At 47.9% G+C, this 130,855-nt stretch overlaps 2 protein-coding genes across 8 annotated transcripts; one reads left to right on the plus strand and one right to left on the minus strand.

The window, feature by feature from the left end:
* Positions 1-2,797: 2,797 nt before the first annotated feature.
* On the plus strand, positions 2,798-40,868 carry SLC41A3 (solute carrier family 41 member 3). Of its 7 annotated transcripts, none has more exons than XM_024220592.2 (12): positions 2,798-3,050; positions 8,799-8,915; positions 9,255-9,571; positions 22,787-22,894; positions 24,392-24,463; positions 25,369-25,513; positions 29,228-29,374; positions 32,893-33,037; positions 33,485-33,564; positions 36,950-37,084; positions 38,072-38,220; positions 39,909-40,868. In XM_024220592.2, the coding sequence occupies exons 3-12, from the start codon at positions 9,281-9,283 to the stop codon at positions 40,092-40,094; spliced, it is 1,458 nt and encodes a 485-aa protein (XP_024076360.1). In that variant the 5' UTR covers positions 2,798-3,050; positions 8,799-8,915; positions 9,255-9,280; the 3' UTR covers positions 40,095-40,868. The 7 variants fall into 7 exon arrangements, with proteins under 7 accessions (XP_024076360.1, XP_024076370.1, XP_024076366.1 ...); XM_024220598.2 differs by lacking the exon at positions 2,798-3,050 and adding an exon at positions 6,153-6,359; XM_029911171.1 differs by lacking the exon at positions 2,798-3,050 and adding an exon at positions 7,259-7,405 and having other exon boundaries at positions 8,799-8,938.
* A 15,375-nt stretch (positions 40,869-56,243) lies between these two features.
* On the minus strand, positions 56,244-121,121 carry CHST13 (carbohydrate sulfotransferase 13). The gene is made up of 3 exons (XM_024220619.3): positions 120,901-121,121; positions 67,555-67,637; positions 56,244-58,018 (listed from the first exon to the last, which is right to left on the minus strand). Exons 1-3 carry the CDS (start codon positions 120,992-120,994, stop codon positions 57,173-57,175), a joined length of 1,023 nt encoding a protein of 340 aa, XP_024076387.1. The 5' UTR covers positions 120,995-121,121; the 3' UTR covers positions 56,244-57,172.
* Between the last annotated feature and the right edge of the window lie 9,734 nt (positions 121,122-130,855).

The following is a 130,855-nucleotide window of genomic DNA, read 5'->3' on the forward strand; positions in this document are numbered from 1 at the left end:
CCCCCCCATCCAATGTCCCATCGCCATCCGTGGCCATCCCTGATGCTTCAGAGGAAGGAGATTTAAAAAAATGTTGATTCTATTGAAATTCTCACAGAAACCAGGTAGGTTTCCTGCCAGCTCACCCAGCCACCTCCCCGGGCTCTTTTTCTTTACACCTTTCAAAAGAATGAAAGGGGCCTCACACCTCCCAAGGTCTGTCTTCGCTGCAGAGTTAACACAGGCTCTTACTCAGGTGTTTTCCCAACCTCTCTCCCATCCACTCACAAACCTCACACTCGAGTTCCTGGTGCTTTAAACCCAGACTAGCTGGCCTGAGTGGGGTTAGAGCTTAGATTCTGCTTTCACTTGGGCTGGTAACCCGCCCACTTTGCAGTGAGGATGCAGGCTAATTACTTAAGTGCTGATAGTCCTCCAGTATGTTCCCACAAATTCCCGTGCTCCCAGAAGGACAGACTGATTCTTCCAAAATTCACTGGGAAAGAATCATAGCACAGCTCATCTTAGTGCAGCACAAAGAACCACAGGCTAGGCCACCAGAAGTCCTAGTAACACACATGAGGAAGTGAGGACCCAGTAACTCAGGTATGGTTTTGCAGTGTGGCTGCTCAGATGCAAGCTAGGCTAACCTGGGTGCTCAGACCCAGGTGCTGATCACCTGAGTTAATTCTGCAGTGAAGACATATCTTATCTGTAAAGTGCCTTTTGAGGTATCTCTTAAGTAGCCTCCGGCTAGCTAGCTAACACTGGCTTCACTTTTACTGCCTAGGGCAAAAGAGATTAACCAGAGAAACGTTTTTGATAATATGGGAGCCTGAAGTGATCCTGGGAAGAAAATTATTTCACAGCAGAGCCAAAGGGGCCTCCTTTGTCAGGGTGGGAAACAATACAGAACAGAATACAGGAAAGGGCTGATAGCTTCCTCCCCTCCTGGCTAAAATAATAGCTGCCAGGAAAATTACTTTCCAGGAGAGGAACAAAAGTGGAATAGTATGAATGGGGGAATAAAGAGCTTATTACGCACAAAGTGAAGGCTCTGTGGAGGGAGCAGGGAGAATAGAAGAGGTCAGAGGAGAGAGATGTTACGGGGTGGAATTCTCAAACTTCTTCTTAGCTCTCAAGGCTGCTACCCGCACTCTGGTAGGACTATGGAAAAGCAGCATGCAGTAATTCTAGGTTGGTGGGGACAGAGAACAACTTAGCACAAATTGGCCTCCTGTCTTTGCACCATTAGATGAACACTGTCCAGGCTCTGCTATGAGCAAATGATGTAGAACTCTGATTGCTCTCGCTCCCACAGGAGCCAGTCCAATAGATACACTGTGCTGGATTGTGATAAACGCACACTAAGTCTCAATCCAACCACTACCAGCCAGCTTATATGAACCGTGATCTTCTTGGCCATGTGGGAGCTAGGAGGGTGAACTTGGCTCTATCCCAAATGACTTTCTTTATTACCCTCCAAATGAGAGGCATCGGAGAGGATGCATAGACTGGAGGGAAGTTCCAATGCCTTCTGAAGGCATCCGAAACCACCCCTCTCACTTGTCTCTGTATCTGCTCCAGAATTTTTTGTGTTTTTCAGTTTTCCATAGAAGCCGATATCCAGTGTACCCTGCTTGTACTCTATCCTCTGAGAGTTTACTTACTGAGATCCTTGCATATATCAGTTTTCTGCTTAACCCTCAGGTTTTATTTCAGCTTGATGGACAGATGGTGGAACTCCCCCTACTTGACGAGAAAGGTCTCCTTCTTCAGCAGGGGTCTGCTCTTTGCTCCTTGATGATCTCTGTACACCAGCACAGTAGTGTTGTCTGAGTTTAGACGAATGCACTGACTGTGGCAATGACTTTTTGAGATTGATCAGTGCAAGATGGACTGTTGTGAGCTCTAGCAGGCTGATGTGAAGAGCCTCTCTGAAACAGTCCATCTTTCTTGCTTTGGCTGCTTACACATGCTCCTCCAACACAGCAAACTGGAGTCAATCACCTGGAGTCTTTCTAGGTCCTGCAGGGCATCTCTTTCAATGGGAAAACCTCTTGGATACATAAGCTGCCTTTGATATTGTTAGCTGAAGGGTGTTGCTGATCAGCACACAAAAGACCTTGAAGAAGATGGTGCAGCACTATGACAGCTCTGCTCATACTTCTCAGATTCCAGAGATTCATAATTGGCAAATGCCAAGACCCACATTGTAGACTCCCGTAGGAATCTATGTTCCCCGTTCCCCTTTTCAACATATACATGAAACTCATTGGAGACGTGGTGATACCATTGGCTCCTGATATCCAGCTCTGCATCTCTTTGTCGTCAGCTGCAGTCAACACCATCACACAGATGTCTGACTTTGGCACCTATAAAGTCCTCTGCCCACCATCAAACAATATATTTCTTGTCCTTATGCCCAGAATCTAAACTACCACACACAACTCCCTTACACAGAAGAACACTAATCTCCTATAGTATTGATTCATAATACAGTTGTAGCATTTCTGGAAGCTGTCATGATTTGCACCAGTACTGTAAAACACTGTAGTATTTATTTAATCTATGTGCTGAAACCAGTTCTGACTTTCCTCATAGTGAAACTTCTCAAGAGACTTCCCACTTGCTCTGTAGATTCTTTAGGTTCAGCTGTAAATTGATAGCATAATAAGAGCTACAAGTCTTAAAATGTCTTGTCAAGGCCACTATTTTTAACTGGCACCTCATCCCCCAGCCTTCCCCTGGGGAAAAGAAACTCTTCGGACCACTGTAAGGGAGGCATCATTTGCGAAGAAGATAAGACACACAATAATGCTCAGTAGGCTGAAATTTAAGCCTGATCATTTTAGAAATGACGTTCAGAAGTAATGCATGGTCCCAGCACAGAAGCAGCTGCAGGGTTTTGTTACTGTCACTTGCAAAGGCTCACAGCTCTCAAGTCTACCCTGCTCAAACCATGGGCTCCCAGGCCAGGAGACACCATTCTGTCCTTATGAAACCTTTAGCATAACAACCTAACCTCCAGGACGGACTTCGTTCAGATACAACACTGTTCTGGCATTGAGGTAATGATTCTAAATCCTGAATTATTTTGAAAATTTAAGCTGCATGCTTCAATCAGTTTGCATGAGTGCCATGATTAAAAATGCTTAATGGGATTTGCGTGCTTATATGCCAGGAGTAGTAAAAACATATCTCTAGCACATTGACTCTAGAGAGGGTTGAAACAAATATCAAGGAGAGAAAACCTGCTCTCACTGAAGTCAATGAAGTCAGGATTTCACCCAGGAAACTTTAAACATGAGGTATGTAAATACTTTTAAAAATGAGGAAATTTCTTTCACCCCTTCACAACTGCAGCCTCTCATTCATTCAGGCCAGTGCTGAAAGTTTTAGCTTTTAACAGCATCTATTATAGAATCATGGAATTGTGGGAGAGAAAAGTTCTGTTAGATCCCATCTAGTTCTCCACCAAAGGGCTAAGCTACACGATTGCTGCCTTCAGTATATTTTCCAGTGCTTTGTCCAGTCTAGTTTTAAATGCAAATGTGGCTTTGATTACTTCCTTTCACAATGTGATAGGTCTCACTGTCAGGAAGTTTTTCTTGATACCCAACTGTTTTACTGTCCTAAGGGGAAAAAAATTCCCTTTTGAAGTAACAGACTGAAGAAATGTTTTTGGATGAAAGAAACTTCAGCAACTGCCACGTTCCCTTTTTGATTGTACTTGGCCAAAGTTTATGTTTAATGGAGATTTTCTACTATCTATGTTTATTATCTATCTTAGGTACTTATATGATCCCCATTACCGTAGTATCTGAGCAGCTCACAAAAGGCTATATTATCCTCACAGCACCCCTGTGAGGTAGGGAAGTGCTATTATCCTCATGCGACGGATAGAGAACTGAGTCATAGAGAGACTTGTCGTTCTCATTATGCTTATCAATTTACAGCTGAGCTTCAGGAATCGACAGAGCACGTGGGTAGTCTCTTGAGAAGTGTTACTGGTGAGGAAAGACAGGCCTGGGTCCAGCTCGTAAAGGACTGGTGTGTGTGTGTGTGTGTGTGTGAACGTACCAGCCCTTATATTAAAAAGTAACTAGGTAAACACTGTGTCTTGCTGTTTTGTAAATTATTGTCATTATTTTGCTGAGTTTTCCCCTGTTTTGTGGATGGCTTTCTGGGGAGCTGGGATTTTGTGGTGAGTCTTTTAACCCTTACATGTTTCTCCATTTTTGTCTTATGCCTCTGTTTCCTTTGAAACTCATTCTGCATCCCTTACTCACCTCAAGTAGGACTTTTTCATGCACCTAGATCCTTTTACGTTTAACTTTTTATTTTTCTGTTTGTCTTTATCTCTCATTAAAAAGGCCAGCAGCAAGCATTTTGGTTCACAGCCAAAAGGACATAAGATTTTTAACTCTTTCCAGCCCCTGATATACAGGGGAAACCCCCTTTTCCTTCAAATCCTCCTTAAAACTCACTTCTTCTGGGAACACACTGTTAACCAGTTAAAAAGCTGTTGCACACCTATCGTAACCAATACAAATACTAACTGTGCTTTAAGCTGCAGAGCTTCTACAGATCAGTCAGTGTACCCTGTGCCTGAATTGTTTTGTCCATGTAAACCCTAACCCTGCAAGTCAGTCTGTGAGTGGACCCTCTGCATCTGCACAGACCTCCATTAACTTCAATGAAGCACCAAAGGGTTCAGGGATCTATTGAACAACTTGCAGGATGTGAGTCTGCAACTGTAAATTTCTTGAGGCAAGAATCCTATCTCCTCCTCTGCGTTTTGTACAGGGCCTAGTACACTGTTAGTGATTAACAAACAATTAATAATAGCTGCCATACCAGAGCAGAAAAATAGACCATTTAGTTTGCGGTTCTCTCACCAACAGTGGCCAAGACAGGTTGCTTCAAAGAAAGATAAAGCCCTCTCTCTTGTGATGCACCTAATAATGCTAATATATCAGAAGCAAAATCTCCTGGTGTGAGCATAAGATTTTGGAAAAGAGAACTCCTGAGTTTTAATCGTAGTTCTGACGATGGACTCAGTCTATGGTTTTGAGTCACAATTAAGGCAAACATTTAAGGCAAATTTTTCAAATGTAAATGCCTAAAGGTAGGTACCAAACTCCACATTTAGGTCAGGTCTACACTCAGGGCCGCCGAGAGCAGGTTCGGGCCCTGGTGAAAAAAAATTTTCAGGCCCCCCAGCAAGGGCGGACCGGCTAAACAGGGCCAAGGAGGGGGGAGAAGCCGGACCCCGGACCCCCTTCTGGACCGCCGGGCCCTGGTAAGGCAACTGGGGGGGGGGGAAGCCGGGCCCCCTTCCGGACCGCCAGGCCCCAGTAATTTGTACCGGCTTCACCCCCCTCTCATCGGCCCTGTCTACACTACAGACTTATATCAATATAACTATGTTGCTCAGGGCTGTGAAAAATCTACACTCCTGAGCGACGTAGTTATACCGACGTAACCCCTGGTGTAGACAGCGCTAGGTCAGTGGCAGTGTTGACATAGCTACTGCCTCTGGTGGAGGTGGATTAACTACACTGACAGAAGATCTCCTGAGCCCTCTGTCACCTAAATGAAAGCACCCTGACTTTGACGTGCGGGGCACCTGCGGGTGCTATTGATGTCAGTGGAAGTTGAGGATGCTGCATAACTGAAAAATCGGGCCTCTCTTCTCAGGTGTCCAGGCATGGGTTTTGGAGCACCGACATTTGTGCACCCATCTTTGCGGGGGCAGGGCCAGAGGCGGGGCACTGCAGACAGCGCATGGACTAACGCCCGGCTGGGCGCTGCACTGCAGACAGTGGAAGGGGGGTCTGGGGACGATGTACACTGCAGGGTAGCAGTAGTCAATGCAGAAGTTGCAGTGCCGGCTGCAGAAGTTCGGGGGGGGGGCCTTGTACTGGATTGCAGATGCTAGCAGTGCCATGGCCTGCACTGATGGCTGCAGGCGGGCCAGCGGCAGCATCGCAGCTTGCACCAGGTGTGGCAAAGCAGAGGCTATAATTGCACCGTGCAAGCTGCATGTAGGCCTGCGGCAGCGGCGCTGAGACCGGGCCTCCCTTGCCCCGTGCCTGTCACTCACCGCCCGCCGCTCGGCAGGGGCGGGGCAGGCCTTCCCCCGCTGCTGCCGCTTTCCTTTCCGCTCGCCCCGGCGCGGCGCTTCCTGCTGGAAAGCGCCCTCCGGGCGGCGGCAAAGCCCGGGCTCCAGCTCCCGCCGCTGCTCGGAGCCCGGCTCCAGATGTGGCGCCCTCGCCTCCTTCATTTGCATATGGTGCAGCTGCGCGATGCCCCCCCTCTTCGCGGGGCGGGAGATAGCTAGAGGCCTGCCCTGCTAGGCGAGGACAAAGAGCCGGGTGAGTGCCTGAGACTGGGGGGGTGGGGAGTGCTGGGTCAGGGTGCTCCCTCCCTCAGCTGCTTGCTCCAGGGCACTGGAACTAGGGGTGCTGGCTCCCGCCCCCCCTGGCTTGAAGTGGTTTCCATCATATCCAGGGTTTACAGTTTGGTTCAATGGATCTCAGCATCTCCGCTATACAAATTGTTCCAGCGCCCTGGCTCCAGCTGTTTTCCACAGCTGTATTTCCTACCCCTTAGCTGTGTGTACCCTCCTCCCACACTGTTTTCTCGGGGCTGTAATGCTTTGGGCCAGTGGTTCTCAACCTATTTACTGTTGTGGGCTGCATCCAATGCTACCTGTATGGACCTGAGGATGTCAAATGGGCTGCAGCTGTGTGCTGATTGGGCCGCAGGTTAAGAACCACTGCTTTGGTCTAATCTGATTTGATGGGTTCAGCGTGCGTGCTGGGTGGTGTTGGTGGCCTGCAATACACGGGATCAGACTAGAGTGGTCCCCAAACTGGGGGAGGAACATCTGGGGTGTGTGGCGGGGTCTGGGCCAGCTCCCATGGGGGATGGGGAGGGAGTGCTACCCAGTCCCGCTCTGCCTCCAGCTCTGCTCTGGCCCCCAGCCCCCACTCCCAGCCTCAGCTCAAGCCCCCACTCCTGGTCCCTGCTCCCAGCCACAGCCCTGCTCCTGGCCACAGCCCCAAGCCCCACTCCCAGCCACGGCCCCTGGGCACAGCTTGGCCTCCGCTCCTGGCCATTGCTCCGCCCATGGCCCAGGGGTTTAGGGGGGAAGCATGGACACATTCCATTACTGGTAAGGGGGAGTACGAGAGGAAAAGTTTGAGCACCACTGGACTAGATGGTCTGGTCTTCCAAGGCATCTGGACTTAAACTCTGTGACTTTCCAGATGTTCTCCAAGCTGAGAGGAGAGTTGAGTGCTACCTGGACTAGAGGAATTGAGGGTTAGGATGCATCTGTCTGAGGCCTGCATCCCATGCATTCGATCCACAGCTCTCTGAACTGCAGATCACAAAACATCAGCCAGCCAGTGACCAGGTACTGGATCAGACCTGTGGGATTGGGAGTCAGTTCTCCGTAGCCTCTATAATGAGTCTGCCAACATGGGGGCCAGTTAGTGCCAATTTTGACATGGCCACGTGACCAAGGACCGGGCTGAGACCAGTCTATTTCACAGAGCCATTAAATAAATGTCACATTGCTCTATTATCTGCCACTAATATGGCACCATGGTTAGGCATGGTAGATGCTTTGTAGACAGATATGACCTTGAGCAGGGCCGTCCTTAGGCATACACAGCATACGCAGCTGCGTAGGGCACCATGAAATTTGGGGCACCAAATTGCCCCATTTTTCATGGTGCCCTAGGCAGCTGCGTGCTGCATACGTGGCATTCCTGGCGACCAGCCCTATCCCTCGGCCGGCCCCCCCTTCAAGGGGCAGGGCCGTCCCTAGGGGAGTGTGGGGCCCCAGACAACTCCCTCCGCCCTGCCTCTTACCCTTCCCCCCTCCTCCGCCTTCGGCCCGCCCCCATTCCACCTCTTCCCCCAGCAACCCCGCACTCACCGGCAGCGGCGGGAAGCGGAGCAACCCGGCCCCAGCCTGCTCTACTCCTCCAGCTCCCATCCACAGCGCTCCACTTCCCGCCGCCGGTGAGTGCGGGGGAAAGATCATCCCCCTGCACGCACCAGCAGCAGGAAGCAGAGAGACGCAACCCCAGCCTGCTCCGCTTCCCTTGCCCCGGCCCCAGCCATGTGGCTCGGGTTGGGGAAAGGACCGCCCCCAGCTCTCACCGGCAGCGGGAAGCAGAGCGCCACGGCTGGGAGCTGGCAGACTGGAGCGGGCTAGGGCTGAGCTGCTCCGCTTCCCGACACTGCCGGTGAGTGGGGAACCCTTCCCCCAAGCCTCCTCCCCCGAGCAACACAGCTGAGGGAAGTGCAGCGGGCTGCTCCCGGCCCCCTGCTAATCCCCTGGGCCACTCTGGGCCTGTGGGGCCCCCAAAAGTGGCCCCCCACAGCTCCTGCCTCCCAGACCCTGTGGGGGGGGAAGGCTGCTGGGGAGCTGCGTAAGGCACCCAAATGTCTAGGGACAGCCCTGACCTTGAGGTCCCCATATTTGTATATTAGGATAGGTGTGAAAGAATGGTATAATGGAGATCTGACACATGGTCAAATAAATATCAGCTCATCAGCTAGTGAGTGACTACTTGCTGTAATATACATTTGTACTGTATTGCCCCCCAGAGCTGGCGCTAGGTATAAGCAGACTAAACAATTGCTTAGGGCCCTGAGCAGGTCAAGGGCCCCCATATTAATTATTAGTATATGTTATGAGGGGGGGACCTCAAAATACTCCTGCCTAGGGCCCCCAATGGGCTAGCTTTGGCACTGCTGCCCCCTACTGGATATAATATGTCTGTTTCCTATACCAGGTAAGGTCCTGAGCCTACAAATTGCTGAGTCTACTTCGGAGTCCCCCCTCTCATAATCATTGGGAAACTCACGGAGTGTGGGAAGCAGGCCACATGCACTGGACTGCAGTCTCCTTGGCGAGTGCCTGGCCTTTTACTGAGTGAGTGCTGGAATGCATGGCAGCAGGTGTGGCATGACCCCATGCCAGTGTGGGGAGATGGGATTACAGAGAGGAAAACCAGTGGCCTGGAATGAGAGGCTAAATGAAAGTCTAAGGACCAATACTTGGATCAACTAGTAATCTGTGCCACTGCTTGGAGGAGTCGGTGGCATTTTGCCCTAAAGCTGATGGGAAGGAGGTAACTGTGGTTGAATACAAAGGGCACCTCTCGGGGGGGGGGGGGAAAACCCCACCTAATGGGATTCTCCCTTTTATCACCTCTCACTTTGGCCTGTTTCTTGTCTTGCATCTTTAGAAAGCCATTGATTTGCGAGGATCAAGATGAAAGAGGAGGAAGCTCGGCAGCGGAGGAAGGAGGGCAGGACGAAAAATGGAGAGCGATTCAGGCACAAAGCAAAGAGCAAGGGTAAACACAAAGACAGCAGACTTGGCAGCCAGGAAGCAGAGGAGGTCCCTTTGGTCTCACAGCAGAAGCAGCCAGCCGAGGGGAAAGGGCTCATGGCAAAGCGGCAGGACGAATCGGCCATTGCAATTGGCCTGCAGGTGCTCCTGCCGTACCTGTTAGCAGGGCTTGGCATGGTCTTGGCTGGGATGGTTTTGGACTATGTTCAGGTAAGGGTAAAAAGCTCTTCTGTATGAGTGTGTGTGGTGTGCTGTTACCAGGCTTCAGAGGTCCTGCCTTTTCTCCCTTCCTGGATATGCACAAGTGAAATGGTTACAGCAGGTTGGATGGATATGGGACAGAAGGTCTCCCTTCATTTTGGATGTTCATTTCCTTCCCCACCCCCAAATTTAAACCAGCATTACACAGCTACTTCTGCAGAGTGCTCTGGCTATCTCTAGGCAAGGCCTGTCGAATGTCTTCTCCTGCAGCTCCCATGGAGACTAAAAGCATCACTATGGTGCTTCCAAGCCCCAGAGCTCCCTAGTGCTCTTCTTAGTGCCAAATGCAACCTGCTGAGCACCAAGTTGCTCTCCATGTTTGTTTCTAAGGCTTTCTAATGAATGACTTGGGTCGCTTTCCAGCCTGTGTAACATGTTTTCTGTGATAGGCATTACTTAAAGTCTAAGTTCTGATTAGACTAAGAACTGATTGTAGACCATTTACATTTAGAGTTACAGTTCATGTCCGTAGTACAATCAAGAGGTCACAATGTGTTGTTACTAATGGGTAATGCTTTTTCAGCTTTGCATTCCTATTTTTCCTCCCTGTGTATTTGACTAGCAAGCTATCAGGTCAGCGTGCCCCTTCGTTATCTGATATGGTGACACTGAAAGCCCCGTGCTGGTATTGACAACTTTCAAAAAGTTGGAGTTATTTCCCTTCAGCCCCTCGATTACTCTTGTGGCGTAAGGAGATCAACTAGGACCCATTGAAGCGAAGGACATTGCCTCTTAAGTCTGGCACAGTATCCTTAATTCACCAGTTGATACCAGATACTGCAGCACACGTTATCCACTCTTATAAGAACCCTCCTAGAACAGAAGATGCTATTGTCAGTAGCTCAGCAGAGGGCCTCTTAATTTAGTGTCCTTCCTGATCCTGGTTTTGTCTCCCCCTTAATGGAGTTTTAACATATAGAGGGTTTGGTTTGGTTTTTAATTTTTAATCTCTCTCTGTTTTGATTGTTTTCCTTTTTTATTAATAACTGATGTTTAATATAAATTACCTTTTATCTAATGTTCACACAACCACTTTACAAATCATGTATACAGTGGCAGGTGAAGCGTTTCCTGAAAAGCGGTCACTTCTGGGGAAGCACGTGCCAGTTGTTAAACAGTTGCACAGCAGCGTCACTCTGTCGTTGAGAACAGGAAGTGAAATGACTCCCCCTATCCAACAGAAATTACAAACAATTCCATGTGAATAAGAATACATAGTACCCTTCCCTCTCATGCCGAGTTCCTAACCAGTCAGGGAAGAAATCAGCACAGTGCAAGCTCATTTATGGAAAGACAAGCGCTCCAGCTGCTAGCACTTGGCCTGATCAGTGTGCACAGCCCAAGTGAATGTATGGCTCTTTCCATTCCCCCCACCCCCGCACGGATGGACTCACTGATGCTTGGACTCTTCTTCCCTTTTCTGCCTCCTCACCAGCCTAACCTATCCCAAACCACCTGTTGCTGCTGCTTCTGCTGAATGAATAGGAACTCAGCATTTCCCTGGTGCTCCTTTCTGGCCTCCTCCCCTCCTCACTCATGGTCTGCCTGCTCCCAGCCCACCTTGACGTAAACGCTCCCCTCTCCTTTTTGTCGCTGTTCAAATAGAGGGAGAGAGATAAATACATTAAAAAATGAAATTGAAATAATTTGCCCCAAACTGGCAGTGAACTAGCAGTATCAGTCCTGTTCTTATTCCTGGAGCCCACTGGTGCTTAACAGCCCTGCCCTCCAGTGATTTGAACATGGAGGACAGGAAGGTGGCCAGCCACAGTGGTATACACAACACGGTTGGGGACAGCTTGTGCTACCACATTCTGCAGCAAGGATAAGTCACATCTAAAGAAAATGTGTTTAAAATCTTGTTCTTTGGCATTTTGTGTCTTTCCCTGTGCTCCTTTTAGTGCTTTTGATTTTCTTTTTGAAAGTTATTCATTAGAGGCCCCGGTCAGGGGTAAGAGCCCCACTGTGCTAGGTGCTGTCTAGGCATATAACCAGAAGTGGTTCCTGCCCCAAAGAACTTAGTGTAAACAAAATATTACCTTGTGGGACAGTTTGTGCTGGAAGGGGTGAGGCTCTGGATATATGACTCTCTATCAGAGGTTCCTTAAGTGTACAATAAAAAAAGCCAGTGTGCAAACATGGGCCGCCTAAGTTAACTATGTTTTCTGCCTGTCGATTTGCCAGTTGAATGCTCTTTATTGTGCTTGCTTAGTAATGGAGCGTGACAGAGAGTGATAAACTCATTCACCCCAGCTTGCCGAAGCTTTAATATAGGAGATACTAGCTATTATGTCACTTTATGGCACCTGGATCTTTCAAACAATCTGATACTTTCCTTATACTAATGCTTTTGCCTATGAACGAGTAATTCACAATGTACAGTGACTTTTTAGGACTGTGTATATTGATTATCTGCATACATGCATACAAACCCCTGAAATCCTGAGGTTGCTGCCTAGGACCAGCCCTGCATTCGTTACTCAGTTGACCTCAGACTTCTGCGTGGAACCAGAGCTTCATCCTATTACCTTGAAGTTGTTGGTGGGAAGAAGCAGACTGAGTCATAAAACCCATTTTGTAGGCATTGGAGAGAGCTTCTCTGTTCAGTCTCCCCTGTTCCCATCCCTTTGAGCTCTCCTGCAGCAGGGAGGTTTGAAACGATCTCCCTTCTTTGCTTCCTGACAGCCACCATGTGCTGCTATTGATGGAGTCTCAAATCCCACTGGCTTTGAGAATACTGCCTCCCTGCATTGCTCCTGGTGCATCATCTCTGGGAGCAGCAAAGGACTGAGTCAGGAATCTGGAGCCAGGGCTCTTGCTTTGTGGCCTGTAACACTTACCTGGAGATCCTTGTGCAGCCAAACCCTATAGACTTGATAATTGTGTGTGTGTTTGTGAATTTAGGGCTGGGGAAGGTATCCACACTCCCAGCCAGTGTGTTTAGTGCTGGGGACAAATACTAGTTCAGATTACATGGCCCATGTGTCCTTAAATCTCCTTGCTGAGAATGCCTGTTCAGAGGCCAGCTAGTGCCAAATATAGTAATGAGGGTTTTTCAGTGTTGATTTTGAATGCTAGGAACTGGACTGAGACAGGCAGACTCTTTGTACTGGCCACCAAACAGCCAGCGATTTCTATCACTACTGACTGGCTGGATTTAAACCAGCAACTGATCAGTGAAAGGCTCACTATCCAATTTCCAATACCTCAGGCCGTCCAAACCCCCTTTCATTACAAATAACTTATATAGAACCTTTTGATTCCAAGACCCTAACATGCCATCCAAATTATTACAGAGAAGGATGAGTATAAAGTGAAGATTTAAAAAAAACAGACTTTTTAAATTGAAATCAGATTATTTAAATTAACTACAACTTTATTTAAAAAAAAACATTTAAAATTAATTTTGAAATTTAAATATTATAATCTATTAAAATCATTTAAATACAAAAAATTACATTCAATAGTACATATTTGGTGCCAACTTTGAAAGAAAGAAAGCCACTGAATTGGTGGCAGCCACTAGCTAAGCACCTGGGAGCAGAGTTGTTATGTGTTAAGCCAGCTTTTGACTGCAGAGAGAATATTGTCTTCATTTCAGTTTATTCAACTAGGTCAGTTCAGTGACTAGTTCATTCAAAATTAAGAAGCCAATTGGGAGTTGAAAAAGCAGGAAAGCTTGTTATTTTCTCTTCCAATTTGCAAATAGAAATTAGGTGTGAGAGGATGAGATCTACTAGTTCCAAAATCTTGAAGGACACAGTGATCAGAAATAATCGGTTCAATTCACTAACTACAGATAATACTTCCTTCGTTTAATAAACAGGTTAGTTTTAAATGCAAAATATGTTTTGATAAACTTTTTGGCACGCTTTTTTTTTCTTGTGTTTCCAGCATATTTATTTAATTAAAACAAGCAAAATGCAGTTTTTTACCATTTTAATTGAATTTGCATTTCCATCCAAATAGGACTTGACACAAATAACAAGTAAAAAAGTTAATCACCAGATAGTGAATAAGAAATGAATCATTTACCATTTTCTAAAATTATAAAAATGAAGAATCTGAAGAATTGTACGTTAAGCTATATAATGTATATAGCTATAGTATACCCTCCTGGTTAGTAGAAAGAAGCACCAAATTTAGAGTAAAGGCTATATTTAGTTGCAAATCAACATGGTTTAATAGCTATCAACCAGTGAGAATCAACTTTTCTTCAGGAAAATAACTAAAAAGTACAAATTCAAAACATGATTAAAATTGATGATTTAAATCAAGGCTTCCTGTTTGCTGATTTAAATTAATCCATCCTGTCACAGAGGAGCCCTGACAAAACACCTTCCAAGTTCCATTAACGCCCCCACCTCCAAGTTTGGATAAGTTTGGATCTGGATTTGAGCTTTACAATTTAGGCCCATCTCTACAAAGAATGATACAAATTTACTAGCATAAATGGGCGCAACCACACCGAAGTCAATGGGCGTATGCCAGTGACTTTGGCCATGTATCTTTAAGCAGGAAGCACTGAGATGAAGCCACCTCTGGGGTGGAACGCAAAAGCTATTCAGCAGCATGCAGGAATAAGCTTTAGGACAGGAAGTGGAGATATACCTATCTCCTAGAACTGGAAGGGACCCCAAAAGGTCATCAAGTCCAGCCCCCTGCCTTCACTAGCAGGACCAAGTACTGATTTTTGCCCCAGATCCCTAAGTGGCCCCCTCAAGGATTGAGCTCACAACCCTAGGTTTAGCAGGCCAATGCTCAAACCACTGGGCTATCCCTCCCCTATATGAAAGAGCATATATTAGCTATTGGAAACTTTTCCCTTCTTTCCCCATGGTCTAGTAAGATTATAGAGCTACCTTAAATAAGCTCCTGCTGTGACTTTTATCTTGGTCTTTGCAAGGTAGCTGAAAGTTGACGTGATGACAGCAGATAAGGGTATTCGTCTTTGAAGGTCATTGGTTGGTTCTGTGGAATTTTTTTAAGTCAATCATTCAGAGATACAGCTGACATAAGCTGATTATTCCTTCCTGAGCTCGTACACCACAGACGAGACTGGAGAGGGGAGAGCAAAAAGGGGGTCAGGCGGGGCAAACGTTCTCTCACAGCCAGTACAGTTTTGCTGCCTTTCCCGATGGGAGCTGGGTAATAGCTGGGGTTGTAACAGGCGTGGACTCCTGCTCTCGGCGACCTTGAGGGAAACCAAATGAAGACCTGGATATTAATTGCCCCACCCCTTGGCCTTGGAACGGTGAGAAAAGTTCAATGCCCCACATGGTGGGACTACTTCAGCACCAGCTTATATATTAAACCATTGTATCAAAGGCAAGCCATGTTCTGCGAAGAAATGTAACCTGAGGAGAAAGGACACCTGTGCCTCTGAAAACACTGAGGGATTCCTGCATGGCCTGTCACTCTTTGCTCAGGGACTCTTATGCCATAGCCTGAGGAGCAGGTCTTTCTGGTTTTCGCTGAGCTGGGGGAAGCTGGAGCAGGGGTGGGATCATCAGTATTTATCCACAAACATCTCCGCAATCTTCCTTTCTTCTCTTTTAAATTCTTCTGGATGTAACATGGAGAAAGAGCTTCCGTGAGGCTCCTCGCAGTCTGAGCTCAACCAAGTCAAGCTGATTTTGGAAGATAAGCTTGCGGTGGTTCTCTGGAAGGGAGGCGGAGAAGAGGAAACTAAAGGACTGTGGCTTCGTTGCTAGGTTGGGGAGAAGTTTCGTCAAACTGTGGAGCAAGCAGCTGGGCATGTGATGTGTGTGAGCTCCTGGCTTTTTTTCGTGCTCTGCCTGTTGAATATGGGTTAACGGCATTTGACCATGGTGGTCACCCAGCTACAACTGGAGCTGTGCTTCCATGGGAAGAAACTGAGAGGTTTCACCTGCAAGCTGACCAGGTCGGCTAATGGATTTCTCCCAGAGACGTCCTTCTCCATTGCCTCCCAGATTTTCGTGCCATTCCTCTTGGCTGGTTTGGGCATGGTGGCTGCTGGCCTGTTGATGGATCTTGTTCAAGTACGTATGTGTGATCAAGCAGCTTAGTAGCAAGGGGCTAGTTTGCCTGGGTGACCTTGCATATGCATTTGTAATTTGTGTGTCTAGTAAGCACGATTAGCCTGGGCAGGACCCGATGGCAAAGAGCCTCCTCTTTGTGTCAATATGTAGGAATGGCTCTTCTTAAGTCAGAGTGTTTGGCTTCGTATTTAGCGATGGGCGGCTTGACAGACAGTAGAGGAAGAGTTCCTCCCATTCTGTGTCTAGCCACACATTTTGGGGCAACTTGTATGAAACTGCACCAGGCCACAGTACTGGGATCAAACAAATGCTACAGCATATTCATCTATTGTACGATATTCATTCTGTCCCCCAGAAAGTTCCAGGTCAGAGCTGTGGTTAACATGTTCACATTTTGAAGCAAATTTATCATTTCAGTTCTTGGATACTAGAGGTTATTTTCATTGATTATTCTTTAATCTTGAAGGCACTCAGCTATCCTGGTGATAGGCACAGAATAAGAAATAACCAGACTAGAATCTAAACATTTCTGGGCCAGATTCTGATCCCATTTTCTTGGGTGTAAATTCATCATAACTCCCTTTGACTTCAGTGGAGTTATGCTGGATTTACACTACTGTGCCCGAGATCAGAATCTGGCTCATCTAGCTTTCCTCTGTACTGGTGGCACAAATAGAAACTCAAAATTTGATCTTGTTTGGGTACCTTATGCGGGTGGATTTGCAAATCAAAATGTTGGCACAACTTCCGCTGCTTTCAGACTGTGTCCCACTGTTATCTACGGTGCTCAAAAGCAAGCTGGAATTCATTGGATTCTCTGGCACTTGTACCCCAGCAGGAGCCAAGTATGGGCATTGCTTTATTTTGGGGGTGGGGTGTGGTCTTGCTCTGTCACTTGACCAAGGAAAATAATGGTGCAAAGAATGAATTGATTCAAGAGAATATGATGTGAGGAGCAGCAAAGAAAGAATGGCTAACTGCTGCTGTACTATGCCTAACAACCCGCCTGTGCTCTGCTCCAAGGCACAGACCTACCTTTTAGTCTTACAGGAGCTCCTCTCCTTAACCATCTCCCCCTGTGCTATATAATAATACTTAGCACTTACTTATCTGCAGCCTTATCTTTCAGAGCAGGATACAGACATTAAAATACTAATCCTCACCAAGCCCTTGTCAAGTAGATAAATTGTAGGCTTCGTCTACACTAGAAAATGAAGTCAGTTTAACTACATTGGTCAGGGGTGTGAAAAATCCACACCCCTGAGTGATGCATTTAAGCCGATCTAAGTCCCTATGTAAGCACTAGGGAAAATTCTTCTGTCGACCTACCTACCACCACTCAAGGAGGTAGATTATGTACATCGACAGGATGGCTTCTCCTGTCCGCGTAGGGAGTACAGAAGTGCTGTAGCAGCTCAGCTGCAGTATTTTAAGTGTAAACGTTCCCTTAACGTAGAATGTATCCTTTGGCTTCGTTGGAAAGCAGGGCCATGTTCAAGAACATTGCTGTACCTTTGTATCTGTCTAGGTAGAAAATATATGACGCATACTTGACGCACACATTCCAACATATTGTACATGTGATATGAATACCAGACTCTGTATTTAATATATACTTAATTTATTTACACATTAGGGTCTTGGAAACTTGCACAGGATGGTGCCATGTATTAAGCAAAATAATGGGGGAAAGTTTCTAAGTTAATAGGAAAAGGAACCATTGGACAGTGGAATTGACTCCCAGAGGAGGTGGTTAAGGCATCATTGCTGCTAAGAATCAAAAATAGCTTAGAGGAGACCGTTTCTGCAATAGATTGCAGAATTTCTGACCCGAAGCGTTCAGAAATCATGAGTGGACCCTAAAACATCATGAGATGACTTAAAAATCATGAGATTTCAAAAAATAATATGTTCGGGGTGCTTTTTATTTGCGTTCTGGTCTTTGAGCCAGCAAGATTCATGTTTTCTAGCTTTTCTCCATAACCGTGAGGACTAGAAATTTACTTCCTTTTTAAACAGGCTGAGATTTTGATGAATTCATGTGACCCCAAGAGCTGTGGTCTTAAGGAAAATACCACCAGACTTGCCATGAAATTGTGAGAGTTGATAACATTGAGATTCACGGACCCCAGCGGCCCTTTCTAGCTCTCATAACTCTGACACTGTGCCCCGCCCTTTCGCAGGAGATGGTCTGACACTCAGAAATCTGTTTTAAAGGATTTCCAGTTACTGCAACAAGGTGCTTTCCAGCATCCCCTTATTTACCCTTGTCTGTGTGTGTTCACGTCTCTCGAACAAGTACCATCTCAATAATGGAAGTGGATGGTGTGTAGTGAGTGTACATGAGTTTACTTACCCTGCTCTTGTTTTGCCAAAGAGCAGCGGAGTGGCTCTATACAGGAAGCTGGAACTGGCTATATATAATTTTCAGGGCCCTACCTTGCTATAAAGGGATACGCAGAGGCACGTGCCTCCTTCTCAGTTCCTACTGCCAAAAGATTGAGAGGTGAGTTGCCACTCCACTCCATGGATTATAAGTCTGCATGGAACCCCCAAAAGCACAGGGCCGTAAGCAGTTGCTTAACAGGGTACATTCACACAGCAAGTGGTGGCTTGTGGCAGCGAGTCTCAGAGCCGCGTCTAGTGTTGCGGGGCTAAAAACAGCTGTGTACACGTTGCAGTTCAGGCTCTGAAGCCTACCCCGTCCCTCGGCTTCGGAGCCCGTGCCTGGCTGTGTACACAGCTACTTTTAGTGCCATAGCATGAGCCCAAGTCTGTAGACCCGGACTCTGAGACTCGCTGTTGCGGGCTGCCACTTGCTGTGTAGACGTACCCAGAGAGTCTTGCCACTGATTTCAATGGAGTCACTTCCAATATTTTGCAAGCTGTGAATGAGCGAGGGGAAGAAGGAAGGCAGGTGGAAAGTAAATGCCTCTGTATTGTGGCTGCAAGTGTGTTCCGATTTACTTGGCGTCCTATAGCAGCCATGGGGATGGGAACTGCACTAAGCGATGCTTTCTATTTTTGGCTGCTCTTCAAGATAACTCCTTTATTCCACTTTGCAAGCTTAGCCAGGGAGAGAGGCCACACTGTTTCTTCTGAGCATCAGCTGATCCATGGTGATAACCGGTTGGGAGAGGAAGTTGCCAGATGCACTCCATGGGTCTTTTGAGATTATAGAAAAGCAGATACAGTCAAATGAACAGCTCCCAAATCAGAGGCTAATACACCAGCAAAAAACAAGAGTAAAAGCAACTGCTTTTTTAACTGCATCCCATTTGCTTTACCAGGTTACCAGCTAAGTGATAGCAGCGGGACAGAGGAATTAAAACGTGTAGGCAAGGGAGAAATGAACTGTTCTCCGCTCGAATTTGAAATCGACTGTAGAGTCAATGAGACCTGTTCTGTACTCTGTCACCCCATTGTACATTTCCTGGAATTGTGCACCTGCCTATTTCAGGGCTGACGTTGGCACAGTGGTGGGTTCTGAATGTTAAATGATACCACATCTGAGATATATGCAAATTAATCTATTTGTACTTTAATTTAAACAGATAGAATTTGTATTGAGGGCCAATCTTCAGCTGTGCTTGACACAACTAGAGGGGCTGGGAAGGTGGCGGTAAGTCAGCTTTATGGATCCCCAATGAGTAGCCGCAAGGCTGCTCTAGGATGCCCTGACTGGTAGCAGCCCCCCAGAGTCTGTTCCTCCCTCTGGGGATAACCAGAATGGCTTAGTGCTCTAGTCATGCCCGTGATGTGCTCCCTGCACTGCGGGTGGAGTATGGCTTAGAACTGCTCTGGCTAGACACCTCCACCTACCCCACAGGAATTCGCAGCCAACTTGTTGAACCGGCTTCCAGACGGCTTTGCACTGCTAGAGAAGCACAAACCTTGCAGACCACGGGTCGGTATCTGGCCCACTATGTTCCATTAATGTGAGGAATCAAGTTTGATCCAGGAGGATTACATTTCAAGCATGAAAATTCAGGAATAAAGCTTCTCTTTCATCTTCAGTGAGATGCTGTCCAGATTATGGCCATATGCATGAAGTATTCTTCATCTTTTGTTGCTAGTAGCACATGAGATTGTTAGCACTGACAGGGATTTTTATAAAATTATTTGCTTTATGCAATGTATTATGTTTAACTTTTTCTGCTTGGATTAGTTTGGACAGTGAAATGAGGGAGGTCAGTTTTATTTTGGGTTTCTCATGAGTTTCGCTTCCTAGTTTTGTGACATTAGTGTAGGTTTGCGATACTGCAGGGGATGTTCACGTTCCTCCTAAACCTGTTTTCGCTTCACTTGGAGTTGGTGGGGAGGGAGGAATCATGAAGATGTTACTATTCTTAGACTCATTCCTGAAGTCTTTATTCAGGCATCTCTTTCCCCCCCTCCCCCCCCACACACACACACACTTGGGCTGCAGTCCTGACCTGCTGCACCCATCTGTTGTTCCAGACCGACTGCCCAATCCGGCTCTGCTAATGCACCTCAGTCCTGACCTGCCGCGCCACCCAGTAGTCCAGCCCTGAGCTTCTCCGACAGCACAGGCCAGCTCATTTCAGTTTTGATCTGTCCCCAGTGCAGATGTGAAGGGCCCCTGCCCTGCTTTTGGTCCTGTGCCCCTTTGTAACGCCACAGAATCTAGCTGGAGTATTCCACCTGGGAAGCTGTCGTCGCTGAGGACTGTTCCTCTATATCAGTGGTTTTCAATCTTTTTCATTTGCGGACCCCTAAAAAATTTCAAGTGGAGGTGCGAACCCCTTTGGAAATCTTAGACATAGTCTGCGGATGCTCAGGGGTCCGCAGACCATAGGTTGAAAACCACTGCTCTGTGTTAAAACTGGTTTCGATCTTTGTGTTTCATTCAGTTTAGATTGTAAACTCTTTGTTCAGTTTATACAGCAGCCTGCACAAGGGGGGCTAGCCCAGGATGGGGCTCCAGGCACTACTGCAGTACAAATAATAATAATTAATACTGCCCTTGGATTCCTGGCATGTTACCAATGAGACTCTCTAATGGGGGAAAAATGAAGTGACCTGAATATTGTTTTTCTTTTTTACTTTTTTTCATTTGTAATTAATTGTCCATGGACCCACAAAGTAATTCATATAAAAGATACAATATGTAAAGCGAAGCATTGCCAGTCCTACAAGGCACTCCATTAACTTAGCCTACTGTGGTTTGAAGCCTGCAAGATCCATACAGGAATCTGAAGAATACAATAGAAACTCAAGAACATATTGGTATGACAAAATCATGCTCCTTAAAGTTGGCCTGCAAAAGAAATTAAACTCTTGTGTTTCTGTCCTTGTTTGGCTTCCTTTTTATGTATAAAACCTGCAAGCTTGGGGGAGGTGGGGTGGCGGGAGGTAAAGTTATGCCTGTTTTTTTTACAGTAAGAAGATCAAGTCTGGTCTTTCCTGTTTTTTCTGGAAGACTCACTGGAAGGATCAAATGTGTACTAGAGAGAAGCTTGCTTAGCCCTTAATTAAAGAGGTGGAGGGGTGTTTGAATCTTTAACAAAGATCTCTTTTTTTTTTTTTTTCCCCCAAATGTTTTTCAAGTGTTTGAGTTAGGTGTTGACAAAATCAAACAAAAGTTAAAGACTTTCAGGTAGTATGACTAGTACGCCTTCCCCTCTCATGTTAGCTCTTAACATCCTGTAGCTTATTTTTCCAGGTCGTCACTGCAGAAGAATCAGAAGCGATGTTTTGCCCACCACTTCCTCACTTGTGGGTGTTTATTAAATTAGGTCTATTTGTGGCCTGATTTTCAACGGTGCTGAACGCCTGCAGCTCCCAGGGTCTTCAGCTGGATTAATGTCTGCTGAGATGCCAGGCCACTGACCTCTGTACGATGGTGTCAGTGGGAGATACATCCACTTACACCAGGACTGAATTTGATCCTTGTATTCCTAACTGGCTGTATTGGGCAACAATGCAATTGGAAGCGACGTTAGGAGGAATTTTGATAGTCCACCTCACAGTTTATCCCAGAATCAGATTTCCCACAGTAATTGACAAGGGGTCTTGCTGCAGATCTTGGATCAGTTTCAGAATAGCTCTGCAGAGTTCAGAAACTTCTGATAATCTTTTCTGGTGTGTCATTTCTCTCTGATAGGATCTCCTCTAGGTACAGCATGACTCTGTTAACCTCCTGAACATACAGTAGTTCAGTGCATGGCCAGACATTATCTTTGAAGGTACCATGCAGTATATTCAAATAAGTCTCACAGTATTTCTGCAGTAGACATTGAAGCCATAGTAGAATCTCAGAGTTATGAACACCGGGAATGGAAGTTGTTCGGAACTCTGAACAAAACAAAACGTTCTGGTTGTTCTTTTTAAAGTTTACAACTGCATATTGACTTAATACAGCTTTGAAACTTTACTATGCAGAAGAAAAATACTGCTTTCCCTTTTATTTTTTTTAGTACTTTACGTTTAACAGAGTACTGTATCTGCTTCTTTTTCTTTCTTTCTTTCTTTTGGTCTCTGCTACTGCCTGATTGCATACTTCTGGTTACAAATGCAGTGTGTGGTTGACTGGTCAGTTCGAAACTCTGGTGTTCGTAACTCTGAGATTCTACTGTACTTGAGATTTCAGATCATATAAAACATCACAGTTTGAAACATCAGCTTCATGTAACTCAACTCTAAGGCAATCATCGGAATATGGGGATTGCCATACTGGATTAGACCTGCAGTCCATCCAGTTCAGTATCCAGAAACCCAAAGTGGGAAGATGCTTCCAGGAAGGTCTCATCCTAATTCCTAATAGATAGAGATTGTCTTAAGCCCTAAGGCACAAGTATTTTTTATACCCTGTTCAAAATCTCTTTGTTTTGACTGTTGTGACTCTGAATGATAATAGGTACTACATAAATATGAGATATTATTAATGACTATCTGCCCAAGAGATCAGAGAATACTTTGTAAACTCAAAAATTGTTTCACCCACAATCAAATTACAGCTGCCTATGGGGTTGGAGCATGCCAGTTGTTCACAGTGCATGCCCTATGTTTTAGGACAGGAAGTGAGGGGTGGGAGCGGAACCCATATCCGGTCAAAACAAGGAGTAGGCAGAATGGTATTAGATGAGGTTGACGTTCTTCATGTTGCCTTCCTTTTTAGCACTGGGATGTGTTTCGGACAATTACAGAAGTTTTTATCCTGGTTCCTGCCCTGGTTGGCTTGAAGGGTAACCTTGAAATGACCCTGGCATCCAGACTCTCTACGGCTGTAAGTGTAAAGCTTGGGGGGGAAGGGGGGGGGGGGGTTGGGGTTGAGCAGGAAGGAATCCTTTGACCAATAGGTCCTACTTGCGCGTGTGTGCGTGTGTGCGTGTGTGTGTGTGTGAGAGACCAAGAAAGAGAGTGAAACAAAGATCCCATCCTCTTCTCTGTGTGTGTGAAACAGAGACCCCTTCCCTGCTAAGCTGAAACAAGGTGTTTCAGGCAGGGGGGAGTGTTAAATAAGGTTCATGCCCTGATTCTGCAGCTGGTTGGCTCTTAAAGGATGATTTATCCATATGTGTCCAGTTGCCAGCGTTGGAGGGTGTTGCAAAAATTGAGAGAGACAAAAGAGAACATTGGCTGTACGCAAAGTGTCTACCAGTGGTGAGCTGTGAGCTGCACTACTGAAATGTCCCTCACTATGGCCGCTGACTGTTATGGATACCGAAGCTTTTCTTCCCATCCCTGGCAGTGAGCTGTCCCAGCAGACCAGCGTGTGGATGTTCCTAAGTCCCCCCAAGACTTCTTGGGACCTTCAGTAGCTTCTGCAACTCATGGCATGATCTAGTCCCTCTGGCAGCAGCGTGACCTGTCCTTTAGGAGTCCTTTTGTTGCTTTGGGGTATGACCCTACTGCAGGTCTGCCCCTGAGACAGGCCAGGCCACAAAACCGTTTGTAAGGAATAGATAGTAACAAATGGCCCAGCTGTGCGCCGTGCACGAGGTGACAGGTTTTCTCTGCTGAGTCTGACGTGGGTTGGACTGGAATCTGAGTAGCCTGACAATGGAAGAGACTATTTGGCATCTATAGCCTGTTCCTTCCACGAGTCTTATTCTGAAGGGTGTTTTTTTTCCCTTGTGGGAAGAAGGCTGTGGGTGGTTGTTTTTTTTTTTATTGTGTCATTTCTCTTCAGTTTAAACAGCACAATCACCCCAGTGGTTTCCATCAGCAGCACCAGTAGAGATGGTCCCAGATGGTTATGGGCTCTGTCAAAGGCCACAGTCAGCCTCTCGTATCTGGAAGAAGTGGCTAAACCATGTGGCTTTTCTGAGCGTATTCCTGTCCCTTGGCAGCCCTGAGCGCCTGACGCTGTACGTCAGCGTTTTAAAGGCAGGCGCCTGAGCGGCGAGCCTGGAATTTGCACACTCGTCTGTAGCGCCTGCAGAGCTTGCACGGGGATGTGGGCGCACACGCGTGGGATCGGCTCCTGCAGACACGGTGCACGCAGCTCAGGTACCTGCCTTTGAAAGTCTGGCCCAGCGTGTCTGCTGATATCCTACCCCCCCTGCAAGAGACAAGAGCTGAACTCTGCTGCCCTTCAGAGGCTAGGGCAGGGGGATTCTCATTAATGAGAAAGGGGGAAGTGAGGAAGACTGGGGACACTGGCTAGCATGTGTCATCATGCTGACTTTAGCTTGCTCTCTCCTAGAGGGTCCAAGTGAAACCCTCTTGCTGCCAGTGCCACAAGAGCAGCCGGCCTTTCACTTTCTCTCTTGATTTCCAGGCTAACACTGGACAGATGGATGATACCCAGGAACAGTGGAAAATGGCCACCTGCAATTTAGCCCTGATTCAGGTAAGCCGCTCCACCTGGAGCTGGGAAAGGCTCCTTTCTTTTGCTAAACTGCCCTCTCAGGCTGTTCAGTCTCGGGAATTCGTACTGGGGTGGAGTGTGGAGCTCACGTCTCCTGCCAGCTGTGTCAGAAATTTATTGTTAGTGGCACAGAATCCGTCCCTATGAAAAACCTATTGATTCTAGGAGTGACGTGTTAAAATCCAGCAGTTAACCTAGAGGTTGTATGTGGTGGATCAGGGAATGTGCTTCTGTGCTGGTGGCATTTGTACTACACTATGCCTCTGCAACCCTTCCTCGTCTCCTCTCACAGCGATCAGTGGCACTTCTGCAGATGGGGAGTCCACAGCTGATGGGTAAATGCCATGACATCTGGACTTTTCAGGCCTCTGTAAGGGTTTTAAATACTTGGTTGGGATTTCTGAACCTGCATCCCATGGAGCCTTTACAGGAGGGCCCCTAAATATCGTAACAAATCTGGGGTCACCTATCACTTCATAATTATGCTGCCTACCCAGAACTTCATTGCAACAGCAAGGACAGAACTCAGAGCCTCCTGCTTCAAAAGCACAGGCCCTTTTTACTTAATCTAAAGGAGAATCTCCATTAACAATATAAGGCATATGACACACTGTGGATCCTGTAGAGGGCAATGGAGCACATACACTCTAGCCAGCTCATTACGTTCTATAGTGAGTGTTCTGATGGAATTGGGATTTTCTCTTAGAGGAAATCAGCTGGAGTTTGGCTTTCAGGGGTGCAGTTTCCTGAATGTGGGGTGGAATGATCCCCACGTCTTATTAGTGCCATGCTGGTGGTGATGAAGGGGATCGCAGTCTCCTGTGTATGTGTTCAGGGTCACTGACCCCACAGGGAACACTGCCTACCAGCTGATTTTTGCCCAACAGGTACAGGCCACTGTAGTGGGGCTGCTGGCTGCCATAGCTGCTGTCATCCTGGGAGCGATCTCAAAGGGGCACTTGGAGCTGAATCAGGCCGCAGTGCTCTGTGCGAGCAGCGTGACAACAGCATTCATAGCTGCACTCTCCCTAGGTGAGTCTCGTTAATCCCACCACACCCGGTAACTTGAGCCAGTGAGAAACCACCCTTTCCATGCACACCTGCTCTCCATGAACTGTTTGCTCCTTTCCCATCCGGGACAATGTTCAGTAGCTGACGTGAAACGATTTTGGAGTCTTGGTGGAACTTCCAGTGGTCAGGTAGCCACATCCCCAGAACGTTACTGGATTATTGAAATCACCACCACAAACTGACACCTAGGGTGGCCAAGGACTGAATGCATTGTAGAGAGAGCGCTCCCCTGGCACCTCTAGTTAGGGGACGAGGCATGCTGGTGTGATGGGGGGGAGCTTGCCCTGCTTCATCCACGCTGTACCTGTGCTGTGGAGAGAAGACTTCAGTCTCCAGGGAAAGTCCAAAAACCTCCTCATCAGCTTCCTCCTGGCACTGGCCAAGGCGGTGCCATCCGTCAGTCCAAGAGAAGGACGTTGGATGTGACTTTGGGGCCTTTTTTGGGTTCCTCATTCATGCACACATCTGCGCAGAATTCTCAAGGGCGGTGTCTACTGACTCCTTGAATGCCTTCTTGGAGCTGTGGGTGTTGTCTGTGCTCCTCCTCTCCATGTCCCTTTAAATCCCTTGTTTTGTGCCTGTGTCCTGCACCCCCGTCCCTGTTTGTTCATTTTTGTCCCCCAAGATCTGTTGATTTCTGGGTTCTGTGGCCTCTGCCGCTCCCAAAGGGTGGGCCGTTCATTTGCTCTGCCCCCAGTGCCAGTCCTCAATCATCTGGCACCATCCATCTACTATAAACTCACACACATTTGTTTTAAAGAAAGAAAAGAAATTCATTGTGTTCCCAGTGCTTTGAAAGTTCAGACAGTCTTTCCCCACTGGGATTCTCTTCAGACCAGTTAGGGCTGGGGCTCACTCCCGCTCAGGACAGCACCAAGGGGTGCTCTACGTTAAAAGCACCATCCTTCAGAGGAGCCCCTTCCTGTCTCTCCCTGTTGGTCAATCCATATATCATTTTGAAGGCCCCAGGGAAGATCTTTGAGTAGGTCCAAAGCCCGGTGTTCCATCCAACCAGTAATGCAATTCACTGATTGACACACAAAAGTGGCCATCCAAAAGTTCTGGTGCTCCATCTTGCAGTAAGATAGCCTGTAACACTCGGAGCTGAGTGTGAGTGCAGAGTGGGTATTGTAATCACCTTGCTGCCAAGACGTGTGGTAAAGTTGGTCCCACACCGTGCAAAATGCCCTGGGTTATCTGAAGTATAAAGGGTACTCTACGGCTACGCACACTGCTCTTTTACAGCATCTCTCACACACACACTTCTCTCTAGGAGCATGCCGATCTAGGGAAATATGGTATGCTTTTGACAAGGGATGGGGAATGGCTGTCAGAGCTGTCCCTTTCCTCATGGAAGGTCATGGGTAGATTAGCATGATCGAGTGTTTAAAGCCTGGAGCTGGGAGTCAGCACTCTTGAGTTCTATTCCTGGCTGCGTCTCTGACTGACTCACTTTTGGAACTTGGACAAATCACTTCACTTCTCTATCTGTGAGATGAAGATAATCAGAGCTGAGTTCTTGGCAGGCCGTTCCACAATGATGTCATTGTAAGGAGGGGAGTACTTGTGGCACTTTAGAGACTAACAAATTTATTAGAGCATAAGCTTTCGTGGGCTACAGCCCACTTACAGACTAACACGGCTGCTACTCTGAAACCTGTCATTGTAAGGAGGGTCCGGTTAAACGGTAGAGTAGGAATTCACACATCTGCCACAAGAGGGCAGGACGACATCCTTATTAGTGAGTGACTGGGCAGCAATGTGTTGTGTATCTAGGGTTACCAACCCTCCAGGATTGTCCTGGAGACTCCAGGAATTAAAGATTAATCTTTAATTAAAGATTATGTCATGTGACGAAACCTCCAGGAATATGTCCAACTAAAATTGGCAACCCTATGCAACAGCCCTGCACACATGGAGTCTTCTAAGAAAAAGAGGACAAGTCAGAGAATACAGATGTACCCAGGCCAGAGTCCAAGAACAACGGAGGTGCTTGTGCTGAGGAGCACTAGACAAGTTCTCAGAAGTTTATATAAACCTCACAGCTTTTATTAACCTCTGTTCCCCCAAAGATCTGACTGGATGTAAAAAGGAAGGATTTTGCTGACACACCTTCAGCTAATGTTAGGGTCTTTCCTAGCCACGGTGACAAGTCGCTGTTGTGTGGACATGTGCGCTTAAGGAAGCAGGTCATGTTTGTACGTCAAAGGGGAGCTAGGTGATTTGTGTCAAGGGGAGAAGGCGTAGTGGGTGGGTGTGTGCTTTTTGGGGGAGCATTGTGTGCGCGTGTTAGAGGGGAGGGGCTAGCGCGTGCATGTGTGTGAGCTGTTGTCTGGGGGGGGGTGTTCGGAAGAGTGGAGTATGTTCCAGGCACGCATGGAGACTCAGCACTTGCAGGCCTTTGTAAGCAGACACACGTTTCTGGGCCAGAGAGTGTTCTTCTTTCCTGGCCTGCGTCCCCAACACCATGCCATCAGCGGTTAGCATCGTGCCTGGGGTGGGGGCAGAGGACAGAATGCCATGGGACGCTCTAAGGACATTTGATCTGGGCTTGTTTTGGAGGCTGGAGATCAGCTACTGCCCTAAACAGTCAGAAAACACTGGAGTCAGGATGGTAAATGTGTCTGTCAGTTGACTTGCCCACGGATAAGAGTTTTGTCTGATCTCTGCCAAGGTCTCGTTTTCTCAAGTAAAGTGAAATGAACGATTGTTGCTGCTGTGAGTCTCCGAAGCGTTTTGCTGCGCTCTGTTCCGGTTGGGGCTGCTGGAGCAGGGCGCTCTCTTGTTCTCAGAGTCTGACGCTCACCTGGCCTTTGGTGTTTAGTCTTGGTCTCACCAGCTTATATTAATAAGCCAAAATTCCACCCTCGCTAACCAGCCGGAGACTGTGCCCCAGATCCTGAACTGCAGCTGAATTTTGCTTAGCACACCTCAGGATGGGGGTGTGTACGTGGCTAGGCGCTGCTTTTATACCCCCTTGATCCTGAAGCTGCCCAGCTTCCAGGCCCATTGTAAATTAGAGCAGCCCAGAGAGCTGTGGTCCCCAAGCGGCTGTTCTGGCAGCCAGGGATCGCTGGGGGAAACGGATGCCCAGCCAAGACCCTTACGCTGGGGACAGGGAGCTGGCTTATGACCTGCAGTGGCAGCCCCATGCCACTTGGGGTTTCAAAAGCAAGTAAAAAAAAAATCTGAATAATACAGAATACTGTTCTGGAAAATGCCTTTGTGCTGTGGAATCTAGATGTGACCCCAGAGCACGGCACAACTCTAGTCCCCTGCTTCTGCTGCCTGGTCTTGAGTACCCACTGTGTGCATATCTATGAATGTGCATTGTTCCCGGTCCCACTTCAAGCCAGTAGAGACTATCAGACAGGGATGAAAGCATCTGCATTTGGGCCATTCAGTGGCATCTGCACTGAGCTGTGGTGTTTGCTTTGCTGTGTATGGGCCCGTGGAAGAGCCGTGTTCTTCAGTACAGTGAGAACCCTGGGCCCATTTCCTGGGTGCGACCAAACTCCACTTGGTGCAACATCCAAGTATGGGCAAAAGCAACGTTAAGCCACCATGGGCCATCCTGGAACCAAGGCAGCCCTTGGCACAGTGTGGAGCAGTGGTGCCAACACAACAAACAGCATCATCCTCTGAGTCTGAACCCCTGGTCTGTGTCTCCCCTAGGTCTGGTGATGATCGGCGTGATCATTGGTGCGAGGAAGGTGGGGATAAATCCAGACAACGTCGCCACGCCCATAGCAGCGAGCCTTGGAGATTTGATAACCCTTTCTCTGCTAGCAGGAATCAGCAGCACCCTCTTTAAATACATAGGTAAGGTACATAGCAGAGGCCTTGCGGCTCAGCTGTCGGGGAAGCCTCCTGATAGGGAGAGCTGTTCAGTTGTGGAAGGGAAGCATCTACATTCCTGGGAATGTTAAAGCTAGACCTGACACAGCATTACAACAGGGAGTGGTCTCGTAGGCCGTGGAGGTAGAGATGGAAAAGGCTTTGTGGGTAAGTCCTATGACTGTCCAGTTTATTGTAAGGGTTTTGGGACCATTCAGTGGATATGTGGTTAGAGCAGAAGACCGGGATTCTGTCACTAACTCATTGCAACACTGGCCAAGTCACTTATGCTCTCTTTGCCTTTGCACCCCCACGTGTAAATGGGAATAATAATGCTCCCCACCTCATAAAACTATTGCGAGACTTATCTGATGTCTCAGATCCTGTGGGAGCACAAAGCATTATCATCATCTTGGAATGGGGGAGAGAATATATTCTCCTAAGAGACCCACTCTAGGCCAGTGCTGTGACTGCTGTGTTAACCATGCCCTGGAGGCAGTGACGTAGCCAGCTTCTAAGGGGCGGGGGAGCAAACATAAAAAAGGCGCCCCCCCCGGCTCCTCCTCTGGCCACGCCCCCTTGGCTCCTCCTCTGTCTGCTCCGCGCCCCCCCCCTTGGCTCCTCCTCCGGCCACCCCGCCCCTCCCCCCCCATGGCTCCTCCTGCCGTGCCGAGCCACCCCCGTGCCCCCCCGCTCCTCCGGCCGCGGCTACCACCCCCCCATGGCTGCGGGCCACGCTGCGGGCCTCCAGCCTCTGTCCCCCTCCCCTGCTCATCTGGCTGCAGCTGCTGGCTGTGCTGCGGGCCGCATGCCGCGCCCCCCCCCCCCCCCCCCCCCCCCCCCCCGCTCCTCTGGCTGCGGCTGTTGGGCCGCGCTGCGGGCCGCATGCCACACCCTCACCCCCGCTCCTCCGGCTGCTTTTGGAAAGGCGGGGGAAGCAGCTGCTTCCCCTGCACCCCACTAGCTATGCTACTGTCTGGGGGTATGTCTACACAGCAGCTAGATACCCGTGGCTGATCCATGCCTGCCAACTCGGGCTCGGGCCGCGTGGCCATTTCACTGCTGTGTAGACGTCTGGGCTCAGACTTGCCCAGGCTCTAGGACCCTGCAAGGTGGGAGGGAATCTAAACAGCAATGAAACAGCCCCACAGCCCGATCTTTGTAAGCCTGAGTCGGCTGGCCCGGGCCAGCCACAGGTTTTTCTTTGCTGTGTAGACATAATCCTAGAGGCGACAAATTGGCTAAAAACCTTGGCACCTGAACTGCTTCTCCTACATGATCCTGGAAAATGCACAGTACGTTTTTGGAGCAGGGGATAAATGTGATTTATGCTTTAATTGATGTTTGAAAATTACTAAGCAAAGTACCATGGGCCTGACCTAGAAAGAGAGAATGTTCAGGGTTGGGTTGTTTTAAAAAATAAAAAGTTTGTAACAACTAAACCCAAAGTTTCACTGAAAACTGAGAGCAGAAATGGTGAGTGAGACAGCTGTTTCCTATTACAATAATTTATTCCACATGCCTACAAATAGGGGAAACAATTGAATCCATATCCCAGAGAGAGAGAGGCTGGGGGAGGTCCAACAGTCATTTTGTTCTAGTTCTCCTATACTTCAGAAATGTATTTATTCAGTGTGCAGTTTCCCAAGATGCCGTGGCATCTGCCTACACAAAACTGGCTTGGCCTTCAGCATCTCCACCTCCAGTAATATCTCTCAGGGACTGCATTATGGTATATGTTATCACCTTATTCCATAGTGTACAAATACAGTAATGAGAGGCCGTGAAATTTAGGGGACTATCATTGCAGACAAGTAGTCCGGCTGGAGAGGATATAAATTCTGGTGGAGTTTTATTCAGCAGTGCTCTGGCAGGGGATTGGTTACATTGCGTCAGTCACTAGTGTGATATCACCCAATTGGTGGGTTTTCATAATTCCCAGTTTTCCAAAGTCTTCTGTATTTCAATGGAGGTGAGAGGAAAGTAGGACAGGACGTGTGACCCTGCCTTGATCACAGAGAAATATATTCCCTTAAGGATACTGATAAATCCTAGAAGGCCCAGAATGTTACATGCCTTTGAAAGTTACATTTTCCCCCTGAGGTATAATGCTCTCGTTCCAGTAGAGTGTTTTATAATCTTTTAAAATCAATGTGTCTCCTTCCAGTTCTAAATACTTCGGGGCTGATTACACCACCCTTCCTCGCACTGAGTAGTATTTCACTCAACAAGTAATAATCAGTGGACTGCTTGCTGAGTAAGATACTACTCCTAGGAAGGGTGACCGAACTGGTTCCAAAGGCCTGACACAAAGATTCTAAAGGGAATCATTACAGTGGGCGTTGGATCATACGTTGTAGATGTGAACATTCTGTATGTGTGGGGTTTAAAAATAAGCTAATCGCCAAATGCCCAAAAGAGCAAGGGGATATTTAGCATCTGACTCGGTTGGATGTCCCATCGTGCGTCTTTGCTTCCTGTCCTGGCTAGCTTGAGGGGATGCTGTGCGCTGTTAAACAGCTGCCATTTGCACCCCAGAAGAGGTTGCATTTCAGTGGTGGGTGAAGTGCACTGTGATAAGTACCTCCCTGTGTAAAAAAGCTTTCATAATGATAAGATATTACTCTACGAAAGTTAATGCTGCTGTCTTACATTTCTAACCTAAGGCCCTGACAATATCTTTAGGAAAATGCACGTATCGAGCTTGCTTTATATATCAGAATACCTGCAAAAAATGTGTTGCAGCAGGCCCAGCTTTGGACTTAATACAGGGAGCAGATGGAGAGCCCTGTAGACAAATTATTAGCATATCAAAAGGCCTGGCACAAGCCCCGTTGCTTGAAGGTGTTTCTGGTGCTGAGTCATGTTTGTTTTCTTGTAGGGCAGCATTTTTTAAGTACCATTCGCTTCTGAAGGTCGTTTCAAGGTTATGCTGCTGCCAAAGGGAAATGTAGCTAATAGAAATGAACGTAAACCAGCAAGTAAAAATCCTGCCCCTCAGCTGTCTGATGTATGGAGCATCAGAAAACAGCAGTTGTCCAACTAGTCTACTGCCCTGGCATCAACAATAGCCAGTGCTAGATGGTTCAGAGGAAGGGGTGAGATGCCTCCTCATATCTATCTATGGCATAACTTGCCCATAGGAAAAGTTTCTTCTTAGCCCCAGCGAGTTAGTGGTTGACTTATCCCTGAAATAAAAGGGTTTATATCCCATATACATTTCTATCCAATCTAATGAAACGGCGTGGACATCCTGATTCATTTAGCTACCTAACTTGATTTGAATCCTCCTAATCTCTTGGCCTCAGTACTGTCCTGTGTCGTTGAGTTTCACAGGTGAATTATGGACTGTGGGGGGAAAACATGAAGACTTCAGTCCCAAGCGCTGCTTCCTTTCTTTCAGTCAGTCAGAATGTAATGGTGGTGTCCTGTCAGATTTTACAATCTTATGGAGTTGGAGACATGTAAATCGCATTTAACTTTGAATTTCTTTTCCATGCCAGATGTGAAATACCTTTCGCCTCTGATCTGCGCTGTGTTTGTTATCATGATTCCTCTTTGGGTTGCTATTGCCAAGCAAAGTCCGTCTATTGCTGAAGTCCTGAAGTCTGGATGGCAGCCGGTAATTGTTGCAATGAGCATCAGCAGGTAAACCTAGGAACCACGCTTCCCACTCTCACCCTGCGAAGATCTTTCTTTCTCTTTCAGGGATAACAGTCAACCTAATCCGAGGTCCAGGACAGTGTCCAAAAAAAAAAAAATTCTGCCTGTCTGAGATTCCAGTGATAATTTATAGTGACATGGTTTTAAATTCTCTGGTCTCAGGACCTGTCATTGTTAGAGACACTTTGATGGACCAATGTCTTCCATAAAACATACACATCTGCTGCATAGTCAAATGCAACCTGTATAACTGTCATGATTATTGGTATTGTGGTAGCACTTAGGAATGCCAGTCGTGGCTCAGAACCCCACTGTGCTAGGTGCTGTACTAACACAGAACAGAAAGGACAGTTAGTCCTTGTCTCAGTCTCTGTATTCTGCACCTGGACAGATGATAGGTAATAAGCTTTCATTTTGTGTCATTTTTAACAGCATTGGTGGGCTGATCTTGGACAAAACTGTAACTGACCCGAACTTCGAAGGCATGGCGGTTTTTACACCCGTGATTAATGGTAGGTTGAGGGGGGGTTATGTTTTTGTCCTTTCACCCCCAGAGGGCTGGGTTCACACGCCAGCTCATGTTACCAAAGAACATGGTGGTCTCGTTTGGGTTTTTCTTTATCCACATCACACATTGCAGCACAATTGGCAGTTTCAGGCTATGTCTGCAGTGCAGTCAGAGGTGTGATTGCAGCTTGTGTAGACATAACCAGACTAGCTGTAATCATGCTAGTGTGGCTAAAAATAGCAGTGAAGATGCAGTGGCGTGGGCTGTACAAGTCCAGAACCCTGGGTATGTACTCGTGCTCCTAGCCTGCGCTGGGGTCTGTGCCAATCACTGCTATTTTGAGCCATACTAGGTAGGTTAAAACTAGTGCGAGTATGCCAAACTGAGCTGCAGTCATACCTCTGATTGCAGTGTAGACATGCCCTCAGATTGGGAGAGGCTCTGGAGTGGAATAGCAGGAGGTACTGCAGGTGTGACTGAGGTGGCAGAGCTGTGGGGAGGAAGCCTACATAACCCCAGCCTACTACATCTGGGGGTTGCTGTAAGTCTGTCTACACCACAATTAGACACCTGCGACTGGCCATGGCAGCTGACTTGGGCTCGTGGGGCTCGACTAAGGGGCTGTTTAATTGCAGTGTAGACATTTGGGCTCAGGTTGGAGTCCAGGCTCTGGGTCCCTGTGAGGTGGGAGGGTCCCAGGGCTTGGGCTGCAGCCTTAGCCCGAACATCTACACTGCAATTAAACAGCCCTTTAGTCGAGCCCCAAGAGCCCAAGTCAGCTGGCACAGGGGCAGCTGTGGGTTTTTAATTGCACTGTGGGCATACCCTGAGCTTCATGAGCATTAAATCACTGCAAAAATATCACAATAAAACCCATTTCCTTCCAATCCCAAATCGACATTCTGAGCTGTGCAATCAGTCCAAGCTTCTGATACACGTTGATGATCAAGATTAGCCCACTGTGGAAACAACCCGGGCTTTTGGATTGATTTATTTCTGATATAATGTTTAATGCAAGTCAGGCTCATTCTAGAGGAAACCAACATTCATTAAGAAATTACAGCGTTGTTCCATCTGCAAAGCATTTTGTCATCTAGCGGCTCTTTAAGCTGCAGTGATTCTAACACCCACAAGATGTCTTGCTAAACCTGTCTGCCTGCAGTGTAAGCCCAGGTTTCGAACTTGGGCTCAAGCCTAACCCCCCTTCAGACTACACACAAATCGCACTGACCCAGGTCCCATGACCTCCCGGGGGTGGCGGGTCCAAGCCTGAGTCAAGCTGGGACCCAGGGTTCAAACCCTGTTGCTTTGCAGTGCAGATGCTGCCCCACTGGACTTGTGCTCTGGGAGTCCACCAAAAGTATTCCACTGTCCCATGGGCCAACTTTCTTTGTCCGTTGGACAGTCAAGTTTGGTGGACAATCAGCTTTTCCCACGCTACACAAAGCGGCCATCTTTTGGGAGGGTGCTAGGAAGTTTGGGGGCTTGCCTACACTTACTGGGGAATCAACGCTGTGGCGATCGATGCAATGGTTGTCGATTTTAGTAGGTCTAGTAAAGACCCGCTAAATCGACCGCAGCTCACTGTCCCATCGACTCCTGTACTCCACCGGAACGAGAAGAGTAACCGTCGACATAGCGTAGTGTGGACCCCCTGGTAAGTAGATCTAAGCTACGTGAACTTGAGTTACGCTACTAACATAACTCAAATTGTGTAGCTTAGATCAACTTTCCCACATAGTGTAGACAAGGCCTGGGATATGGGTGGTTGGACTCGGGGCTGTATAATGCAGTGTAGATGTTGGAGCTCCAGGCTGGGACCCAGGGTTCAGCAATTCCTAACCTGGGGTTACAAATGAGTGTAGACGTTCAAGCCCTAGATTAACAAACCCAGGGTCTGCTAACTCAGGTTCTATTAACCCTGATCTTATTTTGCAGTGTAGACGCACCCTTTATGACAAACCTTTTCCAGTGCTATCAGCCAAAAAGCTATATTAGGAAATCAAATCAAAGTTATTCCATTGATCAGAGTTCATAAAAGCTAACATAGACTGCTAATTCAGAGTGAAAATTTATTGTCCCCAAATCATCTGCAGAATTAAGTGTGCCCCTGTTTTTGTGCACTCCCTATTTGCATGGGCAAAGGTGCCCATGAACAGTTTGAGGGTTCCCTTTCGGGGAGTCAGTTTGCAAATATCACCCTTTCAGTCATATTATTGTTGGATCAAGTCCTGAAGACTTTACTTGGTTTTAATTCTGGCAAATTTCACCTTCACCTTTCACCTTGTGGAACTCCTTGCCTGAGGAGGTTGTGAAGGCTAAGACTATAATAGGGTTTAAAAGAGAACTGGATAAATTCATGGAGGTTAAGTCCATTAATGGCTATTAGCCAGGATGGGTAAGGAATGGTGTCCCTAGCCTCTGTTTGTCAGAGGGTGGAGATGGATGGCAGGAGAGAGATCACTTGATCATTACTTGTTAGGTGCCCCAGAGGGAGTGAACCTGGCATTGGCCACTGTCAGTAGACAGGATACTGGGCTAGATGGACCTTTGGTCTGACCCAGTACGTCCGTTCTTATGTTCTTATGTTCAGAGAGAGAGAGAGAGAGAGAGAGAGAGTGAGTACCTGAGAAAAGAAACAAGTAAAGGCTGCAGGATTTAGCTCATTATTATTTTATCCAGTGCATCCCATTCCCTCCACCACACACGTGTACATATAGACCCATAGGCAATGCAGGATTGCTCCCTAGAATATAGTCAGTGGTCTAATGGAGAATGTAGCTGTTATTTCATGTTTGCCAGAATTAAACAATTGGGAAGGAACTAATTGCCTTTTAATTAACCAACATGGTTAGGGCTGATTCATTCTCATCTGATGCTTTCTCACTTAATAAGTGTGTCAGGTGCCTCCAAATGAACAGGATGATCACTGTCTGTTTCACTTGTGATTTAAACAATAAAGTCTCTCTAGCTGAGTCCCTCTGAGAAGCAGAACTGAGAGCAGCAGCTGCCTTTGCACCATGTGTTCCCCAGAGATCAGTTCATGCCGGCTGGACTTACATCATCGCTGGAGATCATGCAACGTTTGACTTGTCATAGCAAGCAGAAGGTCCAGGGGAGATGTTTTATATAAAACCACCAAAAAGAGACATGCATCTGAACTTTCCTCTTGCTGTGATTTTTGTGTGCTCCTAGCATGTGAATAAAACAGCACCACAATGACACATGGGTTTGGGTTGATCTTTCCTTAACCACCACCCCCACTGCGCATCTGAGCAGATGCAGGTTGGCCAACCTTCTGCTAAGTCCCTAGAGACCAATGCATCGTGTGTGCTTCTTGCTGCCACTAGGAGAGAGGCTTATGGGATTGTTGCATTTTGCACTTGCAGGTGTTGGTGGGAATCTGGTAGCCATCCAAGCCAGCCGCATCTCCACATTCCTGCACTTCTGGAGCACGCCTGGAGTCCTGCCCTACAAGATGAGGCAGAACTGGCCCAATCCATGCACTACGTTCTTCACGTCAGGTAGACAATGAACTCTAGGTGTGCACATTGCAAAACCCATCAGCCCAGTGAGAGCGCTCTTTGTCACCCTGGCTGGCTAAGGACCGAATGGGTTGTGGCGAGTGAGCTCCTCTTCCTTCTGTAGAGTGGAACCTCCAGGGCAGGGCTGAGGTACCTTGGCAAGGGGCAGGTTGAGGGAAGCTTGTTCCTACTGCCCGTGCTGTACTTGCTCCGTGAGTGGACAGGGAACATTGGCCTCCGGAGTATCTGTCACTGGCAACAAATCATTTGAAAAGAAACTTCAAATTCACTCTCCTGGAGAGTCGCCCATTGTAACTGGGGCCGTCCTAGATACCCCAGTGCATGAATTAGTAGCAGACTGTAGCACATAGTGGGGCCGATTCTGATCTCGCTGATGCTGGGAAAATCAGGGCAATGGAGATGCACTGGCACAAGCAAAATCCGAATCTGGTCTATTACTTTTAGAGGACTGGCTCATGTGGCTTTTCCGCTGGAAGTTTGTGCGCTGATGATAGGGCAGAGTCAGAGCTAGGAAAGTGGATCACAGTGATTCATAGCAGGAGCTGAGTGGGGACCGGAGCTGCGTAGGACAGCTGAATGGAACAGCTGTGGGAAGCGAAGCAAGAGGATCAGGAGAGAATCATGGAGCTGAGTATGTACGTAGAACATGGTTTTATTATGAGGTTAATGCCAGAAAAAGCTGCTGGGGGCAGTCCCAGAAGTACTTCATATGGTGATAGGCGTGGGATCCAGAAGGATGGATAAAACAAGTAGATAGTTACTCATAATCCCTAATGTTATATTAAGGAACTGAGTATCATTCAGAAAGGAGTTGTCAACAGTCCATGTCTCTCTCCTACTCCCCTGGCAGTGGTATTTAACATCCACAAATATGTCTGTGGTCATTGAAAGATGTACAGCTTTATGCTGCTTTCCCCCTCAAGCAATAACCGCTCTGGTTCATTTTAATCCATGTGTTCTCTGCAGGGGTGAATTCCAAGTCAGCTCGCGTCCTGTTCCTGCTGGTTATCCCCGGACACCTGGGGTTCCTGTACACCATTCGCCTCCTGCAGGGTGGGCACACAGCCATCACCTTCACTTTTGTGATGTTTTATCTGACTGCTGCTTTGCTGCAGGTAATAAAAAGAGCCCGGCTGAGCTGAGGGTGAATCTATCAGCCAGCAATGAAAATCCCAATCGCTGTCCCTTAGTCCCTGTCACTTCCCACTGCCACCCTCACCCAGTCTCCATAATCCCAGGAATTATTAGTGGCAGGAGCATCCCTGTGCCAGATGTTGGCTACATCGTAGAGGCTCATGTAGTTCTCTTTGTCCCACTGCAGCAGTAATAGAATATATTTAGTGGGCAAATAACTATCTCTAGTTTGTTTGCTCTCCCCTCCCCCGTTATTGCTGGTCATCACAGCCAAAGGGGAGTGAGCAGATTTTGTGCTAGGCTGATTAAATATCCATGATAATTCTGCAAGGCTGATTTCACATGCCAAAGTGGAAATCTGTGGGGTGGGGGAACTGGACTTTGTGGGTCAGAGCTACATTCAGCAAGGAGAAAACCCAGCACCAAGAGGCCTGAGATGGCGAGAGGTCCCACATTCAAAAATAACAGCCACACATAAACCTCAGACCCCCAGTTCGATAGGTTCTGCCTTTGACCCTTTATTCTTTCACTGTTCTGCCTTCCCCACCCCCACACTCCATTGTCTTACTCACAGACACGTCGCTGTCACTTACACTCACTGATGCTCTTGGTTCATTCACCCTTTTAAATGAGCCATTCTACAAGTTCATTACCTTGCAGGGTAAAAGATTTTGTTCCTCTTTTTGCTTCCCTTTACAATCAGGCTTGCAGCTGTGTGTGAATTCTTTGCCCGTGTGAACAGTTGGCTTGGCCTTGCCATCCTCAGCCTGTGTTTATATGACCCACAACCCTGGCACCACAGTTGAAGTTGTTTAATAAATAAAAAAAAAAAAAAGTTCTGCATATGCACCATGGCAAAACCACTCCCACAGTCAGAGCCAAATATGAAAATACATGCAATAAATTACAGCACCCGTAACACAACCTCAGCAACATCAAAGCTGATTTCTAGGGGACCCAGTAGAGAAGAAAACACTAGGCTTGTCCTCTTTTTAGTTGCATTATGATCTATGAAGACTAGGAAATGATGCGGGGGGAGGGAATTTGTGCTTGGTATTTTTTCTGCTTGGTTTATTCCCTTTAGAAATGCACAGTCTTGTGGTCCATGATGTGCTGAGATGTCCCTTGGAGGACTGAGAGATACGGAGTGGGAGAACTCTCTCAATATTTAATTGAATTAAAAAGGCAGTCTTTAATCTTTAACAAAAGCTTTTCCTCCAGCTGGTTATCGGGATCTTGAGTTAAATGTGAATGAAAAACAGAAAAAAATCACACAGATTTTTAAGTAGTCTAGATAAAAAAAATCACTTCTCTTTTCAATGGCTCAGGGTTCACTTGCTTGGTATCTTCGATGTGATAAAAACCTACTAGTTCTCCAGTTGACCAGGGAGACTGCCAAGAAAAATGAGGCAGACAAGACCTGAATTGCTAATGTAAAAGAGAAGCATAAAACCTCTGCCTACAGAAGTTACCTTCTACGGGTTGGCTGATTGTTTTTCCCTACATTTTTTTAGGCCCAATCCTGCTCACAGTTACATCTCCCATTGTCTTAATTGGCGGCAGGAACTCCATCCCTCCATCACAATGACTGTATTCTAGCAATAGGTACCGTATCCCTGCTGCATGCCTGTCACTCACTGACAGCTGGGTCTGTCTTCTCTCTGGGCAGGTGGGAATCCTGCTCTACATGGCTGATCTAATTGTGCGACTGGTGTGGAGGAAGGCCCTGGATCCAGACAACTTCTCCATCCCCTACCTCACTGCCCTGGGCGACCTCCTAGGCACGGGATTCCTGGCACTTTGCTTCCGCTTGGTTTGGCTCGTCAATGGGACTGAGATGAAACTGGGAAACTAACAGGACATCTGCTGCAGCATTGGCCCATTGCTGCTCCACCAAGCAAGTCTTTCAGTATGGTGCTTTAACATGGTCCAACAAGGTCGTTAGAGACTACGTCTCAGACTAAGTCTTTAAACTGAACGGGTCTGCTATCCTTGCCCACCCCTATTGACCACTGCAGTGCCTTACAGCTGTCGAATTCAGATCAAAAGAAGCAGAACCTGTCTGGACTTATCCAGCTTTGAAAGCGACCTAGCCCTCTTAAAACCGTATACTCTGTCCATGTGTGCATCTAGAAAACCAGGGGTTAAGGAACACAGGTCATATCTTGGGAATTCTGCATTTTGATTGGCTTAAAAATGTATGACTGTAACCACGTGGTAAGTAGGAGACTAATGCACACTCCATTGAAGTCAATGGGAGTCTTTCCATTGTCTTCAGTTAGTCTTTGGATCAGATCCTAGATGAGGATGTTGCAATGTCTCTGATCAGCAGTTAGAGCCCAAGTAATATTTTCTTGCCCCCTCCCTCCCCACCACATCCCTGGCGGGGGAGAATCAATAAGGACCTTAAAATTCTCTCTCCATAATTTCTGTATTCAGGGTCTCAAAGAGCATGTTCCCCATTGGATTGCAACTCACTGAAAAATCATCCAGGGCAGGGCCTGCCTAAACAAACATCTCTAACTGACACGGTGGATTATTCTTTGTTTGACAGTTTAAGGACCATCTGTTCAGTAGTTTTTATGGTTTATCGAAACACACAAATAAAATTTAAACCATTTCATAGTTTGGGGCGGGTTATGGCCATTCTTTTGTTGCTGCTAATCACTGTTTATTGGCACTGGACTAAGGAACTGTTAGAGCACTAGCACCTAGTACTGCACAGTATGGACCCTTCACAGCTTGGGCCACATTTCAGCTAGGATACATAATCCAGCCACCCTTTTAAAAAAATACCATATAGCATAGAAATGTAGGACAGGGTGGGACCTTTAGAGGCCCTCTAGTCCAGCCCCCCATGCTGAGGCAGGACTAAGTAAACCTAGACCATCCGTAGCAGGTGTTTGTCCAACCTATTCTAAAAGCGTCCACTAGGTCACACTGTTGGTTGTTGTTGATTTCTATAGAAGTCTTTGGTTGGTCGTGTTCCCCAGCCCTAAGAGAGGAAGTGTGGAACAGTGATGGAGGGCACTAGCTTGGGAGTCTAAAAACCACAGTTCAGTTCCTTACTCTGCTACAGCCCTCCTCCGTGACCTTAGGCAAATTATGTGGGGCCAGATTTTTAAAGAAATGTGGGCACCCAAAGATAAAGGTAGGCAGCCAAGGGGATTTTCAGACGTGCCTACGTGCTTTGTCTGCGAGACATTTAACGGATGCAGCAGCTGGAGAGATTGCAAACTGAGTTTCAGTGGCTTAAAGATTGAATCAAACGCTAAACTTCTGATCTGTCTTTTGAGCACCCTAAAGTTTTAGACTGAGATTTTTCAAAGGAGCTTATGAGAATTAGGCAACCAGCGCCATTGAATATGAACAGATTTGGGTGCCTAACTCAGTTAGGCCCTGTTGCACATCCCAGCCTTAGTGCTGCCTGGATCTTCCTGTGACAGACCATTATAAAGAAAGATATTTGCAAAATGCAGATCCCAGTTTAGCTTGTGAACACCCCTAAAATCCTGGGCTGTTCAGTTCTGTGGTACTGCTTGAGGCCACGTTCTGTCTGAAAACATAGCTCCGGTGACCCCTTTTTCGTTCACAACTGTAAGTGCTGCAGCCCAGGTTGAATGGCACGTTAGCTTCCTGGATGGTTGCATTTCAGCATTCACGTCACATTGCCCTCTAATCACAGCCCTTTATGCGTTATCTAACCATCTGCGTGAAGTCAGCACAATTCAGTTTCAACCACGAGCGGACGTGTGGTAATTGCAGCAGCGTAGACAGGAAGACGGGTTACTTGCATTCAAATTATCCTGAGCAATTACAGATGTGTGGGGAAGGGGGCGCCGTGAAGTCTAGGAGTTTGCAGAGCTGAAGCCTATAACCAATTATTTTTAAGAAGTGATTGTGATGCTGGCTTGAGAGCCCCTACAGAACAAAGTCCTCTCACCACAGAACAGGTACAGCATGGGCAGCAGCCGGGCAAACTTCCCGTGCAGACTGTCTAAGGACTCCCAAGTTGTCTTTGCTAGCTTCTTCCTAGTGTGTTAGCACAGTCCAGCAGGGCAAAAAAGAACCTACAGGTGGGATCCTAATGAGAAGTCTTTCCCTGTTTTAAGAGGAGCACTAAATAGGTGGTTGCTCCCATCATCCGACCCTACAGCAGTTTTCCCTACAGATAGTCACCTGGGGAAATTCAGGCTGGTGCAAAGGGCCAGCACAAGCCTACTGCACCCCTGTTGAGGACTTATTTGGTGCTGGCTTTCTGCACGGGGTTGAATTTTACCCCTAGTGACTGTGGGCCAGTAACTCTCCTGATTTATGATTCCCAGTAAATGACACATGGTCGCTCTTAGAATTTAGAAGAGTGAATTATTGCTTTAATTTTTTTTATTAAACAATATTTCTTAATGACCAGCTTTTTCTGGTTGTAAATATTGACAGTGTCCTTGGGCTGGAACATGTAATCAGTCCCAGCTGTGTCATATTTATGTAAAATGGGCATGATTGTCAAGCAAATGTTATACCTTTTGGCTGGTGTGTTTTTGTGCAGGAGGGTTTGGCAATCCCAGATGTGTCTCGGTGGCTGAGGCCAGTATGCCTGGGACCTAAATGGCACCGGTAGAGGGGCTGCTCGCTAAGGTCTGGCTGTACTGAAACTCTTGCTGTTTAGCCAAGCAGCAAAATAATTCTGTTGCTGTATTGGAAGGAACAGAGTTAGGACTTAAAAGTGGTTCTTTTCTATCCTCCAGAGATATGATATAACATTGGGGTCCTGCTCAACAGTTTGAGAACCGCTAAGTGGGTTGTGACCCCATTTTAACGGAGTCGCCAGGGCCAGCGTTAGACTCAACGGGGCCCAGGGCTGAAGCCGAAGCCCAAGGGCCTCAGCCCAGGGCAGCAGGGCTCTGGTTCTGGCTCTGCTCCTCCACGCCCCCGCCTGGGGTCATTTAGTCATTTTTATTGTCAGAAGGGGCCTGCGGTGCAATGAAGTTTGAGAACCGCTGAAAACAGGAGAAAATGGTTTCTGTACAAGGGGCTTTTTAAAGTGCATATTAAAGGGACATTTATTTGTCCTCTAAACCTGTTTTCTCTCTCTCTCTCTCTCTCTCTATATATATATATCAGACCTTATTTCAAAAGAGCCTCTATAACAAGACTTAAGCTTTAGTGCTAAGGCAGCAGGTAAGTAGACTGATGTGCATGTGACCAAATTTGAAAATGGGGCTCAATGCGGGGAAAATACAAGCAAGTCCCTTTGTGATACAGACCTGATCTCGGTGCTAAATTCTTAACTCATTTCTGGGATTTATCACTGCCAGAGGTCCTGATTCTCTGTATCTTGCTCTTTGTGTTGTCTTTCAGATCTGTGCAAAGTGGATTTTCTACCATTCTGCGGTGGTAGCGTTTTTTGCAACGATATTATAATACAAAGCTTAGTGCGGTGGGGAAACAAGCCCCAAAAACGCAGACCTGCAACTGTTCCAGGCATAAAAATCCTCTTGGCTTAAGTGGAAGTTCTTTGCCTAGAGCACTGGGACTTCAGGGTCCCAGAACTAGGAGTAACTCCATGAAAAGCCATGTGAGCCTGCATTTAGATGAATCTAGTATCCAATTTTAAAAGGCGGAAGGGGGAGAGTCCACTTTTCTCTCAATTTTTAAGCCTTTCTTGTAAGTACAGTGAAAAACACGGATTGCCTCGGGCAGGGATAGAATGAGCTTTTTCCAATAAAGGAATGTGAAAGGCACTTGTATCATAGTAGCAAATGCCCAGTTCACTTTCGAGAGTCGTTTTTGCCATGATACCAGCATGTTGTAAACCGACCAAAACCCAGCACTCAGAGCACCAGTTCAAACCTTCCTTCAGCCATTACTAACAGTAATAATGAGAGTTAACCCGCCACTCAGCCTCAAAACCCCGCCCCTGGAAGCTAAGCATATAGTTGGCTGACTGAAGAGAAGCTCTACATTCAACCCTGAATCACATTTCTCTGCCTGGAGGTAAGGTGATAGCCTTTGAGCCCCGTTTCCAAGCAATTCCAGAGTTGCAGGGACTGGGCCAGGCACGCATGGGCTGAACCCCATGGCACTTGAAAAGTTGCTCCTTGCTCTCCCTGCTGCGACCTTCTTATCAGCTCTGGGGTGCAGGCTCAAGCCCTCTCTACACTACAGTTTTGTCGGCAAGAGGGCATAGGGCTGTTTGCGGGAAAGTTAAAGCAACAATGTGTTAACGTAGATGTTGCCGTTTGTTACGTAGCCATAACTGGCCTACCCCAGTATCCCACAATGCCCACCGTGACCACTCTGCTCACTGTTTTGAATGCTGCTGCCCTGCATTCCAACTACACAGGCACGTGCCTAGGGTTGCCAGGCATTCGGTTTTTGATGGGAACGCCCGGTCGAAAAGGGACCCTGGCAGCTGCATTCGGCATCGCCGATCGGGCCATTAAAAGTCCGCTCGGTGGTGCAGCAGCTATCCGGGCGAAGGCAGGCTCCCTGCCTGCCCTAGCACTGCACGGCCCCCGGAAGCGGTCGCCAGGTTCTTGCAGCCCCTAGGCGCATGGGTAGCCAGAGAGGCGCTGCGCACTGCCGCCACCCTGTGCGCCGGCTCCACAGCTCCCACTGGCCAGGAACCACGACTAATGGGAGCTGCAGGAGGGGCGCCTGCGGGTCTGAGGGCAGCGCACAGAGCCTCCCTGGCCACCCATCCGCCTAGGGGCTGCAGGGACCTGGCGGCCCCCTCCTTCACCCCAAATGCCTCCCTCATCCCGTGCCCCACCCCAGAGCCTGAACCCCTAGCCGGAGTCCTGGCCCAGCACCCAACCCCCTGCCTCAGCCCAGAGCCCTCTCCCGCACCCTGAACCTGTCATTGCTGTTCCCACCCCGAGCCCCTAATCCAGAGCCCATACCTCCCTGCACCCCCTCCTGTGCCCCCAATCCCCTGCCCCAGCTCGGAACCCCTTCCTGCACCCAAATTCTCTCCCAGAGCCTGCACCCCCCAATCTCCTGACCCAGCCCTGAGCCCCCTTCTGCACTCCAAATGCCTCGGCCCCAGCCTGGAGCTTCTTCCTGCACCCCCAACCACTCAGCCCCATGCCCCCCCCCAGAGCCTGCATCCCTGCTGGAGCCCTCACCCCCTCCTGCACCCCAATCCACTGCCCCAGCTCAGAGCCCCCTCCCACACTCCGAACCCCTCGGCCCCACCCCCCCATATGCCTCATCCTCACCCCCCCACACACACACCTGGACACTCACCCCCTGCCCTAGCCCGCTGAACATGAGGATGTGAGTGAGGGTGGGGGAGAGTGCGGAATGGAGGAAGGGGGGAATGGAGTGAGCAGGGGAGTGAGGCCCCGAAGAAGGGGCGGGGTGGGTCAAAGGTGTTTACCCCCCCCACACTGTGGCCTCCCCAGCCCCAAGATTGGAGCCGCCCTGTCCCTGTGCCTTGCCAGGGCCGAGCCAGGGAGTGAGAGCTCCTCCAGGCCCAGGGCCCAGCAAGGGTCCGTGTGCTAGGGCTTCCCTGCCACTCCCTGCACTTCTGTGGGGACCGGGGATGGGGTGCTGGGGCATCTCTCGCCCACCCAGCGCATCTGTCGGGGATGAAGTCGGGGCCCTGGGGGCTTCTCCTGCTGCCCCATGACTTCTGCAAGGGACGGGGTCGGGGGGGTGGCATTTGGTCTTCCCCCCGTCACACAGCTTCTGCCAGGCTTCTTCCAGGGGTGGAGTGGGAGCAGGGGTCTTCCCCTGTCCCGCCACTTCTGCTGGGGAGCAGAGCGGGGGTGAGGGGGCTTTGCCCAGTGGCCGGGGCACCAAGCCGTGGATTTTTTTCCAGGGCCTCCCAGTTGGGCAGGGCCCCATTGGCACAGTGGCTAATCCACTATTGCCACCAGCGGCGGGTGCGGCTCATTGGTCTGTGGGAGAACTGGGAGGGAAGCCCAGACTCAGTAACGTGACATCCTGCTCGCCCGCCCCAGGAACACAGGGACAGGCACTGCTGCAGGGTGGGACACAGGGGAGATACTGCTGGGCTGAGCTGGGGTGGGTTGATTGGGGGGGGGGTGTCCCCCTCCTCCTGCCTCGGGATTGGTTTGTTCCAGCTGCTGTCTGACCTTAGAGACAGCATGCCCCCCCAGCACACAGTCTGTCTCTCTCACATACACACTTCCCCATACACACACTGTCCCAGTTCACACACTCTCTTCCTCCCCCACCCCCTTCCGTTGAAAAGCAGTTGGCAGTCTCGTAGGATGTCCATGGAATGATGGGATTGAAAAACCTGCATCCTGGGACGTTGTACCTGCCCCATGAAGCATTGCAAACCCTTCCCGAAGCGCCCTGCAGCCAGTTGCACAGTGGGATAGCTATACACAGTGCCCTGCTCTCTGTGTGAATGCACGAGCTCCTAGTGTGGATGCACTCTGCTGCCACAAGGAGCGTAGTGTGGACATGCAACAGCAGTTTAATTTAAACAGTTGCTATATGTCACTGTAACACTGATAGACGCCCAGTCGTTGGCAGGCAGGATTGAACGTGGGGCCTCTAGAGGTGCCACTAGAGGGGAACAGAGCACCACACCCAGGAGATGTGTGGGTTACATCGGCATACCTTTTGTCAACAAAATTCTATAGTGTAGCCAAGACCAAAACCAGCCCAGGTAGCCTGAGGGCGAAGAGAGGCAAGGCAGCTTTTTGTCTTTCTCCCTCCAGCACGCTACCTCCACAAAACCTGCTTCAGGGTGAGGGAAAGCGAGAGAGAGAGCACCAGCCAGCCAGGGGGCAGAAAGGGAGAAGAAAAAGGAGTCCCTGTAATAGGCATCGGAGTAAGGTGACCATATTTCCCAAAGTAAGAAAATGGGACACAGCGCAGGGCTGGCCTGACCTGCCTGGCATCACCGCATGGCTGATCCCCACACCGCCTGGGGCTAGGGCTGGGGCCGACTCTCCGACACCTTGCCCCCCCACCCTGGGGACACACCCCACTTTTTGGCAAAGTGTGCACTTTTTCATTTTGCTCTTGGCAACTGATGATCAGTTGGCAAGAGCAATATGCGACAAATGCCCAGTTTTGCCAAAAAAGACAGGACATCCAGGACAGGGCTTAAAAGGGGGACTGTCCTGGCCAAAATGGGATGTATGGACACCCTACGTAGGAGGCAATGGGCAGCACACAGCGCCCTTGCGGAGAATAGGATATTCTGGCATGGAGAGAGGAGTGGGGTAACTAGACCACACAGAGCCTGGTGGAGGGAGGAATGGCGGGGAAAGACTCGATTCTGCTCTGGGAATGACACCATTGAAGTCAAAGGTGTTACTGCAGTGTGAACCCACAGTGAGAGGGGACTCGGCCCCCTGATTTCATGTTCAGGTGGCCTGAGCTGCCTGGTGAGCTAGCACCTTGCCCCATTTAGCCTTATTTACTGAAAGCCTCTGGTTTAGAGGATTTAAACCCAGAACCTCAAAGGGCTTTAGGTGCCTAATCCACAGGGAGTTAGCATCCTGCATCCTGTTGCAGATCTGGGACTTCAGTGGAGTTAGTCCTGCTTTACCCCCATGTAAGAGAGCAGAAGTTGCCCCTTTCCCTTGGTAAGATCCCCCTCTTGTTCCATTATGCCTTCAACATTGAGGAACAAAAGGACTGGGCCTGCGGGAACAGCCTCACTCATGGCCAGCTGAGGAGCATCACTAATGCAGCCAAAACTTGCTTTCCGGCAAAGGAGGTGATGACTTCAGCCTCCTAACAGAGGAGGGAATGGGGTTGGTGCAGGGGGGACCAGTATTCCCCAGCATACAGCACTCCAGTAGCCTCACCAGCTACCTCCACAAGTGGCGGTCATAGCATAAGCCAGTGTTTTTCCAGAAGCAATACCTTGTTAGAAGTGCAGCATTCTCCCAGGGTGCAAGAGCCAACAGGTAAACACAAGCAAATCTGGAGGAGGAAAAAACCTTCACGACTAACACTGCCTCCAAAGACATACTTGACAACACAGCTGTATTTTTTCCCCTTCACTGGAAGCCTGTTTATTCCTGCAACTGGTAAACAAGCCAATCAGTGTCACCCAAGAAGCGCTGAAAGGAAACCTTGGTATCACTGAATCTCAGCTTTGTTTCAGTGGCAGAAGAACCTTCACATCGTTAAATAAACCGCTGTGCTGGGGGCGGTGTTTAACATCAGGCAGTACAGGAAATATGGCTTATGGCCTGAAGAATGAAGAGCACAGTGTTGGTGAGACTGCTTAGAGTAAGGCTCTGTCTTTCCATTCGCCACTGCGATGCCAGAAAAGCAGAGCATTAAAGCCAGCAGTTGGATGCCCCCTCTTTTTTTAGTTTATAATATATACGGTAATTTGCATTTTTATGAATTTGTATTGCAATAGCACCAAGAGATCCCAAATAGGATCAGGCCTGGCTGTGTCAGATGTTGTATAAACACACAGGAGGTCCTGGCCCCTGCCGTAACATGTTTACAGGAAGCTTTTCCTCTATAGAGCTGAAACTATTTTTGAGAAGCAGGAGTAAGTATCCGCACACCCACTTTACAGTTGCACTCATTTTGCACTTATACGGCACCTTTCATCCAGGAATCTCAAGCCACTTTGGTAAAGATCATGACAGAAACATCACTTATTTTACAGATCACAACACAGGGCTTCTGAGCCACCCTTATCACTAGCCCACACCACCTTCCTCTTGTTTAAGGATTTGCTGATGATGAGGGCACTGAGCATTCCCCAGAGCTCGCCCTCTGCCATTTCAACACCTTGACTCCAGAGCTGTGTCTCAGAATGCCTGATGGGTATCTCACAGGTGGAAGCATCTTATGATCAATGGGAAGGATTCAATTTTTAAATAAGTACCATCCTAGGGCTTGTGACTGAATGCACCCCTGTAGTCACAGCCTACACACTATTGTAATAATCTTTGTATAAAATCAAAAACTAATAACTCACTGGTCAATGATATCATGAAATGTGAAATAGATGTAGCAACTCCATCTCTAAAGTTACAAATTCCCCCTATATGATGGTGGCAGCACATGTTCAAACCCACGTAGCCCTGCTTAGGCAGGAGTGGTTTAGCAGGTCTAGCTTAAACAAAGGCATGTGTGTTTAATCTCAATGTACACCTCTACCCCGCTATAACGCGACCCGATATAACATGGGTTCGCGTATAGCGCGGTAGCAGCGGGGCTCCGGCGGCGCTTTAAACGGTCCGGGGCTCCGGCTGCTGTGGGGAACCCCGGGCCCTTTAAATCACCGCTGGAGCCCTGCCGCTGCTATCTCGGGGCTGCGGCAGCAGGGCTCCCCGCAGCGGCCAGAGCCCGGAGATCTTTAAATCACCACCGGAGACCTGCCGCCCCTACCCCGATATAATGGGGTTTCAGCTATAACGCGGTAGGGATTTTTGGCTCCCACGACTGCGTTATATCGGGGTAGAGGTGTATGTATAAGTAGTAAATAGGGTCCTTGAGACAGCAAGAGGGAGACAAGGCAAATCTGCATTTCAGCATACACAGGAGAAAAGAAAGCATGGGGGCACCTGTATCCCCATCCCCGTGTTGCCTTCTTTGACTAAATTTTGCTTTCAGGGATAAGCCTCAGACGAATCCACTTCAAAGGGGGACTGGACTATAAAAGTGAGGGGCAAAACCACACCAGTCTCTCTCTCGCGTGCATGCGCCCTCTCACCTAAGACAACAGAGGAACCAGCCCTTGGGCCTTTTGGGGCAGATCCTGACGAGAATTCAGGCAGCCTGTTGCTAGGAACGTGTAAGGATTTTTACCTTGAACTCAAGTGTAGTTTGTAAAGTTTTAGTTGCTATAAAGTGTTTTGTCTTTATTTCTCTTGTAACCATGTCTGACTTTAATGCCTTATTCCTATACTCACTTAAAATCTCTCTCTGTGTACTTAACTAAACTTGTTTTATTTTTTAATCAAAACTAATCCAGTGTTTAAACGGAATTTTTTGGTAACTCCAATTAAAGTAACAAACTGTTGTGTATTGACCCCTTGCAGGGGCAACAGCCCTGTACTATTTGAACTGCCCAGGAGAGGGCTGGACAGTGCAGAACACATTTTGGGAGAAAATATGGGACTGGGAGTGTGTTGTGGTCACCCTACAAATAGTAACCAAGGCTACAAGAAGCCAGGGTGTGGCTGGTGTGTTGCTGACAGGCTGCTGGGGTCAGAGCTGCTGGGCCAGGGCTGTGGCTATACACAGACACTTCCGGGTGTGACCTCCATGCTGTTTATGAGGTGCCCAGGTTGGGAGCAACAGCAGCAAAGCATTGTGAGACAGCCCAGGTTGCAGGGCAGGGGGTGACACAACCCCTCACTAGTCTGCACTGCACCCCAGAATGTGATAGGGCTGCTGTTTTTTTTACAGCAGGATTTGCACATTCATTCCTCACATCTGGCTGAGTTGCATGCAATTATTTCATCTGACCTGGATTTTCCATTCATTTCTACTCTCCGACAGTGACTAACCCAGAGTTAGCTTTCCAGGGTTTGAAGTGATTTTCCTTCAAGCACACAGCCAAGGTACATCGCACTCTGCTAAACTGACTGCGGGGTACCTGCTGGTGTCACTCAGCCAAAACCGAGGGTTCACACAGAATCTGCCTTCAGGACCCATGGATTTGCCGTTCATTAGGGATGAGCTCAAGCCACAGTCCAGATCCAAACTCTACCAAAGTTCTGGCTGTGATTTCAGCCCAGACCATGCCAAAAGTACAGTGCATTCCCCCTTCAACTAGGCACAAATCCCTTTATTCCAATGGGACAGGATTTGGCTCTCCAAATGCAAGGCTAGTTACTTACGGTGGTAGGGGGTTACTCTGTCACTCCATCAGCGCAGATGGGGCCATTAAAGGAAATTTAGGAGCCAACTTCACTTTATTTAAATAGCTGCTAGTGTTCAGCTTGCTGCTCTCACCCCGTGGGAAGGAGGCTGGGGCAAAGGTTTGTTTCTCAAGCAGAAGCAGCTCAAGATTAAGGACCCACCCAGAACGAATGAATACAAGAGAGCCATGCCCTGCAAGAGAGAGAATTAAAGTGGAGCGAAAATCTCTCTCCTCACACCACACTGTGGAAAACGGCAAGTCTCAAAGCAAAGGTCCAGCCCGCGGCGTGGTCCGGGCAGCCAAAAGCCATAGGCAGTGAACAGAAGAATTGGATCAATGGGTGACCAATGTGTAGCGCTCTTGTGTCTACCAGTCTGGGCACCTACCATCACACTCACGCTGAGCATTCCATTGAAAGAAGCGTGACTGATTTCTAAAGAATTCGGTGGGCCCTCTGTGGAGGGAGATGGGGAACAGAAGCACAGAGAGACGACACGACTTGCCCAAAGTCACACAGGAAGGCTGTGGCAAATCAGGGAATTAAACCCAAGTCTCCCGAGTCCCAGGACAATCCTTGGGCTCTACACACAGAGCCGTACCTGTTTAACTAATGGTGTGACTCTAAATAGATTTAGCTAAACCAACACAAACGTCTGAGTGGATGCTCTTGGTTTACTTCAAATGAGAACAGGCTTAAATTAAACTGAAATAATCTGCTCTTAAAGCACAATAGGAGTGTCCACACAGGGGTTTGCACCGGTGCGACTGTGTGTGTAGACAAGGTCACAATTCCCATACTACACCCTGGCCTTTCAGCAGGGTGAGATTATCACAGCAGCTACTTCTGCTCTTTCCAATAATTAGATCCAGTTTTGAAGTTTCCCAGGGGAGCAGGATGGGGCCAGAGGAGAGGGAAGATTTATTACTCAGCTGCCTGAAATCTTTGGTTTTATGCTGAACTGAATTGATTACAGTTCCATGTGAAGCGCCCTCTGGAGCGCACTGCATTCTCCAGCAGAGTAAGGGGATGAACGGCTGGCCATTTGGTGGCAATTTACTGATTAGTGCAGCGAGAAAGGGGGCAGATTATATCCTTTTGCGCAATGCACTGTACTCTATTTGACAAAGATTGAAACCACATGAAGTGCCTTGGACTCCTCAGCACAAGGGAATGATAAATGGTTTGCTGCAGCTGCTCCAAAGTGGGGGTTTTGGGGGGAGGGGGAGAGAGAGAGAGATAATTGATGCAATTCCAATTAATGCACCAATCGGGTCAGGAGAAATAGGATTCGATCACATACGGTGACAAGACAGGCACACAGAAAAGTGACTGTGTAAAAATGGCCCCAATTAGCTCCAAAGATCGATTTTTTGTTGTATCTTCAAGTCACATCTACAGAGCTGTCTGCAAAGACAGGTTTTCCTCCTGCTAGCTGGGGGGAAGCCGCTGGATGCTATACTGCTACATACCTCAACAAACTCATCAGCCAAAACCTTTGCTTTCCTAGGATTCATAAACGCATTGGCACCATGGATGTGAGGAGGTGGGAAAGCCGAATACCACGATGTTCCTGGCAAACGTGGATCTCCTCAGAAGAGTAGGTCAGAGGCACTAAAAGAAAGGAACTAAGGAGTAGAAAGCTGGGCCTTTGTGCCTATTGCAGAGGATTTGGAATGAAGAGACCTGGGTCTATTCCTGGCTCTGTCACTGATTTGCTGGGTGACTCTGGGCTGCTTCTCAGCTTCCCACAGGTGGAATGGGAATGATACATGTCAATCTTGCAGGAACTTAAGTTATGAGGTTTAATTCATGCCTGCAAAGCACGTGCAGGTCCCTGGCTGGATGTTGCTAGAGAAGAGTGAGGCTCAGATACCATGGTGACAGGAGCTAAATAAAAATGAAGGTAGATAATTAGTATACGGCGTCCCGGCTCACCTGCTGCACAAGCTTTGAACGTGCTGATGCTATTAGATCTACATTGAAAATCTGCAGTATACCAGGGCAATGGACCATCACTGCCCAGAGAGCAGAGTCTGGACATGGTCAGAATTAAGGAGAACGGGGCTCACTCAAAAAGCCAGCCAGCTGCACCAGGAGTCTCCCCATGCGTGCCCAGTCAGTCACCCTGCCTAGAAGGAAGGGTAGGAACTTGTCTCTTCCCCTCTCAGCTCAGCTGTGTTCCTGGAGCTCTCCTTGTCCTCCTGCATCTTCTCTTCTGCTGCCAGCGAACTTTGGCACAAGGCACCATGCTTACAGGGTGTTCTTGGGAGTGAGAGCCCCTGGAAACGGTGCTTCTGCTCTGGGTCCCAATATGCTTCTCTGGCCTGACCTCCCTTCAGTCTCATCCTTACCAGACTAGCTCCTCTCAGCATACAAAGAATCTGTGCCTCCATGTATAGTCAGAAGCAGGTTTGCTACAGGTAAATCACTTTGCTAGGATAGGGCTCCAGCATTTGTTCTGTTTGGATGCATTCACATGCAGGCTACTAACTGCCCTGATTCAGAATCCTTTGGACAGCCCAGAACCACTGACTTCCCCAGAACCTGTTATCTCCATGTTCTCTCTGGAGGTGGCCGACACCCCATGTTTCTGATTCACTCTCTGGGTTTCTGTGGGCATGTCGTCCATCAACAGCCACCATCTCAGTCATGTTCCCGAGAGAAGGCAAAGTTTTGAGTCGCTTAAAGTCTTCTATGCAGTCTGAATTCCCGAGAAAATGTTTTAAGCCGTGGGAGAAAGGGCATAGAGCTGCTAGGAAGATGGAGGAGAGTGGATACGGCTCAATTTTTAAATACCATTCATAAATCAGTGCCCAGAATCCCATAGGAAATTAAAAGGATTGCAATTTTCCTAGCTGGCCTCATGGTGTCTCCATAACTCCATTTGGATCTAACAGACACAAATCGACTTTCCCACACTTACCTCTGACAGCACGGACATGAGAAGGGGTGGACACCTTGTAGCTGTGGTAGGGGAAAGCATAAGGATGGAAATATGTAACTTACTGTCCCTCTTCACCTCTCAGCATGATACCAGTGTGTTGTCTCCTCTTGATGGAACGGGTAGTCTTAACTGTTCTCTTTTGATACCGAGCCTGGACTCATGGGCCCTTGGTCATGGCTGAATTTGCTGGTTTGGCTTGGCAAATGCAAAGCATTTATAGTCCATGGAACTCTCCAACCCAGTGAGAACTTACTTATCTTTGCAATAAAAAGAGGCCATTTTCCATGAGGGTATATAGATTTCATCAGGGGGAATGCTAAAGGCATTATTTTGGCAAGAGTAAAATGAAGAATTCAACAGCAACATCATGCAGAACGATTGGTGAAAAAACCCCAATGAGGGGGATATTTTCAAAAGCATCTAGGTTATTTGGAAGCACAAGTCCCATTGACTTTCAATGGACAGTTCAGCATTATATAGAAGAGTTATAAACTTCCTCCTTCCTTTGTCCCCTTCCTGAAGGGACCATGTATAAGGGTGGTAGGATATTTCTGTCTCGCGGGCCCATTTGGCCTTGGACTCTTGGCTAAGTAATGTCATTCAGGGGCCCAGTTTTGCTGATGTGGATATCTGTCTGCCAGGACAGGGACTGAGCTCAAACAGCCATCAAACTGTGACAACTTAAAGATGAAAGGCAATGCAGGCCATTCCCCATCTCCTGAGCCACCCAGTCCCCAAATACAATCACAGGGAGTCCATTATCACAGAGATATTCCTTGTCAAAAAGTGATTTAGGCACTTGCAAATCTAAATCCCATCGACTGTCAATGGGACTTAGGCTCCTAACGGCCTAAATCACTGCTGAAAATGGTTTAAGCTCATAAACCACTTTGACATTGCAACACTGCAATGCCTAAAATATCTTTACAATCTCGTCCTAGGTCACTACTGATCATTTTAGAAGAAATGGCCACCTACTCTGGTGCAGTGGGTGGAGGTTTGAATTGCGTCGGGTATCAGCCTTTTGGTGTCCTAAATCTGACCCATGACTACAATCCATTATCGAAAACATGACAATGTGTCATAGAAATGGGAGCAAGGTAGGTTTTCAACAGGCATGGGCAAAAGATGGCCAGGTAAAGTAAGACCAATGAGCAACCAAAACCTCCATGCAAAAATTCAATCCAAACCTCTGAGAAGTTCAAAATCCAAAATTTGTAATATTTTTATGGTTCTGTGCTTCTGGGTTTCAGGTAGATAGAGAAGTGCCCAAATAGCCTAAGAAAGGCCATTTTCATGAGCTCTCAGATCCAGTCTGGCAGAGCAGTTCCGATACTTCAGATGATCATGAGAACTTTTCCAGTGCTCATCCAAACCCAACTGCCAAACTTGATGAGATTGTCCCAGAGTTGGATTTTACTTTGGCCTTACAGAGTGTGATAACCAAGGACGGGACGTCAGCATTTTAGGAACAGTTCAAAGGCAGAGGGCAAAAGAAGTTGAGAAATAACAAGCTGAAAAATACTCAGTGAAAATATTTGTTTTAAAAAGACTAAGTCTGAGCACAATGGAGTTTTATAAAAACCTTGCCACTGTATTGCACTAAATCAAGTATTCACAATAGAATCAGCAGACACACTGTACAGTAATTCTGCTATCAGCACGTTTACTTACAGAGGAGATGCTCTATATGCAGAACCAAAGCTCAATTTAACAGAGTAAAGACTGAAGTGCTGTTTTGTCTAAGGAAATCCATCTATCTGGACTGGTTGGAATTTAAAATCCTAGGTTTTCTTATTTCTTCTTCAAGTAATGAATTGTCCAAAGCCAGCCAGCCAACAACTTTCCACTAGGTGACTCTGTTTATGTTTTGTTCTCATACACACAAACACAGACTCTCTCTCTCTTCCCCCCACACCTTCCAGAAGTCTGCGTCATCTTTTCATAACTATAGTTATCTCCCATTTCTATAGTGCATCCCCTCCCAAAGTGCTTTACAAACAAACTGATACACAAACTATGCCTGGGAATTGTTTGGTCCAGCAGTGAAATGCAGCCACCTCTGGAGTGAGAAGCAGCAGCTGTTTAACAGCATACAGCTACACCGTATGGCAGGAGGTGAAGAAGAATATTCGGTAGGCCACATTTAAGCAGCCAAACTGGAATTTGGCCAAGACACAAGGATTATTACTATTGAACATTTATATTGTGGTAGTCCTTAGAGGGCAACCAGACTGTACAGCACCTAACACAATGGGACCTCAAACAGATGGAAAATAAAAAACAGTCCCTGCCCCAAAGAGCAGTTGACACCTACTCTTACACACAAGGGTCATGGGGTCTTTAATTACCATATTTGATCAGGGGACACACACACACACACACAATCTAGGCCAAATCTTCTGCTGGTGTCAATCAGTGCCGTTCCACTGAAATCAATGCAGCTTCATCGATTTACAATTATGAATCTGTCCTTCTCTTTCTATACATACATAAAACAAAGTATTTAAAATCCCAACTGAGTGGAGAAGCGATAAAAACAGAGAAATACTAGATCACAAGAAGACATCGATGGCTCACATTCCCCTTTCCTCAGTCAATGGGAAAGGGGGCGGCTTGGGGAAAGGGAGAAGAACAAAGAAAACAATACACATTAAATTATTGCTTTTGTCATCATCCTCTGCAAAATTCTGACAGTCCTCTTCCCCGTGCCCATCAAAGGTTGAGATCCCTCTTGTGATAGGGCTGCAAACAACCCAGTTAGTGGGACAGGCCGTGAAGGGAGCCTACCCCAATAAGCAGCCTTCCCGAGATTCAGATCTGCAGTGAATTCTCTTAGCATCTAAAGGAAACACAAAAGTTGAACGTTTAAACAATAGCAGCCTGCTTCTGTGAACAATCTACCGCAGGCACTGGAATGGGCTAAGGGTGCTTCGGCCCAAGCGTTCCACGTGCTAATCAACAAGGCAGCCTCTCGCCACATGGTCAGTCCCAATGAGGGCGTCGGCATGTGATGCACGTGCTTGAAGTGGAATGGAGAGGCAGAGAGGAAAGGAATTAACCAAACAGCGAGGATGCGGGGGAAGGTGGGAGGTGCCTTGAGTAGCTAAGAACGGGTGAGGCCCCCAGTTCTCTAGGGCCCCCCTACCACCACCCTCATCGGAGGCGCAGGTATGACGGGATGGAGTAGTTGAAGAGCAAGTAATCCATTTTGTATAAATTAAAGAGTTTCCTTTGGTAGAAGGGGCTGATGTCCTCGAAAAACTGGGCTGTCATGTCGTCTGTGGTCCTGGTGGTCTTGGAGGAAGAGGGGAACTTGACACTGGCGTCAGCCCCTACCAGCTGCAGGACATAGTTGGCGTCCTCGGCCAGTGTCTCGTACTTGCCCACCACATCGTAGTGAATGATGCAGGGGTGGCAGAGCGAGTGCACCCGCTCCCAGTGCTCGTTGAAGGGCTCCTCGTGTTGTGTGCGCGGGTCCAGCAGGTAGTAGACGAACTCCTCGAAGCGCACGTCATCACCACGCTCCAGGGCCTCGTTGCTGGGCTCCTGCCGGTGCCGGCGGATGATCTTAGTGCCATAGCGCTTGTGGAAGGCCGTGTTGTAGCGGCGGGTGAACTTGTTGCGGTAGGCCGAGACCAGGCGCTCGAAGGGTTCCCGCACAAAGATGAACTTGAGGTAGTTGCGCAGGCGATGGTTGATCTCGGGAGTGCTGTACTCGGAGAGGGTGCGCAGGTTGGACGAGACATGGGCCTCATTGGCTGGGATTTCCAGAGGGTCCCGGTACTTGCCCTGTCCAGTCAGAACCATCATGACTCGCTTCCAGTTGGTGCAGGCCACCTTGGGCACGTAGCAGTAGAGCAGCCCATGCACGTCATCCACCACCAGGTGGCGCAAGTCATCAGGCGTCAGGAGGCGCCGCTTGCGGGTGTAGCGGCTGCAAACGCTGCTCAGCAGGTCCCGCCTCTGCTGGTGAGTGGCCTGCAGTGATGACTGCTCGAACTGGGGAGAGACAAGAGGGAAATCGTCATTGCTCGACTGAACTTAACATGGAGTGGGGCTCCAGCCAGACACACGGACTTCATACCCTGATTCCCGTGTCTGAACTCAATGTTCCCTCCCTGCTGTGGTGTAACATGCGTTCCCCTGCCCAGCTTTGGGTGCTGCTTCTAGGCTATGGAGTTCACCTGTGTGGGCTTTTTGCCTTAGTTCTGAGCTTCGATTGCTGTAAGGCACTTGACACTTAGATCCAGTGGGGAAAAGGGAGGAGGATGGAAGCAAACAGAGAGTGAGAGAACGCACGGGCTTGTAAAAAATGGAGCAACGTGAAATTCTAATTTAAAAATGGCTATAATCCATATACACTGAGTATAGACTGGCCACTTGTGCTAGCACAGATTAAGGGGTCAGGAGGGAGGTTCCTAATACAAGGAATTGGCTTCCCTTTGGCTAGGGGAAAATTAAATTGAATTGAGTCACCCATAAAGGAAAAAGCATGAATGTAGAGGGGGGATCTGCAAAGGCCCAAGGGGCAGCCAGGTAGACATCCATTGAAAGTCAAAGGGAACTGGACACACAACCCTCACTCGTGTCCTTGGAAATCTCTCCTTGAAATTTGGGGGCAGGGGAGTTTGGAGGAAGCTTCATGGACTCAAGCTACAATCCCTTCCACCAGCCTTGCTTAGGAGCCTGCCTACGCAGCCTCCTGTGGGATGGGGTCTGGGGATATTCTCAGGGCTGGGGGCAGGCTGGGTGAAGGTGAGCAGCTGGGGTTCCCAGGGGAGTCTCCAACACATGGCTTAGCTCCCGTGTTAGGGGCAGTTCTGGAGTCAGATTCAAGGGCACGTTTTCGGAGAGGTGTGGGGAGCAGCAGGGAACTGGGAGGGAGAATGAGCTGTTTCCAAGTCCCATGCTCTCTGGATGGCAGAGTCAGGAGCCCTGCATCACCCAGCTTTGTCAGCACTCCTTAGGCTGGAGCCTGTAGGGTCAGAATATCCTTGGGTTTCGTGAGAGGGGCAATTATGGCTCCGGGAGCGGAAGAATGTTCAGTCTCTAGCACCCCTGGGATTGAACGTGCACGCCTTGCAGGGACGAGGGGCTGCACGGGCTGTGGCTGGAAGGGAGCGTGACCCATAGAGCGGCTCGGACTGAAGGCACAAACCATTCTGAGGCCTGCCCTGTGCCTAATACAGGAAGCGAAGAGGGGGCCTTTGGCACTTGCCCTGCAGAGGGGATAGGCAAAGGAACAGCCCCCTTTGAGGGCCTCCTGCAGTGCAGAGGGGAGCGAAGAAACTCCATACAGAGATGGGAAGGCAGGGGGTGATGAGAGGCTGTTGTCACAGAGCCAAACAGCATCAACCTTGCTGCTAAAGCCATTTGCTGGGCTGCCTGCTGAGCAGCCCCTCAGATATTGGCTTGGCAACACCCACGGCTCCCCCTGACCGGAGGGGTGGGGGTGTGGGGGGTGTTAGACCTGCATTGGCCTCAGTTCTCCCCTCTCACAATTATTCTCCTGGGGTCAGCAGACGAGGAGAGCAGATGCCCCTGAGTTGTTTCAATGCCCCCAACCCTTTTCTGAGGCCAGCTCAGCATCTGTAACTGGAGTGGTCCCATCGGCAGCATGACATGATTGTGATCACACCTGTCTTGAGATGCCTCCAGGAACCCAAACACCCTCCCCTATTCCCCCCACTTTGCATTCCTTTCTGCCTGAGCTGTCTGCAGAGCCAAGGCTTGGCAGCGGTCAGCTACGTGGCCCCAGGCTGGGCTGGGCAAGTTCATTAACGGGAGGCTCAGGTTCCTATTCGGGTTCTTCCCCTACCATTGCACAAAGCAGCTACCATGCATGGTAGGGACGTGTCTCTCCTCCTCCTCCAGTGCCACATTCCCCAACACAGCCCCGCTCTGCAGCAGGATGCAGGCAGAAGGCTCAGGTTTCAGCCCAGGAGTGCTTCATTTACATTTTCTCTCATATCCCTCAAGTCTTTGTATCCTCCTCTCCTCTCCTCCTCTCCCCAGCCTCCTCTCCCACCAGCTCTACTGCTTTGCTAAAAGCCGAGCAGAGATGTCTCTGGACCGAAATCCCAGCTACAGACCCCCCCCAAAACTTTGGGTAAGATCAGATCCAACTTCACGCCAGCCTCTAGCTCTGTAAACCCTAGAGCTGGGGAAGTTTGGATCTCTGAGCTCTGTAGCAGGAATTCATCTCTCACACTGTAATGTCTCAAACCACTAGAACCATGCGATTTCAAAGGGAAGCCACTGCCAGGAAGCTATCAGGAGGAGATCCCCTCCCTCTCCTGCCCACCCGCTCCCATCAATGCTGGCAGAGGCAGAAGACAACTGCTGTGGCTTCTCCATACCACTCAGGGATGGCCTTATAAGGGAAACTTCCAGGCTGGTCCCAGAGTGTTACCAGCCCAGACTACGATGACAGTTAAGTAACTACCACTCCCATTGCTAAAAGAAAAGAAACCTGCTTTTATGCAGCTGTCGCTTTACCACGATGATGGCTCCCATGTTGCAAGCCGAGGGGGTCTTCCACTTCAGACTCTGCTCCTCCAGACAGGCACCCCGCTGTCCGGGGGAATAGCTGCTCACTGTCCTATTTCTGTAGCCTGGGATTCACTTTGTTTCCCTTCACATCCCTCTGTTCCTGCACCTTTCACCACCCAAACCACAGAAGGATGGATCTTCCACAGGACTGGGAACAACCCCATGGCTTGGCATTTGAATTGGCCTCCCTCTGAGCATCCCCTACAGTTTAAACTGCTCAGCCTTGTCTACAAGGCCCTACAGAGCTCCTTGCTGGCCTACTTCTCTGACCTGGTCGCTTATCGCACCACCTGCCTCCCCTCCTCCTCCTCACCAATAATGCCTCAGAGTCTGTTAGTTCTTTTCCCCCCACAACCATCTCCTGCCCTTTTCTCCATGCCACCTCCACGCAAGGAACATCCTTCCAGTTACTGCTCTCCAAGCCACCGCAGGGGTCGACCTGCACAGGTGTGACAGTGCTCTGGCAAACTGCTCCTTTTCTCCTGCGGGTGTCCCACAGGGAGAGCAGGGGATGCGGCAGGCCAGGCCTGAGGTGCAGCACAGCTGGAGGGGGACCCCCAGACTACAATAACAGGAACAACTGGAAGTCAGGCTTGAGGTGCTTCAGCTAAGATGGGGGGGAACAACCCCTGGACTGGACTAGGAGGGTGCTGTAGGTCAGGACGGAGGTGCACTGGCAGAGTTGTGCAGGGAAAGCTTACACAATGACCCTCACGTTTGATGAACATGCCCCGTATTCTTTCTGGGTCTCCAGGTGTTTTCCCCAATATCTGTGGACCTTAAAAACTCAAGAATAATAATAGTAAAAAAGGTTGCCCTAAAATCATTCCATCCCTGTAATCAGGTTCTGGCTGGATGCTCCTTCAGTAGCCAGCAAGACGGATCATTATCCTGTCAGCCCGGCTCACCACGCATGGAGAGAGTTCCCGCCTCATGAGGTAAGGTGCAGCCAGACCTTTGCCTTCCTCACATTCTTGCTCCTGAAGCTTCCTGACAGCTGTCGGCCATTGTTACATCACCCTCCCTCCCTCAGGAGCCCGTTTGCTTAGCCCAGGCTGCCTGCATGGACCCCCAGCCAGCCTGCCAGTCCCTGTAAGGCTCACCTCAAGCTCCTTCTTAGACTGGGCAGGCAAAGCTGTGGGTGCTTTGCTAGCTGGGAGCTTTCTAAACACAGCACTTGGGACCCTGGGACCCAATACAAACCTTCCATCCATTGACGCTTTGCATTCAGGCTCCGACATTGAAACCCACCGATTCATCGCTACAAGTTGCACTGTGCAGGAGGAAGCTTTCACTGGAAAGAGCTCACCCCCACGGCAGGCCCATAACCTTTGTAGATGTTTACGTGGGTACCATATAGGCAACTGAAACCACATTGTGACGTTGTGCAGTCTATATGGTTTTATAAAAATATGCTAATGGGTGAATATAATGTAACTGGGATATGCTTCATGCAAAAGGTCTCTTGTAAGGTATCATTACAAAGCTTACAATCTACTGAGTGTGATCATCCTATTTGTATAAATGTACCACTCTTGTATCTGGGACTAGAAATATGAAATATAACTCTGAGGGCCTATTATAATTATGCAAAGTGTGGGCCATTAATGGTGGTTTGGAATCTTAATGGCTCCCATCAACCAGGACAATTGACTGGGGCTCTGTTTGCAAGCAAGCCTTCCTGTGAGTCAGGCTGGGAGGAACGAAGGGGCCTCCTGCCGGTCCCTGCGAGGGCAGCAGTCAGGCAGCCTTCGGCGGCATGCCTGAGGGAGGTCCACCGGTCCCGCGGATTCGGCAGCAATTCAGCGGTGGGTACACCGAAGCCGCGGGACCGGCAGACCTCCGGCAGGCATGCCGCCGAAGGCCGCCTGCCTGCCGTGCTTGGGGCAGCAAAAAAGCTAGAGCCGCCCCTGACAGTGACATGCGATCACGTCACATGAACTGGAATCCATCTTTAACCTGGTGCTTTTCCAGTGTGGGGGTGGGGTGGAAACCCAGAGAGAGACAAAGGATTCCCGCCTTATGCAAAAGATATATAAAGGGGTGGAAGAGAACAAAGAGGGAGAGGAGCCATCATGAAGAACCCCCTAGCTACCACCTGAGCTGGAACAAGAGCTGTACCAGGGGAAAGAATTGTGCCCAGGCCTGGAAGGTGTCCAGTCTGAGAAAAAAATGACTGAAGCATCTCTGAGGGCGAGATTATCTGTATTCAGTTTGATTAGACATAGATTTGCGCATTTTATTTTATTTTGCTTGGTGACTTACTTTGTTCTGTCTGTTACTACTTGGAACCACTTAAATCCTACTTTCTGTATTTAATAATATCACTTTTTACTTATTAATTAACTCAGAGTATGTATTAATACCGGGCGGAGCAAACAACTGTGCATATCTCTCTATCAGTGTTATAGAGGGCGAACAATTTATGAGTAAAACGGATTTATTTGGGTTTAAACCCAATTGGGAGCTGGGCATCTGAGTGCTAAAGACAAGCACACTTTTGCCAGCTGTTTTCAGGTAAACCTGCAGCTTTGGGGCAAGTAATTCAGACCCTGGGTCTGTGTTGGAGCAGACGGGAGTGTCTGGCTCAGCAAGACAGGGTGCTGGAGTCCTGAGCTGGCAGGGAAAACAGGAGCAGAGGTAGTCTTGGCACATCAGGTGGCAGCTCCCAAGAGGGTTCTGTGATTCAACCCGTCACACGCAAGCAACATCTCTGTTCAAAAACATAGTCAGGAGGACCCATACTAATTGTAAATGGAAGCAGGGCTCAAATAAAGTATCCTTTCTCTGCTAGTCACTCATTTTTTTCTCCCAACAGGGAAATAATGGGCCAGATCCTGAGCGGGTATAAACTGTCATAGCTCCACTGACACCAATGGAGCTATGACAATTTACACCAACTGAGGTTCTGCCCCATTGTACCTGGCTGGCGACTTGGAAGTCACGCCATTAGCATCTTGTTTGTGGTGTTACAGATATGGCCGAAGACGCATTTTCATTCTTAGCCCTGGATTTCAGATACTGTAACTTCCTGAAAACAATCACCCTCTGGTTTGAAATGTCTCTTGTGTGGTCTCAGCTCACAGGGTTTTTTTTCCCCATCTGTAGCCATTTCTGTGAGTGAAAACAGTACAGAGTGTTTCATGCTATAAGACAGTTAGTCAAGTGTTTTTTCTGTACTTGCTCAAAACCACGGGGGATGGAGGGATGGCTAAAAGTATGCATGCACGGCCCCAAAGAAATGCAGCTGCATTTCACCAGTTACCCAGTGGAGAAAGTGCACGTCTTGTATTTATCTCAGTGCAAAACTGCTCCCTTCATTTCCTTCTTTTTAAAAACCAATGACATTAAGTATCAGTTTTTCAAAACCCCAACTACATTCCTGGAGCAGTAGGTCTGAGACTTTGAATGCACCAGAGCCAAGACATTCCACATTTACCACTTCTCCAGAGCAAATGTTATGCAGCCACATTAAGGCATAAAAGCCATTACATGGGCATAAGAGGGACTCATTACAGTTGTCATGGGAACCATTAACTGCCTTTCCTGGAGTTGTGTTCATGTTCATTCTCAACAATAATGCTGCACAATGAGGTTGTGGGGGGTGAATTTGATTTCAGAGGGATGAGTTTTAGGCTGGCCCCGCACACACCTCAGAAATCAACATGGTGAGGATAACATGGATAGTTCTTTCTAGATCTCTGATGCCTTCAGGCCTCTGGTCCCTCCATGGCTGCTAGTAGTTTGCCAGCCACGTGACAGAGTATAACCTGTAGAGTATAACCAGGAACTCTGGCCCGGAGCAGGCTTGTGAGGAGGGGCTGATACCTATGATATCCAGAGTGGCACTACTGCCCCGTTACGATGCGTTTATGGGATGTTTGGGAGTTGGTGAGGTGAGCTGGTGTCATGCCATCACGACCCAGTGTCATGGTGATGCAGAGTCACTGCACCATAAACCCAGTTGGGGGCATGTTAATGGGCTAGTTGGCTGGGCAGTTGGCAAACCAGGACTCTCCTAGAGAACAGGGGGGCTGAGTGGAGACGCCAGCTGGGCATTATGACATTCAGGGGAAATTGACATGTCATTGCCCCTCTCTGACACTCAGAATGCTCTGCCTGGGCATTATGGGGAGGAAGGTCAATGGAAAAACACCACAGCGAGCAGCAGATCTCTGCTCAGCAGTGCTGATGCAGAAGTTGGTCCCTCAGTTTCTGGGTCAGCGGTGGCTAACAGCATCTCCACAGACCCCCGAGTGACACCCCCAAAAGTCAACGGATGGGTAGCTGTGTCAGGCTCTGGAGAGAACTGTGGCCAGCCCTCCTCATTTGTGGAAAAGTTCAGGGAACCCTTGAGGGTGTGGTAGATCCCACAGGATTCCCCCCAAGGCCTTCCCTCAGCCCCCTCATCAAAACACTGTCCCTCTCTGCTGTGCTGTGCTGTTGCTCCTGTCTCATGGGGGTGGGGGGGTACTGTCCCCTCATTCTCGAGCCTTTTACCTGGATTGCTAACAAAAGATGAAAACACCTCAAAGCATGCAAGCCCCTGACAGTAACCATCAAGCACCCAAACTGGGGAGAGTGGAGAAGCCTGTGCCTACCGCCCCTGCTATCTTGGGCCACTGGGATTCTGTGCTGGCTGCAGGAGCCAGGCCTGCATGTCAGAAGCCTGCCTGTGTCCTCTCCCTCCCCTTGCTGGCAGCCAGGAAACCTGGGCTGTGCAGTGAAAGGACCGCGCTCCATTCATTCTCCCCCTCTGCGAACCATCTGTAAAGTCAACAGTGCTCAGACAGGAACCCAAAGGGGAGGCATGTGCTGAATGCTGAGCTGGTCTCTGGCAGCGTCTGCTACTGATGTGCTTGCCAGCCACTCAGAAGGCTGGGAGCCCAGAGCCCATGTCCAAGAGGGCAAGAAGCAGACCTAGAGCTCTGGTGAGGAAGAGGCTGAGAGTGGCCCTGCGTTTTCTGGGATTGTTGGGGAGATGGGTCCCGTCAAGGTTTCAGAAACGGCAGTTGGTGTCCGCACGTCTTCTGTCATGATACATGGGTCTGGCCTTCCAGCCACACCATTAAAGGCGACAGCACATGCCTGGTTTCCAGTGAGATGCTGGCCATCTGAATGGGAGGTCAAGTGGGCGCTTTCTTTTAAAGAATGCTTTGACTGCAACAGACATAGTGTTAAGCAAGACAAGGCTGTTATCCTGCATTTATTTTTCCCTGTTCTAGCTCGTGAGGCTCTCATAGCACTTTACAAGGATGAAAGAATTAAGGGCTGGAGCTCCCACGGGGAAAAAAATGGTGGGTGCTGAGCACCCACCGGCAACCCCCCAGCAGCTCCCACCTACCGGCAGGCCCCGCAAATCAGTGCCTCCCTCTCCCTCCCTGCGCCTCCCACCCACCATGATCAGCTGTTTTGCGGGATTCAGGAGGGTCTCGGGCGGAGGGGGCAGGAGTAAGGACATGGCCCTCTCTGGGGAGGGGGCTGGACTAGGCAGGAAGAGACAGGGCGGGGTGGAGCGGGCGCAGGGCTTTAGGGGAACGGGTGGAGTGGGGGCGGGGCCTGGGGCAGAGCCAGAGGTCGAGCACTCCTCGTCACTTTGGAAAGTCGGTGTCTGAGGTGTGGTATAGTTGATCATCTAATCTAGTGTCTTGCTGGGACTAGGGCTTGGGTGGAGATGAGACAGCTACAACACAATCCAAAGATGACTGTGGTTTACTAAGGGCGTGTCTACACGTACAGTGCTGCAGCTGCGCCACTGCAGCACATCTGGTGAAGATGCTCTATGCCCCCAGGAGAGAGCTCTCCCGTTGGCATAATAAAACCACACCCGCGAGCCACAGAAGCTGTGTCGGAAGGAGAAGCTCTCCCACTGACATAGGGCTATCCACACCGGCGCTTATGTCAGTGTAACTGATATCATTCAGGGGGATGGTTTATTCACATCCCTGAGGGATATAAATTCTGCTGACATAAGCTGTAGTGTAGACGTAGACTGAGGGTATGTCTATACTACCCGCCGGATCGGTGGGTAGCGATCGATCCAACGGGGGTCGATTTATCGCGTCTAGTCTAGACGCGATAAATCGATCCCCGAGCGCTCTCCCGTCGACCCCTGTACTCCACCGCCCCGAGAGGTGCAGGCAGAGTCGATGAGGGAGTGGCAGCAGTCGACTCACCGCAGTGAAGACACTGCGGTGAGTAAGTCTAAGTACATCGACTTCAGCTACGTTATTCACGTAGCTGAAGTTGCATGACTTAGATCGATCCCGCCCCCCAGTGTAGACCAGGCCTGAGACTGTAGACTCTTCAAGGCAGGGACAATCTTTCTGTTCTGTCTGTACAGCACCTAACACAATGGTGCCCTGTTCAGTTATTATCTTGGAAAACAGGGCCAGGGTGTTCTCAAGATGGTCAGGGACACAACCCCATACTTGGGGTGTCCGACTGCCAGAAACTGGGAGTGGACAACTGGGGATGGATCACTCAAAACTGCCTGGTCCTGTTCATTCCCTCTGATGCACCTGGCACTGCATGCTGTCAGAGATGGGATACTGGGCTAGATGGACCATTGGTCTGACCCAGTATAGCCATTCACATGTTCAGCTGGGGAAGATTTTACCCATCTTCTGTGCTGTAGAATTTGCTTTGAAATCCTCAGCTAGAGCACCATTGTTGGATCCTCAACTACTGTACCTCAGCCTGGCTGTGCCAGGCCAAAGGCTAATGAAACTGCTTGACACAAGTAGCAGCAGGGGTCTGGAGTACTTTTTATCACTGATAATTATCTAGAAGGTTGTGACCTTTTTCAGACGCCACCCTTGACACCTCAAGGTCAGGTCATTACTGCAAAGCAGCCTGTGTGAGGCTGCAATTTTAGGACACACAAAAATGTCATTGAATAATGGGTCAATTCCCACCAAACCCCGCCAGATTCCCCACCACCACCTTTCAGATCCTTCATTTTCCTCTTCACGTTCACCCACCTGGTCACTGTCGTAAAGTGCCTGGAGTGGACTTCGGCCTGACTTCCCGTGCCAGCTGGTCCCCAGGATCCTATCCTCTGCAGCTGGAGAAGAAAGCAGAGCATTTTACTTCCCTTGCTACTGCCTCTCGGGTGCTCTCTTGAGATGCTAATACGGAGAGAAAAGAGCTCCCAGGACGAGAGTCTAGGTTAAATAGGAGTTGGTGTCACCTTCTATTTAGACCCACTCAGCTTCTTACACTGAACTAGCAACTTGTCCCCTTCCACCACTTGCCAAGCTGTCTGTCACCCTGGGTGTGACGCCTTGAGAAAGGTGGTCACCTCTGGGTTAGGATTTACTGGATTCAAGTCCCACATCACATACTCAAAGGTGTCAATGCGCTTCTTGCTGCTGCCCACATGTGGGATTTCTAAATGCAGATCCGGGTCTGTATATGGCTCTACACACCACATGAAAGTTCTGGAGCTAGCGGATGGTTAAATACATTATACATGACATCATAACAGCCCTAGGGTGTCTTGGAAAAGTGTACTGAGCACCCCATTGTACTAGACATCTTGCAGGCATTCATAAAATTCAGACCGATATGCGATTTTTAAATTGTTGGTGTCCCATATAACACATCGGGAAACTGAGGCAATAGGTGCTCAGGATTTAGGAAAATCAAGCCGTAAGTGACATGCCCACATTGAAACAGTGAGAGAGTAAGGAATACACCTAGAAGTCTGAGTTCAAACTCATGGCCTTATAAACACGAATCTCTCTCTCTGTCACACACACACACACACACACACACCCTGCTCTTTATCTGAGATTTAAAAGAGCCTGGTTAGGTTAATAAGTGTATTTGTAATACAACTTTCCTTATCCCTGTTCTTTGTAACATCTGAATTCCTGAAAGTTTTCAGAACATTCTTAAATTTACTTGTCACGACTAATGCTGTGTTTGTTTGTTTTAATTTTCTGTATTTCACTACATTTGAGCTGTAAGCCTAATCAGTTTCATTTTATTTTGTTTCTTCTCGTCAGTTTCATTTTCTGGCTCTCCATACTAGCAAACTGTGGCAATGTTTGAACTGCAAACGCTTCATGGGTCATGTTTAAAATCAAAGAAAATACTATTTACATGGAATGCAAGAAAATGCATCTCTCTTCAAAATATTTCTGCCAATAAATAAAACCGAAGTTCGGGGTACAAACATTTCATGCATGTCCTTTTAAAATAATAAAACCACAAATAAAAGGCAATTGCATTTCACAACTTCAATTGCAACTGCCAAGTAACTTGACCCACGTGGACATGAGAAATGCCACTGCCTACTGGGCTGGATCAATGAGGGAAATTACTCAACAGGAGGTAACAGAGAGCAATCCCAACCGTTTTATCTGACAAAAGGGTGTAATAGCATTTGTGCTAGGCAGTAACAAGGGGACAGACTAAGGTATACATTTCCAGGCTCAGGTCACTTGCTAATTAATAGGGAAGTTGTCAAGATACTTAACCGTTATAAATTTGTTGTCTTACTTGCTGTTTTTAAAAAATTGCTCTAGTGTTTGAAACTAAAGAACCTCCTGCTCAGTTTTTATTTCTCTCTGTACTACATAGATACACTCCTTTTGTACTGGAGGGGTGTTTAAACTGGTGTCAGACTCCAGGATAGAGCCTACCCGTCTGCTGTGTTATTCCAGTTTCCAAGGCAAGTGGAGGTACTGAGGAAAAGTTTTCATTTACGAGAACAATGATGTTTCTAGCCCTTAGAGTTGTGAAAAACATTCCAAATGTGACTTGATGCAGTGCTGTCTGCCTGAGTCTGCTGACAGCCTGAAGCAATAGCTATCAAGGAAGAGTGAGATACCTTGTATATGTCGGATTATGTTAACTCTGGAGCCTAATGGCAACAATTTAAACATGCACATGGTTAACCATTTAAACTGCTGGTTGGTCTAGCAGAAACATCCAGCTCATGCATTTATCCACAGCCGATGGATGCAGGACAGCTATGAGCTGCGCTCCTTCAGGCCCCGTCAGTTTAAAAAACTGCCCTGCTGTAAGTGGTGGCACCCCAGAGCACGGCCCTATTTCCCCCTCCCTCATCTGGCTTCTAGGCTGCCCCACTCCCTGCCTGGGTGACAAAGATTAAACGTGGGGAGCAGGGAAAGCTTCCCTTGGGTGTTCTCCTCTCTGGTCACTAGTGGACATGGTAATTGTTGCTCATCCTCCCCCTCTCTGATCCCTGCTCAGTGCAGTAGAGAAGCAGAGATAGTGTTCAGGGAGAGGGGGAGCGGGATGGAGCTGATCAGGAGACTGGAGAGAAAGGAGAAAGTCTGCTCCGCACAACAACGTCCCTGCTCAGGCCTGGGAAGGAAAGGAAGAAGGCGGATCAGGAGTAGTGGGGGAGGTCTAGGAGATCTATCCTCTTAAATTCAAGTCACCCCCACCCCGGGACAGAAGAGGGGAGGAGGGAGAAGAGGCAGGGGAGGCCAAAAGGCAGATAAAAAGAGAGAGAAGCAGAAAAAGGAAGGAGGGGGGGAAGGTAGCAAAGAGGTGCCTCTGGGGCAGGGGGTGTCCTGCATCACTGTATTCCTAACACGGGAGCATATCTGGCCCTGGGTAACCCCTAGTGACGTCAAGGGGAGCTGCTCTGGCTTATGTTGGGACTGAAAGTGGCCTTTAAAAAGTTTAGTTACTGATAGAGATGGATTCAAACCAGAATCTTGATTCCAAATCCCCTGAGATGTTTTGGTGGGGAGGAGAGATAAATGAGAGGTAACAGTTCAGATTAGAATCCCACCCCTACCCCCTGCAAAAAAAAAAACAAACAACAACCCCAAACTGTCAGGGGCCTGCTTTCCAGTTCTGGACGAGACATGTGAAAATCTCCCTGGCTCACCTGATGTGATGAGATTTCTGCCTCTTTTGGTCAAAATCTCCCAAGATTTAGATGCCACTGAATAAATACCCCCGTGTTGATTCAGCCTGAATCCCAAACAGCCTGATACCAACTCTTGATGCAAGCCCAGTAAATGGGGCTGCTCATGTGAAAACGGGTGACAGGATCGAGCCTGAAAGGACATCACTGCGCACTCCGCTATGCACTAAGTCCTGCACCTGGGCTAGCCCTAGCTTTGTGACCTCCCACCACATAGCCCTTGGTAATACTGTAAGTTGGTCCTCTCCATAAGATGAGGACACTCCAAAAAGTTCAGCAGCCCAACATTGCAGGATGCAGGTTATAATTGCTGCAGGGACATTTTAAAATGCAAAGAGAACATGTCACATGGAGGTTAAAGCATGAAAAGAATTCTGCTAATATTAGGGTTTGTAAATATACCTGTTTTCAGCAAGCTAATTTGGGGTCTAAGACATGCAACTGTAGTCCTTTTGAAATATAGCATAAAAAAAAAAAAAAAAAGACCACACTTTAAGATCTAAGCACAAACCACTGCTAAATCCACATACACATAGGAAATGACACTTCCGGCAGCATTAGATGATCAAGGAGTTACTCAACAGGAGGTAACAGGCAGTGGTGCTAGGTTCCTCCATCCAATGTAACCGTTACCCCGCAAGTGGGTGTAACAACATCTGTGGTGAGGAGAGCCAAGGGACGGGCCTGAGGCATGCAGTGCCATGCTGCGACACTTGCCCAAGGGGCTAAGAGTTTGCATTGCCAGGCTGAGTCGAAAGGCAAATGGTCCTGGTCCTTTTAAAAATCCATTATTTAAAACCTTGTTGTTACAACAAAGAAATAATAATTTTTAAAAAGTGAAAATCTGAAACTGCAAGTCTGTTTCCCAATGAGTTTTAAATCCCTTGTTATTGTAGGGTTGCTTTGAGTACTAGGCCACTCACACTGGCTTGTTGTTAGCTGTGTTGCCAACTCTCATGATTTTGTCATGAGCCTCATGATAACTGTTTTCCTTAAAGTCCCAGCTCCTGGAATCAAGTGGATATGTGATGATGTCAGTCTTCATTCTTAAAGAGAAAGTAAGTTTCTAGCACTCATGACTGTGGAGAAAACTTCAAAATGTGACCCCAGTGCACCCTAAAGGCTCAAAAAGCAGAAGGCAAAGAAAGAAAAACACCAAATCTATTATTTGTACATAATCTCCTGATTTTAAAGCCAACCTCATGATTTTAGTTGAGCCTGACTCATGATTTTTGAACATTTGGGGTTGGCAATACTGTTGTCGGGGTCCCCGGTGATTGTGATTGTGTGGGATGCACGGTGGTTGCTTGTGAGCACTGGGATGGCCAGCACTGCCTTTAATTCAAAACAGCATGGAGGGATTTGCTTTGGAAAAGAACATGCTCACAAATGGTCACATTTCTAGCTGCAGGAAATAACTGTACCACCGAAGACTGACTGCTGAGGTTGACCTGGGGCCGTCGAGCACACAGGGCTCAGTTTAGTAAGCTGGAGGCAAGGGGGCTTTAGCAGCAGTATAAGGGCCCCAGTGAATAGCATTGGTACAGGGTCCTGTGGGTCATATGAAGAGTCGGCTCTGGGGGCTGTGTGCTCAGCTGACAAGAGGCCCCGCCCCAACACAGGAGGCACTTTTGAGCAGAACAGCAGCATGTTGCAGGCCGGCCAGAGGGGTGCGTGGGGAGTGGAAGGAGTTGCGGGCAAGGCAGATCCAGCAATTCAGTGCTCCTGCGGCCGGGCCATTGGAGCCTGAGAGGGGTTGGTTTTAAGTGCTATGGGTAAGTTTGAAGGCAACAGCAGCAAAGCCATGGAAGCAGAGCTGCAACTTAGACCAAGGACTTCCCTATCCTGCACTGTGTGCCGCAGTGCCCCCCGGAAAGCCCCTGAATAGAGCAGTTGCAAGCTGTCTCCCCTTTGTCCCTGCACCAGAGCAAGATCTGGCCCAGAATACACCCCTTCCATAGATACAGATACCTGCAACAGCCTGGTCAGCTTGGTCACGGGGCACGTACTGTGTACACTTAAAAACGGCTGTTGCAATGCTGATGGAGGGGCCTTAGAGCTCTGAGCTGCCAACGGGCAGCAGCCAGGTTGCAACATTTCGTAGCTCTCGGCTGGTTTAGTTTTCACAAGCAATTACGCCATCCCCTGGACTAGTCCCTTGCCAAACTTTCACGGTTGACATCCGAGCCAATTCAGGTTTTACAAGCACATGCACCACAGGAAGCATCCTAACCCAGAAAACTTTTGTTTGCTTTACACTAATTCCCTAGAAGAAAAGTAGATGAGCGTCCCGGCTGGGACAGTAACGCATCTGAGTCCCAGCTCGCAGCCATGTTTAAAGCAGAGTTTGAAACCCGCACCCAATGGGGCCGAAGCACCGACACAACCGCAAGTGACCTCGCTCACTGGCCCAGCAGTCCCCAGCAGGACAGGAGCTTTGAAGTAATATGGCTGCTGAACAGTAATGAGGGTGTGCGTTCTCTTGGAGGCGGGATCGGAGCTGCAAAATCAGAGGCAGGTGGCAACGTTTAACAACTCACACAGTGGCAGATGAAGACGTGCTCAGCGGGACATAGGCCTCGTAGTCGGAAGGAGCCTCGGTGCAGCAACAAGGCAGAACATAGGTGATGGCACCATGCATTGAAACTATATGGAACACTCATTCTACTTGACAACAGAGGTCACTGAATCTAGTTTACTCTACATGGGTTCCACAGTGTATCTGTGTAACAAAGAACCCCCTGCTCCTCTGGCCTTGGGTCTGCCGCCCGCACTCCCAACTACGGCTCTGATGAACCCCCTTGCTCCTGAGCTGCAGCACACCCCGCTATCCTATTCTTGGAACCAACTCCCTCCAACAGCTCTGTTCATGTACTTCACTCTCGCCCTATGGCCCCCAGTCATTCCAGTCCTGAACCTCCCTACAGACAGCTTCTCCCACACAAGCCAAAGCAGACAATGGCTCAGACTGCGAAAGCAGAGCTATAAAGTGGCTTCCTATTGAACACTGGCTAAACTGCACGTACTGAGCCTTGAACTGGAAACCAAGTATATGGCTGGAGGGGGAGAAAGTCTCAGGTTTTTATTCAAACCTGTTTCTTCCATTAGGTTGGGGATGAACCATGAATTAGAGGAGGGGGCAGGTGGGGAATTATATTTCTGACCATTTATTGTTACCTTGGCTTCACTTCAAGAGACTGAGTGGAAGAAAACGCCCCCCTGGTTCTGCTGGGTCTCTTACAGTGGCTAAGTTGCCGGGCAGGAGGTACCCTTGCTATGGTGGTCTCTGGGCTCTAGGAGGTTGAGGAAGGGGACAGAGCCAATAGGTAATGGAATAGCCGACAGTGGGGGAAACAGGGTAGGTTCATGGATCCCTCTCCATTTTGGGATCACAGCCACAAGTACAGCGGATGCTCCATCACACAGGCTGTTCCAAGATCATAACGTCTTGGCTCCAGTTCTGACTTTACAGCCCGTTAGTGACTTTCCCAGACTCCACATCCAGCCCCCTCTACACATGGAAATCCCAGAAAGGTTTTGCACAGCCACAGTTGTTTCCATACACAGGAATACAGTTTAGCCAGCTAGATCCAGTTCCTGTAGGGAAGAAACCTCATACTTCTGCACTGCCCCACCCCATTTCTCAGACCACTAAGAAAACAATGAGGGTGACCACTGAGGATGAGACCAAGATGCAAAGTTGGGATCCAGTGCCAAACTTTAAGGCGCGGGGGCAGGAGGGGGCGTGTTTGGATTGGTTACAAAGTTCAAAGGCTTATCTTCGCCATAGACTGGGAAAGGGGGACAGAAGAGACACAGTGGGTGTGTGGTTGGGGGAGATGGGAAGGGGCAGAGAAAACACTTGTCAAGAAACCAGAGGTAATCAGTACCCACCACGTGATCAGAGACTAGAAGGAAACAGAGGTACTTTTTAGAGTTTTCTGTGCTGCTGTTGCTTTCAATCTTCCCTGTGGAGCTTGAAAAACAAATAAACCAACCAACCCACACTCCAAATTCTACTAATATTCCATCGAACACAGAAGCTATTATCCTGCAGCAGTTTGATAGCAATAATTGTTCTCGGTCTGGGGTTCAGCTGTTTCACTTCACTCTTTTTGGAAAAGGAGAAGGAAATCAATTTAACAGGGAATTTCTAGGCTTATTAGTCAATAAAGTGGGCAGAAGCATTACAGGATGCGGATGTCCCAGGGAATGCTTTGAAAAACAAGGTGTTTAGAAAACAGGGGTGGCTGCTATCAAATCCTATTTTCTGCACCGCAGAAGAGTGTGTGAGAGGGAAAGCCCTGTTTCAGGCCTCCTGTCTTGACTCTATTCCTCCGCATGCAGGAGAACCATGGGAGGTTTGTTGCGTCAAACAGTACAATGAGACAAAACAGAAATTGTGGTACCCAAACTGCAGTGAACTGGTCAGATTCTGCTCTGAGTTACGCTGGTGTCAATTTGGAGCAGCTCTGATTAGCATGTTTATTGTGGTAGCGCGTAGGGGCCCCACCAAGATAAGGGCCCCATTGTGCTTAGGACCATATGAACACAGTAACAGAGAATCCCTGCCCCAAAGAGCTTACAATCTCGGCAGACAAGATAAACCTTTTCCCCCACCCTGTGTCTAAATACACAAGCAGATAACTTCAGGGGAGTTATTCTGGGTTTACCTCAGTGTCACTCAGAGCGAAATTTGGCCCAATGTCCCCTAGAGATTCCCAGGAGACAGCTGGAGTCCTTCCATATTGCACTGAAACACCCGATCCTGTTCACTATCCGAGGGTGCATACTGGAGTCGACAGACCACTGGTCTGATCCACTATGCCAATCCCTGTTATTCTGATAAACTGGAGAGCACTCTGTTTCTTAATAAGGCAAGTCACAGAAAAGGCTGGCCACTCCAAAGCTGCTGAACAGAGCCCAGTATAGCATAAAGCCTTGTTGACATCACTGTGAAATATTCCCAATGCAAGAATGAGAGGGCCCTTGATCAATTTAAATGACAAGTTTAAAGATGAATCAAGAGGAAAACTTATTTTTGTGGCATATAATTAACCTGTGGAACTCACTGGTGCAGGATGTAATGGAGTGAAATAATTCAGTAAGTTAAAAAAAGAATTAAGTATTTATGTGAATAAGAACAGCTTCCACAGTGAGACTAGCCAAGGAAAAAGATATTAAGAGTGTTATCAACCCTCATGTTTCAGGACAGAAGCTGATCACTAGCTTGGTCAGGAAGAAATCTTCCACCCCACCCTCCTTGTTGCCCAGTCACATTATGGGAGCTGTACAACATCCTTTTGAAGCAGCAAGGGATTTTTTTTCCTGCTGATCATGCTTGTTGACCACAGAGGGGGCGTTACATAGGCTTTTATCTATGTATTTTGCCTCCTCCAGCTAGCAGTACAGAGGGCAGTCATTGTAGAGTAGGCAAACTCTTCCAAACACCAAGGTCTGTGGGGCTCTGATACCACCCTGTAACTAGGTAATGATACCAGCAGCAGGATACCAGACTAGATAGATTATTAGATAAGTGCCCTGGTCTGGCAATTCTTGCTCTGTGGAATATGTAGGAAGTATTGCAGCCATATTCCATAGGCATTCTGAAACCGCCACATGAGGCAGTGACAAGGTTCCATGAGCACACAAGGAATTCGGCCCTTGCACAGGAGAGAATGAATGTGTGTGAGGGGCTGGGCTGTACACGAAGCATGAACTGCAGTCTGGAGCCAAGTGGCGGGAATTTAAACAGCGAGTGCAATGCTGAAGTGAACACACGAACTGGGGATTTAGACAGCTGTCCCCCACGTAGGAGCTGGAATCCCCTACTGCTCAGGGCAGGCCGGGGGCACCCACAGGAAATACTGGACCACAGTCAAGAGAAGAACGTCTGCATCCTTTGTCCGATGTCAACGGGCAGCCGACACAATGCTCCATGCGTTGATTGAGGGCCTGCAGCCAGGGCCTACTGTTCAGCTGGAGGAGGAACCAGGAACTTTCAGTGCTGAAACAAAAGGCATGGCAAGCAGCCCTCCAATGGCGCCATTTCCCCCTGCTCCCTCAGCATCTGTTTTACAGAGTGAGCCCATGTGCTCCAGGGAAGCGATCCAAGGAGAGGGAAAGAGGTTGATGATTCTCCAGAATCCCAGGCCAAGACCACTGAGCAGCAGCAGATGATATCATGGCCGTCAGCAGCAACAGGCTTTCCCTGCACTGCGGTGACGCTGCAGAGACAAACCAGTACTGGCATCAGGGAGACAGATTCTAAGGGTCCATGGGAATTGGAGTAATAATATCTCATGGGGGCACTGTGAGGATTTGCTAGCTAGTACTTTGAAGAGGAAGGGCTAGATAAGTATTATTATAATGAATTGGCTGGTGACCCTCTACCTTCTACGAGGCAGAATAAGAACTGCTCAGAACTCCCTAGGTACTATCCGTATCATCAATGAGAACAAGAGCTTAGTACAATTCAGAAGAAAGACTGGCCATTTACATGGGTAATGACAACATGCAGTTGTACTAGTGAGGATAAAAAACACAAGGGATGTAAATTTTCAGGCTTCAGGGCAAGAGCCATCCATTGATGGGGTTAAGAGAAAACCAATAGGAGGGAGGCACCATGGTCCACCATGGGGTTTCTTGCACCTCTCTGAAGCACTGGGCACTGACCTCTATTAAAGACAGGGAAGTGGGCTAGACAGAGCACTTGTCTGAGGCAGCAAGACCATGTCTAGGTGGTACCCAAGCTATGTGTGTACATGATACCTCCTCTAACCAGCTGAATTCTTATAGTTGCTTCTATGAGTCTGTTGTCTATGGTGAAGTTTGAGTAAAGAATATTGTAACCTGCACAGTCTACATGGGGCCATTCTATTAACTGAAGAACAGGAACAAGACACCTAGCTTTCTGGTGACTGTTTCTTCAATACCTATCCACACAACCTACTGGTCTCCAGTCCATCTGCCTTTTCTATAGCATTGTTAACATCTCCGCCAGTCTCAGACACCCATTTCCTACCCTTTCCTCTTCAGTCCACTGAAGTCCCAGTCTATTTAACAGCACGAAAAGGCCAGGGAATTGACCTACTTCTGCTCGCACCCAACCCAACTTAATTTATCCCCCCTTGGCCTGCTACCGCAATTCACTAACCCCTCTGCACTCCTACAGTGCCAGGCCACTGAGGAGAAGGTAGGAAAAGACACAGGACAGAAAACACAGAAGACTTTTTCCACAGCAAACCCAGGACCAAGCCACACCACAAAAGAGGGCTGTCAGAGTTCTGAAGATGCAGATGGCATTTTTGGAAACACAGATTGGAATCGTACCTAAATAAAGCTAGACGTTGGCAGACGAGGCTGATATGGGCTGTGCAGAAACAACACCAGTGGTGATTCAGACCCAGATTCTGTTTTATCTCAGCAGCCAACGTTCAGATTAAAGGTTTCATTTTGGCTCCCAGGGGAGAAGATATAGGCTTGTGGTTAACAGAGGGGATGTGTGACTCAGAGGCTAGCAAACCGGCTTAGGACCCAGGAGACCTGGGTTCTATTCATGGCTCTGACCCTGGCTTACTGGGTGACCTCAGACAAGTCACTTCCCCCCTCTGTACCCCAGTTTCCCCATTTGTAAACTTGCTTCCTTTGAAGAGCACTTAGCGGCCTACAGGCGAAAAACACTATATTAGACCTAGGAGGTATTAATTATTATTATGCACAGTAGTAAGAATCTGGAAAGCTGGGTTCTGTTCCCAGCACTGCCACTGACATGCTGTGCATCTCTGGGCAGGTCACTGAAGACCAGAGTCTCAAAGGTGCTGAGCACCCACCGTCCCCATAGAACTTGTGAGCCCTCAGCACCTCTGAATATCAGGACCTTCAATGTCTGTTTGCCTCAGTTTCCCCATTAGTAAAATGGGAATAAACGATATTTACCTCCTATCCAGGGGTGTGCAGACTGGTTAATGTCTGAACAGTGCTAAGTGTTCTGCCACAGGAACCAATGCCTTCAGTGCTTAGAAAACGGGCACTCTCTCTCTCTCACACACACACACACACACAATCTCTCTCTAAAGGGTTAATCCTGGTAGAAGCACTGATCTCCATATTGTTGCCTAATACACACTCCCTTTATCCCTCATTTCCTGTTGTGTCTATGCAAGACCTAAAACGAGAAGAAATGATAGCTCTTCCTGGAAGTCAGAAATTATGGCCTTGGGCATTAATTACGGTCTGTGACTCCTGGAGGCGGAGAGTCTGAAAGGTGATTGGGAGGAACTGCTTTTATTGTAGGAAGACACCACTTTTATGGCAAGCCTCAAGTCACCCTTCCTGGGGACAGCTTCTCTCTTTTCTTTGTCAACATTTTGAACAAGATTCAAAAAAGAGACAAAAGGAAAAACCACTGAAGAAAACCCACAGCAGACCAGCCTTCATTCTGGAGATCTGCATTCCGAAGCATGTTTGGGTACCAAGTAAAATGAATTTACAGCTCTGTGCCTGGCCCTAACATGCAAATAAAAGCTACTAACTAGAGTGATCAATGTTGGTCCAAGACTGGAACAGGAAGGGTCTGAAGGTCAGGATTGAAGTGCATCAGCAGAGCTGCGCTGGACAGGAACAGCAATGTGACACAGCTGTTTCCAAAGCAGCCCTCAAATTTTGTGACATACACAAGAATTCTTCGCACTTTCCATTCACAGCTCTCAATGTGCGTTATCAAGGTGAGTGAGCATTTTCACTTCATTTTTCAGACAGGAAAACCGAGGCACAAGGATTAATTGACGTGCCTGAAACCACACAGCAAGTCAGGGGCACAACTGGGACTAGAACCTAGATCTCTTTGTCATCCTTGATGGCCATTGGTTTTTCCAAATTTTGCTACTCCTACCCCCCTCCCCGAAATATGAGCAAGTTTGGGGAGGGGGGGCGTGGTTTTGGTGGATAAGTGACTTCCAAATAGAAACCAGCCCTGATTACAAGAACAAAAGCACCCGCGCACTAAAGCAACTTCCTTGTTAACAAAGTAACCGCACCAATAAAATGGAAACATAGAACCCTGTGATCCAATTTAAGCAAGGAGACGGGACCATAGTATTCAAAGGGGGGAGGGGGGAAGAGATCTGCAGCTGTTGCTTAGTGATTGTCCCATTTTCAATTCTAAAATCCAAGAGGAATTAAAACTGGAAAAATATTTCTGCACAACATAGTGAAAAATCCAGACATTTTGCAGTTTGAGCTCAGTTTTCCTTCTCGGTTTTTGAATGATGGCTGGAATGATGATGATGTTCCAGTCGATGGCTGGAAGCTGTGACGCTGTATGGAAAGAGCATGGCAGCAACAGCATCCTCCCAGGGCGATGGTCCATGCATGCATAATGGATATTATATACAGCCATGATCTGCCTAGAGGGGTGGCGCATAGGCACTGGGGGGAGGGTGGGGTGTAATATAAATAGACAAAACAGGTCACCCGGGGGGAGGGATAGCTCAGTGGTTTGAGCATTGGCCTGCTAAACCCAGGGCTGTGAGTTCAATCCTTGAGGGGGCCATTTAGGGATCTGGGGCAAAAATCCATCTGGGGATTAGTCCTGCTTTGAGCAGGCGGTTGGACTAGATGACCTCCTGAGGTCCCTTCCAACCCTGATATTCTATGATTCTGGGAAAAACATTACACAGAGCGAGGACTAAAAACTTAAGAGGTCCTGGCCCCAGCTCTGCGCTCTAATCAGTAGCTCTATATCTATCTATACCCAAAGTCTTTTTGTTTGTTTAGAGATACTCTTAAGCAGCAGATAAATTGGGGAAGTGGAAGAGTGGCACTCACTGAAGCGCCACCTACAATCCGAGCTCCTCCCCACTCAATGCACCAAAGCAAGACATCAATCACAGTACATTGTGCTGATCTTCATAATAAAATTGACCCTTTCCTTTCTTATGTGCTTTGATCAGCAGTGAAAAGGGGTAACATTTCTGGCCTTTAAATTGCCATCATTAGTCTTCAGAGTTTAGGCCTCATTGGGATTAATAAAAGCAGTTCACATCTCTCAGAGATATTGTTTCAGGCTGTCTGCAAACTTGGGCACACTTCACTGCATAGGTTCATATCGGGTTCACTCTTTGGAAGATTATCTCCACAACCACAAGGACTAGAGACCTGGGCCCTGATTCTCAGAAGTGCTGAGCGCCCTCATTCACAGCTATAGTCAATGGGAGATGCAGCTGCTCGGCACCTCAGCTGCATTTTTATTTCTAAATGAAAATTTAGATTTTGGAACACAAGATAGCCACCTCCTGAAAACTGATGTGCTGGCCCACTTTGACTCCTGCTATTAAACTTCAGGTTGATAATTTAGTGATTCTAAAGAGCCGATAATATAAAAGGCATTTGCTTATTAAATTAAAATTTTCCATAAATCCACTGTATCATTTGCTTGGGTTGTTAAATTCACACATTCTTTGCAGCTTTGTAAACACAAACACAACAGTCTTTCCCTGGTGCAGGAGACCCAGGAAGTGAAACTGACTGGAAATAGGAAGTGAAATTGACTGAGTTTCATTGAAGGTTTTCCTGTAACACTGGGTCCACTGGCTCAGAGCCTCCTCCTAGGAAATGCATTTTTCCCCACATTAAACTGCAGGATTTCACCGACATGCAAGTGCTCATGTGCGACAGTCTGAAATTAGCCACTCTTCCTTCTTGCACAATCCTGATTTGCATCCTTCCAAACAGGATTCTCTGTTCTCCAAGCAAGGGCTTGGGACAAAATGCATAGAAGCTCCTCACAGCTGTGGCTCACCACCCAGATGTCGGAGTGCTGATAAGAGTTTGCAAACTTTGTTTACCTCTGAACGCGAACAGTTTAGCCCTTGCCGTTAACATGTCTGGCGTCACTAAGTAGCCTCATGACAAGATGCACTTGAGATAAGAGTCATACGTTGCAGCTGGATTTTATATACAGAGGGATCATTTTATGGCCAATGACACGTCAACATTTGTACTTGCACATGCTAAGGTAAGAGTAATCAAGCCTCAGTCTTCAGGGTATAACCTAACACCCACAGGGAGCCTCCACGGAGAGCACTGCTCAGCTGGCCAAGTGTGTTACTGAAGGGGGACTGGACATTGCTGCAAATGGGATATGCATGACTGTGAATGGACTTTGTAGAGATAAATCCCCGCTCACCAACTGGGGAAAAGACCCAGTGCAATATCAGCCGGATTTTCCTCTCTCTAGAGCCTCACGATACAGCAAAACCCCAGATCCAGACGTTCCTCAACACAGGGGAAGCACGGATCTGGAACCAAACTTTCCAGCTGGTCCCCATCTCAATAATGGGCTACGCCAAAATGCCAGATCCAAAACCCCCAAAACTTTAGGGGAGTTGGGAACAAAGTACAAACTCTGGCTCTGACACATCTCTAATATTTACAGTATGTATGTTAGTTAGTTGCTCCAAACTCACATCCTCCGCGGCTATAGCTGGCAGTCCGGAAATGCCAGTGTTTTAACTGCTAATGGAACTCCCCGCCCTCTTCTCCCAGCAGCCCCTCTGTACTGTGTTTTCCCAAACTGTGGCTGGATCAATCTGTCCCAAATGGGATCAGTTCACTGGAGCATCAAAGCCCTGTCACAGAGACTCAAGGCAAGACCCGAGTGTGATGAGCTGTCCGCCCCACACAAAGGCCTGAATAGGTTAAAACAGGCTGATTAACCCATAGGTTGCACCTGGAGGGGAGCCAAGGATAAGGCCTAAAAGCTGATGAAGCCCAGCTCAGGGAGGAGCTGGGATAGGCTTATAGATAGGAAGTTGGTGGTAGGAGAGGGCTGCAGGGAGGAGCTCTGCACTCACTCTCTAGAGAGGAAGGAGTTGACAAGGTAAGAAGGAGAAGTTCTAGGGGCTGGTCCACACTACCGGCCTGATTCGGCGGATAGAGATCGATCTTCTGGGATCGATTTATCGCGTCTCATCTGGACGCGATAGATCGATCCCAGAAGCACTCCCCCGTCGACTGCGGAACTCCTGCTCACCGAGAGGAGGAAGTGCTGTCGACGGGGGAGCCTGCCTGCGCCGCGTGGACCCGAAGTAAATTTAGTTCGATCTAGGAAACGTCGACTTCAGCTACGCTATTCTCATAGCTGAAGTTGCGTTTCCTAGATCGATCCCTCGCCCCAGTGTGGACCTGCCCTAGGACAGCAAGCCCAGGAATCCTGCCTGGGACTACAGACTCAGGCAAGAAGCCGAGAGGGAGGAGTAGCCACGGGAGCAGAGGACATTCCCACTGATAAATGCAGAGGTGGGCCAGAAGATAGTGAAGAAACGTAGGAAAGAGCCGAGGGAAACAGCAACAAGGTGGGAGCTTGAGCAGACTGGTTGCTGGGCATAAGGTCCCTGGGCTGTAACCTGAAGTAGTGGGCGGGTAGTGGGTTCCCCAACTGGGAAAGTGGCACAGGCTGGGCAGAGGATCAGAAGACTGCCTGACACAGTTTGTCCAATGGGGCCTTGTTACCCCGCATAGTAATCCCTGTGATGCTGAGGATGGGGCCTCTCCCTCCTCACTTAGCTGACATTAGAGAATTTGCATACTGTGGTATCCTGCCTGGGAGGTGCCTTGGGATGGGATATCATACTGATCAGCAGCAGGCTACGGTAAACTGCAGGGAGACAGGGATGCGGTGCCAGTTTGCTGTGGCTACAGGCAGCTCCTCAACAATCAGCATCAGATATTCCGTCCACTGACAACCAGGCCAGCAATATATACATTGCTTTTACTTATTCCTTCACTCCGCAGACCATGATTCGTTAAAGGGAGGTTGCTCTGCATTTCTGTCCACTGAGGTATATGTAGAAGCACCAGCTGCCTTCAAGAGGAGACTTTCCCAATGCTCCAAGTATTGGCTCACAAGCTCGGGGTAGGAGAATAACCCTCTGTTCGTCATAAGCCTGACTGGCAATCCTGCCATTTCCTGCAATGAGTGTGAAGGGACAAACCAGAGAGCCATGTGGAGCCAAATGCAGCCCTGGTGCAAACAGATGCATTTCCCATTGACTTTAATGCAAGTTGCTCCTGCTTACTCCAGGGCAGTTTGGACCTAGGTTACCAGGCTAACCTGTGCAGAGGCTTCCAAAGGAATGAAATATCCCTCCAGCATATCGCACATTATAATAAGCCAGCCCAACAGAGTAGGATGCCAGAAGTGCATTGCTACAGACATGCACCATGGGATAGACTGGGCACAACTGAGGCTATGAAACCCAGAGCCACAGGAAGCACTTCAGGGCTTGGATTTCGTCCCAGTCTTGGTTCCATGAGCCATCTGTATAGAGACAAACCCAGCTAGAGGCATAGACCAGTGCACTCTTAACTGAGGGAAGGGGGAACAGAATGGTTTGGAATCTGAACCCAGATTTGGATCCAAATTCTGCAGCTGGCCCTATCTCTACAATGGACCAGATGGAAAACTCTATACACAACTCCTCTCCCCCCACCTCCAAAGCACCCTTCCAAATTCTGGGGCTGGTTTCCCTCTCTACTTCGGGGTGCTCTGAGGTCCACTGATGGCTTTGATGCAAATCCAGGTGAAAGCACCTTCATTTTGACTGACATTTGCTGTGAGAACCTAACTCTTAAATTGAAGCTCAGGGTGGGTGGACATAGACAATAGGACCTCCTCTCCATATAAACAAGCAAACGTGATTTTAATGGATCCCTCTGAAGTGACCAGCTGAGTCATGAATCCCAGGTTTTGGCACAGGACCTAAAACCCTCAGACCTGACCTTCATCTTGTTCCTAGGTGCATGAAGTCCACCCCCCGCCCCATCTCATTCTCTCTCTGCATCAAACTCCTTTCTAATAAACATGGGTTCATGCCACAAAATTCCAAGTGGGTTTTAAACACATCCAGAGTCCATTCAACGCTTGGATGTGGGGGGGCTGGTTCAGCACGATGGGGAGAAAAAGCCATTTGCAAAATTCAGATTTGCTTTGCAAACACTCCCAAATTCACAGGTATTTGGGCCATTTGAGGCCAGCAGACCTCTGGTTTCTGCTGCTTAAAGCACAGGAAATCCAGCAACTCCCCAGCCAGCCAGGCACTGACCTACATCACCCTTGAATAAAATCTTTCTTCTTAATCTCTACTGTTCCCTTCCTCCAGATGTATTTCTCTCCTTCTACCACAGGCTGTTTTCTTTGCTGCTAGTGAACTAGACGGCCCTGCGTGTTTGTGGCCTGACAAAGCATGGAACAGACGCTCTGTTCTGAGCAGAGTCTGGAATGGGGGATCTGACACATTCACGCCCCGGACCGAACACCTAGCCTCAGCCATCCAGTGGGAGCCTGTCAGCTGGCACGGGCCTGCATCTGGCACAGCTTTCCCAAGGGGCCCTGCCAGCTGCATTGACAAGGGGGAAAAAAACAGTGACACTGAAAGGCAGTGCTTTAGTCCTGTGAGCAGGACACGGGCGGTAGGGAATCTATTGGTTTGACTTTGTCAAGTGTTTTCAGGTGAGTTTGGCTTTCAGATTTCTCTGTGAATAGGCAAGGCAGTGCTGCCGAGTCAGGCACTAGATGAGTTTCCCACCTGTAGCAATACCAGAGCAGCTCAATCCTGGCCTAAAGGCCTCCCCTCATCTCCTCCCTTGTCCTGGATCTCCTTACCAGCTCTGCTGATGCATCTCAATTCTGACCTGCAGCAAGCCCTGCTATCCCAAGTCTTCTCCCTTGAGCCCCAGCTCTGCCACTCATTCCAGTCCCGGAATGCTTGTCCTGTGTAGCAGGAAGGCTAGGAAGTTGGTAAGGGATGGTGTCTGTTGCTAGGGTGTGGCAGGAGGGTTAGGCAGACTGAAGAAGGCTCAGGATTGGGCAGCGGGAAATCAGGATACAGCTTAGAAAGGGAAGTTCATAGAAGATTAGGGTTGGAAGAAGCCTCAGGAGGTCATCTACTCCAACCCCCTGCTCAAAGCAGGACCAACACCAACTGACTCATTCCAGCCAGGGCTTTGTCAAGCTGGGCCTTAAAAACCTCTAAGGATGGAGATTCCACTACCTCCCGAGATAACCCCGTCCAGTGAAATAATTTTTCCTAATATCTAACCAAGACCTCCCCCCACTGCAACTTGAGACCATTGCTCCTTGTTCTGTCATCTGCCACCACTGAGAACAGCCGAGCTCCATCCTCTTTGGAACCCCCTTTCAGGTAGTTGAAGGCTGCTATCAAATCCCCCCTCACTCTTCTCTTCTGCAGACTAAACAAGCCCAGTTCCCTCAGCCTCTCCTCATAAGTCATGTGCCCCAGCCCCCTGATCATTTTCGTTGCCCTTCGCTGGACTCTCTCCAATTTGTCCACATCCTTTCTGTAGTGGGGGGCCCAAAACTGGACGCAATATTCCAGATGTGGCCTCACCGGTGCTGAATAGAGGAGAATAATCACTTCCCTCAAACTGCTGGCAATGCTTCTACTAATGCAGCCCACTATGCCGTTAGCCTTCTTGGCAACAAGGGCACACTGCTGACTCATATCCAGCTTCTCGTCCACTGTAATCCCCAGGTCCTTTTCTGCAGAACTGCTGAAGTTGCCTATCTATGTACGTAGTCATGTTCTTTGAAGCCCTGCGGGAATCAGAAATTAGAGGATTTTTTTTTAAAGCATCCTCTCAAAAATAACGTAATCTGATCATTTATAGCCTTACAAAAAGGGGGCACCGTGGGAAAGCCCAGGTGGTAATTTACATTAGCTGATAACAGGCAGTCTTGCAACCAGTATCCAGAGGCACCTCTCTCCACAAACTATTCACCACCAGATGGAGCAGAAGGAGCCTAGCCATTCACCACTAAAGGCTTTAAGGGCATCCAGGCTGCCCAGAGAGGATAGCAGAGTTCTCGGGCACAGGACCAGAGGCAGCAAAACAGTGCCAAGGAGAATGGAGGGTGATGAGCAGAGGAGTCCAAGACAAACCAAGAGACACTTAGGCATTTCAGACGGTGGTGCTGTGGGGGACACATACACGGGCACTAGACTGAGAAACCCACGAATCCCATTCCCTGCTGTAATCCAGATTGGGAGCTGAACCCAGGGCTCTGGAGCTGAAAGGCCCCACTGCACCTCCCCAGCCCCCCTCCTAACTGGCCCTTTAGAGTACCAATGAATTAGACACATGCCATTCAAGCCTCCTGCCCTAGATCACACCAGAGGGGGTCCAGCAGCCTGGTCTAATTCTCAACATCTTGCCTCTTCCACAGGAAAATGGGAGCAAGAGGCAAAGTGGCCCTGTCATCCAAACCACTGAGCTCTGCCCTGATACAGCAGCCTTCTGAGTAGCAGCTTCCAGCAACACTTCAGACGAAGCCCCTGCCAACCCTGGCTAGGGAACAGAGCTGGCACCTACCACCACCATGGACACAAACACTCTTCTGAAAAAAATAAGGAGCCAGCGTCCCCGTCTGACAGCATGTCTTGTCTGAACACTTCCCCGCCCCCTTAATCCATAGGCTGAGCCATCTCACCTCAGCCCTGGGCTCCATTTCCCTCCCTCAGCCTAGCGTGAGTCTGGAGTGACTCCATGGACCGGGAGCGTAACCATGGCATCAAACTAGTGAGGTCTGAATCCAGCCCCCTCTCGTCACCTTTCTGGGAGATGCCTTTCTCCAAGGCCTGGCAGTCTAGGCTGCTCAGCATCTCGGAAAAAATCAAGCTATTATTGTTCTGTGGTCCATTGGTTAGAGGAGGAAAGTGGGGGTTAGGAGATCCGGGGTTTATTCCCTGCTCTGCCGCTGACTCCCTAGGAGACCTCAGACAAGTCACTTCCCTTCTCTGGGAGTTAGTTTGCTCACTTCTAAAAACCAGGGATCCTGGTCTTCACCCACCAACCGGAGATTTAAGGACGAAAGCTCTGTATAAATGCAAAGCGTTATTTTTTTTTTTAAAGCAAGTCAATCCGCTTTGAAATGTTTTTGATGAAAACTGAAGTATGCCCTGGGCATTGGTTATCTGCCATACACTCCAGTGTGCTAAAACCATCTATCTAAAACCAGCCTTCACTCTGGAATCTAGTCACTAGTAAAGCCTTGTCTGAACACTCAAAGTGTACTGGTTTCACCCGAATGTGGACAGTTATACCCATATAAAGGGAACAAGCTATTCTGGTATGAAGCACTTTTATACCACTATAACGACATCCACACAAGGAGGTTGTAACTGCTTATACTGGCCTAGCTTATTCCCCTTTCCAGCATAGCTCTGTTGGTTAGGGCTGTGAAGAGGTGTGATCCTTGACTGACAGAGCTGTGCTGACAAAAGCACCTAGTGTAAACAACTGTACCAGCAAAATTGTGCTTTTACTGGACTGGCTTGTTTCATTTGTGGCGGGTGGCTTTACGAGAGTGGTACAAAGTGCAGCTTCACAAGTCCAGCTGGGTCCGCACTAGTGTAGTACATTTGTCAGTATCGAACACTAGTGTTGCTACACTGGTAAAGTGCTCCTAGCAGAGACAGAGCCTCATATCGCTATTTCCACAGGGGAAGGGGAATAAGCATGGTACAAGGCACTTTTATACGGACACACTGCATCCACCATAGGGGTTGTACTGGTATAACTATCTTGGGAAAAGAAAATCATCCCCCTATCTGACGTAGTTCTACTCGTACAACCATCTGTCTGTAGACCAGGCCTCAATCACACAGGCCTCAGTCTTCACCAAAGGGGAAACGTTGAGAATGCTCCAGCCAGAGGCTTATGTGTCCCTAGGGTGACCAGATCGCAAGAGTGAAATATCAGGACACATTGGGGAAGGGGGGGGGGAGGGGAGAGAAGAGCCACAGGTGCACAGCCCTGACCTGAGCCATGGGAGAGGGGGGCGCACAGCCCTAGGAAGCTGCAAGAGGGGTGTATAACCCCTGCTGCAGCCTGTGCCACAAGCCACCAGGCAAGGACTCATGGCCCCAGCTCCAGCCCCCAGGAGAAGCCACGGGGCCAGGGGCACAGGGTCCCGGCTCCAGGCCCCAGCTGAAGCCGCAGGACAGGGGCACAGGATCTTGGTTGCAAAGTCAGACCCAGTTGCAGGGCAGGGGAGTGAAGGGTCCCAGTTCTAGCTCCAGCTGCAGTCACAGTAGGGAGGCCCCCAGTCCTTCCTTCAGCCCCAGCTTCAGCCACTGACAGCTGAAGCAAAACTAAGTCACAGAGGTCTGCAATCAGTGAGTGTCATAACCACCCCACCCCCCGACTAAATTGTAAACTTAGTTCTAATCCACATCAAACATACAGATTTATTTGAAAACTAAACAGGGGTAAAGGGCAGGGCTTTTTATTCTGTCAATAAATCAACCTCACAATTTGCAGACCTCTCAGATGTGCCAGAAGTCTAGTACTTCTTGGATGACTTTGCCATAGTCATGACTTGCTTCTGTGCAATCACAAAGCTGTAGAGGTCCTTGCAACTCATCCGGAAATTCATTTTGACAAGGGTTTCACTCCGCACCAAGTCTATGCTGCTTCGATTCCGGACATCAGTCCATGCACCTTTCATGATTGAAAATACACGCTCCGTGTATGCGTTGCTTACTGGTATACTGAGCATGTATAACACCATGTTCAGGAATTCAGTGCTACCGTCCTTGTTTCTCTGCACTTGAGACCAGAGTTCCCCAACTGAGTATTTTCCAGGCTGCAACTTGGAGTTGATGTCTTTGATGACACAGTACTCATCATAGAGCTGATCAAGATCCACTGTTTTCTTTCTGTCACGCCGCAGACAGATCCTTGTATTCGAATGCCTATTAACTTTGATGTTCAAGCACTGGGTATTGAACAAGTAGCCAGTTGTTGAAAAATCAAACCATTTCCCCAAATATAGGATCAACACATCATAAAATTTCATGAAATCTTTTTGGAGACATGCAGCAGTGACAGGCAGCATCTCAGTTAATGCATGTTCAACTTTGGAGCCAAAGAATGTCATTCTTCCGTTGCTGAAGTTTAATTCTCAGAGTATTCGTTATGGCATGCACTTCACATGCTGTGTCACTCTCATTTTCCAAACAGAGCACAGTATCATTGAAGATTTTCAAAACATTCTGGAGGAAAAACAGGTGAACCTCAACTTTGCTAGGCCCCTCACCTTGTTCACCGCTTTCCCTGTCCGAGAACAGCATCCATAGAGATTTTGGGCACTCATCACTGCCCAGAGAAACAAAGTAGCACTTAACAGCCTGCCACATATTTACAACCAGTGGGTCGGAACGTGGCGCAGTAAAGTGGCATACTCCATATCCACAAAGTCAAACATATCCTTCGGTGCTGCTACTCTCTTAGCAGAACTGCTGAAATGACAATGTCTTCATCACCAAAGTCTCAATGTCAACTTGCAGGGTATTGCTAGCACGTTTTGTTTGTTTGAATTCTGGTACACTGATTGTCGCTTTCCATAATTCACGTTTGCATTATCAATGCAGTAGGAAGACACTTTGTTCAGGTCTAGTTTGTGTGTCGCAAGTTTTTCAAGTAATGTGTTGCTTATTGCCTCTGCAGTCTCTTCACTTTGCTCATAGAAGTCGAACAGTTTATCTTGGACCCCATGTTCGGGTGTCCAGTATCTCAGCGACAAGGGGAAAGTTTTCACATTGCCCTTGTCAGATGCACCTGTGGCAACTGAGAAATAGGGACCGTCTGGCTTGCTGGGGTCTTTGGAAAATTCTGTTGAGAGCGGGTTTGAATCTGGTGCAATGCTAAGCCTGGTCACAAAGAGTTGGCAGGTGACAGGTGAATTGAAGTGTGACTTTTGTTCCCAGTCTCAAGGAAAGGGCAGCTCTTTCCAGTACCGGGTTTACAATGGTGACTCAGTGGCGCCAGACCCACACTCAGAAGGGGCCCTGGCATGGCCCGCTCCGCTTCTGCTGCGCCCCCAGACCCCACCAAGCCCGCTGGCTCCTCTCCGCCCCCTCCCCCCTCCGCTTGATGCGCAGGGGCCGGGACACTCAGTGTAGAGCCCACTCCTGTCCCTGCAGCAGCAGCAGCCAGAGCATGCTCCACTACATTCCCAATGCGTGGGCACTCCCAGGTGCCGGCATGAGGCCCCTGGCGGCAGTGTGGGGGCGAGCACCAAGGATGGGGCAAGGTTCAAATGTGCACACAGCAGGCAGCCTCCCCCGTCCTGGAGCAAGTGAGACAGGCAGCAGTGTCATGAGCCTGGAAGCTTTGCACCCAGCAGCAGTCCATGTTTGGGGGAGGGCTGCCCCTCTCCCCCAGCTGCCTCACACAGCCAGCGCCCCATGGACCCTGGCCCCCCATGGGCTCTGTCCCCTGCTTCATGGGCTCCAGTGACCCCCACACCAATGGGCCCCGTCCCCCCAGGCAGCGCTCTCTGTAGGCCCCACATTTTCGCAGGCTCCAGCCCCCTACATTCATGGGCTCCAGTGGTCCCCTCCCAGGGCTCCTCCCTTCCTGAGTTCCATTCCCTGCTTGCTGGGCCCCTGGGAATCCCCGCCCCGGTTCAGGAGGTCTGTGCTTTTCACACTGTCCCCTCTTGGAGCTCTCTCCCCGCCCCTGTCCCTCAGCTTTATTCCTCCCGGACCTATTTCTTCCCTCGGACATCGGCTGGTGTCATTGTGAGGTCAGTGGAGTGGGCTGGGGCTCCTTCCCGGAGCTGTCCATCTGTCCCAGCACGTCAGGGCGTGCGTGTGTGTCAGTCAGACGTGGTGGTTGCTGTGTGTGTCCCCAGAGAGGTTGTGAATCCGGATCCATACAGAACAACCTGCCTCCTGCATGGCATACAGTGCGTGGTGGTTTTGTTTGGCTCCTCTCTGCCCCCTGCCCTGGCCAGAACCCAGTGCAGCTCCAGCTCTGGACAGTCTCGTGCCCGCCACCTCTAGGGCCCCGCCTGTCTCCTCACAGCCGAGCCGCCTGGAACCGGTGCAGAAGTGGGGCCAGTCTCAGCCAGTGGGGGGAGGGGAGTGTGTGTGGGTGGCTTGGCTGGGCCCCTCCAGGCAAGTGGGTCCTGAAGAAGCCAGGCAGGGGCAGGCCCTGGCCTGGCTGATCACGCTGCTCCCAAGAGTGATTCCCTGCCCTGGACCATACTGCTGGCTCAGCCCAGCTGAAACTCACCTCGAGGACCTGCCGGCCGCTTCCCGGGAGCCGCCCCAGGTAAGCCTTGCCAGGACCCACCCCTGCACCCCGTCCCCCGCCCTCAGTTGAGGAGGTGAGCAACGGGCTGGGCTGGGCTGGGCCGGCCAGGGGCAATGAGGCATGCATGGCATGGCATGGCCAGAGGAACACTGGTCCGCCTGGCCCTGTGCTACCAGCAGGCCCCTTCCTGTTGGAGGTGGGCCCATGCTGCGCCACACAGCTCCCTTGCCCAGCGCCCCCTGGATCCACTATGCCCAGAGCCGCCCCACAACCCTTCCACCACAAGTGCACACCACCACTTCTGCCCAGCGCGCCCCTGCCCACAGCCCCACCACAGCTGCCCAGCACCCCACACAGAACCCCCCCACTTGCTAGTTTCCCAATACACACAGACATTTCTTCCTCCAGACTCTCCACGTGCTGCGCCCACCACAAGCGCGAGCTCCATGGCTCCCACTGGCCGGGAAAAGTGCCAATGGGAGCTGCCGGAGCGGGGCTTGCAGGCGGGAGCAGCGTGCAGAGCCTCCTGCCCCCCCAGCCCTAAGAGCCAGAGGGACCTCCCAGGGCTGGAGGTGGGAGGTCCCGGTGGTGCAGTTCCCTGTGGCTCCTAGGGTAGGGACGGGGGGGGGAGGAAGGCGCAGCAGCTCTCTGCACGCAGCACACGCCTGCAAGCCCCACCCCCGCAGCACCCATTGGCCACGATGGAGCGCTCATGGCGGGTGCAGCATGCGGAGATCCCCCTCGCCACCTCTGTGCCTAGGGGCCACAGGCTCCTGCCAGCTGCTTCCCCGGTTGGAGCTGCCCCACGTAAGCGCCGCCAGCCCGGGACCCCAGGTACATGCAAACCAGTACACAGAGGGGCCCGCACCAAAATGTCGGGACAAATGGCGTCCTGACCGATGTACGGTCGGGACACGGGACAAATAACTTAATATCGGGACGTCTGGTCACCCTACGTGTTCCTGATTTAAAGTTGTTCTGTGTGGTTAAAATAAAATAAACGCAGAAATTAAACCAACAGAGTGAGTTGGACTTGGCAGAGTCAGACACAGCCAATAGCACACAGGTGCTGGAAGGGCTAGATCTGGTACATTTTCCATGGCTACATAATCCAGCGCCTTTCCCTAGCCCAGTTGAAAAGGCCAAGCAAAACAACAACACCCCTTCTCAGCATTTACATACCGTTCAGTTGACAAAAGAAATGCAATTTCAGGGAAGTCGCCCACACAAGTGAAGATAAGGCAGCCTGTGCGATCAGACCCAAGCTTGGAGGATAACAGAACGGTGCACAATGGGGCTTCCGCTTGAGTGATCTACCCCAGTAAGGTACACTGCACCTGTGTGAGCTCTGTACTACACTGTCGCAGCACATCTCTAAAGGGCACAGTCTAGCCACAATGGTGTAAAACCTCCCGGATACAGACAGGGACACACACACACACACTAACACCAGAGACATTGGTGGTTTTTACCATCTGTTTCCTGACTAAGCTTCTACAGGCTTCTACCCTTTCCCAATCTCTGCACCCCTGAGACACCAGAGCAGGCAGCCCCAGATACAGAGGCAGATTAAGGTTTTGTGTGGCCCCAGGCAAATGGGGGCCCCTCCTCACCCCTTCCACCTGCAGTCCCCACGGCGCTCTTGCCAGGGAAATGGGGTCAGGGTATGGGGGCCTGCCCCGCTCCGCCCGGCGCTCCTGTCAGGGAGAGGGGCTGGGGCATGGGCAGACGGAGTGGGTCAGGGTGTGGGGGTGCCCATTTTTCCAGGGCCCCTGGGCATGGGCCCCATTGGCCCAGTGGCTAATCCGCCACTGCCCAGATACACAGTGTTGTCTAAAAGAGCATTTAAAACATCTTTCGCCACAATCACAGCATATGGTTTCTTTCTTTTTCCCCCCTTCTTCAAAAGGCCCTCAGGAACTTTTTTTAGTCACGAGGTGGCCAACGACATTGGAGATGCTTTTCAGAGGAGAACTCTCTAAGCCCTGGAATCACAGGTGCTGGAACTAGGGGTGCTGGGCTCCTGCACCCCCTGGCTTGAAGTGGTTTCCATGATATCCAGGGTTTACAGTTTTGTTCAATGGCTCCCAGCACCCCCACTGTACAAACTGTTCCAGCGCCCCTGCCTGGAACTCCAGCAATACTCACACTGCCACCCACATTCAGTTGCTGCTACCCTGGACCTCTTACCAAGAGGCATCCCAGAAGATCCTTCCTCACTCATTAACATGGGCTTGTCAGAAGAATTGCCATGGGAACTGGTTTACAGTTTGACCCCTCCAGCATCTGAGAAGGACCTGGTTGCACACAGCTGGGTGAACCTGCTTCCCCCTGGAAGAAAGGAAAGGGAGCAATTTTCTGACCCTTCCCATCACATACAATTGCTGACTTCCCCCCGGGACAGGCCCATCTGTAGCATTTTGGGCTGGGCCTGTGTAACAAACGTTCACTCCTCTAAGCTTAAACAAGTCTTAAGACACTGTAGCTGGATTGCCCACCTTGACTGCTCCATTACAGATCGGACCTGCCTTAGAATCCTGGGCAGGGCCCATGAGATGAACTTTAGGGGGACTTGGGAGTTGCCATTCCACCCTGAACACCGCTGATCACTGGAGCGGAGAGGACAGCAGAACAGTCTCCCTATGGGTTTCTAGAAGGGGCCTCTCCAGCCACCTAGTCCATCGGCCTGCACTGCGCAGGATTTTCCACTGCACTAGAAACCAAGCAGGGGGATTTCACATCAGACTTCGAGTCTTCCCACCACGGCTTGGTTGCACAAGAGATTCACAACTGATTGGATCTTGCGTGTCTGCCATTTGCACGCTATCTTGTGTCCCAACAGCAGCGTCTCTCAGGTGAGAGAGGCCAGAGAGCCTCCCCTCTCCGAGAACTGACCCTAGCAGTTCTCAGCTGAAAGTTGCTCCCAGCAGTTTTTTACAAGATCTTTATTTACTGCACCAAGGCAAAAAGGGCACTTGAAGCCTCTGATCATGTTTGATTTTAAAGCCAAAGCAAACATCAGCTCGGCTGCCCCCTGGAACCCACGGTAAAATAAGACAGTTACCTGGAAACTCGTTGTGACATTGCACTTTATATAATTTTATAAAAATATGCTAATAAGTGTAAATATAATGTAACTGAAATATGCTTTATGCAAAAGGTTTTTTGTAAGGTATTACAAAGCTTATAATTTACTAAGTGTGGTTATTTTATTTGTATAAACGTATTACTTTTGTATTAAAAACTAAAAATATAACTTTAAGGGCCTATTGTAATTATGCAAAGTGTGGGCCATTAATGGTGGTTTAAAATTTTGATGACTTTTGTTAATCAGAACAGTTAACTGTAGATGGCTTTGTTTTACTGCAAGTTTTTTTGTAGGTGTGTGTGCTGGCAAGTGGGTAATGAAGTTTTACAGTGACATGTGATTATGTTACCTAAACTAAAATTTATTTTTAACCTAGTGCTTTTTTATTGAGAAGGAGGTGGGAACCCAGAGAGGGACAACAAATTTTTGCCTGATGCAAAAAATATATAAGTGGGTAAAACAAAACAAAGCAAGCAGCCATTATAAAAAATTCCCTAGCTACCACCTAAGCTAAAACAAGGGCTATACCAGGGGAAAGGATTGTGCCCAGACTAGAAAGGCATTTAGTCTGTAAAAAACAACACCACCTTATTAAAACATTTTTAAGGGTAAAATTTTATCTGTATTTAGTTTTATTACTGTATTAGGCTTAAACTGGCGTGTTTTATTTTATTTGGTAATTTACTTTGTTTTGTTTGTTACTACTTGAAACCACTTTAATAAGTAAAAAGTAATTTTGTTAAATACAAAAAGTAAAATTAATTAACCCAAAGTATGCATTAATACCTGGGGAGGGGGACGGACGACAAACAGCAGTGCATCTCTATCAGTGTTATAGAGGGCAAACAATTTATAAGTTTACACTGTATAAGCTTTAACCAGGGTAAAACGGATTTATTTGGGGTTTGGACCCCATTGGGAGTTGGGCATCTAAGTGTTAAAAACAAAAACACTTCTTAAAGTTGCTTTCAGTTAAATCTGCAGCTTTGGGGCATGTGGTTCAGACCCTGGGTCTGTGCTGAAGCAGACTGGTGTGTCTGGCTCAACAAAACGAGGTGCTAAAATCCCAAACTGGCAGGGAAAAAAATGCAGGGGCAGAAGTAGTCTTGGCACATCAGTTGGCAGTCCCCACGGGGGCTTCTGTAATCCAACCCGTCACACTCATGTTCTTGGGCCAGAGAGCAGAAAGAGGTTTGTGGTAGTTTGCAATGGTTTTCTTTCCCTTTAAGTCATATTAAGGGGCACAGTTATGCACACGCCTTGCTAAAGCAGCAGCACTCGCCTCTGCGTATCTCCCAAATACTAATTACCACACCGAGGCTTCTCTTGAGTTCCAGGGCTGTGTGAACAGCTCAAAAGTAATGTGAAGTGCCTGGGTTCCCCTGTGGATAATGAAAGTCTTTCTAGCCAAAAAGCACACTTTGAAGGGTTGGATGAGTCATAGTTTTACATGGGATTATCCAATCAATTGCACTGAGTTAATCAGGAAAAAGCACTAACTCCTCCAGGGATGTGCATTTTTGGCCGGAAGAGGAGAAAGCAGCAGTTCTAGGAGAGCAGGGTTGCCTAGGAGGATGGGGAGAAAAGGGAATATGTATAGGACAGGTTAATCTACAACCTCCTAAGGGCTTGTCTAGGAAACACTGATGGGAACGGCTGCCTGCATGGGTGCGTGCACATTAGGGTGACTTGACAGCAAGTGTGAAAAATCGGGACGGGGGTGGGGTGTAATAGGCATCTATATAAGACAAAGCCCCGAATATCGGGACTGTCCCTATAAAATCGGGACATCTGGTCACCGTAGCGCACATCCTGGTACTGGCTGTGTTCCAGCCAGACAGGCAGCGGATTCTGCCAGAAGCAGCAGCATTACCGGCGAACATCCGGGGAGGGAAGTGCAAAACTTTTGGAGATTGAAATTATCTACCCCAAAATACCAGCAGATCCACCTGCACCTGGGATGCTGAACCCATGACTTCAACCAGCCTTGTGGATGGAATGTAAAAGTTACCGAAGACTTGCCTTGCCACAGTTAATGGTCCCAACGCATTGTTTGAAAGATCCAGAGTCCGGGCCAAATTCCTGTAGGAGTCATTATGTCCGTTTAACTTAACTTCCCCTGCAGATGCGGTGGGAGAAGATATTCTTCACTTCCCCTCCCCCAAATCCCTGGTGCACATAGATACACAGCTGCCACTTTCCACCCAAGAGATAGCTGCATTCCAGCAGTGAACAAACAAACTCAATACACCCAGTGGTCTCGATTTACCCCTGAATCCCGAGAGGGGACGGCTGAGCTTTAGGGAAGATTCACAGTAGGGAGGCCAGGGAGAGTGTGCTCCACTGTGCTTCCTTGGGATGGGAGGTGAGTGGGGGATTGCCAGCTTTTAACTGAGTTTGGGCTCCAAAAGGCATTTGCAAGAGGAATCTGCTAAATCAGCACATCTCTCAGAGACTCTGGCTATACCCCACTCCCAGGCAGCACCACACACTTTTGTGGATCTGGACATAATCATGGCACTGTACGCTTTGCAGGCTGGCGCATATGAAAGGTTCACGCCTGGGAATTGCTGTGAGCTATAAAGTCAGAAATCAGACATTGAGACAGAAGGACATTAAATACCCAAGCCCACTCTTAAGTCATCTCAGGGCTGCGGGTTAAAGTGGAAAAAAAACAAAACGTAAACCCAAGCCAGTTAAGGAAGCTGCTCCATCCTTCTCTTGCTCTGCTATAAGGAAGAGAAAATAAGAGTGGATGAGGCAGGTTACACCACAAAGCGTCTGCTCTCGCCTGTGAATTTCTTTCCCATCTGGATGCATTTTTGGAATCTGCCTCTATTCTGTTTTACAAGGGCACCACCAATTTTAAAAACATCACTGCTGTCTGAAGGTTAATGCCCATCTATGTTAAAAAGGATCACCAAAGGAGGAGGAGAATGGATAGAGACCAAAGGATTACAAAGGTGTTTGTCTCCACATTTTCCAGTTAGTTTACTCTGGGCCGGATCCAACACCCTTCAAAGCCCCCCATTGACTTCAATGGGCATTGGATCAAGCCTGCTGTGCATCTGGCAGTGCTCTGGGAACGAAGGGTCAGTTTCAGTGTGTCCCTTGCAGAGACAGTTCGCTCATTTCTCCCTGAGTGAAGGGGGGAATGGACTGGTATTTGGGGCCTAAGGAGAGGGTGCTGGGGATCTGCAGCTCTCATTGGTAACAATAAAAACTGCTGCTCCTGTTTGGATCAGGCCCCTCCTGAACACAGTTTGCATTTAGGCACCAGGTAAATGCCCCAGAGTTTAAGAGAGCAATCTTAAAAGCACACAGCCCATGGCCTGTCTGGGAAGTGTGGCCCTTTAAGCCTGATACTTGATCTGAAGGTTCCCCTCCCCTCCACCCTGGTGGAAACACCCTGGTTAATACCCTTGTCACTCAGACTGGGAATTTTCCAGCTAATGCCAGACACAATAAAACTGCAGACAAGGTGCATTCACTCCCACACTCACTGCCACTAGCTCTGGGTTTCTCTGCCTGGAGTTGGCTCAATACAAACAGATAGACTTGAACAGGAAAATACCTTCCCCAGGCGCCCAGATGCTGTGGCAACCTTTGTGACGGAGGGACAGCGGCCCTGCCCAGCCAGGACACAGTGACGGGAGCCTGCTGAACAGCACAGATGCGAAAGGCTAACGGAGGATGCCGCTGTGAATGCAGGGCCTGTGGGTCCCCCCGCCCCGAGCCGCCCGACACTTTGGACAGGCCTCTCCTCTCCCTCCCACTACTCCTGCAGGCAGAATGCTTCAGCTGGAGGTCACTGGAGGTCAGTTCAGATCCTTCACCCTTATCATCTCACATTGTGTCCACTACAACTGCCTCCTCTCCTATCTTCCTGCGCCCACCTCACCCCCGCAGCTCCGCTCCAAATGCTGCAACTAAGATGCCTGTCACTGCCTCCCTAGCTCGTCAGATTCAGACTTCTGAGCCTCACCTTTCAGGCTCGTCACAACTTCCCTGTGTGCCGTTGTATCTGATCGCATCGCCTCTGACCCCTTCCCTCCACCCCCAAGGCCAGCCTCTAACCCCCGTTTGCCTGCTTCTTCCACGAGCGCCTCCAAGCTTCCTTTCCATGCTGCCCCTCATGTCTCCCAAATGAAGTCACTGCCCTGTCTTTCTTCATATCCCTCCTCCGGGCTCATTTCTACCATGATGGTGCCGATAAGATCGCTGCTAGGGATTGTCTAATATTTCTCTGGCCTATGTAAGAACATGGCCTCTCTTTCCCCTCCTCCTGATTGTTTGTTACGTTCACTTTGCAGCATCTTGTCTTAATTAGACTGCAAGATCTTTGGAGCACATTTATTCTGTGTCTGTGCCATGGAGGTCCCCACTGATCGGGGCCTCTAGTTGCGAATATAAATAAATCTAGTAATATTGAAATAACGAGATAGCTGTGTGTACATGCTGGGTGGGACTAACGAACCGCAATTGCCAACTCTGGGCTGGCCACCCTCCCTTCATAGTGAATTAGTGTGAGAGCTCCAAATTGTTCCACAGCAGTGCAATGGCCAGAGGATACCAGTGACGCCGAGAGCTTGGTGGGAATCAAAACAGAACTGGACATTTATATGGATAAAGAATACAGCCAGAGTTGCAATCAATCAATCTTTCATGCTTCAGGGCATGACCCTAAGAGCAAGGGGCTCACTGGTCTGCAGTAATGAGTTTCAGCTGGCCTGACCAGTTCAGACCAGTACCCCAATTCACTGATGTCACGATCTGCATGTAAAAAGTGTCATTAATAGATCATTAGTTTTCCAATGACACACTGGATATTAATATCATTGTGAGAGGCATGTATTAATGCTCTACATGGCCTTATGGATGTTCTCTGATATTAGGTTTTAAAGTCTGTATTTGAGCAAAGTAGAAAAAACAGATCTGCCCAGATCTTGAATACAAATAAGTAGGGATGACCAGTGACAACGGGATTGCAATTTACATATGTAGTAAACAGAACCATCAAAGCTCCCAAGGGAAGTCAGCATTTCCAGATCTGAAGGACTGTGTATTTGCTTGTCTGGCCTGCCTGGCTGTCAGGCAAAGACAAAGAAAAGGACATTTACACCCAAGGTAAACAAAGCCACCAGGAGAGCAAGTGTGGAAAGAGGACCACTTAATCTTGATGGGGGTTGGAGAGGAGACCCCACGAAGCCTTCCTGCTTCTTGAAGCAAGGTCAATGAACTTTGAGATATGCTTTTCAAAGGTTCACTGGACTATAAAGGGAAGGGCAGAGAATGCCTAAGTTATCCATCTCTAGAGACACGCAAGGGACCAGAGCTCTTGCAAGCTGAGAAAGATGGGTCTTTCAACCAAGGAGGGGCTGAAGTCTCTGGAAACTGAACATAGGTGAGAAACCTGCTGAAACAAAGATATTTCACCTAGGAAGGCAAGGGACACCAGCACCGTGTCCTTCTCTGGAAGGTCCTGAATGAGGAAAAGTCAGCCACGGCTGGAAAGAAGAATGACCGAGGAGAGAAACCATCTTGAACAAAGCCTGTCTCTTGCTAGATAAAGTTTTAGACTTCTAGAGGAGTGTTTTGCCTTTTATTTGCTTGTAACCCTTCCAAACTTTATCCTTTAACTTGGCATCACTTACCCTATGTCCTGTTGAGAAATGTGTTTTATTTTTACTATAAACCAACTAAGTGCTGTGTTTGCACAGAAGGGTGTGTTTACCCCAGTTAAGTTAATAACTGTGAGGTGCTTTTGTCTCTTTAAATGAACAAATGAACTTTATTGTTTCTCTGAAATGTCCAGCAGAGGGCTGGACACTTCAGGGCACATGGTTTGGGGAAAATTGGGAACTGGGAGTGTGTTGGGGTAACCCTGCTGGTTGTAACCAAGGCTGGTGGAAGCCAGAGTTGGTCTGTAGAGAGGCTGCTGGCGTCAGAGCTGCTGAACCAGGGCTGGCTGCATATCACACAGACACTCAGGGTGTGACTTGCATGCTTGTTGCTGATTGAGAGTATCCCAGGCTGGGAGCTACAGTAGCAAAGCATTGAGAGGCACCCAGGGTTGCAGGGCAAGCAGTGACACAACCCTTTAATGGTCTGGATTGCACCCCTCGAACTCCATGACACTGTCCTCTTGGGATTTCCTGGATTTTCCACTGAGGCATGTGCTGCAGTGCAGGCCACTGTTTGAGACAGCATGCTGGAGTAGCTGGAACACTAGTCGGAATTGGTCAGGCTGCTCCTAATTCTCCTTACAGTGAAAACTCTACTTCAAGTAAAGTTCTGGAGGGTGGGAAGGGATAAAATGACTTCACCAGAAGAGAGTCCCAACCTTCACAGTTATTTGAGTTTTTATTCCAAATCAAAACACTAACAAACTAGGGGAAAGTCTGTCTGGACCAAAGATGGCCTTGTTCCAAAAACCCACGCACACCTGAAAACTAGGCATCATTTTGGCTGACAGGCCTTAGGCATCATACAATAGAGGAAGAGGTGCCTCACCAGCTCAAGTTCCTACCTTTTGCTTGCACCTTTTAGTGGAAACCTGTGGTAGTATGTCCTCATCTCATGAGCACCTCCTGGTCTCTAGTCACAGCATTGCACAGGGTTCTTTTCTCTAGTGCCCCCCAATGAGGCTCTCCCTGGCCTGCATCTTCTCCCGACTCCCCTTGTGGGTGTTCTGTGGCTTGGCCCTCCAGCCAACCACCCAGAAGTCTAAACCCCTTACAGGGTAGCACAAACAAGTCCAAATAAAAGTAGAAACAAATTTTCAAATTAACAGCCCCGCCCCCCCTCAGGCTTCACTGCCCTTCCCTGGTTAGCCCTATCTCAGGGCTCCACTGCAGTTTCTCTCCAACTGAGCACCCTCAGTCTACTTCACACCAGCTACTCCAGTTAATCGCCCCCAGCTGTGGAGCATGATTAACTGGGGTTCAGTCCATTGCCTTGCAGGTGCTGGGGGTTAAGCGCCATCACAGAGCCAGAAATACAGATCATTTTTTTTAAGACAAGTTAGTTGTGAAACTGCTCACATGGTGACCACCATGAGCCATCTGACCATGCAATTACCAGACATGCAGTTGTAATAGCGGTGTGTGCAAATCAGGTATTTGTCTGTGTGCGTATTTTGCCCACCAAACTGATATAAACATCTGGCTTGCAGCTCCTTGTGCATTCTCTGCTGGCTTGGCAGCTAATAGTTAACACTGGAGCAAATGCTATTCCCAAAGCTGGAACACTATCTATCGCTGATAGTTTTGCAGCCAATTCTTTCCCACACATACCATATACAATCACTAACCCTCAGACTGCCTGCTAAGGCTCCACTAACTTGAACTGTTGTGAGTTTTAGAGGGCTGCCATTAAGATTTTTTCAAAATGTGGTGCTACTAATATACAACTTTAGACTCTTGATACTGAATGAGGTTTGTGCCTTTAAATGTGCTAGTTTATTTCTGCTGCTTTTTTTACAGTTTGCAGGTCATTCACCTTGGGCAATGAAACTGGCCTTACTTTTGTGTTTGTCAATTTCACTCCTCAGCCTTCCCTCCTGCCCAACCTCTGACAGACTGACCTGACCTCTGAGAGCCCCAATCAAACCAGCCAGTTTTCAGGCTTTAAACCAGATTTCTAAGGGTTAAGCAATAAGGACCCGAGTTAGTCCAGCTACTAGCAGCCACTAGCCCCAGAAGGAGCTGTGACTTATGAAGATCTGGCTGCCAGAAGACATTACATAACAACATTGAAATTCTACACTGCTGGAGATCCCATGGTCTTTTTTAGCCTTTTCATTAACAAGGAGAAGAGGAGATTAAAGCCAGGAACCAAGAACTTCCACGTGTTCTATAAAACCTTCTCAAGAAAGGAGTTAAGGTAGGATAAACCTACCTGTTTGCAAACCTTAGCTTGGGTTTATTTTCCTACTGGTAACTTATATTCAGATTCCAACTTGTCAACTCTCGCACCATCTCAGTGCTGTATGCATCAGGTGCTGGGATCTGGTGCACCTGGCCCCAGTTTGGTGGCCCTCTCCCTTCCTAAGGATGAGCAGGGCTGAGTCAGGGTTTTTAAGGTGAGAACATTTTTTTCCTCCATTTTCTCAAACCAATTCAAGAATCAGCCAAAGAATCGCCAGCCAAATGGCCTAAAAGGGCCACAGCTCGAGCTTTAGCTCACAATAAATTGTGCAAAGAAGGAGAATGGGTCCTTGTCAGGGAAGCTGGATCCTATTTGCCAACAGCCCAGGGTCATTCCTGTGGCTGAAGACAGGAACCAAAGCTAATGGAGACTGATGTGGACAGAGGCAAGTGCTGGCTGGCTCTTTCACCTACCCAATACTTACCTGGACGTCTTCAATGCCGCGTCAGAAGCTTGGATCCCTTAGTGTCGTGTTGAAGAGGGCGGAAGAAGGATTTAACACTGAACCTGGGCATCTGGGGGAGCTGTGCTCCATTAGGGTCCCCACCCCCATTCTGTCACATGGATTTGACTTGGTTAACAGGACACAGATTACCCTGGGAATACCACACTTGCCAAATGGTTAATTTCTCCTGCAAACCCAGAAAGAGGCCTTCCAAGAGTGGTGTCCCCAACACTACCACCCCAGTCAGTCATTCTCCTGGCCCTGGATCGCCGCAGCAGCATATGAATGAGCGCTGTGATGCAAGTCTAAACTACGAGCGTTCCCATTTCACTGTCAATAAACCCTTTCCAGGCCACTGCTTTGCAGGAACTGTACTGGCAGTGCTCAGCCTGTCAATGCTGAGGGTGAGACAGGCTGGCAGATTGAGATCTGTCTAGCAGCACCCAGCCTGGATGCCGGAGAGCAGATTTTCAAATGAGGAGGCTGGCATCCCACTCACAGTCACAGGCCAAGATTCTTCTGTGCACATGCAGAATGTTTAGGCGATCCATAATCATATGGACTCACAATCACTGGGGCTTGTGTATGCAGGCACACAGCTGCACTAAGCCCTTGGGACCAGACTTTCCAGGCAACTGTGCCAACCTGTCAGATTAAGAGCCCAGCTGTACCAGCCAGTGGCCGCTGCTTCCTGTTCCACTGTGCTCCAAGCCCTAGCCTTGGGATTGCTGTGTGGGAGCCCAGGATAGTGGAGGGTGCTGAGGGTTCTTGCGGAATGCTGGCCAGGGAGCTTGCACAGTGCCTGCTTGTCCTTAGATTTGGCTCAGACCAGTGCCTGGTCGCTCATTTTCAGGCACACTACACTAACGCTCAAAAAATGCAAGCAAGAAAGAAACATCCCAGATGATGTATTGCTCACAGACCCAGCCTCCCTCAGAGGGATGTATATGCCTGGCTGGTATGTTTCTAGCAGCCGGGCCAGCTCCACATCTGGGACTGATAAAATCACAACGCAGGATATAGGAACCAGATCATGGAAAAGGTAGACTCAGCAAATCCTTTCTGATAGCACTAGTTTACTAGTGGTTACTCCTGCTTTCCCTTTGTTCATCTCTGGGATTCTCAGTGCTTCATCAGCTAGAGGCCCAGTTCAGCTCTCTGATTAGGTTATTTCCTTTTAACATACGATGTAGTTAACCTGTGGAACCCATTGCCACTAGATACAGAGTTAAAGAGCTTAGATTTAAAAAAGGATTGAAGATTTATATGAATAGCCACAGTTGTATTAGCTGGGATAAAAATTTAAGAATATTAGGGCATAAACAAATCATGAACTGCCTGGTGAAAGTAGGAATTCCCCCCTTGTGAGAAAGTTATTGCATAATTATCCATCATGGAGTTTCATGTGCCTTCCTCTTAAGGAGGTGGCACGAGATGCTGTCTGAGACAAGGTACCAGGAGAGATGGAGCACTGGTCTGATCCAGTATGACCAAGTTCTCACTTCACTTATGAAGCAGCACAGATATCCCAGACTTCCCAGCCAGCATTTCCTCGGAGTATCGGAGAATGGGTCTGGGCAGAGTTCAAGCATTTCCAAGGTGCCTATCACTGAGACACCATGTACGCAAGTATCCATTCCACTTGGCGGTCTGAACAGCTGCAATATTTGCCTCCACAGCTACTGCACTATCAGCATTAAGCACACTGTCCTGTTTAGCTCTCTGGGACACTTGTTCTACAGGAGGCACTACAAAAGGACAGTTTCCTTTTGCAGGAAGGGAGAGCAGGTTAATGGTTAGTTCAGGGGCCTGGGAGTCAGGAACCATGGATTCTCTTCCCAGTTGACTCTGGGTATCTAGACCTGCACCTGTTGAAGTTGTTGGCAAGACTCCTACCAACGCCTGACTTCCAAGTATCCTCTGTCACAGATCTAGTCAAGCTCCCCACTCTATTCACCAGAGTGCTATGAGGAGATTCAAATACTGAATCCCAAGTGCCCTTCGCCTGCTGGGGCGAGGCAGAATTTAGGCCCTGTTCCTGGCTTTGAGTCTCTAGGCATTCACTCCAGGCATGGGCCTCTTGTCTGACACCCTTCATGGCAGAGGGAACTCCAGGGTCCATTTGCCTAGGCCCTGAAACTAGTGCCGTCTCCCCACAAGCCTCCCAGCAGTTCTTGCAGGTTCCCCAGAATCTGACTGAAGGTATGCACCTTCTGGTTTACAGTTCACCTCTTCGAGGGTATGTGATAGTGAAAGCCAACAGACTCACTGACAGACTTTGCACAGGATTCTAAACACCTTTCTTTTTTACTCAGTAGCCTGAGAAATACACCGAACTATACAAAACAATACACACACCTATACACATTTCCCTGTCTCAGGTTCCTCACCATTCCGGAGAGTTCTTTGGGATTGGGCAGAAGCCTCTGGGGCATCTAGGATCCTTCCTCTACAGCTCATGACTTCTCTTCCAAATCGTGGAGTCTTTCCAGCTCTGCTAGTTTTCTCTGACTGGCCCGCATTTAAATAGGATCCCCTGCTGCAAAAGCATGCCCATTTCTTCCCTTCTCCTGCCCCAAGCTTCCTGTCCTGTCTCCATGAGACTCTCAGTTTAAATGTCCCCCTGCCAGAACCGGGTTCCTTTGTTCTGCTGCTGCTGTTTTTCTACTCTTGACTTCATCAGCATCCCGCAGACAAGCGGGAGGACGGAGCTTCTTCCAGCTCTAGCCAACCTCCTTAGCATACCAATTGTTTAACGACTGTGCTCTGGACCAGAGATGGCAACTCTCCATTGTATTTGGTCGGGAGGGGAAACTACTTACAGCCTTGACAGCAAATGGCGGAGACCACATCCACCTAGATGCATTCCATGAGGTAACAATTTTCATAATATCAACCAGAGTCCCTAAATAGTACAGTCGGATCCCCCAAATTGTCACACCTTCAACCTCCCTGAAGTCCAAGGGAGATAAGATAAGTATGTTCAGTACCTCCCAGAGCCAGGAGTGATCCTAGGCAAAATACATCAGGCCCTAATCTTCAAAGATGCTACTACCATGCATAGTTGCTTACTACCATAAATAGACCCATTAGCTTCTATAGGACTCTACCTAGCAAGTAGTATGCTTGGGAGCAGGTAGGTGCAAGACTGGGTCCTTAATCTTTTTGTGCCTCTGTTTTCTCATCTGCATCAGGGGCATACTATGCAGGTGTCACTGCTACCCATGGAGAGGTGTTCACAATTTCATGCACTTCAGCTGCTGATTTAGAGGAAAGGACAATGAGCATGGGGGAGAGGGGTGTTATTGAAAATCTGCCGAGCACTAATTAGTTCAAGCTAATTTCCTGAATCCCTGCCTCGCAGGAAGTCCACCTTGACACAGGACCTAGACACAGAAACACCCACCGTGAACAGTTCCAAATAAATATCATCTCTGATCCTAATGTCAGTGTCACCCTGCTTCCTGCAGGGTCAATAATTCATCAAACAGGGAAGCTAAGTAACATCTGGTCAGAGACCAGAGCTGGATCATGTTTCATACTTGTGGTGGGGCTGCAAATCCATGCAGTTTGCAGAGCGTCTGGAGAGAGACAACTCACGTGGAGCTGCCTGCAAGGGACAGGCACGGAGACAAGGGAACGCAGCAATCCCTTTCAGCCCAAGTCCCTCTGCAAGAGCAGAATTAGGAAAGAGCCCAGGAAGCATCCAGAAGATGCAGGAAAATTAGTCAGGTGGCGCCATTCACAAAGTGAGGAAAGCCGCAAAGACTGTACGGCCAACAGCCAGCGCCTGAATCTCGGTCACTTTGCAGTTACTTCTGCGGTTATTTACACTAGTGCAAAGAGCCTGTAAAATGCTACCAAATCAAACCGGTAACATTTCACACGCGCTTTGCACTCACCTTGCCCTGGAGCAGGTGACAACACAAGGGACAGGACAATGGAGATTCAGACCTTCAGAAGAGGAGGAGAAGGATCTTTAGATTTTTAACTCTACCAAACCATCTATCCTGGACTGTCCAGGGAAAAGAATTCCAGCATAAAAGAACAAGGGATGTGTGAAAGCACCTTAGTGTGGAACGTATGTATGACTGGGATAGATACAGGACTAACAGATCCTGGCTAAGAATACACAGATTGTAAGGAGCCTGTGAATATCAGGTCCCATCAGTAGGAGCGTACCAAGCATTTTAATATGTCATATCAGCCCCAAAACGTTGAACACAATTTGCATTTCCAAGCACAGTCAGAACATAGAGTAACTAATGTTGCCCCTTTTTAACCAGAGCAGCTTGTCAAAATTCAGCACCCTGGGGACATCCCAGTTGGGAGTAAAAAAAATTGATGATGGAGATGGAGTCTAGTATCATCTTTGATGCAGCCTTCTTTATTTACAGATTTATTTGGGCATAAGCTTTCGTGGGTTAAAAAAAAAACAACAAAACTTCTTCAGATGCATGGAGTGAAAATTACAGATACAGGCATAAATATACTGACACATGAAGAGAAGGGAGTTACCTTACAAGTGGAGAACCAATGTTGACAAGGCCAATTCAATCAGGTAACTCCCTTCTCTTCATGTGTCAGTAGATTTATGCCTGTATCTGTAATTTTCACCCCATGCATCTGAAGAAGTGGGTTTTTTACCCACAAAAGCTTATGCCCAAATAAATCTGTTAGTCTTTAAGGTGGCACCGGACTCCTTGTTGTTTTTGTGGATACAGACTAACACGGCTACCCCTCTGAATCTCAAAGAGGTCTGTGATGGATGCAGTCTCCAGTATCTCTCAGCTTATCATAATTTATGCATGTGAGCACAACACCGGAACCTGTCGTTGGCAGCATGGTTTTCGGTGGTTTCAAAAGGTAGCTTGAGGAAGCAGCTATGCAAAGCACAAAACAGCTAACATAGCGAGTGATCTCCAAGCTCACTGTGCGCTACAGCACAGCTGTGCTAGGTACAGAAAAGCATCTCCAGGACATGCCAAAAGGTCTTGCACGAAGCTAAATTAAACAGGTGCAATGAAACTAAAAAATAATAGCACAGGGGGAGTGATCAAAAGGCGGAGAGCTACGTCTTCAGTGGAGATCTGTCAAATTGATGAGTCAAAGAGATACAAGAGAGATGGATCAGCTAGTAAGAAAGACAGGCTATTCCAGATCATCAGAGCCGAAGACAGCAAGGTTCTTGCATTGAGGGGCGACATTGTGTGAACAGGCTGGTATTAGGGGAAGGGTAGGAGGAGTAGGGGAGCGGAGAGAGACACACAAGGGAGCAGACAGCTGGAAACTAGAACTGTTTTAAAAACCAAGCAGGAAGAAGGCACTTTATCTCAGATTTGACCTGAGCCGGGGAACCAATGTAGCTATGTCAAGACGTGGGTGTTGTGGTTGTGCTTTTTTGCACAGATAAGGTGGCAGCAGTAGCATATCCCAGGTCAGCAGTAAATGCAGTGGTAAAAGCTTTCTTCTTGTTCAAGACAAATTAACCATATAACCATATAAAATGCCAAAGCACTGGAGAGCTATAGGACAGGGATCGGCAACCTTTGGCCCTTGGCCCACGCCGCTTCCCGCAGCCCCCATTGGCCTGGAGCGGCAAACCGCGGCCAGTGGGAGCCACGATCGACCGAACCTGCGCACGCGGCAGGTAAACAAACTGGCCTGGCCCACCAGGGTGCTTACCCTGGCAGGTCACGTGCCAAAGGTTGCCGATCCCTGCTATAGGAAATACAAGTGGCTTCCAGGCCAATGACGGGCAGTCAATGTCACACTTCAGGAACTGCCTTTATGGCTTAGGCTGTCAGTGGTTTTCCTACATAAACAAAAATCCCAAAGGTTTCATGTACACTCTAGGGCCTCCTGTAACAAGCCTGTGGGCCACAAACAGGAGACACCAACCAGTCTCCGACATCAGTTCTTTTGGCTCCACATATACAGGCCTTCATCCTTTGAGCTAAGAGTGAATCTCTGTTCCCTAAAGTAACCATTAGGGGTTTTCTATCCTCAGTGAAACCCCAGTAACTAGAGGGCAACAGAGCTGCATAACTTGAGCAGGGCTGGCATTCTATTCAACGGAGGGAAAGCAAGGCAGTTCTTAAGCACATAGATCCAAGTTCAGAATTCAGCAGATCTTAGACTTATTCCAAGAGTCAGTTGGCCAGCAAGCCTTAAAATGCCTGAGTTGTAAATGATTGCCAGGGCAGGGTGAGCACAGAAAAGCTTTAATCTCCCCCAAACCCTACACCAAAGCACAGGTCTAAAAGCCACGGCCAACAGAACCTGTGGCAAGAGCACTGGTGGAGTGAAAACAAAACTACAGTATTTGCAACGCTAAGAAAGAAACGGTGACAGAAAACTGAGGGTTCACTCTGCTCAACCTACTGGTCAGCAAGTACAAAGACATACCCTGTACCTCAGGCTGTGGTTCTGTCAGTCTGCACTAGCTAAGGAGAGATGGCTGTTGAAGTATGTAGACTGGAGCCCTCCAAGGAAAAGGCAAGTTGCTGGTGATTCAACAGAGCGACAGTGCTCTAGCACATTGCTAGATGGCGCTGTGCTTCTGGAGCTTCCAGCCTGCAGAGGAGTGTAAAACAGACGCCCCTCTCGTTTGTGGTCACTCTGGGGTAGAGGTGTCAACCTCAGTGTCTTGACTAAACTCCACTTTGGATAATCACATACTGTCAGTCAGAACTCCCACTGCCTGCATGCAGTATTCTTCAGCACTTCCTCTACTGTTCTAATGGCTGCTGCACCCTTGCCCAGAAGCGGCTGCATTCCAGGGGTAGATGATACGAGTTGAGCTGCTTATGTAAAGTCTGTAAATATCTCAATGCTTGCAAAAGGGGCCACTTCACTCATTAAGTTATGATCATATTCATACCAACTCTTAATGGTGGTCTCCAAGGAATGAGAGATTCAGCACATGTAGTTTATGACACAAAATGAACTGAAGTTTTGAGTCAGGGGTTTCTTCAGAGTCCTTATTTCACTAAACACCTTTAGATGTGGCCCTGACTCTTCTCAGACGTGCTAGACAACCTCCTCATTGCATTCATCTGCCTTCCCAAAATCATATTAAGGTTGCATTAGCTTTGTTCCCTAGGTTGTTAATATTTTTTTTTAGAGCAATGCATCAACATTATTCCACAGCCTGGCAGATTTCCAATAAATCACAGAGAAGGAGATGAGCTCAGCTGACCAATGGCCACCCAGGACTTTCATTAGCTCCCAACTAGGGAGACCGGACATCCCGATAAAATCAGGACCATCCCAATATTTAGGTGTTTGTCCCCCGTCCCGACCGATCTTTGGTTGGGACGCAATTTGTCCCGATATTTCGCTCCGCCGGCAGCACTGTTTTTTTGTTGTTGTTGCTGCTCCGCTGGTAACACTCGTCTTTTTTTTTTTTCTCCGCCCGCCGGCCCCCCCCCCCCCCTGTGTCCCGATATTTTCCTCTCATCTAGTCACCCTGTTCCCAACAGACAGGCTCTCAGCTCTCTTGCATATCTGCCTAACCTCAGGCTTTACGCCCGAGACTTGCCTGAATGGAAGGGATTTCATTGGAGGCTACAGGATCACTACCAGGAAAGTGATATTAGACAGAAGACAGAGAGTCCAGGCAGGCCATAAAGGAGACAATGCTAGAGGTCTTGATTCCCACCACTGGCCTTTTTCCCCTAGAGCACAACGTAGGCTATTCTCCCCATTCAAAATAGATTTGATGGGTATTTGCTCTTTCAAGTGGGACAGAGAAAACTGGGCAGGCAAGAAGCAAATGTCAAGAAAGTGTGGTCCATTTTAGGCAGCTCCGTGCTGTCCCCCCAAGGACTTCAGTGAAAGCAGGTATTTAGAAGGAGGTGAATAAACAAGAATCCACAACGGGCTCGCCGTGGGATCATCTCCAGCTTAGCGAGAGTTCTACACAGAGTGTTCCACAAGCAGAGCCGACAGGGCATGCACAAACCAGCCAATATAAAGAATGGAGGTGTGAGAAGTAAACAGTTTAAAGCCCTGCAGCTTTCCCAAGAGGCAGCGGGGATATTTACCATCAAAGGGTTAGCTGTACTTATACACGGGGACTTGGAAAGGGGGGGAACATTGCAGAATGGAGGGGAAAATACATCAGTATCAAGTTATCCTAACTAAACATGGGATAAAACCAAAGCCTCTGATCCAGACAGGTATCTGGACCTGTTTCATAGCAATATACTCTCTAAAGATAACAGATTATGATGCCCACAGTCAGACTCCCTTTCCAGGATGGGAGTGTGTGCTAGTGGCTAGATCAGAGGCTTGGGAGTCAAGAACCCTGGGTTTTATTTCCAGCTGACTCCGAGCCCTCTCCTCTACCCACTGAAGTCAATGGCAATGATTTCAATGCAAGTGGAATTCGCCTTGATTCTGCAAAGTGTTGAATGCCCTCAACTCCTAAGGAAGAAGTCAGTGGGAAATAAATTGGGCAAATCCCTCCATGCCTTGTGGGGATAATACTTCCCTATCTGCAGGGTCGTTGTAACAATGAACATTGGCACAGTGCTTTGAGATCCTCCATCAAAAGGCCCTGTCCAAAAGAAGTTAAATTATTATTACTGGCTAGTTTCTGGTTCTGTGCCATGGTACAGCAAACTGAAACCAAGGTTCACCTCTCCAGGGTGAACTGCACATGAGAGAGACTGGTTAAGGGACCCTTCAGGCACCATATAAATGTATGATTAAGCTGCAATATATCAAATAAGAAGTTATAGACTCTCCCTTCCCACGCACAAAAGCACATTACCTGTGCTCTGTGTTGCCAACCTTTGCACTGCCGATCTCCTACAGCCTTGTCTGTGCCAGTTCTCATGCCTCCTGGGTTAAATGTATGTATTGTACCCATCCAGAGTAGACTGTAAGATCCTTAGGAGAGGGACCACATCATAGAGTGTGCATGTCACTTTGCAAACACAGGAAGGAGCAGCAGAAGTAATAAAATGAATCTGGCACTAAACTGCATTTTAAAGAGACAATTTTTTCACATCTCCAAGTGTGTGTGCGCCCAACTTGCACACACAACTGTTGATACACGTGTGCAGGCTGGAGCTGCAAATCTCAATTCACACATTCATCCAGGGTTGGGTACACACAAAATCTCTCCCATTGGTGTGCCATGACTATTATTGTGCACACCATCCAAACCAATTTTGTGCATCGGCCCTTTCTATGTGCAAACCATGGCAATTGCATGCACAAATCACACCAATAACTGTTCACCTATATTATCTGAAAATCTGGTCTAATATTTTATTTTAATTTTTTAAAAATTCCAACAGCAAGAAGAATGTCAGCCCTGCCTTGGTGTGTGTTTAAAATGCACATGCTGATGGCTGTCAGGGGACAACTTAAGAACAGCTACTGTAGTTCACAGCATGTGGCAGCTTTTGCATGCAATGAATGGAACAAGAGTTGGACCCCAGACCTAAAGTTCAAGGGCCTGGTTTTTCCTGTCTTGCTTGGTATGCAGTCACCTACACCTGGGCAAAATGAGAGGCTAACCCTGCCATTCTGATTTGTAAGAATTTCTCACCCACTTTCCACCAGTGAATATGCTTACACAGGGTGCAAAGCATGGGCGAATCAGGCTGTCGGTGTAGATCTGAATTTCAGTTCTGGTGTTGTCTAGACTAAGGAACAAATAACACATGACAGATGTGTAGCCCTGTTGCTCAATGCAGTACCGGAAGGCACTCAGAATATGCCTAAACTGCAATAAAAAACCCACAGCAGCAAGGCTGAGAGCCTGGGTAACTGCTCAGGCTGGAACCGGGGCTCCAAGAACCTCCCCCCTCACCAGGTTACAGAGCCCAGGCTCCAGCCCAAGCCTGAACAGCTACACTGCTATTTTTTGCCCTGTAGCACAAGCCCCGTGAGCCTGCGACAGTTGCCCCAGACTCTCTGTCGTGGGTCTTTTATTGCAGTGTAGACATAACCTCAGATACGACAGTGACAAGCACAGTATAAGAACCTATATAGAATAGAAATTTGCACTGATGTAACTACATTGATCTAGTTACACTGGTGCAAATCCCAAATATAGACACTGCAGCAGTGACTTACCCCTGCATTTGGGTAAGTATGTCAGTGCAAACCCGGTCCTATACTGCTGCAGCACATTTAAATAGCGTAGCTCTGACGGTCCAAAAGCTTCAGCGTACACAAGGACCCGTTTGGTGGTGGTTCACAGCTGACCTTGTGATTTGGGCCGATCTCTAACTGCAGATGTTCAGTGAGACCTACTATCGGATTGGCTGATGGTCCGTAAGCGCATTTTAATGAGAGGAATATGGGCATCTGTCCAGATGGGTCTAAAACAGAGTCAAGCAAATAAAAGCCACCATTATAAAAAGCTTGATAACAAGTTCTGGGGAGCGTTGTGCTTGCAGTGGGATTAAAACAGAGTTGTAATGCTTAAAATATTCATGGCAAATAGCAACCAGGTAAGACAATTCATCACATGATAAATTCCAGCTCCGGTAACAGGTTCTGGGACTTCCTTCAGGGGAATTCTCCAAGCAGCAGCTGATGGAAAAGTGGTTTTAGTAATTTGGTTTTACAAATGAGACTCAGATTATTTGTCCATCAAGAGAGTATTTAGTTGCCAGCTTCAGACTGGCTGGCAGGACTGTGTTCTGGACTAGCGCATGGTTCTGCCTGAACTGGCCCAGCCTGTTGTCCTCACTGGATTATTCAGAAACTCTTCCAAAAGCTGCGTTCAGCGCTGCCCCTGCTTGGGGTGTATTTCAGAGTCTGGTCTTTGTCAAATGAAAGTGATGGGGGGGGGGGGGAGAACCATGAAGCTCAGCCTTCTCTGCAGGGAGGGTGGCTTGAAAATTTTCCATCACACCTGGTTTTTGACAGAAAATTGGTTGTTTTACTAAATGAAACTTTTCACTAGAGTCTCTGCCTGCTGCGGAAAATGTTGACTTTTCATCGAAAAACCGAAAATCAAAAACTCTTCAGTTTCGGGGTTTTCTTTCTTATGTCACAAGAATGATTTCCCCCCCCCTTCTTTTGAAAAAAATTGTTTTTTTAATCGAAAAATGCTGAAGTTGAAAAGTTTCCACTAAAAGAACTCCATTTTCCAAGCAGCTCTGCTCTTAGGGCCTATCGCCTACCTTGCATGCTACAAACTCCCATTGACTTCATGGGTGGCATTGAACCCATCCTGCTACCAAGACATAAGCAGGAATTACAGAATCGGTGCCCAGATCTGTCCCCCAAGAGGGTTCCTTTTCTCTGGTTGAGCTTCCCGCTGTGTGGCTGGTAGGACAGCCATTTTCTCAAGACTCAAGACTTCCCAACTATGTGAAACTCCATAGATTTAAAGGTGAGCAGGGACCATTTGTGGTCACTTAGTCTGGCCTCCGGCAACGTTTCACTTGTGTTAGAAGTGAAGGCTAGAAGTGGTATGCCAGGGAGGGTTCTGCCTTCCTGTTTGTTTCATGTACCTCGCTCATCAGCATAGCCTTGGGGAAAGTCATCAGATTAAAGACACACGTTGATAAATTTTCCATACTGGCTCCATAGAGTGGCCAAATGATGACTGGTGCCCAGAGGGTATATCGATTGCGTGGCACGGCTCTCCTCACAACAACTCGTATCATTTAGCCCAAAGACTACTTCAATCGTTGTGATCTGGGCACATGTCCCAGCTATCGGAGCTGCATCATCACACACACGACCACACCATCCAAAATAGGACTCTCCTACTTTGCTGCCCCAAATATAGAGCTCTCTCCCCAACATCATAGTCACCTTTGAAAATCTTGGCTTGAGTGACCTAGCGAGCGTACTGTCCTTTAGAGCCACTTTGCTCAAAGGAGATCGTGGGTTTATTAACTATGTACAAGGTAGAGGTGGGCCCGGATCCAAACTCTCCTGAATTTTGGGATCCTCCACATCGAGATCCAAATTTGGTGGCTTGGGCTGATATCTCACACAGCATAAACGCCACATGCACAAGGAGTCACAGCTGGGGTGAACAGCACTGGGAATTAGTTCTAAAGTCACACAGCTCCCATGCCTCGAAAGCAGAAAACAAAAACTGAGTTCTTCTGTGACGAAAAGCACAACAGGTACAAGCAGGAAATAGGCTCATCTTATAGCTCCTGTGTCTTGATGAATCACTCAAATGAATGGCTGTTCTGTAGGAGTTCAATATTTTCCAGAATGGAATTCCTCTCCAGCCTCTTTTCCCACAAAATCTGCTTCCCATCAAGCTAGGATGCCTCTTACAGTTGGTAATATAGGAAGGGAAAAGTGGTTGCATCTCCCTGCCACTGAGCTGGAGTGGGGATTGTGATCAACTCTGACACACCCGGGCTGCTTCTGCAGGTCTAACATGAGTAAAAAGTTTTAATGGCTGCAATGTCAACAGCTGGAGCCAGGTGCATGCGGGGAGCAAGACAGGGCCCTTTTTCATGGGCACGTTTCAGAACAGAAGTTTTAAAGGAATGTCAGCTACCCTGCAAGTTGCACTTTCCCTTTCTTTTCTTAGGCATTTATTTCACAACCAGCTGCAAACGTTCATGGCCTATACAGTGTCAGAGTGTGTGCGACATCAGGGCCCCTTCTGCCATTCCTTTCATTAACATTCAGGTCATTAGGGGATGTAATTGTGAATGCAATTCAAGGCTTTATAGGAGATGCAGTACCTAGGACACCAGACATAGAACTGAGTTGCTATTCTAGTGGAAAGAAATAGCTTTCCTTGAGCTTGCTGGGTGCCAAAAAAGTCATGAGCTATATGCTGTTGTGCACGGGCAGCAAGTCCTAGTAAGGTCAGCAGGCCCTGTGTGCATGGATCAAGGGTGGTATAAGGCCTTGGTGTTGGCACTCAAAGGCATCTTTGGGGGTTCAACGACTCACACCAACAGCTGGACTGAAAAGAACGCTAGAAAATGCAGGATCCTCTGCAGTTTTGGGTACTGAAGGGCTGTTTAATCTAGGGCAGAAAGACATAAGAACCAATGGCAAATTCAAATTAGAAATAAGGCCCCAATTTTGCAACAGCAAGGGAGATTAACCACGGGAACAAACTCCCAAGGGAAGTGGTTGATTCTCTACCTCTGGATGTCTTCAGATCAAGACTGGATGCCTTTCTAGAAGAGCGGTTTAATCAGACAAAGGTATTGGTCTCAATACAAGGGAAAGTGGATGAAGTTTAGTGGCCTGTGATATACAGGAGCTCGGAATAGATGCTAACACTCCCTTCTGGCATTAAATGCTATGACTGTATGAATACAGCACTTTGAATACATTAGCTGAAGCAAACCCCAATCCCGCAAGGCACCAAACACCCTGAACCGCCACTGGAGTCAAGTAAACAAGCGTGCAAGAGTCAAATGCACAGAGGAAAATCCTGACTGTTTTGCAGCCAGAGGGGGTTGGTAGTAACTACATATGCATTTCACTACGACTCCATAGCCCAGTGGGCCTTCACCACTCGACAGACACCAAAGGCAGAAATTGAAATGCCTTATGCACAAGGGGCCTGTTGGTTTCTCCACTCACTTATACCAGTGTAACCCCCTTGGCTTCAATGGAGCTATTCCTGATTTACAACAGTTAAAAGAGAATCAGGCCCCGCAGAGTCATATGTCCCTTACAAAGCTTTCTTCAGAGACTTGTCTCTTTTACATAGGAAATATTCAAATTCATGTGGGATGGAGCGGCCACTTGTTTAACCACTTTGGAGACTGCAGATGTCACACAAAACCTAAAACATTCCTCAGCCTGGCAGTGTGGAAAATGCCAGCACGGTGAAGGTTAATGCAAATTTTAAAGTTATATCCTCAAATTCACAGATTCCCCTGCAGGACTGTTCGATCAGCTGGCCTCACTCCTCCCCTGGTTTTGCTGAAGTTTAAGTCCTCACAGAGACAGAGGCCACCACAGTGCGTCATTCACTCCCCGTTTCTTCCTCTGTTCAAGCAGTCCCAGCTCTCTGTACCACATTCAATGGCCCGGTATAGTCTAGTATTCCCCTCCTCCCACATCCCCAAATTTCCCACTGGTGGTAGCCATGGCTGGAGGTTCAGTGTACACAAGGTGCCTGCAGCCACCAGCGTTTCAGCACTGTGTCCTCTAGACTTGTTCTGAGTGGGGTTAAATGGCACAATGGTAAAAACCCAAGCACCCACTGGAGCCTACTCCACACTAGCACTCCCACTGTTGCTACCACAGGGGAAGCTGCAGCAGGGTTAGCTCTGATGGGGAATGTTGGGTGGACAAAGCTCATGGAGACACAGCCAATGAGGCACAAGCTCAGCAAAAGCTGGAGGAGAAAAATAGAGGATCAGATTCTGATGTTGGTTATACCAGGGTCAATCCAAGACCTCACTGGACAGACACCAACGTAACTGAGATCAGAGTCTAGCTCAGAGAGTGTGTTAGATTCCCACGATAATCGTTTATTTAAAGAGTTTTTACAAAGAGTTACATCTGCAGTTTTGTAATTCTGGCTAAAATCAAATGTGTTACCAAGTTTAATATCGGATGCATCCTCTCTCCATGACAAAGACTAAGGTCTAGATCCTGCCCTCAGTCAGACACATGTAAATCTGGAGTGGCTCCGCCAAAGTCAGTGAGTTACGCTGGCTTTACAATGATGTAACTGCAAGTAGGATTCGGCCATACAAGCCTGATTCTGCTTCCACTGAGGACAACGGGGATTTTGCCTTTGACTTCGACAGAAACAAGTTTGATCCCTGTGTCCTGCACTAGCAAGGGGGATGGACTGTGGTTAGAGGCCTTGTCTACATGGAAACTGGAAATGAAATAACCAAATCAATGGTAATGCAGCAGGAGAGACAAAAAAGCAAATACAGTACAGTACTGTGTTAAACGTAAACTATGAAAAAAATAAAGGGAAAGCAACATTTTTCTTCTGCATAGTAAAGTTTCAAAGCTGTGGTAATTCAATGTTCAGTTGTAAAACTTTTGAAAGAACCATAATGTTTTGTTCAGAGTTACGAACATTTCAGAGTTATGAACAACCTCTATTCCCGAGGTGTTGGTAACTCTGAGGTTCTACTATATTTTAGTATAAGTCTGTGCATCACACTCTGGCTTTGAAATAAGAGTGCCCTATTTCTATATGACTTGTTATTTCAGTGCAAACTGCTCCACACAGAGGCATATTTAAAGGTGGGAATTTTACTGGATTTAGTTATTTCTCTTCCATGCAGATCAAGCCCTTTAAGGGCTTTTCGACATCCGATAAGATAATCATTTGTCTCCCTCAGCCTCTCACAATTTTAAGCCTTGATTCCGGCTCAAATGATGGCAGAATCTATATGTGCCTTTAGCACTGATCGATCAGTTACAATTTACACACTTTAGGTTTCATGTGAAATACAATCTGAAGAACCTAGTTTAGCAACAATGGAAAAAGCAGTTGATTGCTCTAAGGGGACTTGTGGGACTACTTGCTCTGCAATGCTTTTTTGTAATACTAGAAACACACAACTTAAAGAGCCACTAAAAAAAAAAAAAAAAAAAAGACAATCACACTTCTGTCTGAAATTGTTTACCTACTATTGCTACAAATAACACCTAAAATCTAGGTGATAAAACTCAATTTTATCTCAACTAAGAGAAAACAGTATTTTTCAGCTTGTTTGCTTTCTCCATTTGACAGCACTCAATCTACATAGGGAAAGGGAGCTGCAAAACCACAACTGAGGAAAGACACGGAGGGGCAGCTGTAATGCTGGAAACTACCCTTAACTCTCATGATTTCAGATGACGCGTGTGTCCCTGTGATTCATTCAATAGTCAGGAGCCATGATCATTTATACCAGCTGAGGATTTGCCCCTAAATCTTTACCTGCAAAGAAACCTCATTTTATATGAAATATGCTCATCTAGGAGACCTCTCAAAAATGATACTTTTTCTGAATTAAGGGCATGTTCCTTGCATTGAGGGGACTTAATTTCCAACAAACTCAGCAGGAGGCACTCAGCACTTCACCGGCATGGGTTCCTGATATGCAATTTAATAATCTCATTCCAATGCAGTTGTAGTGACTGTCACTGAGTTTGATTGCCTGAACCAGCAAACGCTTTTGCTCATGTTTAACTTTAACCCTGTGAGCAATCCCGTTCAGATCAAGACTGGGACTACTCATAGGATTAAAGTTAAGCATGTGCATAAGTGTCTTCAGGATCAGGGCCCATGAAGGCATCCTCCTATTTTAAAACTACAGTAAAATCATATAACAGACCAGATTCTCCTCTCAATTACACCAGTGCAATTCCAGTGAAGTTAATATAAAATTTGGCCCTCTCTCTGTTGGACGCATAGATACTTAACGGATCCATTGCAGCATTTTTCTACTGAATGTTCCAAATATCAAAAACATACCACAGATATTAGTTTTAAAATATACACTATTAATAGAAAACTGAATGCAGTTTTCTAGGACTGCACAGCTCATTTAGTGAACTTCTAAAAGTAAGCATAACAAACACACACACAAACCTAATACATTTTCAAATCAGACATTATTTGGCTAACAAGTTCTGTATTTTTATTTTAAAGAAAAGAGTATTAATGTGATGGATTAACTACTATAAAATGGAGATTACATCTCATTTAGTCCAGAGTGGTAAAACTCTACTAACTTCTTTCCAACAAGTATTTTGAATTTGAGGATATAACTTTAAAAGCACCACTGATTAATCTCCGCTGCTATCAGAAGACATCCGTGCATTGTTAAACTATGGGAATTACCTAATAATATCTCTTTGGAAATAGGAAGCAATTCCTTTTTCAAGAAAAGAGCAGAAAGCAGGCAGTGAAACTTCTCACCCTTTTAGTACAACACTGTTTATTTTCTAGTTCTGCTAGTATAGAATCTTCTCCCCAAGCACAATGTATTACTGACAGCAGACATTAAAGATATTCCTTTCCATAGTGGGACAACAATTTAACTGGATTTTTTGATGCACTTCAATGGGTCTAGATGTGACATATGACATCTGTCTGAGACCTGTTCCATTCTTTCACCTTTGTTAGTCTGTATCACAGCATTAAAGACATTTTAATTCAAATACCGAGTGCAGATTTTAGATTGGTGTGTTCCTTGACTTGATCAAATCTACTCTACTACAGGCAACCATCTGGGGACAGATGCAAAAAAAGTTGTTGTTTTTTTAAAATGGACATTTGACTATGTGAAATTCTTATATAACAACACTCACTGCATTTTACTTCCCCTTACAAACAACATACAAAGTGAAGGTAAATGATTTCACCTGAAAAATACGAAAACGCCAAGTCTATTCCCCAGGGAGTTTTCACTGCTTCAACATAAGCAGGACTTTCTGGTAAGCTGGCATTTGCTAACCGCACACACGGTCTCTATACATCTGGCCCTCAGCACACAACGAAGTGCATAAACCTAACTGCACCCGCTGAACGTCTGAAACAAAGGGCTCAATTCCGATGTCAGAGCCAGCGAGTAGTTTCGCTGATTTCGAGGCAGTTTACTCCGGATTTAGGGTCCGGCTCTCCTTGAAGTCGGGGGAGTCTTTCCATTGATTTCAGCGAGAGTCGGATCCCCCAAAACTGCCTATGGCCCCGAGCCGGGCATTTTGCTCTCTCTAATACGCAGATGGCTCTTTGCAACAGAGCAGCTGAAACTTGGGCAAATTCAGCAGCGCGCACGCACCTTTGCAGGGCACAGGTCCGATCATTCCCCGGGCGAGGGCGAGGGGACGGGGGGGACGGGACTGCCGCAGAAGGGGCAGAGATCGGGCAGGCTGGGGTCTGTGCCCGCGTCACTCACCTGGGTTCAGGCTGCTTTGGAAGTAGAAAATCACCAGGAGGAAAGAGCCCAGACAAGTGGCCAGGACCATCCGCTGCACGCGGCTTCTCCTCATCCTCGCGCCGGGCAAAGCCCGCTACGGGGGGTCCCCTCGGGGCAGCGGGCGGCCAGCGAGCTGCTCGTGCTGCCGCGGCTGCAGCAGGGCATGGCCCGGGGTGCGCTGGAGCCCGAGCCCGAGCGGCCGCCGCTGCCCCAGGGCAAAGGGGAACCTCTCTCCACACACATACACCGGGCCCTACTAACCCGCCCCCGGCAGGGGGGGGGGCGGGCGCACACATCTGGGAAAGCCCCGCTCCGTGCAAGCCCCCGCCCCGCTCCCTTCTCACCAGCCGCTTTTGGCAAGGGCCCCGCCCGCAGTCGGGGGTTGCCCAGCCCGGGAGGCGCGCTCGCCCGGCTCGGTTCGGGAGCCCGCTGGCAGCGCCCCCCCCCGCGTGCGGCATGGACCCGTCCGGCTGAGTTACAGACTCGCCCGAAGTTGCGGGGCTGGGACTGGCCGCGCTCCAGCTGGAGGCGCTGCGAGGGAAGCGGCACGTGGAAGGGACAGAACCGCTGGCCCACGCCCGTCGCCGGCCTGACTGTGCAGTGATTGCCCCGGCCGGGGGGTGAATGTGGCCCCACAAATAACAACAATCAGACAATTGAAGGCTGGTCAGTTTTACCTACTAGTCACCTGGGAGTGGAAACAAGGCTGTAGTTTCTGAGCTGCAAACAATGCAGAGGAAAGTCCTGACCAACCTCCAGCACCTTCCCTCCCCCCCAGAATTGCTATTGTCATTAAATCACAATTGTTTCTAATAATATTACACATTTAAACCATTCCCCGCTCCCCCCATACATGGGCCTAAAATACCTGGGGGGCCAACAAAGAGCTATAAATAATTCCAGTGACTTAAGAGTTTCCTAATTGCATTCCTCAACATGTGAAATACCCATAAGAACAGACATACTGGGTCAGACCGAAGGTCCCTCTAGCCCAGTATCCTGTCTTCCGACAGTGGCCCATGCCAGGTACCCCAGAGGGAATGACCAGAGCAGGCAATCAAGTGATCCATCCCCTGTCGCCCACAAGCGGCTTTCAGATTTTGTGTCTTCATATTTTCTAGTTTAAAGTCAGCCTTATGGAAATATCCTGTAGAATTTAACAGAGAATGAGACCCTTTTCTGTGGAGTCACTAAATCAACCTATGGAGTTCTATAGAAGAGACATAATTCTCTATTACATTCTATAAGTTTTTAGAAAATTTTCTATAATAGTCTATTGCTTTCATCTGTATTAAATAAGAGGGGAATACACAGAGAACTTTTTCCTTTCTCCTTTTCCTTAAGATTTCTGATCAAAGTAATATTACAAACACGGATATATGCAGTGATGTTGTAGCCTTGTCAGTACCAGGATATTAGAGAGACAAGGTGAGTGAGGTAATATCTTTTATTGAACCAACTTCTGCTGGTGAGAGAGATAAGCTTTTGAGCTTACACAGAGCTCAAAAGCTTGTCTCTCTCACCAACAGAAGTTGGTCCAATAAAAGATATTACCTCACCCATATTGTCTCTCTAAACATGGATACAGAAATAAAACACAGGATTTTTCTTTCCAAACAGGGGGCAAATGAGAACAAATTAAAGAGTGAAAAGCTTAGAATAATTTATTTTTCTGTTGGGAAGCATGAAAAACAGCAGTTACTGGCCTTGAGCAGGCATTTGTTAGGAGTAATAATAGGTGATTTCAGTCCCAGGCAAACTGGTTGGAACTATAGTAAAGAACAAAATTGTCAGACACATAGATGAACATAATTTGTTGGGAAAGAGTCAACATGGTTTTTGTAAAGGGAAATCACGCCTCACCAATCTACTAGAATTCTTTGAGGGGGTCAACAAGCATGTGGACAAAGGGGATCCAGTGGATATAGCGTACTTAGATTTTCAGAAAGACTTTGACAAGGTCCCTCACCAAAGGCTCTTAAGCAAAGTAAGCTGTCATGGGATAAGAGGGAAGGTCCTCTCATGGATTGGTAACAGGTTAAAAGATAGGAAACAAAGGGTAGGAATAAATGGCCAGTTTTCAGAATGGAGAGCAGTAAATAGTGGTGTCCCCCAGGGGTCTGTACTGGGACCAGTCCTATTCAACATATTCATAAATGATCTGGGAAAAGGGGTAAACAGTGAGGTGGCAAAATTTGCAGATGATACAAAATTGCTCAAGATAGTTAAGTCCCAGGCAGACTGCGAAGAGCTACAAAAGGATCTCTCAAAACTGGGTGACTGGGCAACAAAATGGCACATGAAATTCAATGTTGATAAATGCAAAGTAATGCACAGTGGAAAACATAATCCCAACTATACATATAAAATGATGAGGTCTAAATTAGCTATTACCACTCAAGAAAGAGATCTTGGAGTCATTGTGGATAGTTCTCTGAAAACATCCACTCAGTGTGCAGCAACAGTCAAAAAAGCGAACAGAATGTTGGGAATCATTAAGAAAGGGGTAGATAATAAGACAGAAAATATCACATTGCCTCTATATAAAGACATGGTACGCCCACATCTTGAATACTGTGTGCAGATGTGGTCACCCCATCTCAAAAAAGATATATTGGAGTTGGAAAAGGTTCTGAAAAGGGCAACAAAATGATTAGGGGTATGGAATGGTTGCCATATGAGGAGAGATTAATAAAACTGAGACTTTTCAGCTTGGAAAAAAGATGACTAAGAGGTATGAATTATATGATATGATATGATATAACAGCGGTCTATAAAATCTTGACTGGTGTGGAGACAGTAAATAAGGAAGTGTTATTTACTCCTCATAACACAAGAATAGGGGTCACCAAATGAAATTAATAGGCACCAGGTTTAAAACAAACAAAAGGAAGTATTTTTTTCACACAACACACTGTGGAACTCCTTGCCAGAGGATGTTGTGAAGGCCACGACTATAACAGGGTTCAAAAAAGAACTAGATAAGTTCATGGAGGATAGGTCCATCAATGGCTATTAGCCAGGATGGACAGGGATGGTGTCCCTAGCCTCTATTTGCCAGAACCTGGGAATGGGCAACAGATCACTTGATGATTACCTGTTCTGTTCATTCACTCTGGGGCACCTGGCATTGGCCACTGTCAGAAGACAGGATACTGAGCTAGATGGACCTTTGGTCTGACCCAGTATGGCCATTCTTATGTTCTTATGAGTTTTTTCATATTTATGAAGGCTAATACAGTAGTCATTGTGATCCCAATCCTGCACTATCCATTAAAATTTTGCCCCAATAAGGAAGGATTTGGCCCACTTATTACTAATCATTTTATATAGTGCTGTGGTTTAAATAAATGTTAATCTTTGAAGCAAAATTAAGCAGAGTAGATACATCCTCTAGTCCAGTTCCCTTTGAGTAAAATTCTCCTCTTAGTTACAGCAGTGTAAATCTGGAGCAATTCTACTTACTTCATTAGAGTTATTCCAGATTTGCTGAGGTTGGACTGGGATCAGAATCTGACCCTGCATTTACATTTATATCAAAATGTGATCACTCAGTTTACATATTTCATGAGAACAAATCACACACCACAGTCTAGATCGCAAATGTATTACAGCTAACAGTAGACTATTGCAGAATTTGCTGTGAAATTGAGTACAATCAGCTACACAAGAAGTCATGAGTAACTATCTTGAACTCAATGGTGTGAAACTGATGCAGGACTGTACCTTGCAGCACAATACAGTGGAGGCAGCACTCTTAGCCCCTGCATTGGGGTGGGTTGAGCATTCTTTAAAGCAACCAAACAGCAACCTTACTTCTCCATTTCATTAAAGAGATGTACTGACAAGCTGTGAATGGGAGACTTGTCCAGTTCTTGGGCTGAAGGAAGATGCAGAGTCCGTGGAATCAGGGCAAGAGAGAAAATTACTAAACAGCTGATCATGATTTATTACCTGAAGAACACTTACCTATGACAGACTGAAATTCTAGATTCTAATTGAAAAGCCCCATTATATACCCTGGGGTCAGTGGGCCAAATCTTGTTCACTCTTTTCACCTGACTGCACTCATTGGGATCAATGGGATTACTCATGTGAGTAAGCAGAGCAGGATTTGGTCGATCATCAAAGTTCAAAGCTCCAATACCATCATCAATCAAATGTCATGAGTGGTTTATTTTTAAACTCTGCTAGTTCATTTTGGGGCATTCCTTTGAAATATGTCATTGCAATATGAATGACCAGCTAGATAGACTGAAAAAGTGTTAAACACACATTTTTTCTTAAGATTATTTTCCTGCTCCCCTGCAAGAATATAAATCCTTTCATGTGTCTCTGGTTATTAAATACTTACTATTAAAAACTAGGGTACAGCTATAACATCTGTCAAACTAACGCTGGTTTGTAAACCGACGTGTGTACACAGTGGGTCTGATTCTGCTTTCACTTATACCACCGTAATTCAGGAGTAACATCACTAAGTAAATGGGTTTACATTGGCACAAAACTGCGGTAAAGCAGAGCAGAATCTGGCTCCAGAACTGAACTAGTTGCATGGTGACTTGTGCTAGCACTTTTCAGTGCTAGTGTCAGGCAGGCGAGAGAGGCAGAACACAAATAATACGATGATTGTGACCCTGATGTGCTTTCACTGCGTTTAGTGGCAGTGTCTTGTCCCCAGTGAACAAGGCGTTAACCTCAGCTAATCTTAACAGCTAACCTAATAGGTTAGGCTTCTGGTGTCCTGAGATCAATGCCTACCAATACTGTCTCATTGTGTCCTTGTATTCCCCCATCAGTCTGTATCCATTTTTTGTCTTATCTTATACTTAGATTGCAACCCCCTTGGGGCAGGGACCATCTCTTTGTTCATTGTTTGTACAGTGCCTAGCACAATGGGGTCCTGGTCCATGACTGGGCACTACAACAATACAAATAATAATCATCAGCTCTAGGAGGGGCCCAAGGATCCACTCTCCTTGCACAGGAACTCCCGGGAAGGACTATAAACCAGCTAATTCGGGAGAGTGGCTGAAGAAAAGTTAGAGGCACCATTCCAGGCCAATAGGAATTGGTTGGGGAAGGGTTTGGGGGCTTATGTTAATGTGTTCTGATTTCTGTTTCTAAACATCCCCCTTTTAGGAAAACCCCTTGCTTACTGCACTATTTTTGTTTCTGCAGAGTCTTTCCACCATCTTAGGGTTCCATAGATGGGGGAGAGGCTAAGGACACTTGTTAGTTATTAAAAGGCAGTTAGTTAGTCACTGAGTATAAAGTTACAGAAAAATGAACATTTGAAGCAATCAAACCAAACTCCTCAAGATCCTTAAACTTTGCAAGGGAAAAGAGGTGGGGTTTGAAAATTCAGTCCATACCCAACATTTTTAGCCTGAGCCCTAGTTTTAAGTACAAAGGACCAGCTTTTCAAAGCTGTTTAGGCTGTCTCATGGAATTTTCAGAAGCATCTCAGACTTTTGAAAATGCCATGAAGCGGCTACTTGCATCTTGAGTAGTGGTAAGCAAAGTGTTTTGGCCTCAACTTTTTTTTTGCTGAAAAATGAAAATTCTGGTTAACTGAAACATTTTGTGGATTCGTGTCTAATTTGCTGTGTTGTTTTGGTAACCCCACCCCAGCCTCCCCAAAAGAAAAAACAAAACCAACCCACCAAAACCACACACCCAAAAATGTTTTGGTTTAGACATTTTTGAAAGAAAATGTTTTAATTTTCAGATTCAAAATTATTTTTCTTAGATTTTATTTCAGTTTTAAGAAGGTTAAAAAACCCTCAATAATTAAACAAAATGTTTTGCTCAACCCACAACTTTTTTAAAAAAATTCAGTTTGCAAAAAAAAAAAAAAAAAAAATCAGGTTGGGGTGACCTGAAATGAATTTTTGTTTTCTTTTTGATTTTTTGGTTCAGCCACTGTACTGGAAAAATCAGTTATTTGCACAGTGGGAATCTTCAAGTGCCTAAATACCTTTGAAAATCTGGCCCAAAGCTCACAGGAGTTAATGAAACAATCAAACCCTTAGCACTTACTAGATTTTTAAAAAGTTGCAAAGCTAAAAATCAGGCTAGGATCTGTTGGCTTATGCTATATTTCATGCCAAAAAGGTTGGGCAATGGAATATTTGTGGTCATATCATATATTTATGATTGCACTTTACATGTCTTGAGGTCAATACGCTGTTAAGAGCCTAAGGGTTAGATGAGATAAGGGTAAGAAAGCTGTTAAGATGTGATATGCTAGGTACTTAGATTCAATTGTAAACGAACTCTGCACCCACTGTAAAGTCATTCCGTCCATCTGCCCTAGGAGCATGTTTGTCACTTCCTGAGTGCCTTGATCCTGAAAAATGCTCAGTCCCCCACTGATCCAAGGGAAGTGTGCATGCTCAGCACCCCTTGAAAGGAAAAGTGTGCTCCAAGGAAGGATAATAAATGTATAACATGGGGTCTCACACAGGTGTCAGTACCTTGCTGTCTCCATGTTTCTATCAATCTTCTATCTACAGCTCCCATTGCCACAATATCTGAGCACCTCACAATCTTTAATATATTTATCCTCCTGTGATGAAGGGAGGTGCTATTATTCCCATTGTACCAATGGGGAACTGATGTGCAGAGAGGCTAAGAGACTTGCCCAAGGTCACACAGGAAGTCTGTGGCAGAACAAGAAACTGAACCTGGGTTTTTCAATCCCTAAGCTACCGCCATAACTACTGAGCCATCCTTCCTTTTCCAAATGGGATTGGAAGTCCCAGCTAGATTGGCCCCTGTGTGGGAAGGACAGGGAATTACTGACCTATGATCTATATACATATATTACATATTAATACAAAATCTATCTGATGGCTGTTCAGTGTCCTATGTGAAATGAGTTTACTGGTCTCAGCCCAGCTCTTAATGGATGTATGTCTGCACCACAAAACTCACCACTGCATTAGGCACTAATTCATTGTTGCCAGGCTCATCAGAGGCACCGAACACTGAATATGGCCAGGTGATTAGAGGTGATCTCTCTAGTTCAGGGCTGAGGCCCAGTGGCCAAGTAGTGCAGAAGGAAGCTTGCGCTGCTCCTTGCCTGGGTTGGGTCTGTTCTATGGCTGAGCAAGCAGGTCCTCATGTCTGCCGAAAATGCAGTGCCTGCAGTCCATTGCGGACTGGAGATGCTTCATCTGAATTATAGAAACTCATCACTAACCCTTCCTCTGCGTGCTCCTTTGAAAAGGCTCCTCCAGGCCCTTATCACAGAGTGAAATGAAGCCTAAACCCTGGGTTCAAGGATGAGCTGACTGCAGATTAAATAATCATTCATTTTATTTGAAATTGGTTAGGGATCTGCAATTGATGCGTTCACAATGTCCCTCAGGGCCCCGTCCCCCTGCTGTCGTGGAAAGCAACCTTTCAGGACCATGTTTTGATTTCACACCAAGTTGCTTGATTCTTGCTCAGCTAGGGCAATGTAAACGGCTTTCACTATGCATTGGCAACAGCGCCACCTGCTGAAATCCAAGCATCAGTATACTCTGTGCCTGTCTTAAGATGAGGGAGTCTTATAAATAGATATTAAATGGCTTGATGTGATACCCACTGGGTTATACTGATACAGTTCAGGCTTTATTCTCAGCCTAGTATCTGGGGAACTACTCGTGTGTCTGTACATATCCGAATTAAGAGCACTTGCTTTGGATTTTAGACTTATTTTTCTTATTGACTTAAATGAATCACATGACTAAAAGCTGGGCATCTGCTTGTCTTTTAATATGTTGCATTTACCTAGAGATCTTCATCCAGAAGTGCTTCGAGTAATGGCAACTGCAGGAACCACTTCATCCATTTCTGAAATTCTCCCACTTCTGGGGTGGGATGTGGCAGCCATCTGACACCGAACTGCAGGGCGGCACAACACCATAGGGGGGAAGTGAAGTAGAGTCTTATATCCAAATCAAAGTGCTGGGAGGATTTAATAAGGCAGAATGTAATTACCAAGAAAGGCACACTTCTACTGACAGTGGGGAATCAAGTGGAATGTAAGTTTAAATGGCAAAAATGTGGGGGTTTGAGGGAAGAACTGAAATATGTTCTTTCTGCAAAGTTTAAAGTTAACTAGGGTCCTCTACCTGTGAATAAATGAATGCAGACACCTGAATTTGACTTCAGTAATGAATTACTTTCCTCCCCAACCTCACTTTGTGCACATTCCCATAACTAAAGGCAATCAGAACCCCAGTTACCTACACCCTAAATACAATGATTTATTTTTTTAAAAAATACACAGTGTATGTCCTGTGAAAGAAGGGCCCAATTCTGCCACACGTACAAATTAAGGGTGGGCCTGATTCTGCAAACTCTATCAGGTGTAGCGCAATCATCAGCAGATGTAGTACTCAGTGTCTGGAGTAGTTCCACTGAAATCAATGGGCCTGATTCTCCATTTTCTAGCACTTGCTATAATCACTTTCACCAGTGCAGAGTGGGTATAAACATGACCATTCTGCTATGATAGTATTTTAAAACCTACTTTGCACTGATGTAAATGACTTCACAAAGTTCAGGGCAATGGAGAATCAAGCCCAATAAGGAGTGGTAAGTGTTATAGGATTGGGCCCTATGGCAGGATTAGGAAGGATCAAGAGTTAAGGTTACCAAAGCCCGGCTTTCCTCTGGAAAGATAACCCAATAGTTATAAACATAAACAATGCAATGGGATGCTGCATGTGTGTCTTCTAAATCTAGAGCCAAATTCTGCAACCTTTACTCACACTGAGTAGCCCCTTACTCGTTGAGTAATCCCATTGACCTCAGTCAGACAATTTATGAAGTAAGATGCCAATCCAGCAAAGACCGACAAATGTGCTTATCCTTACATCGTGTGCATAGTCCTGTTAGCTTTGATTGTGGGATGACACAAAATGCATAAGGTTAAGCAGATGCATACATCTTTGCAGGTTTGAGACCTAAGGTAGTAATGCTTGGTAGGGCTAAGAGAATCTGGTGCTTCAGTGAAGAGAGACTGCACCCTTGCCATTTTCAAATCTTGTTGCCATTTCAGTTTAGGACTACAAAATCCTAAATATATACCACTAATGAGGGCTCCCAGAGATCCCTTTACAATTAGCTCTTGGAAAATACCTGTGGAGACAGTTTGTCATAAGGAGACTGAAAGTTTGGGCTCATTCTTCCCATCAGGGACATGCTGGACTTTTCAAAACTAGATTTCAGGAATTCATTCCTTCAGTCATATCTGCCTCTGAACTTCTTTACTGAAGCAATTTAAAAATACTGTAAAAATAAAACCCAGCAGCTGCCTTCTTTTAAAAGCAGGGACAGTGGGGGAACCAATCCAAACGGCAGGCTCTGGGGACCTCTTGCTGCCTGCAGTGCTCAGTCTGCTGGAAATACAGCGGCTATGTTGAAAACAATAGCTAAACCATTTTGTTCAGCTGATGGCAATTGGGGACTGTGTTTGCTTTTGGTAGCGGGGATTTATATTTGTATAGGGTTCCACGGTATCATAGGGAAGAAGCTAATTCACTGATGACATCTGATTTACAGATTCACGTACAGAAGGACATGACAGATGCATAACGGAAAACTAATTGCCCTGGCCAGGGCCGGCTCTAACTTTTTTGCCGCCCCAGGCAAAAAAGAAGAGAGCCGCCCTGCCGTACCCCATCCCCCGCGAGCGCCGCCGAAATCCCCGCCCCCCCAGTGCCGCGCTGCCCGAAGCCCCGCCCCTCCGAGCGCTGCACCGCGCCAGCCCCCGCCCCCCCAAGACCTCCGAGCACCACGCCGCCCGACGCCCCGCCCCCCTCCGAGCACCACGCCGCCCGACGCCCCGCCCCCCTCCGAGCACCACGCCGCCCGAAGCCCCGCCCCCCTCCGAGCACCACGCCGCCCGAAGCCCCGCCCCCCTCCGAGCACCGCG

This window comes from Terrapene carolina, unplaced genomic scaffold (genome assembly GCF_002925995.2).
Source record: "Terrapene carolina triunguis isolate 2854851 unplaced genomic scaffold, T_m_triunguis-2.0 Scaffold89, whole genome shotgun sequence".
NCBI classification, from domain to species: Eukaryota; Metazoa; Chordata; order Testudines; family Emydidae; genus Terrapene; species Terrapene triunguis.

Excerpts from the sequence above, each read along its gene's own strand:
- SLC41A3 (XM_024220592.2), top strand. The coding sequence starts at position 9,281 with ATGAAAGAGGAGGAAGCTCGGCAGCGGAGGAAGGAGGGCAGGACGAAA. Across the intron at positions 33,038-33,484 it reads GTTGCAATGAGCATCAGCAG|CATTGGTGGGCTGATCTTGG; the intron begins GTAAACCTAGGA and ends CATTTTTAACAG. Across the intron at positions 33,565-36,949 it reads TTTTACACCCGTGATTAATG|GTGTTGGTGGGAATCTGGTA; the intron begins GTAGGTTGAGGG and ends TTGCACTTGCAG.
- CHST13 (XM_024220619.3), bottom strand. The coding sequence starts at position 120,994 with ATGAGGAGAAGCCGCGTGCAGCGGATGGTCCTGGCCACTTGTCTGGGC. Across the intron at positions 67,638-120,900 it reads CCAAAGCAGCCTGAACCCAG|CTGCAGAGGATAGGATCCTG; the intron begins GTGAGTGACGCG and ends TTTCTTCTCCAG. Across the intron at positions 58,019-67,554 it reads CACTTTACGACAGTGACCAG|TTCGAGCAGTCATCACTGCA; the intron begins GTGGGTGAACGT and ends GTCTCTCCCCAG.